Source organism: Suillus paluster, assembly GCF_016628075.1.
Source record: "Suillus paluster strain FC165 chromosome Unknown EDB91scaffold_117, whole genome shotgun sequence".
NCBI lineage: Eukaryota > Fungi > Basidiomycota > Agaricomycetes > Boletales > Suillaceae > Suillus > Suillus paluster.
Genome location: NW_024537677.1, coordinates 1 through 117971, shown reverse-complemented (window position 1 = coordinate 117971; position 117971 = coordinate 1). Strand labels below are relative to the sequence as shown.

The 117971-nt window shown below is 48.7% G+C and overlaps 35 protein-coding genes across 35 annotated transcripts; 19 read left to right on the top strand and 16 right to left on the bottom strand.

The window, feature by feature from the left end:
- Positions 1–2752: 2752 nt before the first annotated feature.
- Positions 2753–4216, bottom strand: EDB91DRAFT_1254803 (uncharacterized protein; the record flags this gene model as incomplete). Its single annotated transcript, XM_041323867.1, has 2 exons — positions 2753–3495; positions 3712–4216. The coding sequence occupies 2 exons, from the start codon at positions 4214–4216 to the stop codon at positions 2753–2755; spliced, it is 1248 nt and encodes a 415-aa protein (XP_041170912.1).
- Positions 4217–11270: 7054 nt separating this feature from the next.
- On the top strand, positions 11271–11640 carry EDB91DRAFT_1168639 (uncharacterized protein). The gene has a single exon (XM_041320111.1). It carries the CDS (start codon positions 11390–11392, stop codon positions 11543–11545), a length of 156 nt encoding a protein of 51 aa, XP_041170911.1. The 5' UTR covers positions 11271–11389; the 3' UTR covers positions 11546–11640.
- A 9498-nt stretch (positions 11641–21138) lies between these two features.
- Positions 21139–24365, bottom strand: EDB91DRAFT_1168591 (uncharacterized protein). The gene is made up of 2 exons (XM_041320110.1): positions 23932–24365; positions 21139–23881 (listed from the first exon to the last, which is right to left on the bottom strand). The coding sequence occupies exons 1-2, from the start codon at positions 24261–24263 to the stop codon at positions 21526–21528; spliced, it is 2688 nt and encodes an 895-aa protein (XP_041170910.1). The 5' UTR covers positions 24264–24365; the 3' UTR covers positions 21139–21525.
- A 2443-nt stretch (positions 24366–26808) lies between these two features.
- On the top strand, positions 26809–27421 carry EDB91DRAFT_92934 (uncharacterized protein). Its single transcript, XM_041328797.1, has one exon. The coding sequence runs from the start codon at positions 26960–26962 to the stop codon at positions 27290–27292; it is 333 nt and encodes a 110-aa protein (XP_041170909.1). The 5' UTR covers positions 26809–26959; the 3' UTR covers positions 27293–27421.
- Positions 27422–32789: 5368 nt separating this feature from the next.
- On the top strand, positions 32790–33693 carry EDB91DRAFT_1087142 (uncharacterized protein; the record flags this gene model as incomplete). Its single annotated transcript, XM_041316170.1, has 3 exons — positions 32790–32918; positions 33376–33550; positions 33611–33693. The coding sequence occupies 3 exons, from the start codon at positions 32790–32792 to the stop codon at positions 33691–33693; spliced, it is 387 nt and encodes a 128-aa protein (XP_041170908.1).
- A 902-nt stretch (positions 33694–34595) lies between these two features.
- EDB91DRAFT_1168569 (uncharacterized protein) lies at positions 34596–35751 on the bottom strand. Its single transcript, XM_041320109.1, has 5 exons — positions 35529–35751; positions 35396–35475; positions 35276–35343; positions 35010–35207; positions 34596–34947 (listed from the first exon to the last, which is right to left on the bottom strand). Exons 1-4 carry the CDS (start codon positions 35584–35586, stop codon positions 35021–35023), a joined length of 393 nt encoding a protein of 130 aa, XP_041170907.1. The 5' UTR covers positions 35587–35751; the 3' UTR covers positions 34596–34947; positions 35010–35020.
- An 86-nt stretch (positions 35752–35837) lies between these two features.
- EDB91DRAFT_1087141 (PLP-dependent transferase) lies at positions 35838–38290 on the top strand (the record flags this gene model as incomplete). The annotated part of the gene is given in 14 exon segments (XM_041316169.1): positions 35838–36032; positions 36108–36280; positions 36300–36328; positions 36384–36636; positions 36691–36816; positions 36869–36887; positions 36936–37175; positions 37238–37255; positions 37303–37375; positions 37425–37461; positions 37517–37570; positions 37629–37860; positions 37889–38027; positions 38208–38290. 14 exon segments carry the CDS (start codon positions 35838–35840, stop codon positions 38288–38290), a joined length of 1671 nt encoding a protein of 556 aa, XP_041170906.1.
- A 4530-nt stretch (positions 38291–42820) lies between these two features.
- On the bottom strand, positions 42821–44879 carry EDB91DRAFT_1062221 (Endonuclease/exonuclease/phosphatase; the record flags this gene model as incomplete). The annotated part of the gene is made up of 4 exons (XM_041314513.1): positions 42821–42893; positions 42949–43608; positions 43657–44750; positions 44802–44879. 4 exons carry the CDS (start codon positions 44877–44879, stop codon positions 42821–42823), a joined length of 1905 nt encoding a protein of 634 aa, XP_041170905.1.
- Positions 44880–45498: 619 nt separating this feature from the next.
- Positions 45499–47012, top strand: EDB91DRAFT_1350789 (GHMP kinase). Its single transcript, XM_041326089.1, has 3 exons — positions 45499–45650; positions 45704–45947; positions 45998–47012. Exons 1-3 carry the CDS (start codon positions 45598–45600, stop codon positions 46886–46888), a joined length of 1188 nt encoding a protein of 395 aa, XP_041170904.1. The 5' UTR covers positions 45499–45597; the 3' UTR covers positions 46889–47012.
- Positions 47013–47176: 164 nt separating this feature from the next.
- On the bottom strand, positions 47177–50595 carry EDB91DRAFT_1266016 (Muskelin N-terminus-domain-containing protein; the record flags this gene model as incomplete). Its single annotated transcript, XM_041324500.1, has 10 exons — positions 47177–47971; positions 48020–48073; positions 48134–48493; positions 48550–48765; positions 48842–48868; positions 48921–49087; positions 49143–49826; positions 49878–49977; positions 50032–50209; positions 50412–50595. The coding sequence occupies 10 exons, from the start codon at positions 50593–50595 to the stop codon at positions 47434–47436; spliced, it is 2508 nt and encodes an 835-aa protein (XP_041170903.1). The 3' UTR covers positions 47177–47433.
- Positions 50596–50998: 403 nt separating this feature from the next.
- On the bottom strand, positions 50999–52597 carry EDB91DRAFT_1239839 (heme peroxidase; the record flags this gene model as incomplete). Its single annotated transcript, XM_041321910.1, has 9 exons — positions 50999–51104; positions 51152–51235; positions 51286–51357; positions 51411–51488; positions 51541–51606; positions 51658–51674; positions 51724–51994; positions 52067–52148; positions 52294–52597. The coding sequence occupies 9 exons, from the start codon at positions 52595–52597 to the stop codon at positions 50999–51001; spliced, it is 1080 nt and encodes a 359-aa protein (XP_041170902.1).
- Positions 52598–53686: 1089 nt separating this feature from the next.
- Positions 53687–54904, top strand: EDB91DRAFT_92266 (uncharacterized protein). Its single transcript, XM_041328796.1, has 4 exons — positions 53687–53933; positions 53998–54668; positions 54720–54826; positions 54888–54904. Exons 1-2 carry the CDS (start codon positions 53804–53806, stop codon positions 54522–54524), a joined length of 657 nt encoding a protein of 218 aa, XP_041170901.1. The 5' UTR covers positions 53687–53803; the 3' UTR covers positions 54525–54668; positions 54720–54826; positions 54888–54904.
- A 13-nt stretch (positions 54905–54917) lies between these two features.
- EDB91DRAFT_1168489 (uncharacterized protein) lies at positions 54918–56695 on the top strand. Its single transcript, XM_041320108.1, has 4 exons — positions 54918–55129; positions 55190–55441; positions 55488–55781; positions 55832–56695. The coding sequence occupies exons 2-4, from the start codon at positions 55190–55192 to the stop codon at positions 56555–56557; spliced, it is 1272 nt and encodes a 423-aa protein (XP_041170900.1). The 5' UTR covers positions 54918–55129; the 3' UTR covers positions 56558–56695.
- Positions 56696–58472, top strand: EDB91DRAFT_1168486 (putative E2-like enzyme). The gene is made up of 8 exons (XM_041320107.1): positions 56696–56795; positions 56849–56870; positions 56921–56956; positions 57003–57048; positions 57105–57159; positions 57221–57658; positions 57714–57825; positions 57882–58472. Exons 2-8 carry the CDS (start codon positions 56856–56858, stop codon positions 58290–58292), a joined length of 1113 nt encoding a protein of 370 aa, XP_041170899.1. The 5' UTR covers positions 56696–56795; positions 56849–56855; the 3' UTR covers positions 58293–58472.
- Positions 58473–58848: 376 nt separating this feature from the next.
- EDB91DRAFT_91989 (glycoside hydrolase family 18 protein) lies at positions 58849–60433 on the top strand. The gene is made up of 5 exons (XM_041328794.1): positions 58849–59137; positions 59192–59279; positions 59337–59482; positions 59533–60178; positions 60238–60433. The coding sequence occupies exons 1-5, from the start codon at positions 58977–58979 to the stop codon at positions 60406–60408; spliced, it is 1212 nt and encodes a 403-aa protein (XP_041170898.1). The 5' UTR covers positions 58849–58976; the 3' UTR covers positions 60409–60433.
- Positions 60434–60751: 318 nt separating this feature from the next.
- EDB91DRAFT_1168479 (GPI transamidase subunit PIG-U) lies at positions 60752–62636 on the bottom strand. The gene is made up of 9 exons (XM_041320106.1): positions 62464–62636; positions 62349–62413; positions 62128–62297; positions 61979–62079; positions 61665–61926; positions 61516–61615; positions 61421–61464; positions 61227–61351; positions 60752–61142 (listed from the first exon to the last, which is right to left on the bottom strand). Exons 1-9 carry the CDS (start codon positions 62591–62593, stop codon positions 60877–60879), a joined length of 1263 nt encoding a protein of 420 aa, XP_041170897.1. The 5' UTR covers positions 62594–62636; the 3' UTR covers positions 60752–60876.
- Positions 62637–63298: 662 nt separating this feature from the next.
- EDB91DRAFT_1254785 (uncharacterized protein) lies at positions 63299–64445 on the top strand (the record flags this gene model as incomplete). Its single annotated transcript, XM_041323866.1, has 4 exons — positions 63299–63518; positions 63568–63705; positions 63766–63825; positions 63877–64445. 4 exons carry the CDS (start codon positions 63299–63301, stop codon positions 64443–64445), a joined length of 987 nt encoding a protein of 328 aa, XP_041170896.1.
- A 112-nt stretch (positions 64446–64557) lies between these two features.
- Positions 64558–65826, bottom strand: EDB91DRAFT_91917 (uncharacterized protein). The gene is made up of 3 exons (XM_041328793.1): positions 65551–65826; positions 65156–65497; positions 64558–65097 (listed from the first exon to the last, which is right to left on the bottom strand). The coding sequence occupies exons 1-3, from the start codon at positions 65574–65576 to the stop codon at positions 64671–64673; spliced, it is 795 nt and encodes a 264-aa protein (XP_041170895.1). The 5' UTR covers positions 65577–65826; the 3' UTR covers positions 64558–64670.
- Positions 65827–68648: 2822 nt separating this feature from the next.
- On the top strand, positions 68649–71818 carry EDB91DRAFT_91574 (ribosome biogenesis protein tsr1). The gene is made up of 10 exons (XM_041328792.1): positions 68649–68813; positions 68872–68932; positions 69005–69284; positions 69336–69855; positions 69909–70378; positions 70441–70690; positions 70741–70908; positions 70961–71171; positions 71236–71373; positions 71436–71818. Exons 1-10 carry the CDS (start codon positions 68769–68771, stop codon positions 71660–71662), a joined length of 2370 nt encoding a protein of 789 aa, XP_041170894.1. The 5' UTR covers positions 68649–68768; the 3' UTR covers positions 71663–71818.
- Positions 71819–72026: 208 nt separating this feature from the next.
- On the bottom strand, positions 72027–73231 carry EDB91DRAFT_1062235 (uncharacterized protein; the record flags this gene model as incomplete). The annotated part of the gene is made up of 3 exons (XM_041314514.1): positions 72027–72168; positions 72224–72914; positions 72973–73231. 3 exons carry the CDS (start codon positions 73229–73231, stop codon positions 72027–72029), a joined length of 1092 nt encoding a protein of 363 aa, XP_041170893.1.
- A 113-nt stretch (positions 73232–73344) lies between these two features.
- On the top strand, positions 73345–74952 carry EDB91DRAFT_1168429 (transcription factor IIA alpha beta subunit). Its single transcript, XM_041320105.1, has 5 exons — positions 73345–73635; positions 73698–73799; positions 73870–74598; positions 74650–74741; positions 74791–74952. Exons 1-5 carry the CDS (start codon positions 73618–73620, stop codon positions 74804–74806), a joined length of 957 nt encoding a protein of 318 aa, XP_041170892.1. The 5' UTR covers positions 73345–73617; the 3' UTR covers positions 74807–74952.
- Positions 74953–75157: 205 nt separating this feature from the next.
- On the top strand, positions 75158–75759 carry EDB91DRAFT_91555 (uncharacterized protein). The gene has a single exon (XM_041328791.1). It carries the CDS (start codon positions 75282–75284, stop codon positions 75639–75641), a length of 360 nt encoding a protein of 119 aa, XP_041170891.1. The 5' UTR covers positions 75158–75281; the 3' UTR covers positions 75642–75759.
- EDB91DRAFT_91519 (uncharacterized protein) lies at positions 75751–77573 on the bottom strand. Its single transcript, XM_041328790.1, has 6 exons — positions 77359–77573; positions 77252–77298; positions 77145–77200; positions 76995–77095; positions 76732–76944; positions 75751–76680 (listed from the first exon to the last, which is right to left on the bottom strand). Exons 1-6 carry the CDS (start codon positions 77498–77500, stop codon positions 75860–75862), a joined length of 1380 nt encoding a protein of 459 aa, XP_041170890.1. The 5' UTR covers positions 77501–77573; the 3' UTR covers positions 75751–75859.
- Positions 77574–79319: 1746 nt separating this feature from the next.
- On the bottom strand, positions 79320–81062 carry EDB91DRAFT_1168420 (Gti1/Pac2 family-domain-containing protein). The gene is made up of 7 exons (XM_041320104.1): positions 80751–81062; positions 80546–80699; positions 80460–80491; positions 80380–80404; positions 80257–80327; positions 80086–80207; positions 79320–80031 (listed from the first exon to the last, which is right to left on the bottom strand). Exons 1-7 carry the CDS (start codon positions 80783–80785, stop codon positions 79646–79648), a joined length of 825 nt encoding a protein of 274 aa, XP_041170889.1. The 5' UTR covers positions 80786–81062; the 3' UTR covers positions 79320–79645.
- Positions 81063–82808: 1746 nt separating this feature from the next.
- On the top strand, positions 82809–85982 carry EDB91DRAFT_1168412 (tRNA synthetases class I (C) catalytic domain-containing protein). The gene is made up of 15 exons (XM_041320103.1): positions 82809–82907; positions 82969–83060; positions 83110–83198; positions 83249–83345; positions 83398–83667; positions 83720–83845; positions 83904–84204; positions 84263–84359; positions 84406–84493; positions 84547–84654; positions 84711–84839; positions 84890–84996; positions 85045–85300; positions 85354–85525; positions 85582–85982. The coding sequence occupies exons 2-15, from the start codon at positions 82971–82973 to the stop codon at positions 85944–85946; spliced, it is 2295 nt and encodes a 764-aa protein (XP_041170888.1). The 5' UTR covers positions 82809–82907; positions 82969–82970; the 3' UTR covers positions 85947–85982.
- Positions 85979–86785, bottom strand: EDB91DRAFT_1254778 (GAF domain-like protein; the record flags this gene model as incomplete). The annotated part of the gene is made up of 3 exons (XM_041323865.1): positions 85979–86391; positions 86517–86613; positions 86675–86785. The coding sequence occupies 3 exons, from the start codon at positions 86783–86785 to the stop codon at positions 85979–85981; spliced, it is 621 nt and encodes a 206-aa protein (XP_041170887.1).
- Positions 86786–88326: 1541 nt separating this feature from the next.
- EDB91DRAFT_1087124 (uncharacterized protein) lies at positions 88327–91056 on the top strand (the record flags this gene model as incomplete). The annotated part of the gene is made up of 7 exons (XM_041316168.1): positions 88327–88683; positions 88738–89420; positions 89523–89548; positions 89956–90012; positions 90169–90336; positions 90477–90560; positions 90749–91056. The coding sequence occupies 7 exons, from the start codon at positions 88327–88329 to the stop codon at positions 91054–91056; spliced, it is 1683 nt and encodes a 560-aa protein (XP_041170886.1).
- Positions 91057–91822: 766 nt separating this feature from the next.
- EDB91DRAFT_1168378 (chloride channel) lies at positions 91823–95536 on the bottom strand. The gene is made up of 18 exons (XM_041320102.1): positions 95293–95536; positions 95216–95241; positions 94993–95160; positions 94741–94946; positions 94527–94679; positions 94364–94478; positions 94220–94311; positions 94090–94167; positions 93932–94039; positions 93653–93870; positions 93424–93597; positions 93192–93372; positions 92989–93112; positions 92872–92937; positions 92708–92815; positions 92463–92659; positions 92348–92412; positions 91823–92291 (listed from the first exon to the last, which is right to left on the bottom strand). Exons 1-18 carry the CDS (start codon positions 95367–95369, stop codon positions 92081–92083), a joined length of 2367 nt encoding a protein of 788 aa, XP_041170885.1. The 5' UTR covers positions 95370–95536; the 3' UTR covers positions 91823–92080.
- A 275-nt stretch (positions 95537–95811) lies between these two features.
- Positions 95812–97429, top strand: EDB91DRAFT_1209016 (uncharacterized protein). Its single transcript, XM_041320742.1, has 3 exons — positions 95812–96541; positions 96597–96653; positions 96709–97429. The coding sequence occupies exons 1-3, from the start codon at positions 95992–95994 to the stop codon at positions 97098–97100; spliced, it is 999 nt and encodes a 332-aa protein (XP_041170884.1). The 5' UTR covers positions 95812–95991; the 3' UTR covers positions 97101–97429.
- An 830-nt stretch (positions 97430–98259) lies between these two features.
- On the bottom strand, positions 98260–99609 carry EDB91DRAFT_90931 (uncharacterized protein). Its single transcript, XM_041328788.1, has 2 exons — positions 99006–99609; positions 98260–98954 (listed from the first exon to the last, which is right to left on the bottom strand). Exons 1-2 carry the CDS (start codon positions 99253–99255, stop codon positions 98341–98343), a joined length of 864 nt encoding a protein of 287 aa, XP_041170883.1. The 5' UTR covers positions 99256–99609; the 3' UTR covers positions 98260–98340.
- A 1866-nt stretch (positions 99610–101475) lies between these two features.
- Positions 101476–103161, top strand: EDB91DRAFT_1168357 (Metallo-dependent phosphatase-like protein). The gene is made up of 8 exons (XM_041320101.1): positions 101476–101720; positions 101774–101844; positions 101899–102023; positions 102081–102210; positions 102268–102324; positions 102373–102454; positions 102559–102850; positions 102937–103161. The coding sequence occupies exons 1-8, from the start codon at positions 101554–101556 to the stop codon at positions 102955–102957; spliced, it is 945 nt and encodes a 314-aa protein (XP_041170882.1). The 5' UTR covers positions 101476–101553; the 3' UTR covers positions 102958–103161.
- EDB91DRAFT_1168349 (CRAL-TRIO domain-containing protein) lies at positions 103162–104907 on the bottom strand. Its single transcript, XM_041320100.1, has 8 exons — positions 104694–104907; positions 104615–104637; positions 104232–104558; positions 104115–104181; positions 104001–104052; positions 103862–103953; positions 103741–103808; positions 103162–103673 (listed from the first exon to the last, which is right to left on the bottom strand). Exons 1-8 carry the CDS (start codon positions 104884–104886, stop codon positions 103398–103400), a joined length of 1098 nt encoding a protein of 365 aa, XP_041170881.1. The 5' UTR covers positions 104887–104907; the 3' UTR covers positions 103162–103397.
- Positions 104908–107132: 2225 nt separating this feature from the next.
- Positions 107133–109029, top strand: EDB91DRAFT_1168325 (uncharacterized protein). Its single transcript, XM_041320099.1, has 7 exons — positions 107133–107516; positions 107570–107652; positions 107703–108047; positions 108103–108221; positions 108277–108406; positions 108458–108487; positions 108544–109029. Exons 1-7 carry the CDS (start codon positions 107138–107140, stop codon positions 108925–108927), a joined length of 1470 nt encoding a protein of 489 aa, XP_041170880.1. The 5' UTR covers positions 107133–107137; the 3' UTR covers positions 108928–109029.
- Positions 109030–109511: 482 nt separating this feature from the next.
- On the bottom strand, positions 109512–112391 carry EDB91DRAFT_90561 (uncharacterized protein). Its single transcript, XM_041328787.1, has 10 exons — positions 112005–112391; positions 111792–111942; positions 111549–111735; positions 111419–111499; positions 111258–111319; positions 110858–111205; positions 110698–110769; positions 110431–110648; positions 110182–110380; positions 109512–110118 (listed from the first exon to the last, which is right to left on the bottom strand). The coding sequence occupies exons 2-10, from the start codon at positions 111906–111908 to the stop codon at positions 109897–109899; spliced, it is 1506 nt and encodes a 501-aa protein (XP_041170879.1). The 5' UTR covers positions 111909–111942; positions 112005–112391; the 3' UTR covers positions 109512–109896.
- Positions 112334–114033, top strand: EDB91DRAFT_1062246 (uncharacterized protein; the record flags this gene model as incomplete). Its single annotated transcript, XM_041314515.1, has 6 exons — positions 112334–112752; positions 112801–113180; positions 113238–113319; positions 113382–113555; positions 113700–113842; positions 113906–114033. 6 exons carry the CDS (start codon positions 112334–112336, stop codon positions 114031–114033), a joined length of 1326 nt encoding a protein of 441 aa, XP_041170878.1.
- Positions 114034–117971: the final 3938 nt, after the last annotated feature.

Here is a 117971-nt window from a genome sequence, read left to right as displayed (position 1 = left end):
CTGCGTCAAAGTCTTCTGAGTAGTACCTGCAGTGAGTGATGCTCTGAGCACTTCTGCCAGGAATGGCTGAGGTAAGAACAAGGACACTGACCAGACTCTGGAATCTAGAAAGATCTCCTGCGAGAATCTCCTGCTCAGACATCTCAAAGCCCGCCGAGTGTCGTCAGGATTGAATCCCTCTAAACAAGACCTCTCGTGAGTGATTCCTCATGCACTTCTATTAGCAGATATTCAGGTGGTAACAGATACGCTTGTCCACTCACCAGAAGTCTTGGCACTTTCAAGACAACGGGAACCCGCAATAAATCAAAGACCACTCCAGCGAACTGCTCGCGCAGCCACATTCGACGATTATCCTTGGTGGAGACCCTGAGTACCGACCATGGCGTCCCACACTGCCAAGATGGAAAAGACGTCAGCGATAAAGCCCCGACGGACCATGAAAGGCCATACCGACGACGTACGAGATGTTGCACACCTGCCTGGCGGGCAGCGCATCATCACATGTTCGTTTGATGGCTCGCTCCGATTATGGGACCTGGAGAGCGGTGCACAGATCGGCGAGGACTGGCGAGATGAGGGGATTGAGGCGGGAGCAAGTACCATTGCATTATCTCCAAACAGCAAGACTGTTGCAAGCGGAAGTACGGATGGGACAGTGATGTTGTGGGGGTGGAGACAGGGAAAATCATCGCCAAATGGACACGACACACTTAAATTCGTGGCGTCAGTGTGCTGGAGTCCAGATGGTGAGGAGTTTGTGAGCGGATCAGAAGATGGGACGGCAAGAGTGTGGGATGGTGAGAGCCGGCGAACCGTCAGGGTCTGAATCCAATCAAGACCGGGCACCAGTTCCTGAATGCGGTGAGCTATTCGCCTACCAGCCAAATGATTGCGATAGGGGGGACACAACGTTGGGAGTCGAAATCTGGGATGCCAAGACGGGCAAGTTGCTCTCCAAATCGAAGACAGGCATGCTTTGAGCTGTGCCTGGACATCAGACGAAAAGAAGCTTATCTCTGGGACATATCACTGGATTGAGATATTTGACACTGCCACATGGCAGCAGATCGTCGTTCTTGAAGGTCACACTCAAAGTGTCCCACACCATCACATTATTTCGTGAACGACCCGTCTTCTTGCGAGCACATCATACGATGTGAAACAGCGCGTCTGTGGGATCTCGACACGAATCTCCCGGTCGGTCCACCACTCAAGCATGAAGGACGACATCAAGTTCACCGTGAAATGTGGGCAGGTGCAGCCTTTTCCGCTGATGGAAAAACTGCTCACAACTTGCTACAACAACAACGCGTACGTATGGGACGTTCACGCCATCCTACACGAAGCTGGGCCTCGAAGATCTCCTGTCTATACCCCAATGTGAGTGTCAACATATCACCGCTCTGTTTAAAGTCCTGACAGTGTCCACTATCAGGCACCAAAAGACAAGGTATGCATCATCTCGTGGCTCTTCACCAATAGAACATGCTAATCTCTCACTCGCAGAAGTCCTTGTTAAATGTATGATATGCCCTTGTTCATATTTTCTACCATTGTAACGTGATGGATATCTAGGCTGATGCTACGCGGCGTCCAACTCCCCGTCGACTGCAACCAGGCTTCTTTGATGGCGCCCCAAACCGTGCTCGGGTGCGTCACCACCATCTCGTTTTATTCTTTTTCCGACATTTATGCTCTCAGCCCTCCGCTATGGGTCTCCACCCTCATCCACACCGCCACCTTGCATCATCCTCGGGGTCAGGTTCACGTGCATTCCTCAGTCGCATTCCCTCCCTTTTCCGCCGTGCCCAACGCAATGTTGATGAAGCGACTGAACTCCAACAACGCCCAAGGCAAAGCATCTCCTCTCATCACAGCCCTCCTGTTGTTGAAGTTGCTCCAATACGAGATAAGCAGGTATGTCTTTTTGGGTGTGCTCCAAACAACTCGTGTCTGATGATTTCCCTGTAGGCATTATATGTTGCTCCGCCGCGGAAAACAGCTAGTAACACAGCCAGACGCATGAAGAACCCCAAATGGTTGGCTCGTGTGGTGTTGTTTCTCTGTTGTGTGTCTCCTGCTCCCGACGACGGTCATCGCGCCACATAGAAAACATTTCATCTCACCATGTATTTTCCCTTTCTTTGTGATCTTGTTGTAATTTTTTTCGCTATCCCATCAATATCATCCATTGACGTCTCACATTTTGTGCGTCTCTGGTAGTCTCATATTCGACCTAGCACGAGCTCGTAGTCGGTTGACTGCACCCGACGAGTGCGACAAGTCGAAACTGAGGATCGCGGTTTAGTTTTTCTGATTCCAAGTCAAGGTTTAACAGGCTTTTTTTCGTAGCTGTTCAACCACACCACCCGTTGGCCCTGCATAGGTTTGATTCAGCACGATTCGTCACTCGTTGTATTCCGCTCCAAGCTGTTCATTGATCATTACACGATAACCACAACAACATCCTCAAAACAATTGAAATACGGAGATCCCAAGGATAATACATACAATAATTGTATAAGTAATCCACAGTCATATCGTCTATCGTTAAATAATATAAATAAAGATATAAATGGGAATGCCACGGGGATTGGGAATGCTTGATGATGAATAAAGTTATCGAGCGTATAAAACGATGAGACGACGAGGGTCGTATTCAAGCAACTTGAAGGAGGCGATGAGGAGTCCGAGGTGATTTGTTGTGGATGTCAAGCACGCGGCCCATTCCAATCACCAATGTTACGAGTCACGATACCTCACCGCCCTCCCTTCTCCATCGAGGAATGGGGACTCTCAACCTCACAGCGACCTCTCCGTCCCTTGCCTCGTGTGGGTGTAGGGCGTCGTGTGTATTGGAACGAGACCCGTCATGTAGGGTAGACAGCGGTTCGTCGTGCGTGAAAGAACGTGGGTGAAGACTAGAATGTGACTGTCGTTCGTCGTGCATGCTCATGCTATGATGAGGCCCATCTTGTACGCTAGAACGTCGCGCGTCGCGTGGAGAAAGTCGTTCGTCATGCACACTAGACCGTCGTCCATCCACTTGCAAACTCAACCGCCCAGACCCAGACCCATCACTCACCCCAGACCGCCTCCTCTCCCGCCCACGCCCACTCCCAGGAGCTTCTTCATAACTCGCTAACCCCGCTAAACTCGAAAGTGGGGGCACACCTCCGATGAATCCTTGTGATGCGACGCGATAGTCTGGTGCTGCGTTCGCATTCGGGTCTCCATCCAGGAGGCCGCTTGTGTTGCCTTCGACACTGACACTGACGCCCACACTCACACCAACGCTCCCTTCGACGACACCCCCGTCCCCATCCAAATCCTCTCCAGATCGCCCACCATGCGAATGCGACACCGAACCAACGTCCGTAAACCCCCTCCCCCAAATGGCACTCTCCGCAATCTCAGCAGGAGGCGTTCGTGGACTATGCGGTGAATGCGTTCCTGTGAAATAAGGCGTTTGGGCTCTGCTTGCGTTTCCGCCTATGCTGAACGTTGTGTGGCGTGAATGCCCATGTCCGTGTGCGGGGTATTCGAGTGGTTGAAGCGGCGACACCAAATTCCCAAACGATCATGAGTGGCCCCCTCCTGCACCACCACCAGCCCCAGGAGAAACGCTCGCCATCCCCAACCCATGCCCATGCCCACCCATACCCACAAGACTCGAATAACACACTGATCCCCCGCTGAACCACCCACTATGCAGAGGTTTCATTGCGATGCTTAGAAGAGAACCTCTGGTACGGGAGGCTGGTGGGCTGTGGGTGTATATCTCTGGGTTTGATACTGGGATTATGGGTGGTCTGTGTGGGTCTGCGGGAGATAGGGAGATGGGTGCGGGTGCGGGTGCGGGTGCGGGTGCGGGTCTGTGTGTTTCGGGAACAGAGATGGGTACAGGCACAGCTGGGGGAGGCCCCATCGTCCCATAGGCATGTACATGTCCCCAAACGCGCTGTTCGAGACTAGGAGCGCGCGAAACGAGTCGACTGGGTACTTGGCTTGTAGGGTCTGAATTCAAGTGTGGCGATCGCGGACGACGAGATAAGAGTTCTGAATTGACCCAGTCGAGTACGCCATGCGGGAGCGTATCAGCGTGGTGCACATGCGGATGGAAGCGAGCTTGCACCCGGGGAAAAGGACTTGCTGAGGCCTGGTGTATGGGGATGTATGGAGCGGAGGATACGTATGGATTTGCAACGCGCATGGTAGATAGAGCACGCGGACGCCTTTGGCGAGTGGGATAAATTTACAGAGGGCAGTGAGGGTATCACCTGCAGCCCAAACACGACGAGGGAGTACAAGCTTTTTCGGGCCATGTGTTCTCGACCTCGAGTGACTCTGGTGCAAAGCTGCGTATTAGGGTGACGGGATGTGATGCGGTGAGGTTATGTAAGAGGCCAGCGCGGACTGCGGTTGCGCGAAGTTTGTAGGAAATGAAAGAGGAAGGGTTGGTGGCGGGGAGGTGTATTGAGGATGCGAGTGTTCCGCCGAGTGCGAGTGAGAAAGGAAAGACGTGTTTGCTTGCTTTGAGGGTATGTCAGTGGCGTTTCTCGCCTTCGAGGAAGGACTAATCATATGTGCAGAGACTGAAACTCTGGCTTAGGGTGATTCTAGCAAACCGAGATGAGATAAGGAGATTGAGATGAAAGAAATGACGTACGGGTCGTTAAGAGAAGGTGGTACGCGAGTTTTACCACGAAATTGGAGATTGATCTCTTTGATAGAGGTCGCCTCTGAGAGAGTGAGGATGAGGTGACCAGAAAGTTAGGTGAGGTGAGGACGGGCGGGTTAGGACGTTCCTGTGTATTACAACTTTGTGAAGGTCGCCTTTAAGAATCAAACATAAACTGACCTCCTCAATGACCGGGCCAGTTTATACGTCCCAATGTTGCCACAGCCGTTCTGGATGCTTGGCGGACAGTGGATGATCACATGTAGTGATCGTGCACAATGCGGTGAATGCGGATGACATGATTTGTCGGTAGAAGCACTTGAGACAGTCGTTGATTGTGGAGAAAAGAGCGGCTGGGTAGCGCACAGTAAACTTGGTGAATTAACGTTAATTAACGCTAATCTACAATATTTGTTAATTTGGGTTATTTTGATTGATCACGCTCTCGGAAATCGACTCGTTCATTCTCAGCTATTCTGTGGATCTCATAGAGCTGTCCTTCACATGCTACAGTACTATCTCAAGCAACTGGTTCCATGTAATTTCCACATGGCTACACCTTCGATGGCTCACCTTGAAGCTGGACTCCAAAGCCATCCCCACGATACCTCTTCATGTGCCCCAGCCCTTTCCGGAACTCACTCACTTGCATATCTTGTGCGAGGACCTGAGCATTTCCACATCTTTCCTGCGTGATGCAAGGATGTATTCTGATACGCGTTCCTTCGGGTGCCCCAATCTCAAAAAAATTCAGATCGACGCACGTCGCACGCAAATGCGGCCCAGCCTGCATCTGATCCAAGCTTATTCACAAACAGGTCTAAATCTTGCATCTCTGTTCATCTCCTGTGTAATGTTGCTTTATATCACGAAACATACAAGCGAGAACATGGCAATGCTAGAGCACTGCGGCGTCCAACTCCCCGTCGACTGCAACTAGGCTTCTTTGCTTTGATGGGGCCTCAAACTGTGCTCGGGTGGGTCACCACCATCTCGTTTTATTCTTTTTCTGACCTGTATGCTCTCAGTCCTCCGCTATGGGTCTCCACCCTCATCCACATCACCACCTTGCATCATCCTCGGGGTCAGGTCCACGTGCACTCCTCAATCGCATTCCCTCCGCCATTATCAACCCAACGTTGACGAAGCAACTGAACTGCAGCAACGCCCAAGGCGAAGCGCCTCCTTCTGTCACGCTTCTGTCGAAGTCGCTGCGCAACGAGACAAGAAGGTATGTCTTTCTTTCATGGGTGTGTTTTCAATTGCTGTATCTGATTTTTCTCGCAGGCCTTGTATGTTGCTCGGCGGCCAGAACGGGTTAGCGACAAGGTGAAACGCATCAAGAATCCTACGTGGTGGACTCGTGTTGTGTTATTCATCTGCTGCGTGCCTCCTCCCAAGGACGACAGTCATTAATGGAGATGCTGCACATACACATCGATTTCTATCTCAGTATCTAGTTCCCTTTTTTCTCTCACCATAGTGTATCTTTCACCATCCCATCAAATATCATTCATTGACGCTTCACATCCTAACTCGCCTGTATTGAAATGGTGACGTGCTTTGCACAACAGTCGATGAAGATTATCCAGCCTAGAGGAGCTCAGCGTCATGTGAACTTGCATATCAAAATGTTCGTTTCAGATGCATGCTGGACACTGGCATCCAGACCCAAGCTTAGCCGACTTTCTGTGGGTCCTCGAGCGCTACACTCCGCATATGTGTTCATGCTTCTGTGAAGGACATAAGCGAATCTACTGCCCTGTTCGTTCGTACCACATCAAAACTGCCCTGCAAGTCGCTAAAGTCACTGCAGATCTAACTAATTTTCGATGTCAAAGTTCGCTCGTTTCCAGCCCAGTCAAACTTAGATCATTGTGTTCTGGATAGCTCTTACCCATCACTTCACCTTCCACTTGCCGGCATTGATGGGAGGCATACAACATCAACGTGGCACTCCATTACACCCTGACCGTCGCAAAACCATCACTGATGAGAAGGCTCCTACATACAGGCAGCATGTGCTGCGGTATTGTTCATTCCCGTCTTCTGACCGCTATGACTGTATTCCAATCATTTCTATCTATTTCTGGACTTGTATGTCTTGCACCGTGTACTTTTCGTTCCCCCGGATTTATGGCGTTTTACAGTCTCCACACACACTCAACCTGGCAAGGCCACCCATCTGACTAGACAAAATTCGCTTTCAGCACTGTAATCGTTTCGTTTCATCTCCTCATGTGATTAAGCTGATTCTGCGTGAACGCGACACGACATTTATCGCGTCTGTCAAGCTGAAAATTTACCATCGCAGTAACAAATCTGACCAGTCGTGTTCCGATCGACAGATCAGCTACGTCTCCACGCCCAAACCGTTACCAGAGGGTGCACAGGGCGCACGGCATATCCCATTGGCACAAGGGCAATATCTGGTACGTCAACACCCTATAGCGTTTGTATTAACACATGTAGAGATACTAAGATACGATAGGTGCCCACCATACCAAACGAGTCTGTACAAACGGCAAGTCTTGTACTTAACCATGTGCGTAGTCGTATTTACTCCTCGTCCGTGACTAGAGCATGTTCAGGTATTTACTCACGAACAGGTGATCCAAACTGTATCCCATGTTCTGACTGCTATCGAACAGGTCTAAACCTTGCGTCTCTGTTCATCTCCTGTGTGATGTTGCTTGATATCAAAGCGAGAACATGCTATTGCTAGAGCACTCGGCAGAACGACGGTTCGATCTGGTAGGCTTGGTGATCTTGGGCAGAACCTGCTTACTCAATGTCAATAGTCACCCAATATCGTTCGATGCATCATTTGTCAATTGACAATGCATTGCCAAAGCTATGTTGTCAAATCGGGCCGTCTGCGTTTGACCATGGCCTGCGATCTCATTTGCCAGGACAATGCCTTGATTTTCCAGCAGTATGGGAATCGCTTCTGCCGGCCCCGAAGGACGGTCCATAAACTGTTTGAGCAGTCCCAGGAACATGCAGGCGTTTATCCTATCTGACAGAAGGAGACTCGGCGCTTTGTGAAAATGTGTTGAAGGTACCGAAAGGGCTGACGGGTGGGGTACACAAGTAGGTTTCGAAATTAGATATTGCGTAGCTTCTTTGAGGATCAATTTTATACAGAATAACTAGCGCAATAATCTTTGGGTCTCGTAGAACACAATGTTCGAGAAGGCAATGATCGTCTCGTGGAGTTAGTTGACGTGTGCAATCTGACGCACATCAATCAACTCCACGTGGATGATCAAGGAATAGGACAGTCATCGAGCGGGCTAGGGATATATGAGAACCCCTTGATGTCTGGAGTGCACCGCGGATACACGAGAATTATCGTGGCTAGACGAGCGTCGTAGCTTGTTTTTCCCCAACAGACGTTGCTGGCTAGGGTTGGCATCCCATTCGCTCCTCTTGATAGCTGGAACTGTCGTTTCCGTCATTGTCTATACCAGACCTTGGAGGAATACAGACATGGCAACATGTCACACGTCCTACGAGGTCGATGCGAAATAGACAGGCTGCCAGGAAATCGTAAAGAAAACGATGGATCGTGCGGCAGGTCATGACTATCAAGATATAATAAATGATAGGAAGATGCACGTGGCACCAGTCGCGGTCCTGGGCGCTTCGCCTGCACAGCACATTGATTTGAAGCTGTGAAGAGAACACAGGATAACGCACCTTAATAGACGACCTCGCGCAACTCTCTCTACTTCACACCAAACATCCACTTCCTCAGCTATAAGTTCATCCTCTCGTTCTTCCGTAGAGTGAGTCTGCGTCGAGGTCTTCTGAGTAGTACCTGCAGTGAGTGATGCTCTGAGCGCTTCTGCCAGGAATGGCTGAGATAAGAGACAAGGACACTGACCAAACTCTGGGATCCAGAAAGATCTCCTGTGAGCAACACCTGCGCATACATCTCAAAGCCGCCGAGTGCGTCAGGATTGAATTCTTCTAAACAGGACCTGTCGTGAGTGATTCGTCATGCACTTCTATGAGCAGATATTCAGGCAGTAACAGATACGCTTGTTCACTCACCAGAAGTCTTGGCACTTTCAAGACAACAGGAACGCGCAATAAATCAAAGACCACTCCAGCGAACTGCTTGCGCAGCCACATTCGACGATTGTCCTTGGTGGAGACCCTGAGTACCGACCGACCATGGCGTCCCACACTGCCAAGATGGAAAAGACGTCAGCGATAAAGCCCCGACGGACCATGAAAGGCCATACCGACGACGTACGAGATGTTGCACACCTGCCTGGCGGGCAGCGCATCATCACATGTTCGTTTGATGGCTCGCTCCGATTATGGGACCTGGAGAGCGGTGCACAGATCGGCGAGGACTGGCGAGATGAGGGGATTGAGGCGGGAGCAAGTACCATTGCATTATCTCCAAACAGCAAGACTGTTGCAAGCGGAAGTGGGGATGGGACAGTGATGTTGTGGGACGTGGAGACAGGGAAAATCAACGCCAAATGGACAGGACACACTCGATTCGTGACGTCAGTGTGCTGGAGTCCAGATGGTGAGCGAGTTGTGAGCGGATCAGAAGATGGGACGGCAAGAGTGTGGGATGGTGAGAGCGGCGAACCCGTTCAGGGTCTGAATCCAATCAAGACCAGGCACCAGTTCCTGAATGCGGTGAGCTATTCGCCTACCAGCCAAATGATTGCGATAGGGGGACACAACGTGGGAGTCGAAATCTGGGATGCCAAGACGGGCAAGTTGCTCTCCACAATCGAATCAGACTGGCAAGCTTTGAGCTTGGCCTGGACATCTGATGAAAAGAAGCTTATCTCCGGGATGTACTTTGGCTCAATTAGGATATTCGACACTGCCACATGGCAGCAGATCGCTGTTCTAGAAGGTCACACTTCATTTGTCGACGCCATCACATTATTTCGGAACGACCGTCTTCTTGCGAGCACATCATACGATGGAACAGCGCGTCTGTGGAATCTCGACACGAATCTCCCGGTTGGTCCACCACTCAAGCATGAAGACGACAACAAGTTCAACCCGCCATATATGGCAGGTGCAGCCTTTTCCGCTGATGGAAAACTGCTCACAACTTGCTACAACAACAACGCGTACGTATGGGACGTTCACGCCATCCTACACGAAGCTGGCCTTGAAGATCTCCTGTCTATACCCGATGTGAGTGTCAACATATCACCGCTCTGTTTAAAGTCCTGACAGCGTCCACTATCAGGCACCAAAAGACAAGGTATGCATCATCTCATGGCTCTTCACCAATATGCTAATCTCCCACTCGCAGAAGTCCTTGTTAAATGTATGCTATTCCCTTGTTTATATTTTCTACGATTGTAACATGATGGATATCTAGGCTGATGCTACGCGGCGTCCAACTCCCCGTCGACTGCAACCAGGCTTCTTTGATGGCGCCCCAAACTGTGCTCGGGTGCGTCACCACCATCTCGTTTTATTCTTTTTCTGACTTGTATGCTCTCAGCCTTCCGCTATGGGTCTCCACCCTCATCCACATCACCACCTTGGATCATCCTCGGGGTCAGGTCCACGTGCATTCCTCAGTCGCCTTCCCTCCCTTTTCCGCCGTTTCCAACCCAACGTTGATGGAGCGACTGAACTCCAACAACGCCCAAGGCAAAGCATCTCCTCTCATCCCAGCCCTCCTGTTGTTGAAGTTGCTCCAATACGGGATAAACAGGTATGTCTTTTTGGGTGTGTTCCAAACGGCTCGTGTCTAATGATTTCCCTCCAGGCATTATATGTTGCTCGGCGGCAGGAAAAAGCTCCGCGGGGGGAGACAGCTAGTGACAGAGCCAGACGCATCAAGAACCCCAAATGGTGGGTTCGTGTGGTGTTGTTTCTCTGTTGTGTGTCTCCTGCTCCCGACGACGGTCATCACAGCACATAGAGAATCATTCTCATCTCAGAAGCTATTTCCCCTTTTTTGTTATCTTGTAGTATTTTTCGCTCTCCCATCAATACCATCCATTGACGTCTCGTATCTTAACTTGCGTGTCGCTGATACCCTCGTATTGGGCCGAGCACGAACACATAGTCGGTTCAACGATGTACCCAACAAGTGCGAGAAGTTGAAACTGATGATTGCAGTTTATCCATGTTCGACGTCGACAATCCGCACGCTTCATCACGTTGGACTCGACCCCAAGCCCCACGGTCATGAAAACACAGAACGATTTTCCTGAAGTCACTGACCTTGTAGCTCACAGAAACAGACGAGTGAATTCAAGCATAGGTATGATGGACACGTCTTCATCTGATGTCGTGGAACGATTGCAGGCACTGGGCGATTTCTTAAATCGATGGATGACGAGGTACAGGCTGCGGACCCAGAAGGCAGTGGTCTCTATAACAAGGCTGAAGCCTGTCTTTGTCGGCTGCCTGACAATCTCTCATGCACCTTCAGGTCAAGCACGGCGTAATGTACGACCGCAGAGAAGCTGAAGGCACCAAACAAAGGCATCAAGTTGACACAGTAGTCGAGGGAATGTGCGTATGCAAATATCATTTGTAAATCCCATCTGACTTATCGAGAAATCAACCGCATGACGAACAACATTGATCCTGCGCTCCTTATTATAGATGACACGTTCTGGTGCGTCAAATCCTTGACCTTGTATTATAATGGGAGCTCGTCGATGACAAAGGATAGCTGATGTTGAAGCGGCTGCCATGTCCCGATATCTCGTTCAAAATGATGGCCTATTTCTGGGCTCCAGCAGCGCCTGCAGTTTGGTGGCATGCACACTTGTTACGACCTTGTACGTTCCCCTGAGAAACTCTTGGAACGATTGTGACTCGCCGTTTTCCCAGGTGCGACTCCAGTAACAGACAATGAACCCACAAATTGCATGGGCGTAGAAATGTATGCGAGCGCTATGGTACAGATACTACTTGATGAAGAAAACAAGGGGATGGAAATGTCTTTACACGTTCTGCCTGATTGAGAGTTGCCACCAGCGATTTGGAGGCAGTAAGAACCATCGCTACCTGAGGAGCAATCACAGGGATCACAATATGATTGACTATGTGGGTGGTCAGGATTCTGACAGTTGAGCGGCGGCAGGCCACCCACGCATGCACTAATGTTCTCTCCGAATCACCCCGGCTCAGGCTGTATTTCAAATGGTATTTTTTTCCTATACTCTATCCCCAGTCCTAACAATTCTGCCAGCAGAGGACAGCAGCTATTTTCAGAACATAAAAGCAAGCCGCTTCCTACCGTGTCCCTCCACCCTCAGTCATTATTCCGATTTCAGATCACCTCGCACAAATCATGCGTTTCTCGTGCCTCGTCATTGCTACTGTTTTGACAGCATCCATGTCTGTCAGTGCATTCAGTAAATGTCACTACGCAGATTGCACCAAGGACAGTGATTGTTGCCCTGGCTTTTTCTGTAGCGGAAATGTAAGTATAACTAGCTTTGCATGCAGGATCCAATCCCATGACTCACTATTTGCGCCTTGCAACGCTAAAAGCCTTCTTATGTTGCATACTGCGATTATAAATGATTCTTGATGAGCTGGAAGCCCGAGTGATAGTGAGTCATGTCTCAGCTTTCGCTTTGGTGCCGTGTTTGATGATATGATGCGTAGTTTATTGTCAAATTACTCAATATGATCAGCCTGTTTCGAGACATGGTCCAAGACATAGGATTGATCTACGCCCCGTCAGCTGGATGCTAAGTAATAAATACACCAAATAACCAGCACACTGGCAAAACTTGAACATCATATAATGCAGATCTCAGATTTCCATAGGCCCTTCTGGCCGCCCTTTGTGACACTGGCAGACAACTTGAATGACACTACTAAACATCGGTGAATCGAACGAAAGTCTGTCGAGCCAAGTCAAGTACTGTCGATCACACCGCCGGCTCGCAGATGTACAGATTTCTCAAGTGAAAGTAAGGGTGGGGTGTAGTGTGGTGAGTTATAACGAGTGGGAGCTGACCGCACGCTAATAAAACAAGTATAATCTCAGTCTCTTGAAAGAAGCTCGGTATAACGAGCTATGTACCTAATAAAACAAGTATACTAATGACTCGTTAGTTTAGTTTTCTAATCGATATAACGATACTAACAACTCACATCTCAGTCTCTTGAAAGAAGCTGAGATGCGCTCGTGCTACTGCTGGCGTTTATATAGTAAGTTGTATAGAAACGGAATATATCAGAACGGAAAAGGAAAACATATTGTAGGACACGAGCCGACGTCAGTGCGTCGCTCGTCAAAGTCCCTTTTGGCTTGGGCTCGGACTTATCACTCTTTCTCTTCTACTATCTCGGATCGTTCGGACTCTAACATGTAGACGGAGCAAGCGCACAACTACTGGCACAACCGAATCCAGTCTTCCGTTCTTAACATGAGTACAGCTTGCGCGTTATCATCTAGGGCACGCGCAATTCAACATCACGTCCCTGCATTGCTATGAGCACCATTACGAACCCACAGCAGAGTATGTTTCTATCTTAGCAAGGGAATTTGGTTACGCCGAATTTGGATGATGAGATACTCTGTGATAATAGAGCAATGCCCTGCAATCGTATCCTGTATCCTAGCTGAAGCGCATTCATTAGGAGACCTTACTGCTCTAGTCAGTCCAGGTATGAACTAGATGGATCAGCCATCTAACCCTTGCCCAGGGCATCACAATCATAATTAACGCTGACCCTCATCCAAGACGAATGGGTCGACCCTATGCAGGAAACGAACGAAATAATTATTGTGCTGAAGGTGACCGGCGAAAATGGATCACTCAGCAAACATCTTCGCTCGGAGTCCTTGAATCAGATTTGGTCACGTTGTCAGATGGGTGGCCTTGTATGACGCAGAGCATGGACGGATGGATGTTAGAGCAGAAAATTCGAGTAAATAATCGATTGACGTACCAGCAACGCAGAAACAAAGGTACTGTCATGGCTATTAGAATATTGCAGTAAATGATGTGCGTATTGCTGCCTGAATGACGAGTGCTCATGTCCGGCAGGCTGGAATGGAGTAGTTATTGAATCCAAAGAGGAAATATTACAATGGCGATTCATACCCAACCGTCATATTCGAGCACAGGGTAAAGTCGTATGTGGAACGGAATAAGTGAGTTAAACAGCGAGCGAACTCTCATGTTCAAATGCAGCTGAATCTGCAGCAGTTGTGATAACTTGCAGTGCAGGCTCGGATGTAGTGTGAAGAAAGGGTTAATGGTTGTCTCATGTTCTTCGCAAGTTTGTGGGCACAGTGGAGCCTATGTGGTCGAGAATCCAGAAATTGACTTTGGGGGCCTAGGGCTGGATCCAATGTCCAGCGTGCATCTGAAATGTATTAATCAATATGTAAGTGTACACTACACTGAGTTGGACATACCTCACCAACTAATGTACAAAGCATGCCATCACTTGACGCACACATATGAGGTAGGACGCAGACGTCAATCAACATTATCGATTAGGATGCCGAAAGACACTACAAACACGGTGGTAATTACGAACGAACGAGATGCCAAGGTAGAAATGGTTCTCCGTGTGTTATGTGGCTATGGCGTGTTGGGGAATTATACAGCAGAAAAAAAAAGACACGAGTCCACCATGTAGCATTCTTAATGCGTTTCGCCTTGTCGCTAAGCCATTCCCGCCGCGGGGTAATATAATGACTGCATAAAAATCATCAGATCTGACAGGAAGAGACTCGGCGCTTGGTGTAATCTGTGTTGAAGGCATCAGAAGAGCTGGCAACATACACAAGTAGGTTTCGAATTTAGATATCGTGCGTAGCTTTGTTGAGGATTGATTTTATACAGGATAACTGGCACGATGATCTTTGGGTTTCGTAGGACGCAATGTGCAAGAAAGCAACAATCGTTTTATGAAGTTGGTTGATGTGTACAATCTCGTACACATTGAGATTGCGCACATCAATCAACTCCACATGATCAAGGAGGACAGTCGTCAATAATTGTCCTTGGTGGAGACCCTGAGCACCGACCGTGGCGTCCCACGCTGCCAAGATGGAAAAGACGTCAGCGATAACGCCCCTGCAGACTACGAAAGACCATACCCAGGTGGTACCAGGTGTTGCGCACCTGCCTGGCGGGCAGCGGATCATCACATGTTCGTTTGATGGCTCGCTCCGATTATGGGACCTGGAGAGCAGTGCACAGATCGGCGAGGACTGGCGAGATGAGGGGATTAAGGCGGGAGTATTGACTATGTCATTGTCTCCGAATGACAAGACTCTCGCAAGCGGAAGTGAGGATGGAACAGTGATGTTGTGGGATGTTGAGACAAGGAAGGTGATCGCCAAATGGACAGGACACACTCAATTCGTGACGTCAGTGTGCTGGAGTCAAAATGGTGAGCGAGTTGTGAGCGGATCCGTCGATGGGACAGCAAGAATGTGGGATGTTGAGAGCGGTGAACCCGTTGAGGGTCTGAATCCAATCAAGACGGGGCACCAGCATGTGCATGCGGTGAGCTATTCGCCTACCAGCAAAATGATCGCAACAGGAGGATCCAACGAGGGAATTAAAATCTGGGATGCCAAGATGGGCCAGTTGCTCTCCACAATACTTGATGAAGATGAAAAGAAGCTTATCTCCGGGGTGTTCGGTGGCTCGATTAGGATATTCGACACTGCCACATGACAGCAGATCGCTGTTCTAGAAGGTCATACAAACGTTGTCCATGCCATCACTTTGTTTCAGAACGACCGTCTTCTTGCGAGCGCATCATGGGACAGAACAGTGCATCTGTGGAATCTCCACACGAATCTCCCAGTTGGTCCATCCCTCAAGGTCAAGCACAAAGACGACAACAATTTCAGCATGAGTGCAAGTGCAGCCTTTTCCGCTGATGGAAAGCTGCTTGCCACAACTTGCCAGAATAAAAACGCGTACGTATGGGACATTCACGCCATCCTACATGAAGCTGGCCTCGAAGATCTCCTGTCTATACCCAATGTGAGTGTCAACATATCACCACTCTGTTTAAAGTCCTGACAGTATCCACTATCAGGCACCAAAACACAAGGTATGCACTGTCTCATGACTTATCACCAATACATGTCAATCTACCACTCACAGAAGTCCTTGTTAGATGTATGTTATGCCTTGGTTCATCTTTTCGATTGTTGTAACATTATGCATATCTAGGCTGGTGCTACGTGGCGTCCAACTCCCCGTCGACTCCCACCAGGCTTTTTCGATGGCGCCCCAAACCGCATTCGGGTGCGTCACCATCATCTCAATTTGTCGGTCTTGTTCTGATTGTATGCTCTCAGTCATCTCCTATGGGTCTCCACCCTCATCCATGTCGCCCTCTTGCATCATCCTCGGGGTCAGGTCCACGCGCACTCCTCAGTCACATTCCCTCCCTTTTCTGCCGTTCCCAACCCATCGCTGATGAAGCAACTGAACTGCAGCAACGCCCAAGGCGAAGCGCCTCCTCCTGCCGTGGTTCTCCTTCTGTCCAAGTCGCTGCGCAACGAGACAAGAAGGCATGTCTTTCTTTCTTGGGTATGTTTTCAATTACTGTATCTGATTTTTTCTCGCAGGCCTTGTATGTTGCTCGGCGGCCAGAACGGGTTAGCGACAAGGTGAAACGCATCAAGAATCCTACGTGGTGGACTCGTGTTGTGTTATTCATCTGCTGTGCATCTCCTCCCAAGGACGACGGTCATTAAATGGAGATGCTGCACATACACACCGATTCCTACCTCGGTATCTAGTTCCCTTTTTTCTTCTCGCCATAGTGTATCTTTCGCCATCCCATCAAATATCATTCATTGACGCTTCACATCCTAACTCGCCTGTATTGAAATGGTGGCGTACTTTGCACAACAGTTGATGAGGACTATCCAGCCTAGAGGAGCTCAGCGTCATGTGAACCTGCATATCAAAATGTTCATTTCAGATGCATGCTGGACACTGACATCCAGACCTCAGCCTAGCTGACTTTCTGTGGGTCCTCGAGCGCTAGACTCTGCAAATGTGTTCATGCTCCGGTGAAGGACATGAGGGAATCTACTATCCTGTTCGTTCGTACCACATCTAAACTGCCCTCCAAGGTGCTAAAGTCGCTGCAGATCTAACTAATTTTCAATGCGAAAGTTCGCTCGTTTCCAGCCCAGTCAAACTTAGGTCATCGTGTTCTGGATAGCTCTTACTATTGGTTACCAACGAGACGCACACACATAATCACTCCGTCGCATACACACTCTCGTACCGTAGAAAAATTAGTACTGCACTATTAGATCTGACATGATTCGATAATCAATTTATATTGCAGACAAGGCTGCTGATGAAGGGTTCTATAAACGAATCTTTTTAAGGCCCGGCTGGTAGACGAGATGGAGCGATGAGAAGTGAGTAGGTCTCGGAGTGAAACGCACTGAGAGTCGCCAGCATTGGCAGCAAAGCCTCGAATCTTTTTAAGGCCTGGCCAGTGGACGAGACGGAGTGATGAGAAGTGAGTAGGTCTCGGAGTGATGATCAATTTATATTGCAGACAAGGCTGCTAATGAAGGGTTCTATAAGCGCCAATCAAGTCGAGTCCAAGGGCAAAAAAAACGCACCGAAACCGCCAGCATTGGCAGCAAAGCCTCGGCTGGTGGACGAGAGCGAGAAAAGAAGACGGAAAGCTGCCAGTATTGGTGTCAAAAAGATGTTCGCGCTGGGTGGATCCTTGATGTACTATCACTCCTGGGAATCTGCAACTGGCATGTAATATGCAAAATGTTCAAAACACCTCAATGCGCTGCTTGAATCACCTCGAAAAAATTCATGTGTATGTAGGCTACTTAGAGATGATGTACTGTCCAAGTAGAATAAAATTTTCTTGAGTGTTGCAGCTGCGAGAGACAGGATAGTGGTGATTTGCAACCTTGTATAATCATAAATGATCCAGATCCCATAGATCCTAGAGAGATATTCAAAAAGTTACACCCGGAGCATATCAAACACCTCGTCAGGGTGTCAGAACACAATTTCGATAGAGGCCATTCTCTTGTTTTAAGATGCTATAGACAGAGGATTGACGACATGTATGAAAGCGTGACAGCAGATAGGAGAGTGTGTAAGAAATTCAATCTCCTCTAAGTGAAAGTTGACGGTGCCGCTACTACTGTGCCGATGTGTGACACGACGTGACCATGTTTTGCAGAATACCAGTCAGACCCTGAATTTTCTCGGCCTTCATCCGACACTCCACCACAAAATCCTTAAAATCAGAAAAAATCAGATTTATATAGAGCAGCTACGAATCTATAATGGTGCAAATCCGTAGAAGAAAATATGATGTGGTTGAGGAGTTACAAAAGATTTATTGAAAATGTTGCAGAACCCCAGGAGTGATAGTAAGTGTCGATGAGAAGGGCCATCAGCAAAAGTGCCCAAATCTAACAAGGTCCGGCAAGGTCCGGAGAGTCTCCCACGGCCACATGATGCCTTCCGAGGCTTGAATGTATTTGTTCGTCATTATGCAAGGTGCGCATACTCGTCTCGTAAGGCCTCACTACTAGACTCTTTCAACCTCACGGCAGCCTTGCGAGGTGTTTCAAGATCGGCTCAGCAGTTGTCGGCAGCTCTGATCACGGAGCCTGGCCCAATGTTGACACGTGCAGAGTTGGATACCTTGGGGCATCAATGAATTTTATGAATGATCATAGTGCAGTACTAATTTTCCTACAATACAAGAATGTGTATGCGAAGGAGTGATTATGTGTGCGTCTCGTTTGTGTGTGTGTGGCGTCTGTGCGTGTGTGAGTTTTGCATGTGAAGAATAGTTGAACAGATCCAGCGCCATATCTCCCAGTTGGTCCACCCCTCAAGGTCAAGCACGAAGATGATGACACATACAGTGCAAGTGCAAGTGCAGCCTTTTCCGCTGATGGAAAGCTGCTCGCCACAACTTGTGCTGACAAAAACTGTGTACTTATGGGATGTTCACGCCATCCTACACAAAGCCTGGCCTCGAAGATCTACTGTCTATACCCAATGTGAGTGTCAACATATCACCGCTCTGTTCAAAGTCCTGACAGTGTCCACTATCAGGCACCAAAACACAAGGTATGCATCATCTCGTGACTCTTCACCAATAGAGCATGCTAATCTCCCACTCGCAGAAGTCCTTGTTAAATGTATGCTATCCCTTTGTTCATATTTTCTACCATTGTAACATTATGGATATCTAGGCTGATGCTATGCGGCATCCAACTCCCCGTCGACTGCAACCAGGCTTCTTTGATGGCGCCCCAAACCGTGCTCGGGTGCGTCACCACCATCTCGTTTTATTCTTTTTCTGACCTGTATGCTCTCAGCCCTCCGCTATGGGTCTCCACCCTCATCCACGTCGCCCTCTTGCATCATCCTCGGGGTCAGGTCCACGTGCATTCCTCAGTCGCATTCCCTCCCTTTTCCGCCGTGCCCAACCCAATGTTGATGAAGCGACTGAACTCCAACAACGCCCAATGAGAAGCATCTCCTCTCATCACAGCCCTCCTGTTGTCGAAGTTGCTCCAATACCGGATAAGCGGGTATGTCTTTTTGGGTGTGTTCCAAACGGCTCGTGTCTGATGATTTCCCTGCAGGCATTATATGTTGCTCCGCGGCGGGACACAGCTATTGACAAAGCCAGACGCATCAAGCACCCCAAATGGTGGGTTCGTGTGGTGTTGTTTCTCTGTTGTGTGTCTCCTGCTCCCGACGATGGTCATCGCGGCACATAGAAAATGTTTCATCTCACCATGTATTTTCTCTTTCTTTGTGATCCTGTTGTAGTATTTTTCGCTATCCCATCAATACCATCCATTGATGCCTCACATCTTGTGTGTTGCTGGTAGTCTCATGTTCGGCCTAGCACGAGCTCATAGTCGGTTGACTGCACCCGACGAGTGCGACAAGTTGAAACTGAGGATCGCGGTTCAGTTTTTCTTATTCCAAGTCAAGTTTAACAGCCTTTTTTCGTAGCAGTTCAACCACACCAACTGTTGGTCCTGCATGGTTTGATTCAGCACGATTCGTCACTCGTTGTATTCAACTCCAAGCTTCACAGTCACGAAGACGCGGCAAAGGATTGTACTGAAGTCAGGCAGGGACAAATTCAAGGAGGAGTATTACAGGCACGTCTTTTATCCCTTTGCATCGATGGTGTCCTCAGTGCGCAGTCATAACGCACAGGTCAACAATGTGTATGTAATGTCGAGGCCCTTGCTATTTACAGATCTATGCTGATATCAAATTGCAGAAGACGATAATGGCTAGACCATGGCTGCTTCGGTGTGAGAGCAGAGACTCCATCTCCTACTGCAGGCACATATGCAATACAGGTGGAGATTATCGAGATCTGAAACGCACTGCATGATGCGAGTCCCTTACAAGTAAGCCAGTTTTCCAGATGACATTACGAATCTCATGTGAGGTGGACTGAACAGAGTTCCGGACGAATAGGGCCTCCCATTCTCCAGAGCTACCGATCATCCTCACTCATCTCTTACGCGAATTCACAAATGTACATATCACATCGAAAGGCGCCTTCGCCTGCTTGGCGGTACACAAATCGTCGATCAATTCATGTGTTCTGGTATATGACTTACAAAAAGATTAAACAGTACCAAAATCTACGAGTCTATTGTTCTCTGGTGCTGTAAACCGACTTCAAGACCACGAGTAATGTGAGACTCGACTATCAGGATGCGGAAGCCCAAAGCATTCCCTACTCATCCTCCAGCACACCTAAAACTGATACCTTTCACTGTACATCTCGCACCTACCTCGGCCCTTCCTACTACTCATGTCCAGTAATCATTCATCAGTTGTTTGTAGCAGTAAGACGATCACCCCGAAAGATAGTCCCGAGAGCCTAATGTTGGACTTCACGAGAGCAGGTCATCACCAATACAGATGGCGTCCTGGAAGCTATTATCGAACTCTGTACGTCATATCGCCTACGGCATCCTTAGAGGGTTTACCTTGCCTGTAACGTCGACCTCCATATCATCATATTTGCATTCTCGACGACGTCAAAGCCTCTCGCAGGAGCAGTTCTATTTTCAGCCAATCGAGCTGAGAAGTGATGAGGTGCTGTATGGAGTTATTGGAGTGATAGGTGTGTGATTCGACCGTTCGAACATTCAATACCCCTGTGGTGAGGATTAACTCATGATGATTTGGGAGTTGAGATTCTTGGAAGAGCCGAGGTGAGTTTCGAGCCAGCCTTCCCCCTAAATGTCTCCAACATGGTGCCATCTGTAGTTTGTGAACACCGGAAGGAGTGTCAAGGACCGAGTTGCTCTACCCAGTAAATTATCTGCACAGCAATTGACCTTATCACGTCATGTGACAAGCCACGTGCTTTCATTAAGCAGCGTACAGCGCGGTCGCGGATGCCCAAATCAAAGCCTCGCTGGAACAACCATGACATGACTACGATACCTGAAGAAGCATTAAAATACACCCGTACATGCAAGCATTCATCCTCGTAGCAGAAATGTATTCATCGCAAGTTCATTAATCATTACACGACGACGACAACAACATCATGATCCTCAAAACAACTGAAATACGGAGATCCTAAAGCTAATACATGCAATAATTCTATAAGTAATCCGCAATCATATCGTCTATCGTCAAATAATATAAATAAAGATATGGATGGGAATGCCATGGGGATTGGGAATGCTTGATGATGAATAAAGTTATTGAGCGTATAAAACGATGAGATGACGGGGGTCGTATTCAAGCAACTTGAAGGAGGCGATGAGGAGTGCGAGGTGATTTGATGTGAATATCGAGCACGCGGCCCACCGATGTTACGAGTCACGATACCTCGCCACCCTCCCTCCTCCATCGAGGAATGGGGACTCTCAACCGCACAGCGACCTCTCCGTCCCTTGCCTCGTGTGGGTGTAGGGCGTCGTGTGTCTCCCGTCCACTCCCACTCCCAGCAGCCTCCTCATAACTCGGTAACCCCGCTAAACTCGAAAGTGGGGGAACACCTCCGATGAATCCTTGTGATGCGACGCGATAGTCTGGTGCTGCGTTCGTATTCGGGTCTCCATCCAGGAGGCCACTTGCGTTGCCTTCAACACTGGCACCCACACTCCCTTCGACGATACTCCCATCCCCATCTAAATCCTCTCCAGATCTCCCACCATGCGAATGCGACACCGAACCAACATCCGTAAACCCCCTCCCCCAAATGGCACTCTCGGCAATCTCAGCAGGAGGCATTTGTGGACTATGCGGAGAATGTGTTCCTGTGAAATAAGGAGTTTGGGCTCCGCTTGCGTTTCCGCCTATGCTGAACGTCGTGTGGCTTGAATGGCCATGTCCGTGTGCGGGGTATTCGAGTGGTTGAACCGGCGACACCAAATTCCCAAACGATCGTGAATGTCCTCCTGCACCACCGCCAGCCCCAGGAGAAACACTCGTCATCCCTAACCCATGCCCATGCCCATGCCCACCCATACCCACAAGACTTGAATAACTCCCTGATCCCCCGCTTAACCACCCACTATGCAGAGGTTTCATAGCAATTGCGAGGAGCGAGCCGCGGGTACGGGAGGCTGGTGGACTGTGTGTGTATATCTCTGGGTTTGATACTGGGGTTATGTGGGGTCTGTGTGGGTCTGCGGGAGAGAGGGAGATGGGTGCGTGCGCGTGTCTGTGTGTTTCGGGGACGGAGATGGGTACGGGCACGGCTGCGGGAGGCCCCATTGTCCCATGTGCATGTGCATGTCCCCAAACGCGATGCTCGGGACTAGGAGCGCGCGAAACGAGTCGACTGGGTACTTGGCTCGTAGGGTCTGAATTCGCGTGTGGCGATCGTGGACGACGAGATAGGAGTTCTGAATTGACCCAGTCGAGTACGCCATGCGGGAGCGTATGAGCGTGGTGCACATGCGGATGTGGGTGTGGGTGTGGGTGTGGAGGCGAGCTTGTACCCGAGCGCGGGGAAAAGGACGTGCTGAGGGCTTGTGTAGGAGGCGGAGCGGAGGATACGTATGGATTTGCAACGCGCATGGTAGATCCAGCAGGGAGGAAGGCATTGGCAACGCGATCCCGAACATGGGCTGTATAACTCGGTAACGTCTCACCTTCCTCCTCATCCCCTTCTTCCCCAAAGATCCCAGCGCCACCACCAACACTCTCCCCATCGCCTTGAACGTAATCACCCAAAACGACACGTCGGACCCATCTTCCACCGGCCCGAGCTTCTGAGAGCAATCGCCCATCGAGAATGGTTATTGGGAGACTACAGCGGAGTTCGGAGGTGTGTCCGTCGAGGTTTGACATGAGAATTGACCAGCGGATGCGGTGTGAGATGTGGATTGGGTCGAGGGCGTGGGAAGGGGGGAGGGTTGGTGGGAGGGTGATGGAGAGTGGGCAGATGAGGTCGCTGGTGTCCTGATCTGAAGCGGGGTCTGGGTGTTCGTCGTGTGAATGTGAGGAGGAGGGATAGTGGGGAGCGGAGGAGGAGCCTGCGGTTGGGTGAGGGTGGGAGTGGGAAGATGAGGAAGAGGATGTGCTAGGGACTTGACGGAGGGTGAGATCGGGTTCGGAACCAGGGGTGTGTGGTATACTGGAAGCCCCAGGGCCGATCGGCTGTCTTATGCCATACCAACTCTCGCTGACGAGCTTCAGTTTTCCATGGGAAACCTCGTGTCTTGAAGTAACGACGGTTCTGGTGAAGCTGCTCCCCCTTGAAGGAATCTTTACGATCTCATTCAAGTTTGTGAGAATGCTGAGCACGCGTACGCCTTTGGCGAGTGGGATAAATTTACAGAGGGCAGTGAGGGTATCACCTGCAGCCCAAGCACGATGAGGGAGTACGATGGTGTACATGAGTTTTTCGGGCCATGTATTCTCGATCTCGAGCGTCTGCTGATACTCGAGCGACTCTTGTGCAAAACTGCGTATTATGGTGACGGGGTGTGATGCGGTGAGGTTATGTAAGAGGCCAGGGCGGACTGCGGTTGCGCGAAGTTTGTAGGAAATGAAAGAGGAAGGGTTGGTGGCGGGGAGGTGTATTGAGGATGGGAGTGTTCCACCGAGTGCGAGGGAGAAAGGAAAGACATGTTTTCCTGCTTTGAGGGTATGCGAATGGCGTTTCTCGCCTTCGAGGAAGGACCAATCATATGTGCAGAGACTGAAACTCTGGCTTAGGGTGATTCTAGGGAACCGAGATGAGATAAGGAGATTGAGATGAAAGAAATGACGTACGGGTCGTTAAGAGAAGGTGGTACGCGAGTTTTACCACGAAATTGGAGATTGATCTCTTTGATGGAAGTCGCCTCTGAGAGAGTGAGGATGAGGTGACCAGAAAGCAAGGCAGGCTCTACGTCTACTGCTGTGCCTTTTAGTGCGAGGACATCAGAGTCGAGTACGATATCTATGTGAGACTTCTCGTGTAGTGGGTGATGTGATTTATCTTGGTGTAGCATGTCTTCGTGTACGCGACTGAGAGCAGCGTGAAGAGCTGCGCTGAGATGGTCATCTACAGGAGTAGAAGAAGGTAGGTGAGGTGAGGATGGGCGTGCTATAGTGAATGCCATTTGGGCGAAGAGATCCTTGTTAGGACGTCCCTGTGTATGATAACTTTTTAAAGGGTCGCCTTTAAGAATCAAACATCAAACTGACCTCCTGTATAAACAACCAAGGATCCAATGATGACCGGGCCAGTTTATAATCATTCTTATAATAAAACTTGACTTGAAATGCATCGTCCGAACCTTGCCGCAGCCGTTTCTGCTAAATCCTGATCCGGCTTTCCTCTTTCCCCATTCGGACATTCATATAACGGTCTTGACCAGGTATCGGAGTTCGGTCCAGTCAACCTAGTTATCTTTCTTTTTGTTCCCGTACAAGGTGCTCCGATACTAATTTTATATCCGTTGTCCTCCGTGATAGACCTCCGAGTCAATCACACATTCTGTCAGAGTCTAACCAACTCAATTATTCTACCAATTCCATCTTCCACGGCGCCAAGACTCCTCCTCCGTCAGATCCAAGATCTCCATACTACGTTCTAGCCCATCACCATTTCGAACTCTCTACCAAGTCCAGGCCCAGACACATTCACCACTCCAACTTGGCCACGTCCCATCTACTCCTTCTTGATTTCTATCTATCCGGTAACCCAAGTACCAAGGCCGTGCATATCTGCTATCTAATTCTCTAGCCCAACCACGGCGCTTTACTTTAACCAACGCCCGGCACCTAAATCTTCACCCAAATTTAGCCCACTCGCTTCCGATGTTTCTCCTTTGTATGCCAGCTCACCGTGATAAGGTATACCTACTCCTTCCAGTGACGCCATATCACCTCTAGATCCAGCTTAATTCCGTCCAACAACTTCACACGCCCCATTTACCATCATACTATCGTAACATCGTCCCTCTTCCTCCCTTCCTCCACTTTCTTCCGTTCTTTCCTTTGCACTAGTTCGTAGTCAACTCACCGGATCATATAGCCCTTTTTATATCTCTTTTTACACACTGTAACGACCCTGGGGTGGGTTCTTGAGGCTATGCAAAATCCCGATCGTGTTCTCTATCTTGCGTGCAAGAACGGCGCCATTGCGAGCACCACGCCCGATATTCTCGCGCATTGTCGGCTCTATTTAGTATATCAAGTACTTTCCGGCTTGCGTGTGGCCCACCCCTCGCCCTCATTCATTCAGGGTTGCTCAGGACATGCACGACTACCGTCCACGGCTCATCTCACGCTTCATGTATGCCAATCTCACGCATCATCTTACTTCTGACGTACATCCGCCTTCTTTTTAAAAAGCCCACAGACAGACTCATCCCGCCGGGCGCCCGACTTCGGCTCCCCGGATTCATTTACATGGGGTTCGAGTGATCGACGCTCGAGAAGATACTGTCCTCTTTCCATGTATCGCATATGTTAAATAGTCAGTATCCACTCGAGCGTCGGTGCTACCGAAGTTTCATGGTATGTATGAAACACTGATTTTACTTTTATGTGAGTGCTATCCTCTTTCCAATCACGAAAAAGACAGACACTGACAGTTCGTAAACTCGACAGGATCACTACGGGTATGCATCTGATCACGGTCCGATACTGCGTCCCGCACATGGTGTCGAATGCTTCACCATGTGCGTGATGCATCACTCGGCTTGTAACCCGCCGGGGTAAATCGATACTGCACAAGATTTTTGCACGGTCTCGGACTAACGCGGACTTATTTTCGGACACTCCTCGGATATGAGAATGCGTCATCGGGAGAAACCGGCGACCATTTTTTCATGTGTTGTTCGGAAAGGTATGCATACTGCTAGCTTGCTCTGGACGCCGTGGACTCGTGCGCTGGGATCGGTTGTTATCGGGTTTTTATGCGCGTCTCATCATGCTCAGCTGACATGGGTGCGTGTAGATGTTTGTTGTGAATCATGGTTGCGCTTACCATGACGCGGACGAACTAGCGATCATTTAATAGTTATGCCATACGTATATCTATTCGTTGTGTTTGAACGAAACTTCTCGAGCTGCCGCAACAAACAAATTTATGTATGGTGATACCTTCTGTGTCGAGGTCTAAGCTTGTTAAAAGATGTAATCAAAGTCCTCAAGTTCAGAATCTGTGCGGCACCAGTCACATCAGACTACAACATCGTCCTGGTGCAAAGCAAATTCGATGCACATGAACTTCATGTGCATCGAATTCACTTCCAGACGTTGAACATCACCGAACGTGTAGGGACGCTCGACTGCCCCAGCCGTTCAGTAGATGAAGGAACTTGCATTGCATGATGGAATGGTGTAAGAGCGACCACGCGTCCGGGATCCAACTGGAGAAGTGTCTAGAAGTGTTTGGTACCTCCTCAGATCATACCTATCATACCTATTTTTACATCCGGTGTCCCACTAGTACTGATCAACTGATCCTGTGTCCTCAATCACACATTCTGTCAGATTCTGTCAGAACTCTAACAGGTGCCAAGACTTGATCACATCCTCCATTTCTAAGATCTCGATATCATCAATCGCAACATATCCATTCCATTACACTGATACCCCTCGAATTCTTATACCCTAGAACTTTCCGCCACTTCGATACAAGTCCAGGCCCAAACCTGTTCACCACTCAAAGTCAGCCACGTCCCATATCCGGTATTGAAAGTATCCCGAGGCCGTGCATATCTGTTATCTAGCATCCATTCCCGGCGCCTATACCTTGATTCTCGAAGCAAAATCAACGCGCTCAATTCCGAAGTTTCTCCTTTGTATGCCAGCACACCGCCCAGGCAAACTCCGTCCAAATTCACACGCCCCATTTACCATGATAAGATCGCCACTTCCAGCCACTTCCTCTCTTAACCTTCTCCTCTTCCTTTCGTTCTTTCCACTCGCCAGATCATACAACCATTTTGATATCTCTTTCAAGTTTCCACACCGTAATAACCGTTGCGGTTTTTTTTATGCTATGCAAAATCCAGATCGTGGTTTTCTCTTATCGGTATTGCGTACAAGAATTGCGTATTCGGGGACGACTGACACGACCGACATTAATATTCTCGCACGCAATGTCGATATTTGGCACATCAAGTTGGCGCGCTGATGGTAACGTCTGGTTTTCGTTTCGCCCACGCGAACGAGACGTGTACCTTCGCCGTCGTTCGCTCTAATCGCTTGAGAGAGAGTCGATGATATACATGATCGTAGCAGATCATATGCTTCATGTATGCCAATCTCACGCATTTATGCATTATCTTATTTCTGATGCATATCAGCGATCGTTTTTAAAGCCTACAGAAGACTCATGTGGCTGGATGTCCGACTTCTGCCAGTTCTCACCCGGATTGGTTCAGATTTCAGATGGGTATCGAGCGCTCGACGCTCAAGAGGATGCTGGCCACTCTGAGATCACACAATGTGTTCAGCGTCCAGGATCCATTCAGCATCGATGTCACTGAAATCCCTCATGCCATGGTTACCAAACGCACTAGTTTTAATTTTACGCAAACCATCCTCATTCCAGACATGACCCCAAAGCCACTGATGAATCATAAACTCGACAGGATCACTTCGAGCAGCGGGAGGTATACATCTGATATAGTTCGATGCTGTATCGCGCGCATGATGCAGCATCTAATGCTACATCATCCGCAGGATACACCACTCAGACCTCAGGGTTTGTATAATTCACCTGGTGCTTGCTTCATTTGACGCTATGCAAGGTTTAGGTATGTGTTTGCGTTTTCGCTCGCGCTGTTTCGGACTAATGCGGGATTCTTGTTTTTGGAGGTTGCTCGGACATTGGACAGATCAGGCTGCGTCATCGGGAGGAACCGGCGAGTGATGTTTCCTACATCATTTCGTGCGCGGTTGCATGTTCGGGATGACACGGGAAAAATCTCATGCTCGCCGTGGACTAGCTGTGTGGTGAGATCGGTTGTCATAGGGTTTTAACGACGCGCGGCGGACGTGGTGGAAGTGTGGATGTTGGTTGTAAATAACGGTTGCACTTACCACGACGAGCGAGCGATCGTTTCATGGTTTATATCGATCTCTTTGTACAAGACTTGCTGCGCTGAGAGGTCAAATATATGTACGGTAATAGCATATACGTCTGGAATCCTTCCTTGTCGAGGTCTGTGCATGTCACATGAGTGTCGGAAATAAGAACCTTGTTAGAAGATGCAGATAATATACAGTGGAATCTAGTGGCAAAGAAACAAGATAAACGTCTGTGTCGTGATCGAAGCGTATGTTTATCATAAGAAAAAACTGATCACGGTTCTAATGTTCAGAATCTGTGGCACCAGTGGTATCGGACATGAGACCACACAGTTAGGAGTCGTCGACTTTTTATTTTTCCTTGTGAAATATGTTCCAGCTTATTTGTGATCTATCAACCTTTCCTTTCCATTTCTTCCTATTCCCGTTCATTGTCTCGTGCAACTTTTTCTTGCTTAGTATCATCAACGGGCGGTATAAGTGGGAGCAGGAGCAGGCGCCTGGCACAGTTGAAGATGGCTCGTGGCATAGATGTACCAGCACCAGTTAAAGGAGCTAGACCTGCGCCATGAAAGAGTCTCTTGAACAATCCCGGGCGCTGCTGGAGTAGTAAGGAAGGAGGCTGAGGCTGAGGATGATGGAATGAATGCATATGATTGCAGTCCACCCAGTGGCAATGCCCGAATATGACGATAGATCGTCGATCCGAGGTCCGTGAGAGGTGGACCATGGCTGCTACCAGCTGCGCAGACGATGGTGCCAGCGGGGTTGATGGAGAGAGTGTGGATCACACGACAGCTACTGCCACGCAAAACATCGTGTGGCCTGACCCGCTGCCAGGTCGATGTATCCCATTCCTGTATGCTGGAATTGTGGTCAGAGCCTGGCGTGAGAAGCCGTGTGCCATCGGGCGTCCAGTAGAGTGTCGAGTTCGCTGGTCTTCCGCGTGAGCCTCGAAGGTTGCGATACAGTCTCTCGTGGTTGGATTCCAATTTTTCACCTTCATGTAGGTTGCGATTACAATCAATCCCCCAGATGGCGAATATCGAATGCAGCAAACGCCGGAATTATCACAGTCGATTGGGTTTCCTTGCAGTTGTCATGTTTCCGTGCTCCACAGCTTCAAGTTCGTTGCTGTGTCCTGTCTGTATCCCGATCCAGAAGCCAGGACCGTGCCGTCTGGAGAGAAGCCCAGGAAAGTGAGATGAATCAAGTGGGCTTTGATGGATTCGATGACAGATCCTTCGTTCCAGACCATGAGCTCTTCCGTTTCATCACCGCTTGCTATCAGTTGCCCGTTTCGTGATACCGTCACTGCCCGTACGCTGCCATGATGCCCATTTTCTTCAACACCACGTTGTCCTCCAAGTCCTACACATGAAGCAGCCCGTCCCTCGACCCCGTTACCATATGATGCCCGTCAGGAAAGACGGCGACCGCTTTTACTACGGATTCTTCATGTTGGAACACCCGAACGGCCGTTTCGAATGACACGACGCTAAAAAGTATGCGCAGAGCTGCTTTTGTCGCTATTTGATGCAGCTCGATAAAATGATGAGGTATGTTTGTTGCAAAGACTATGGATGCCTTGGTGTTGGAGTAGCAGACCCCTATCAGCCACACTTTGTCAGCGTCAGCATCCTTGATGGCTCCTGATGTGCATCAATGTTGCCCATTGTGAACTAGATGATTGGGCGCTCGCCTTATTTGTCGACAGATGTGCTATTGGAGATCATAGTCGGCATGTACAACTTGAGGTTCCAAGGCGACTCGTGAAATACAGAAATGACTGACCTGCATGACATGAATCAGAAGGTTACAATGAGAGTGATAACAGTATTATATCTGAGTAACACTTTACGCTGATACAGATCATTAATCGAGATTGATCGCTTGGCCAAACCTAGCGTACAACGTAACTTTCAGATCTTTCATATCCGGTTCTTTTCAAGTCGTTTCATCGCTTGGAGTTGAGGCAGTGAAGGAAAGATTTGCCGATCTTATATCTGATGTGTAGCCAACAAAACTGGTCCATGGCCTTGTGAGAGCATGATTTCCAGACGCACAGTACATGTTCGTCCTCGTCAGTAACTTAGCTCAAGCTCTGTAGAGAGGTCATCCAACGCTTCCTTCTCTTGCTGGAAGATACCGTGAAACCGGGTAGAACAAGTGTCTGGCTTGCTAACACACCTTGAGTTCTTCTAGTCGTTCCTCTATGCTCCTGAGACGAGTATTGAGTTTGGAGAAGGTGCTAATACGTTGCTGATCCTCTAAGAGCACTCAATGAACTTGACACCCCAAGTAACCTCAGCACCGTCGTCGTTCTCCTCTTCTTGTCCAAGCTTAAAATGCATTTCTTCAGCGATTCTCGTTTCATGTTTAAATGTCAAAGAGATGCCATTTGCATGTTCATATTGGTGGAAGCAGACGAGCGCGCAGTCAGTGGCAGCCCGGGAAATTGATCTGCCACCACCGATGTCACGGTGACGTGACAGCCTTGCTGTCTCACGGTCGTTTTGATAGACTCTTCTGCTGGCCGGAACGCGAGCTAGACCAGACTTGTTATTTCAGCTAAACAATGTCTTCCCTCGAGGCAATTGTTCTGCCGGACCCGGCGATCGTTGGAGGCAGCAAAGACATCACTTGTCGCTGCAACTCAAACCCTTGAACTCTGCAGGCATGTCCGGGCTCGAGGCATACTAACTGACTCTCTGAGAGACTCGTGGACCTGGACTTACAAAGTGCGTGGCATTCGTTGAGTCTTACTGTTCTGAAAGCTAACCAACAGATAGCAAGTATTACTGCTCGCGCTGAAGGTTCCCTCATTATAGGAGTAAGTTCAGCAGTAGATGGATATTGAGGACAAGCTCGTGCCTAAGGGAGCTGCCGTTTCGCGACATCTCGCCCTCTCAGAAGGAGGAAAATCAGTGGCGTGGATGCTATCAGAGATGACGAAGATGGATGGCGAGTTGGGTCCGAATGCTGATTGGAGATATGGCAAATTGTCAGGGGCAGTCTACCGTGCGTCTGTCACTTTGATACACAGTCATTCAGTATCTCACCCTTCTAAACAGACGGGGGAGATGATATGTCAAGAGCGATTGCCACTGCTTTCGAGCGTTACACAGTTTCCAACTAGTTGCATCCGGACGTCTTCCCTGCTATCCGCAAGATGGAAGCTGAGATCGTCTCAATGTGCGGATGTACAACAACCCGGATGGAGCTGGTACCATGACCTCGGGCGGTACTGAGTTTACGATTCCTGGTTTCGTTATTATCGCGCCTGACCTTCCGTGCGCGCTTAGACCTGGTGCCTTGATTGCAGGAACCTGGGCAGCGATTCTTAGTTGTCGTCTTAACCCCTGCCGCGAAATCGTTTCCTGCGCGCGTACGATTACCAACACCATTACGAAGTTCATTCCAGAATTGTACGTACTTCGCCCGCTTCCGTCGCATTCGTGTCCAAATGTCCCGATGTGAATGTCCATGAGGTTGGGGGCGCAATGTTTAAGAAAGGCTGGCATCTCAATGCGCTGAGCGGACCGGCTGCGGTGCAGTAGTTTATTTTCCGCAGCCATGGGAACTGATTCATCCGCTTACCCGAAAGCACCTTACGCTCCCGCTTGTTGATGCGTTCATCGCGGATCTCAAGGACTCTGCCAGACGCCAAGTCGACTTCGTCTGGCAAGGGGACGATGGTTATGTTTTACGGTACGATTCGCTTAGTGTGTGGTCGAGTTCTAGGCCTAAAATATTGCTATGGGCTATGAAATTATGTGCGACAATCATGTCCACAAGCTCACGTCTGTTGTTTGGCTCTGGAGTCCGAGTTGCCTATTTACGGCACTACACTAGCCCCACTCAATAACATTTTATTTCGCCCATTTTATTTCCTGCAAGCAATATACATCTCATTTACGAGTGACAGCCAGTGTGAACGGAACAGAAATATAGGAAATTGTAAGCATTTTATTCTCGGTAGTTTTGTAAAGCATGCTGATTGGAATGTGCCGACGCGGCACACGTATCGCAGAGACGTGAATGCACTGGCAAGTCCACTATTGGTTAGGGTACGGGAGAAAACTCGATACTTATTAGCAGCATGTTAATTAGCGTGTTGTTAGCCAGCTCTAATAAGAGGCTAATGATCCATAGCAAAAATCGGCATGGACAATCGTACTACTCGGGGCTATGCCCTGGGTTTTGGACTCCCTTGGCCGCAGAAGACGCACTTACTATTCCTGCAATCCGAAAGCAGACACGTTGGCTCACGTTGAACGGAAATTTCTCATCTTGCTTGCAGTCCGTGCCCGGTCCACCGTGCTTGATGATACAATACGTAGTTCACCATCAAATTACTCGATATGAACCCAGGGGTGACCCCGAGTTCTGACATCTCTCGCTGCCATCACCTAGGCCTAGTAACTATTCTGCCAAATTGATTGATAGACCCCACGACTGCTCTGCCGAATGTGCCAGCAGCACTATTTGCAGGACATAAAAGTAAGCTGTCTTCATATCATGTCCCCCAGCTCCCAGCCCCCACCCTCAGAGTTATTATTCCCCCTTGGCAGATCTCATATCACCTCGCACAGACAATGCGTTTCTCCTTCCTCGCCGTTGTTGCTGTTTTGACAGCATCTATGTCTGTCAGTGCATGCACTTACGAATATTACGCTTGCACCAGCAATGCAGATTGCTGTGGTACCATGGTTTGCATAATTGATGTGAGTATGAGTACTTGGCTTCACATCCAGAATCTAACCCCATGACTCGCAACGCTGATAGGAGTTCGGCGGATACTGCGATTTTCAAGACCCGACTCCTTAAGCCTGAGTAACACGTCGCGATGTGAGTCCTGTTTCTGCTTTCGCTTTGCCAGTGGTCTTGAAGCTGATGATACAATAGGTAGTTAATCATCAAATTAATTAATATGACCAACTTGTTTCAAGGCATGGCTCAAGATTTATGATTTGTTCACACCCTGTTAGCTGAGGACCGAGTACAACACGCTTCATAATCCGCCTGAGTTTGGTATTCATTAGACCCTCCCGAATGCCCTTCGTGACAGACACCTTGAATGGTGCTGATAAGCGTTGATGGGTTGAACGAACGAAAGTTTGTCGAGCCAAATCAAGTACTGCTGATCACGTCGCCAACTTCTGAATGTACATATTTCTCAAGTTAAGGGGTGGAGTGCAGACGGAGCAATTGCGCAAGCACACAACTACTGGCACAACCAAGGGCCTGGGTTTTCATGAGTACAGCTCGCGCGTTGTCATCTCATTGAAAGTTGGCGGTGAATACCGTCATGTCCCTGCAGCAAGTACGGTGTATACCTTTAAGAACTCACGGCAGAGTGAGTATCTTTCGATCCTCGCAAAGGAGTTTGTTTGCTCATGCCCAATGTGGTGATGAGATACTCCGCGAGATCGCTGGAAAGACACCCAGTGCGCAGGACACACTGAGCGGTATTCAGGGGATGTGCCTCGACCCTATTAGAGTCATATGAGTTGTTATTATGGGCGATAAAATGGTTATCAGTGATACAGGGAAAAGGACAACAGAGAACATGTTCGGTTTCTTAATACGAAGGAACAACTATTTTCCTTCGAAAGTTGGTCTGGCTAGGGGACACTACTTCGGTTTCGTGTCCGTCGAATACGTCTGGAAACGAACTCGACGCACATGAACATCACCGAGTGTGTAGATGATGGGATGGGGTTAGAGTGAACACGCGTTTGGGGTCGGTCAACTGAGTCTGGGGAAGTGTCTGGAAGTCTTCGATGCCCCCTTCAAGTTCGTTGTTGTGTCCTGTCTGGAGAAAAGTCCAGGGAAGTGAGATAAACCAAGTAGGTTTTGATGGGAAAGATATTTCTTCGTTCCAGACCATGAGCGCTCCCTCTGCATCACGGCTTGCTATCAGTTGCTCGTCTCGTGATACCGTTACTGCCTGTATACTGCCATGATGTCCCTCCATTTTCTTCAATACCACGATGTCCTCCAAGTCCCACAAATGAAACAGCCCGTCCCTCGGCCCGTCACCATATGATGCCCATCGGGGCAGACGGCGACTGCTGCTACTGCGGATTCTTCATCATTTTGAAACGCGCGAACGGGCGTTTCCAATGACACGATGCCAAAAAGCATGCGCTTACGGGTCGGAGCTACTTTTTTCGCCATTTGATGCAGCTCGGTAAAATTATGAGGTGTGTTTGTTGCAGAGACTCTGGATGTCTTGGTTCTAGGTGCGTTCCCCTTTCAGGCGACGGAACCACAGCTTTGTCAGCGTCAGCAAATTTATCCTGTGCCAGTTGTAGAGCCCTATGCGTCTGTGAGCCTTGATGGCTCCTGACGCTATGCCGCAACCGATGGGTAATACTCGTCGATTGCCATTCGTGTATGTGCTTCGAGGACGCCCACGGCACTTGGAATAGCCCGTGTTATTATTCATGGACAATGCCAGCTCAGGTGAGTGGTGCGTTTTTGTACACATTCCTGCGGTGCCAACTACCGACCAGAGTCGAGGGGAGCATTCGACGCCAAGCTGGACGATGGCTCAGGCTCAAGGATGACATAAATATGAATTCTGTCTTATAGACCTAGATTCCTTGGTACGGATCATCAGTATCGGGCATGAATGTTGCCCAGATTAGGCGCTCGCCTTACCTGTCGATAGCTGGGCTATTGGAGATCATAGTCGGCACGTACAGCCAGAAGTTCCTAGGTGACTCATGAAATATAGATATGACTGACCTGCATGAAATGAATCAGAAGATTACGAGTGATAACAGTATTATATCTGAGTAACACTTTACGCTGATACAGATCATTCATCGAGATTGATCGCGCGGCCAAACCTAGCATACAACGTAACTTTCAGCTCCTTCATCTCCTTTTCGCATTGTTCTGCATTTGCTGATAGGTCTGAAAGTTGAGCGGATATAACCGCCTGGTCCTTTTCAAGTCGTTTCATCGCTCGGGGTTGAGGCAAGGTGAAGGAAAGATTCGCCGATCTTATATCTGATGTATGGCCAAAAAAAGTCAGTCATTGTCCTTGTTAGAGCATAATCTTCAGACGCACAGTACATGTTCGTCCTCATCAGTAAGCTCAAGCTCTGTAGAGAGGTCATCCAACGCTTCCTTCTCTTGCTAGAAGATACCATGAGACCGGGTAGAACAAGTGTCTGGCTTGCTAACACACCTTAAGTTCCTCCAGTCGTTCCTCTATGCTCCTGAGACGAGTATTGAGTTTGGAGAAGGTGCTGATACGTTGCTGATCCTCTAAGAGCACTCGATGAACTTGGCACCCTGATTGTCAAAGATTCGGAACGCACCCCAAGTAACCTCAGCACCGTCGTCATTTCTCCTCTTCTTCTGCAAGCTTAAATGCATTCATTCAGTGATCCTCATCTCATGATTGAAGGTCGAAGAGGTACCATCCGCATGTTGTTCATGTTGGTTGTGGAAGCAGATCAGCGGCAGCCCGGGAAATTGATCTGCCGGCGGCAGGCACCCTGGACTGATGTGATGTGACAGCCTTGCTGTCCAACTCCAACAGTCAACGTTTCAACTCACGGTCGTGTTGACAGACTCTTCTGCTGCAGAACGCTCGCTTGACCACGCTCATCGATTTCGGCTAAACGATGCCTTGCCTCAATGTTGTTCTGCTACACTCGGCGATCGTTAGGGATTTCTTGCGAACCAAGACACCTTACGAGGCAGCAAAGACAGCACTTTTCTTCTATATCGCTGCAACTCAAACCCTTAAACTCTGCAGGCATGTCTGGGCTCGAGGCGTCACTGACTCTCTCAGAGACTCGTGGACCTGGACTTACAAAGTGCGTGGCATTCGTTGAGTCTTACTGCTCTGAAAGCTAACCAGCAGACAGCAAGTACTACTGCTTGCGCTGAAGGTACCCTCATTACAGAAGGAAGTTCAGCTGCAGATGGACAAGGCAAGACTGGATATTGAGGACAAGCTCGTGCCTAAGGGAGCTACCGTTTCGCGACATCTTGCCCTCCCAGAGGAGGGAAAGTCACTGGAGTGGATACTATCAGAGATGACGAAGATGGATGGCGAGTTAGGGTCCGAATGCTGATTGGAGACATGGAAAATTGTCAGGGGCAGTCTATCGTGCGTCCGCCACCTTAATATACCCCGTCATTCAGTATCTCACCCTTCTAAACAGACGGGGGAGAGGATATGTCAAGAGTGATTGTCGCTGCTTTCGAGCGTTACACAGTTTCAAATCCGTTGCATCCGGACATCTTCCCTGCTATCCGCAAGATGGAAGCTGAGATTGTCTCAATGTGCCTACGGATGTACAACAACCCGGATGGAGCTGGTACCATGACCTCGGGCGGTACTGAGTCTATCGTTATGGCTGTCAAAACTTACAGAGACTGGGCACGCGAGGCGAAGGGTATCACAGAACCTGAGATGTGGGTATTGAGGCCCCTATGATGCGAACTACGGTGCTGATACCCATATTACAGGATTGTTCCGGTAACCGCCCACGCCGCATTTGACAAGGGCGCAGCATACATGAAAGTAAAAGTTCACTTGGTTCCAGTAGACCCAGTGACACGAAAGGTAAACATGAAACGCGTCCGTAGAGCTATGTGAGTGTCCTTTCCTATGCCAATAATGTGTTGCTCAGATGGCTTCCAATAGAAACCGGAACACAATCCTTGTAAGCACATCCTTTGTCATAGCCGCAAGACTTGACACTGTTGTCCAGCTTGTAGGATCAGCCGTCAATTTTCCGGATGGAAATCAAGACGATATTGTTGCTTTGGGCGAACTCGCTGCAAAGCATAACATTGGTCTGCATGTTGACTGTTGCCTTGGGTCTTTCATTGTGCCATTCCTGGAGAAAGCGGGCCTTTCTGATGGCGAACATGGAGGCGTAAAGTATAAACTCACCCCATTCGACTTCAGAGTCCGCGGAGTTACTAGCATCAGTTGTGATACTCATAAGGTACGTTTCCGTCATTCAATCCATTTATGTGATTTGAGGAAGATGTTTCCTTCGCGTAACAGTATGGATTTGCGCCCAAGGTATGAGCACGCCGTAAGTGATTAACCATTCTTACTGGATCTTATAGGGGTCTTCTGTAATCATGTATCGCGACGCTGCGTTACGGCGTCATCAATACTATATCACGCCTGACTGGACAGGTTCGTAAAACCCTGGAAAGCGTTTCTGCCAACTTCAAGTTCTTTACAGGTGGCGTCTATGCTAGCCCGAGTTTGTCAGGCTCCCGGTATGTCGATTCCTAATTCCGTTGTTTTTGCGCCTGACCTTCCGTGCGCACTTAGACCTGGTGCCTTGATTGCAGGAACCTGGGCAGCGATGCAGTACATGGGAACGGAGTACGTATCTTTGTTTTTCCCTCACTCTGTTCTTATGATCCCCAAACCCATTTCTTAGCGGTTATCTCAAGTCCTGCCGCGAAATCGTTTCCTGCGCACGTACGATTGCCAACACCATTACGAATTCTATTCCAGAATTATACGTACTCGGCTCTCCGCCCGCTTCCGTCGTCGCATTTGGTTCCAAATCTCCTGAGGTGAATGTCCATGAGGTTGGAGACGCAATGTCTAAGAAAGGCTGGCATCTCAATGCGCTGAACGGACCGGCTGCGGTACATATCGCATGCACAGTAGGTTTTCTTACTTTATTTTCCGCAGCCATGGGGACTGATTCATTCGCTCACCCGAAAGCGCCTCACACTCCCGCTTGTTGATACGTTCATCGCGGATCTCAAGGACTCTGTGCAAGAAGCCAAGTCGACACCGTCTGGCAAGGGGACGATGGTTATGCTCTACGGTACGATTCATTCTATTTGTGGTCGAGTTCTAGGCCTAAGTACACCATTGCTATGGGCTGTGAAATCATGTGCGACAATCATGTCCACAAACTCATGTCTGCTATTTTGTCCCATTTTTTACTTTTCCCACCTTTGACGGCTATGATGGACATACGATTGACTCTGCTGTTCTTTTTCAGGACTTGGAAAATCTAGCGCCGTTGGCTCAGATATGGTCAGCGAACTTGCTACGATGTTCTTGGATACGTTGTACAAGGCTTGATGCAGTACTCTCGGTTTGCTGTGACATGGAGCACTCTTGTACACGTGGTTTGCATCTTTAGCATCTCGGAAGGATGTATTGTAATTAATCCTCTCGGCTAGCATGCTTCATCCAATGGCGCAACATGCATAATGCAATTCCGATGTGAAAGCATCCGATAGTGTTAAGCCCACCGAGAGAAGACCTTGTTTCCCTCGTTTATTCGGAGTTAATCAAACCGCAATTGTGGTCGATTGCAGGCTAAAGCCTAAGTCGAGACCTGCCGCATGCTACAGCATGCTACTCTGGTCGGAAGGCCAGGGCATCTGGGAATCCGAATTTGCCGGTCCCAGACTTTCTGATATATTGTACTGACAATACACTCCATGCATTAGACTAGGGGTTCCAAGGACAGGGAGTCCTCTCGGCCCTTTCCGATGTCCTCCCGTACATCGCATACAATAGCCCCACTCGATTTGCATTTTATTTCGCCCATTTTATTCCGTGCCAGCAATATACATTGGAACAGAAAGACAGGCAATGGTAAGTATCTTATTCTAGGTCTACAGTTTTGTCAAGCGTGCTGAGATTGGAATGTGCCGATGTGGCACACGCATCGCAGAGGCGTGAATTCACTGGCAAGTCCTCTACTTGTGCCGCACTGCGTCACGGCTCGCAGTGGACTCCGGCCTCTGTTCTAGTCTCTTCTTCGTAGATCTCCTCGAAAAATGTATCTCGAGCGCCTCCGAGATGTCATAGACGTGCCATGACGTATGCAAAGTCATGCAGTTGCGAGTGTGTCGCCAGGTGTCACCGCGCTTGTATTGTTGAAAGTCCGCGACGACGAGTTTAATGATATATCCAGCAGGTTCCAACATATTTAATCAGTTGCTGGTTCCAGTTGGTTCCAGTTGGTTCCACACATCAATATACGCAGTGGGGCTAAATATTCCCTCACCACTTAGGCTGTATTTGTTTATCCGTCCCACCCCTTACTATACTCTCGCTGCCATCCCTATTCTGCCTAACTGGTTGATGCGGTAGAACCCCCGTCATCTGCCAGTAGCACTATTTTAGGACATAAAAGTAAGCTGTCTTCCTACCGTGTCCCCCACCCTCAGAGTTATTATTCCCCCTTGGCAGATCTCGCACAGACAATGCGTTTCTCCTTCCTCGCCGTTATCACTGGTTTGACAGCATCTATGTCCGTCAGTGCATGCACCTACCAATACGCGCCTTGCACCGTCGACTCAGATTGTTGCAGTATCATGATTTGTGAAATTGATGTGAGTATGAGTACTTGGCTTTGCATGCAGGATCCAACCCCGTGACTCGCAACGCTGATAGGAGTTCGGTGGATTCTGCGATTTTAAACCCGAGCCCTCTAAAGCCTGAGTGACACGTCACTACATGAGTCGTGATTCTGCTTTCGCTTTGCCAGTGGTCTCAAAGTTGATTGTCAAATTGATCAATATGGCCAACTTGTCTCAAGACATAGTTCAAGATTTATGATTTGTTCACGCCCTGTTAGCTGAAGACCAAGTAATCAACACGCTTCATAATCCGCCTGAGTTCGGAATTCCTTGGACCCTCCTGACCGCCCCGTCGTGACAGACAACTTGAATGGTACTAATAAATGTTGATGGATCGAACGAAGTTTTGTCGAGCCAAGTCAAGATGGGGCTAGGGTTAGGTCTCATGTGTTCTTATCTGACAATAATATTGGAAAATAGGCCATGGGCAGGGTCCGCCGAGCCGCAGGCTCGGCGAAGCTTTCCAAGGGGTCGACTTCCGGAGAAAGAGGTCGAGTTTAATTCTGCTTTACACAAGTCTAATTGGTCGATACTTTCGAGTTCCACGTGCAGGCCTACCCAGGGTCAGTCCCTTTGTCCTTGTAACACGCACTCCGGGCGCTCTTGGCATGACTCCATGCTGAGCAATCTCCGCTCCAGGTACATAGCAGAGATTCTATTGCATGCTTAACGCAGCGGAGCAAATAGGAGGCCCTTGCCTCTTCTCACTTGCTCGTCGTCGCGTTAGGTATGTAGGCGAGTTTCATTCTCGTCTCATTTACTCGTCTTCTCGTTAGTGTTAGTTTTTTCGTCACCCACCCTCGAAATCTCCCTACCCTGCCTGGCTTCTATCGCACGTAAGTATTCACGCATTCTCTGGTTCGTTTGGGTTCCCTACCTACGGTCTGGCATTTGTTTCCTAGTCAGTTTCTCGCGCAGTATTTATCGGGTTTCCCCGGACCCTCGTTCGGGGAAATTCTTTTGCTGGCTAATCCTCACGGCCTGCCCCCTCGCGAGGCTAAGTGAGTTGCTCACCTCGGGGGTCGCCTTCTTTCTTTGGCAAGAACCTGGTGGCAAAGGCAGTAGTAACATCACGTGCACGCAGAAACGGTTGGTCGGGCGGAGTTTGAAAAACGGTCGACCAGCTGCCACAATATTCACAATGGTCACGGTGGGAACATATGGAGAGCCTGCATCATGGAGGCTCGTTAGCAGGTGACGAGGCGAGGTAAAGCTACAATAGAGCCACAAACTACTGAGGGAGAATCCTCCTAGAGGAGGGGATCTTACAGACTATAATTCCAACATAATAATAGGGTCTGAAAGGCCGTGGGAACCTCTCCAAAGTGCTGCCAATTGGGTAGAGGATCGAGAGATACTTTGCCGTGGGTTCTTAAAGCCACACATAAGTAGTACTTGCTACAGGGACATGACGACATGCACTGCCAACTTTCCGTGAGATGACAACGCGCAAGCTGTACCGTGAAGCCTTGGAGACCCAAGCATTTGTTTGCGCCAGTAGTTGTGCGCTTGCTCCGTCTGCACTCTACCTCCCACCTTGACTTGAGAAATCTGTACACTTGCAAGTCGACGACGTGATCGACAGTACTTGACTTAACTTGACAAACTTCAATCTATCGTCATTTATTAGTACCATTCAAGTTGTCTGTCACGACGGGGCGGTCGGGAGGGTCTAAGGAATCCCGAACTCAGGCGGATTATGAAGCGTGTTGATTACTTGGTCTTCAGCGAACGGAGCGTGAACAAATCATAAATCTTGAATCATGTCTTGAAACAAGTTGGCCATATTGATTAATTCGATGATCAACTACGTATTGCATCATCAACTTCAAGAAGCACAGCACCACCAAATCCGAGTCATTACTCACATCGCGACTCGTTATTCAGGCTTCCAGCTCATCAAGATTTCTTTGATTCGCAATATGGACCGAATACCTATTAGCGTTGCGAGTCATGAGGTTGGATCCTGGATGCAAAGCAAGCTACTCATACTCACATAACTGAGATTACAAACCATGTGACTGCAACAATCGCGGTCGCTGGTGCAGAAGTCGAATTCGACACTGCATGCACTGACAGACATAGATGCCGTCAAAACAGCAACAACGGCGAGGAAGGAGAAGCGCATTGTTTGTGCGAGGTGATATGAGATCTGCAAAGGGGGATCCTCGAGGATCTCAAATAGTAACTCTGAGGGCGGGGAGATACGTATGACACGATAGGAAGACAACTTACTTTTATGTCCTGCAAACAGTGTTGCTGGCAGATTCGGCAGAAGTCTGTCAATTAGTAATTTGGCAAAAATATTAGGCCTGGCGGATGGCGGCAAGAGTACAAGCAGAACTCGGGGTGACCCCAGGGTTCATATTGCATGATTCGACGATGAATTACGGCAGGCACCAAAGCGAAAGCAGAAACACGACACACATCGCGACCTATCACTCCAAGATACCAGTGCTGCTTCTGATCATGAATTAATAAGAGTGCACAAGCAAAACTTGAGGCATGTATGTGCTCATACGTACTTACGGCCAGAATACTAACCCTCCTGTCATGTCGACACACTTCATGGAACCGCGGAAGAAGTGAAGGTTCCCCGAACAAGATTTGAAAACCACTGCCAGCAAGATGTGGAATTTCCGTCTAACGGGTCTGCGCTTTGGGACCGCAGAAATAGTAAGTACCGTCTTCTGCGGCCGGTGTTGGCCAGGGGAGTCCAGAATCCAATGCGTAGCCCCAAGTGGTGCGGTTATCGATTATCTACGTCATTCGTCTTAAAAGCTTAACCCGTCATGACACGTTTGATAATACCTTGGTGAAACCCAATAATAAGGTGAAGATTTAGATTCAAGAGTCAACAGCACGGTTCTGGGACAGAAAAATAAAGAGCAGAGAGGAATAGCCGTTTCCTATACAAAGAACCGTACAGCACATGCTACAAAGTTTGTCTTGTGTATGTATGTTGATGGCGCTTGAAGGGGACACTACATTATAATGAACACCTGAAACAAAGGATAGAAAAAAGGGGGGATCTGAAAAACGTATAGAAAGGAAAACAAAAATGGGATAAAACAAAAACAATACGACGGCAGCACCAACAAACGAACAAACTTTGACATGAAAAGAATACCATGAATATGTGATGTGTGCACCCCGTTATGTAGAACCAATGTACCGCCAAATACTACATGTGCGTACAAGAAATGACACGATAAATGATGTGAGGATCCTAGCTTCTTTAAGGCGGCGCTGGTAGCAAGGCTGGGGGTCTTGGAGGCTTCACGCGGAACTCGCTGATGATGCATATGTGACTGTCAAGCATGTCAGTAAGGGCGTCAACATTCCCTAAAAAGACAGGGAACTTACTCAGACGGGAAATGGGCGTTCGGGAACCCTACCACTTTTTCCAAGTACCCCCTGTCCACTTCTCCCAGCACCGCATTCAGCGCCAGATTTGCGGTCGAATACCATATATAGTCGATCTCGCCCTGGAAGCTCGGCGTATAATTCGTCAGCGGTAGCTCACCCGCGGCCGCGTTTGCGCTCTTGAGTCCCAAACGATGCCGCAGCCCATCCGTTGTGTACCGCCCATACAAATGACTCATAAAGTCCGGGTGGTCATGCGGCACACTCCCGTTCGAGAGGAACTCGTACACGCCCGAAGACGGGACGCTGTTAAAGTCTCCGCAAATGATCAGCGGGATCTTGCTTCCATCGATATAGACGGGTGCACGGGGCGTATCCAGCCGCGGGGGTAATCGTGCAAAGTTCGCAGCGATCTTCTCGATCTCGTCGACGAGGAGCGCGACCTGGACGAGCTTGACGTCGCGATAGGCGGGATCCCAGTGGATGTGGGCGTTAGCAAGAATGATGCGAGTGCCAGTTTCTTTCATTTCAAAGAGACAGATGACGGCGATGTGGTCTTTGCCTAACACACGATTGAACATGTCGTCTGTTTTCTTGAAATCGGGGCGCTGCATTGCGACGGTACTGAACTCGATGAGCTGACGTTCGACGAGGGAATACCTGATAGAATAAACATGGTGAACGGGTCAACATAAAAAGGACACTCACTTGTCCGCCTTGTAAAACGTCGCACACCCATCGACCTGCCGGCGATCTGCATCACTCATCGTTTTATACCTGCTCTTCGGCCAATAAACCCCTTCATACCCCTGCCCCTGCAAATGCTTCACAAAGTAATCCTCGTACTGTGCGATATCCACTTCCTGAAGGCACAAAAAATCGGCATCGTAATTCATTATTTCCGTCAGTATCAACTCCTTTCTGTAATCCCAGCTGAGTGCCCACGATGGCGTGTATCCGTACAGCCGCTCCGTCGCGTACTTCTCGCAGAGAATGTTGTAGCAGAGGGCACTGAACGTCTCTGTAGCAGGATCTGCGGCAAAGGCTTCGCGCTCTTGAGGTGAGATGAGGGACTTCCAAAGACGCTCTGGTGGAGGAGATGGGACGGGGCAGCTATCGCGCAGGAAGGAAATAAGCGCGGGGGTACCGTCCTTCTGCACGATTGCCTTGAGAGACGCGTCGATCGGATTTCCTTCAACACCGATGGTCTGCAGCTGGTGCAAGCTGCCCAGTTCAGGCGGAAGGGTCCCAATGTGGTTGTCAAACAAGTATAACTCCTTCAGCTGCGTCAACATGCCGAGCTCAGGGGGAACTGTTGAGAGATTGTTTCCACTGAGATCGAGGAGCTCGAGATGGCGGAGCTTCGCGATCCCGGAGGGTATAGAGGTGAGAGCGTTGTGATTCAGATAGAGGTTAATGAGGAAGGTGAAAGAGAAGAGGCCAGAGGAAGGTGGGATAGTTTTAATGTTAATGCCACCCATGTCAAGGGAGTTCCAGGTGTTCTGTGGCGGTTTTGCAGTAGGCCGCGGGGCCTCGGCAATTGGGGCAACAGTGGATGAGGGATGATTGGCAATAGCGCTTGTCATACCTGGTGAGCTCTCGCCGGCACTCAAGGCGGGGGTGGAGGAGAGAGCTGGTGTCGGTGGGTCTTTGGAGGCAGATTCCGCGACGTCGGTGTTTGAGCTGGTACTCGGTTTAACAAGGTTAGGATTTGTGATTGGGATGGCGGATTTGATGACGGTGCGTGAGGCCATGGCACTGGCACGAGCACGGTGATGTGAAGACCGAGAGGACCTGATCATCTTTTATGACGTATTAAGAGATTAAATTAAGCGGAGGACTGGTTGACGTACCTCACACTTGAGAAGCTGCTGCTGCCAATGGGGCGTTATGATCTGGCTGCCTACGCTTCCTGGTGATCCCTGGCCCATATGCTGTGGGTGGATATGGCCATTGGGTGGGGAGGGGTAGTGGGACAATGAATTCTGGTGCTGGTGGTGAGGAAGCGGTGGATGTGAAAGGGGATGATGCGGGTGATGCTGAATAGGATTTACAGCACCATTTGTATAGAGCGGGTAGCCTGGAGATGGTGGAGGTGGCCCTATACTCTGCTGGGGGTGATGCGTATGTGTGTGATTTCGAGACCAAGGAGATTGGTCTTGAACACCGACATGGTGGGGGTGGTTTGCGAGCTTGTGCGAAATTGCGGGCGACTGCGAAGGGTAGAACATCGCATCTGGGCCAGCGCAATATTACACTTAAGAAATATGCACTGCAAGGAGACTTCTACACGTCAGATGTCAGAATATTCACAGAGTATAAACAAAAGAAGATAAACAGTTTGAATATCTGCGACGAACGTGTTGCGTACGCTGCCGTCGTCGTCGTGCTCGCTGGTGTCGTCAGTGGTAGTGGTAGTGGAGTCGGTGTAATAGACTCAGTCAAAAGCTCGACAACCAAGTCCCAGTCCGACACTGCCACCGTGACGCCGGCGATGGGCGGCGTGACCGGGTCACATATGTCTTAACACAGCCACTGTTAATCGCTAACGTCTATGATCGCGAATAAGGATCTCGTACGATGCAAGCAATATTGAATTCTGCTTAAAAGACGCCATTCTACTCGATTAATTTCTAAACTCATTCCACCATGTCCATCTTCCAAGCAACCACCTCTGCGCCAGTTAACATCGCCTGTATAAAGTGATTATTTATTCTATACACTACTAGATTAGATCTAACAGTATCATTTATAGATACTGGGGCAAGCGCAATGAGCAGCTCATCCTCCCCACCAACTCTTCCCTATCCGTCACTCTAAGCCAGGACAACCTCCGCAGCACAACCACTGCACGCGCCGATCCCTCCTTCACCGCCGATTGCCTCTGGCTCAATGGCAAGGTAGACCCGATCAAGGCCGGAGGTCGTCTCCACACGTGCATCACCGAAATGAAGCGTCTCCGCGCAGCCTTTGAAGCAGCAAATCCTGATCAGCCAAAGGTACGTACTTCCTCATACAGCCTCGTACCACATCACTAACGCACATCAAGATCGCCGTCTTCAATGTGCACATCTGCTCCTTTAACAACTTCCCCACTGCAGCAGGCCTGGCTTCATCGGCTTCAGGCTTCGCAGCTCTTGTATACGCCCTCGCTAAACTCTACGCGCTCCCACAAACCCCTGAGGAACTCAGCCTCATTGCCCGTCGTGGCTCCGGTAGCGCATGCCGTTCCCTCTTCGGCGGTTTCGTCGCCTGGGACATGGGTAGCGACGATGCAACCGGCTCAGACAGTAAAGCCCGCCAAGTCGCCCCAGAGTCCCACTGGCCCGAGATGGAAGCCCTCATCTGCGTCGTCAATGACGCCAAGAAAGGTACAAGCAGCACCAGCGGCATGCAGCGCACCGTCGTCACATCCGCACTCCTCCAGCACCGTATCGGTTTCGTCGTTCCCTCCCGCATGGCCGAAATCGAGAGCGCTATCGCAGACAAGCGTTTCGGTGACTTTGCGGAGATCACCATGAGGGACTCGAACCAGTTCCATGCTGTTGCTCTGGACACTTACCCCCCCATTTTCTACATGAACGACGTCAGTCGTGCCATCATCGCCATCATCACCGAGTACAACCGTCTCTCCGAGCAGCCCAAGGCTGCTTACACGTACGATGCCGGCCCAAACGCCGTCATCTACGCGCTCACACCCAACGTTCGTGAGATAGCACAGCTTGTTTTGTACTACTTCCCCCAAGCAGAGAAGGTCGTCATCGGAGGGCAGGAAGTACAGGCTGCATTGCCAGAGGGATTCAATGAGGCTGTTGCCAAGCGCTGGGAGGTGGGCGCTGTCAAGGGGCTTATTCATACCCGTGTGGGTGACGGCCCCCGGGTTTTGAGCGACAGTGAGGCGTTGTTGAACGCCCAGGGCATCCCTAAAACGCTTGCTTGAGCAAAAATAGAATAGCCATATTTGCATGATCTTTTGTATCTTAGGGTGGAACTTGTTGCAACTATAAATGTACCGCATATCAGTCATTCATGAGATTGTCTGACCAGTGACTGACCAGTGCGACCTGGCGACTGAAGCCACTTACCTGGTACCAGCATCAATCGACGCTCAGTGGACAATGATCAGATCTAGAACGCATTTTCAGCAAATACATAGTGATCGATGAGCTTTCCTCGAAAGCAAAATTTGTACAAGCTACCACCTAATATTTTATTTTTCGCGTTTACGCTGAGGACGTGCTCTCCGAAGAGTGGTGACGAATGCCTTCCAGTCGAATAATTAATTATGTTTGGTCTGCCTGAGCACTTAGACCTGAGGTTTAATTTCAGTGCTTGCCTCGATGTATCAGGAAGGTCCTTTCAAACAATCTTGATACATGCTAAGCGGAGGCGGACAAAACTACCTACTCGTGCCAACAAGAAAAACAAATTCAAAACACAATAACAAAACAAAAAAGCGCCATCACACACCCAAACCTAGCCCCCTCATATCCCATCCTCCGCATCAACCATATCCAAAAGTGACCCCATCGGCTGCTTCCCATCTTCACCAACAAACTGCAACAAACTCTCAAACACCTCCGTGCGCTGCCTGAACCGCTCAAGAGACAGCGGCTTCGTCGGAGCGTCACGTAATGCAGTCTCCTCAGGATCCTCTTCCAGAGAAAGCACCGCGTGCCGCCGCTTCTGTCCACTGGAGGTGATAGTAGCTGAAGTGCTCGCATCGGGTATCTCATCGTCATCTTCATCGTCCAATCGACTCGTCCAGGCCTCATCAGGCGTGTTTGAGCGCGGACGCTTTTTGGGTGGTTCTTCGAGGAGATATGTAGTGGTCCCTTTGGGTGTGCTTGCAGACTCGGTGGAGCCATCATCTGTGGTAATTGGAGTCGAAAAGAGATGTCCCAGGAGTGCCCTGAAAATGCTCGTCTCCTCAGGGTTTGAGTGATCCACCACAGCAGACACTTCTGTCTGTAGAAAACGCAGCGCCTTCACAGGAGGTTGTTCTTCGCACATCTCTCGGAATCTATACACAATTAACAATCCATGCCTTGGGGGAAGCTCGTAGACTCACTGTTGTTGTCGGATTTGGTACTTTGCTCGCCTGATAATTTCTTCAGGTGCAGCTCTGGAGAAAAAACGCATACGGCATCAATATCACAGAGCAAAGCACAGAAGCCCTTCTCACCTCAATAGCTTCATAGTCCAAAAATCATCCAGCCTCGTCTCCTTCAATACCTTCCTCGGACGATCCTCATCACCACTTCCCTCTCCCTCCGTCTCAATCTCCTCCGCGAGTGCACTCACCTCCCCCGCATTTCCACCATGCATAAACACATGTTTCGTTCCCTCATCATATACCACTTGATGTGCATATCGCGGAAGGGGGACTTCCACAGGTTCTCCTCCCTCTTGTATCGTTTCGGGCAATATTTTTGTCCACTTTCCAGGCCTGGAAGGATGCGTGTACTGATATATCCAATTTGGCGTGTCGGCGCGTAAGCTAGTAAGCGCACAAGTGGGCTGCGAGCGAGTCAATCCACAGAATCTAGATAAGGTGATTTGTTTAGAGCAGCCAAAATACGAATCGGATCGTCCACATACACATAAATCTCCTTCAACCGTCCGTCGATGATCGCTCGTTGAGTGAAACATGCGTCCGGACCTCCACTTGCGCTGAAATTGCTGAACAATTCCGTTACGGTATTGGTTGCGATGTCGTAGGCGTACATATCGGACAGAAACTTATCCTCGCGCTGCCCAGCAAAAATAAAAAGGGTGTGCGTCATTTGGTCGAGAACCATCGAATGTCCTACCGTTCTCTTCAGTATGCTTGACATAGTAACGCGAACGACGGGGCTTACCAAAGCGGGGTGAGATGAGCGGCTGTACCGACGATGTCATTGACAATATGGACTGAGGTCTGCAGATACAATGAGAACACCAGGAAAACTACCAACAATGATGATGCTTACTGTAGGAGTTTCCATTTACTCGTGCGGACGTTGTAGCTGTACAGACCAGAGTACTTTGGGGAATCCCAATCACCATCAACCACTCGTCCCCCGAAAACATACAATATTTGCGCCTCGCAGTCCATCACCATTTGGTGGTCGAATATGAGTGGTGGGCCACCACAAGACTAGCATTGTTGGTTAAAACATCTATACATAATGTTAGTTCGAGCTACTACTCACCGCTGTATCAAAAGTCAACAGATCCCATTTCCCACCATCCAGTCGTCGCGTATGATAGCGGTAAAACTCCGAGCAGTACGGAGTAGGCCTAGACCCATCCGGTATCTCACCCGCTCTCCTTAACAGCTCTTGATGGTCATCCGGTTTGAGGATATCCCCATCGCCAAGTCGACCCAGGAGATAGATGCAGCTCGACTTCGTGTCATAAACCATTTTGTGACACGACCTAGCGACAGGCCCATTCTTCTCGAGAGAAGTACTGTGACTTATCACACGCCATCGCTCAGCATTCACGTCGTACACCCAGAAATCGTCCAGGCTTTTCTGCCCATCCCAGCCTCCGAGAAGGTAGATTAGACCATTTTCAGAATCGAGTGCCATTGCGTGACCACCGCGTTTGCTCGGTGCATCACCGTCCGCGTCTACGCCGTGAAGACGTTTCCATTGGGAGTGTGGTTGACAGTATTGGATATAAGCGTCAAAAAGGCCAGCTGAAGACGCTTCGGAGAGGAGTGCCTCGGAATCAGTCCAATTCCCTTGGAGAACAAAGCTCGAGTGCAGGGCTGTCACAACCGGATGTTCTACCTGGATGTTCGAGCGCGTCAATATGTTTTGATATGGTGTTAGCAACCTCCGCTGCCTCAGATGCTTGAGCACGTGGCGGAGCACCACCGTTTCTCGGTACTATGGTTATTTTTTCAGCGAATATACTCATGGCAAAAGATCGTGGCAAACCTCCTCGTATCGCGAGCGGATATTGTCGACGTATGAAGGATCGGTGATGCCTGAAACAGAGACATACCAGATCGAGATGTGGAAGCTCAGCCCATGGGCTCTGAAAGCCCGGCGCACAATTAAACAAACCAACAGCTGCAGCAAGCCCACTCACGAAACAGGTACGATCTTGATGAACTGCGTCGGAAAGCACATGCCCTCGCTATTCACATGCTTCAAGGGAAATGTTTCATATATGGTATCGTCCTTGAGTTGAGTATGTAGCGCCTGCACCATATGGTGTGGATTCAGGCCTACGTAGACCCTAAACTCCCTCATGTTGCATGGATGTTCTGTAGGATCTGTTCAGAACCTGAATGTTGGAGGAGCGTGCTCGCATACTCCTGTGAAACTTTATCCAACAGACTCAGTTTTTGCATTGATGAATGACAAGGTTGGTCGGCGTCACCTTTCCAAATGTTATGCTCTCTTCGTGTTGTCAAGAGCGGGGTATGTCAACGTGGGCGAGATAATAGAACGCAGCAGTTACTCAACTGACAACACTGAGGGTTTCTAACTTCAACAGAATCCATTGCTTCGCTGTGGGTAATTGCTGCGCGCCGCTCCATCTACTTGATGGGTCCTGAGGCACGTCCACCAGTATGTTTTCCGGAATGTAGTTCCCGCTGTGTTCCGAGCATCCAGCGATGGCGTAAGTCATGACCTGTGCAGGAGGCATAGTTGGTTGGCTTGAGGTCGCCCAAGCAGACATGTTGATCTTCGTGAAGGTGACCAGCTGAGGTTGAATTGAGGGTTATGTGAAGAGTGTGGTTCGACGTTGCAGCGTTCGACGTTCGACACGTCGAGAACCGTATTAAGTCAAGTTTGTCAACAGACGCGTACACAACTCATATACCACTAGTGCTGCCGTGCTCACGATGAAAAGATCAACAGTAACATCGATATCTGTAATTATCTATGAACAAAGAACGTAAAAGCCAATCCGCTAGACGTTAGTACGTATGAAGTACTGTACTTATACATAAGCTCAAGATATGACGTGTTCCTAAATCTACTGGTAAGATGAAGCAGGGTGATCAAGTCTACCTTTTGAATCCAAGACAAATCACTCCATACACAACTCAGGACTTTTGATCGTCAACAGTCTGCATAATCCAGGCCTCCGAGGCAACAAACTGCTGGGTTGGGACACCTAGCTCGAGGAGCTTGGAGTAAGCCGCAGAGAAACTAAAAATATATTAGCGCATGAATAGGCCGATAACTAAGGGACGCACTCCTTGAAGAACAGGTCAACATCGTCAGCGTAGGACTTCGCGTACTTCTTGAAGCTCTTGTCCTGGGTAAGAACGTAGTCGGTTCTAAAAAAAATTTCAGCTAATGTTAACGAAGAATACCCGAAGCGACATACGGGAGCATCATGAGCGACTTGGTCTTCTTGTCCTCGAGCTGCTTAGGCCCACTCCACTTCTTCCACACCCACCTGTTCAAACGATGTGTCAGCACTCCTTCTGAAAAAAAGGGCTGAATGTTTACTTCTCGTCAAACAAGAGCTTGTAGTAGTCATTGGTGAAAGTGGTAGGAGAGAAAGTCCAAGGTCCATCGAAACCAGAGCTAGATAGAATAAAATCAGCAAAAGAAAAGGAACCACGGCGAAGGCATATACCGGTCAGTGTGGCAACGGCCGAGAGCATGGGCACCGCAGAGAGCAACAATCTCTTGGTCGTCGAAGCTGCAGGCATTGTGTCAGTCTCTCAATTTTTTCACGTGAATCCCAACTCACCCCATGCGGTAGAAAATCTGGCGTAATGTGTCAGCCCGGATTTGATTTAAAAATGAAATTACATACATCGCGAATATGCGGAGCCCCTTGTGAGGCATCAGGAAGACGGCCGTCAGGAGGTGAATGTGATTCAAAACCATCAACGCGACCAGGCCTCCAAGGAACCTTCGGGCCAGCCATCTCTTGTACAGCAGCGACACCAGCAAGGGTCCACAAGTCACCGTAGGTGATCCAACTAAACTCTTGCTTGACCTTCTCCATCACCTCGCGGGCAACATGAAGACCCGCGTTAGCTCCATGGAGAGATTCGGGTTGGAAACGCATAGTCGCGTAGTTGCTGCGTTTCATTAAATACGTTACGTCAATGATAAGGCAACTTCTAATCGGCCGACAACACAAAAAGACTGACCTTCCACCAGTGCCGGTAGTCTTGTCGTATGTGCCAGAGGCATGCCATGCCAGGCGGACAAGCACAGGGCCAAAAGAGCCGTCTACGAAAACACAATGAGGAAGAACCAAGCCACCGGTATAAATATCATACAGTCGTAATCATCAGCATCATTCCATTATTTCGGCGATGCGGTTATAGACCTAAAATATAATCAGCTCAGCTACCTTCACAGAAAGGGTAGAAACGAACTTTCTGGTAGTCTCCCTTGGTTGGGACAAAATTTGTGGCAACCTTTGCTGACTGAGCCACAGACTTCAGCGCGGTCGAAGTCGCCTTAGCGGTCTCCGAAGACGAGCTGTACAAGTAGTATGCAACACCACCGCCCAGGATGGCGGCACCCAGGCCAACATAGAGACCAGTGTTGGATTTGGCTGCTGGAGGCGCCTCCGTTGAATACTTGCGGAAGGAAGACGTGCGCAACTCCGCCCTCCTGAAGGAGGCAGATAAAGCCTGTCTGCGAAGTGGAGCACGGAACGCAGCGAAAGACATGGTGGGGGATAGAGAAAAAGTTGGAAGATGAGGCGAAGAGAGGGACGCACTGAATATTAATATTAATCACGCCCCGAACCGCCTGGCTGAATCAATAAGACGAATTTCTTTGTAGTGAGTTTACATAATCCGTTATCGGTCCCCTGCTAGCCAATCGTGTTCTGCCATTTAGACAACGCCATCAGCCCCATTGGGATATGAAGTTTCTGTCGACGGAGGGCTCATCGATGCTTCGTTTAATGCAAGTTTAGACGTTTGCGATGGACGAGCACTATTAATGAGCTTCTCGAACACGCCTTCGCACGCTTTGGACGCGTGTTTCTCTCACATGACACTTCAGTACGAGAGGCAAGTCTTAAACGCATCTATAAGTAGCCAATAAAGTTCACAGGCCTTCCTTGTCATCGTTCACTGACAACCACCCTCGACCCGGCTTCACGCGGTCCCCACGTTCAATTGTCGTGGAAAGCATGACAAACCGCTCTCTTGTATGAATATCATCACTCCGTGCCCACTGGCAACGGTCAAACAGTTTCAGAGGTATTTGTAGTGCAGAAATTTGGTTTATGCTGTGGATCCGTGGTGCGCAGAACAGTCGCGAAGTTTCTGTCCATTGGGAAATCTAACTCGACCTCCTGATGCTGACAGGGTCGAAGATTCTCGAAGGACCGGGTTCCAATACAACGGCACTTTCAGCTACCCGAATTCCATGTACTGCCAGACAACGATGCGTGTCGGTGTTCAGCTACATTTCCATTGCCTGTGCCCTTCCTTTCAAATGACTGAGATATGGGCAGTGTACACTGTTAGTCGAAGCGGTGTCCTAGGCGGTAGGCCTGGTAAGTAGTTTTACCCCTTGCAGTGCAGTTTGGCTGTGAGTTCAGCCATAATGCATAAGCGCCGGCCCTCGTCATCACGTGGAGTCATGCCTTAAGGCACTGCCTCGCGAACCGCAGAGCTCAGCTTTCTTGATTCGCTTCGCCGATGACCTGATGGCGCAGCGACGTCCAAGTCTAATTTCCGTTTGACATCACACGTCATCACGCAATGCCTTGATCAAAGTGCTATAGAGGACTCGCGGAATCCTACGCTTCCGGGCGTCTCGGTTACAGTTCTGACTACTTGTCCGACAAATTGACGCCCTTATGTGCTTATAAAGACCGCAAAATATCCCAGACATCCCAATTATATACCACGCATTTCATTATGAATCCCTACGCAGGTCGTTGGCCTACCGACTGGCAACAAGGACAATACAACCCTCATGTATACATCCCCCCATCGTATTACAACCAGCCATATTATAATGATCAACCGGCAGGATGGCACACCGTCTGTATGTGCCCTTCAATCTCACTCACCTATATGATGATCTTACTATGATTTCTGCTCTTTCACAGTCGATCGCTCACGACCAACATCCAAATGGACCGCTCTAAACCCTATTCTTGCATCAGATATGACCCACGTGCGCTACGATATCCGCAAGCCTCCGCGTGAAGGGATCATGATATCTACATGGCAGCAAATTAGCCATGTTCCAGCACTCGCGTCGCCCACACACGAGGTCCACATCATCTCGAAGGCATTCCCTTGGTCAATCAACATCCGTGCGCCTGCTGGGTCTGTAGTCACGTGTGGTGCGGTCTTTGATGCATTGCATGCAATGCTACAGGAGCCTATCGCAGACTCGGAGTGGGGAATCGTGGCTCTTGATAAAACGCGGAGAGAAGCGATTGAGAAAGCGGCGAAGGCGAGACAAGATAAAGATAAAGACAAGGAAAAACGGCTGAAGAGAGTTGACTGGCTGGGGGACACGCCAATGTTTAAGGGGTTAGAGAAGGACGAGGACTTTGAGAAGAAGAGGCTGTTACCCGGAAGTGCGGGTGTCGCGGAGACATGGGTGGTGAGATTTGGAAAACCGTGATGGTAACCTATATTCGACGATGATTATCATGGGAGTTTTATGGTATCTTTCTCGTCTTTGTTCTCGGGACCCGTGTAACGACTTATCCTCATGCCTATACTTCTAAATGCAATATACACTACGGCTGTACATCACTTATAATTGGTATCATCTACGATGCATTTCTAGGGAAGTCATCCGAATATAACTTTGCAGTGATTATCATCGAGAGCGCATCATAATATTGATCTTTGAGGCGTCCAAACGCCATTGATTTTATATATCTTCATCAACAGTATCACGGCGTATCACCAGGCCCCAGGGTCAGCTTGATCAACTCGTTAGATGTATCATGCACCTATTGACATACACACATACTCACAGTTGAAGATGATATCATGCGGCGCCATTGATCAAAGGTCCTGCATGTTGATCATAATCTGCACGATCAGGGTCGCAATTGATTGAGTCTAGGGTTAGGGTTACGTACATACTGATGTTTTTTTACTCCTTCGTCTAGACGCTTACTTGGCACATATCACGACCGTAGATTGCCTACGAGGACAGACAGAAGTCGGTCGGTGTAACACTACAAGAGAGACTGCTATCTCAATGGTATCATTCCAGTAAGCCATCCATTCCTTTCTGCGCAATCCATATGTATCATTTTAACACGCGATGCACAGATGTCACAGTTCGTATCTGCTATCGCTCATTTTTCGAAACCCTTGATAACTCTAACACACCCACAATCACCAGGCTGCAGTGACGTCGTAAAAAAACCAAAACTCAACCAACATCACGGTTTCTGTCATGCAGCATTCGACTGCATAGACTGCTCGACCACCTTCCACAGCCCTGCCGAGTTTCAGGGACACACGTCGTGCATGACCGAAGCGGAGAAGTACCAGAAAAGTTTGTACAAGGGTCCTAAAACGGTGAGTTGGCTGTCTCTGCGTGTTTAATTGTTTTTCATGGGAGTAGGTTGGGAGCTGGGGGACAGCGCCTCGAGGGAATGGATATGGACGCGGTGGGTTCCAGGGCCGTGGGGGATATCAAGCGCAACCAACTCGTTATCAGGCTACTGGTGCAAACGGGACTCCACTAGGCACGCCTCAGCGCATGTCACCTATAACTACCACACCTCCAGAGCCGTCAGTCGTACCACCGAATCCAGTGACACATCAGCCTTCAAAAGTCTCAGTCTCAGCACCGGAAACAGCTGAGATCACATCTAAGACAAAATCAAAGTCCGAATCAAAACCGAAGGACAAAAAGGTGAGTACGTAGATTGTTCGTTATCTACTGCCGTATTTAAACTCGTACAGACATCGGAAGATACCACTACTGCAGAGTCATTACCTGCGCCTTCATCTCCATCGCCTCAAAAGCCGGAGAAGAAGAAAAAGGACAAGAAACACAAAAAGTCCAGTGACGATCGGCCAGACGCTATAGAGTCTATTGTCGACAATACCCCGGCACCGGCCGAGATATCAGGAGAAAAGGAAAAGAAATCCAAGAAAAAGGAAAAACGGAGAGCTGCTGTTGAGGGCGAGAATTCGGAGAGCCAAGGGATCAAGGACGAAGAAGGCGACGAGAGTGGGTCAAAATCAAAGAAGCGGAAGAGGGACGATGGAACTGTAGATTCCGGCGCGGGCAAGAGTGATAAGAAGGAAAAAAAAAGCAAGAAGAAGGATAAGGTTGATGAAACACTAACTAATGACGCGTCGACGGATACGTCTACGCTAGTCGAGACGGAGGGGGATGCGAAAACGAAGAAGCGGAAAAGGGACAAGTCAGAAAAGGTTCCAAAGGATGGCATAGACGTCGACGTAACGCCTACAGACGCTCCATCTGTTGCGCCTGTGGAAAAGAAGAAGAAGAAGAAGCACGAGAGTGCGCCCACGGAACCAGTTGCTGATGTTGAAGCGTTGGCAATGGATGTTGATGCAGCTTCGCCGACTCACGATGAGAAGAGGGAGAGGAAAAAAGAGAAGAAGGCAAAGAAGGAGAAGGAGAGGAGCTCCAAAAAATCCGACAAGGCTTCGGTATAATGAACTATTTTGTGGAGTAAATCTACTTATGAGATTTGGTTTTGAGTTTGGTGATGCCTACCTTCCTCGGCGTTGGTGCTAGCCATTAGAGGAACGTTGGCAATATACCATGGTACACGTCAACGCGGGAAGCTTTGAAAGCAGTCTTACTTTTAGTTGCCGCAGTGCCCCCTCGTAATCACTGGTTTCCGGATTGGGTGAGGTCGTTGTGGTACTGATTCAGTGATTGTGGTCAAGGGTTCGTCCTTTGCTCTTCCTCTCATCTCCGCTCATCAGACGAAGCATACCAAGAACCACCATGCACGCTATCCAGGTTCGTCGTCCTACAAGATGATTCTCGGATTTACTCAAGATCATTTCTAGCAACAATATTGGGCCGTTCGAGACTATCTCAGCCCAGTGCGTACCATCCCACTAGCCATCGCTAACTCTAAACAATCCCTAGGTCCTGAAAGAAAGCAAATTCAAAGAACACGGACGCATAACCCCCGGTACGTATCCCATCCCATCCCCACCAACCACGTCATCCCATCCCAATTTCTTTCAGAGGAATTCGTCGCAGCAGGAGACTTCCTATCATACAAATTCCCAGTATGGACATGGTGCGTGCGGCAGCCTTCTCAATCCCAGTATAGATACTCAAATCTCACCCCCATACGCCAGGGAAAAAGGCGACGCGTCCAAAGCCCGCGATTACCTCCCAGCTGACAGACAATACCTCGTCACCCGCGGCGTCCCCTGCCTCCGACGAGCCACATCACTCGCATACACAGACGCAGATGAAGACGCTGAACGACTCCTCTCCTTCGGGGACTCTTCGGGCGCAGCCGATGAATGGGTAGAAACGCATGCAGGGCGAGGAGCTACGGTGGACTCTGCAGCTAACCCAGGCGAGATCGATGATATCCCGGATTTGGACGGTGATGGATTGGCTGGGGCAATGGCGAATGTGTCGATTGTGTCGGAGACGGGTGCTACGGTGGGAGAGACACCAGATCTAGATGATATCCCTGATATGGAGGAGGAGGGGTTGGAGGATGGTGAGGATGAGGCTACGGCTGCGCCAGTTGTGCCCAAGGCTGGTGGCGTTCTTGACGCATCGTGAGTCATTCTACCGGATCTTTTGTTTGAGCGTGATGCTAGAAGAGATTTGCAGGCAGGTGGGAGTTGCTAATGGAAATCTCCTGCAAGTACGAACGTACGACGTGATGATCACTTATGACAAGTATTACCAAACTCCGCGGATCTGGCTGCTCGGTTATGATGAGGTTTGTCTCTGTCTCACATCAAAGACTTCCGTCCATGCTCATCTCTCATCACTTAGAATCGCACGCCTTTGACACCGTCTCAGATCTTCCAAGACGTCTCAGCAGACCACGCTCTCAAGACCGTCACAATCGAAGCATTCCCACACTCCTCAACGCTCCAAGCAGCCTCCGTACACCCCTGCAAACACGCAAGCGTGATGAAAAAAGTCATCGAGCGCATGAACGCAGGCGTAGTTGAAGAGCAGCTCGCTGCACGAAAGAACACCAGCAAACACCAAGACAAGGACGGGAAGAAGAAATGGGGTTTCGGGCGCAAGGGAAGCAAAGAAGATGGTGCTAAGGCTGCGGGCGTAGGGGAGGAAGAGGAAGTCGAGGGCATGCGCGTGGACTTTTACCTTGTGGTATTTTTGAAGTTCATCGCGTCTATCGTGCCTACGATCGAGGTGGATTCGACGACTGCGTTTTGAGGTGGTTTTGGTGGAGGATATACCTGCTGGATTTTTTGTGGTAATTGTGGTGGTGTAGGCTGTGCTATATGACGGGGAGGTTTGTGTATGTACCATAGAGATTATGTAGAGTTGGAATGTATGCTGGAAGCAACGGTAGGGCACATAATTCACTCGGATGTGCTTTTTCGATGACAGATTTGGACGGTGTGAAACTCGGACTCCGGGCTCATAGTAATACTAAAGAGTTACATACACTCATACTTACCTCAAAGTGAAGCAACACCAGTAACTTCGGACGAGTAACAGGAAACGGTACACTCTTATTAGGCCATCCAGTATACACATGTGATAGGTACCCACTGGACCTTTTGGTGAGTACTTGTTTGAATTGGTGGTGTCATTTACTAAAGCAGCTGTTCAAGCTTGCAAGCGATTTTGCCCTCATACGTTGCAGCCTGCAGCTGGCGCCTCATGTCGTCGGTGCCCATTCTAAGTACGGACAACATTTGATTGGATCGAGAACGGTGGAGCACAATACCAAGTATCATGACGCTACGTGCAGAGACTTCTCGTAACTCTGCACTTACTCGGATCCTAGCCCTGATGTCCTAACCTAACCTTATCATACTTGAGTACAGAACCGTATGTAAGAAACGAGGATTTTTTTGTTGTGTACGGACACCCATCTTTTCATCGTTTACCATGCTGCTGCTGCTGCTTACGGCCTGCATTACACTCCTGACTTCCGCTCAGGCGTCTTCTAACATTGCTGGTGCATGGTATTATGGCTGGCATGCTACTCAAGGAGCCCCGGTATCCAATATCAGTTGGGACAAGTACAACACGATGTACTATTCCTTTGCGTAGGTGGAAACTACTATGCAGATTTAGCGATAGTGTTGATCGACGATTCTTAGAATAACGACTTCATGTGTGAACAATATTTCACTAGCAGGATCAGATGGCTGGTTACTTCCTGCCTTCGTGTCAGAAGCACATGCGCATGTAAGAATAAGGGCTCATTTGCATGTTTGATCGTTGAACCAATGGCATGTTACATAGGGTGTTGAAGCTCACATTTCCATCGGAGGTTGGGATGGTGGCATCTACTTCTCTTCCGACGTCGCGACGGCGGAGAATCGCACTGCATTCGTCAAGACAGTGGTAGACTTTGTTGAAATGTATGATCTAAACGGTGTCAACTTCGAGTATGTATGTCAGTCACTACATAGATATGTCTGACCGAATTTTGATTCAGCTGGGAGTTTCCAAACGACCAAGGCATTGGCTGTAATACTTTCAACTCTGATGACACTGCGAACTTTCTCTCCTTCCTCCAAGAACTTCGTGAAGACTATACGGGCTCTCGTATCACCATATCGGCAGCGGTGTTAAGGACACCATTCCGTGATTCCGATGGTAATCCTTCGACCGATGTCTCCGGTTTTGCGAAGGTTCTTGACTACATTGCTATCATGAACTATGATGTTTGGAGTTCATGGTCCCCTGTTGTTGGCCCTAATGCCCCACTCAATGATTCTTGTGTAAATTCGTCGGAGCAGCGAGGCTCAGCCGTTTCAGCAGTGAAGGCCTGGACCAGTGCAGGCATGCCCATAGATAAGATTGTACTGGGTGTTCCATCGTACGGACATTCTTATAGTGTCAAACCCTCTGATGCATTCGTGTCGGGCACGAAGACACTAGCCGCTTACCCTTCTTTTAATGCATCTAATCAGCCCGCAGGTGATGCGTGGGATGACACTGGGAGCGCGGATTCCTGTGGTATTTACCATGGACCAGGAGGTAGCTTTAACTTCAGGGGACTGATCGATGGTGGATTCCTCAACTCGAAAGGCACGACTGCCCAGGGTATCTATTACCGATTTGATTCATGCAGCCAAACGGTGCGTACGCCCTTGACGATGGAGGTGCTACTTCTGTTTTCTTATGGACTTGCCGTTAGCCCTACGTTTACAATGAAACATCCGAGGTCATGATTTCTTATGACAATGCAGAGTCGTTCACAGCCAAGGGCACATTCATAAAAAATACTGGGCTGCTGGGGTATGCTATGTGGGAGGCAGGTGGGGATTACAATCATATCCTCATCGATGCCATCAATAGCGCTATGTAAACTCGTCCACTGTGTTGTATAATACTTATACCTATACTCACCTCATAGATCATCCTCTTGTAGTCTTCTTCCGCCATGTTATAGTTACTCCGGAAGTACAGCGTCGATTGCGGGCGCAAAACTGAAATACTTTGCTGTAAAGTGGGTCAAATGATTTGATTTCAGCATTTTGCGGATCTTGTTACCGAGCACAACGTCCCGGACTCCTACAGATTTGGTTCAAGCCGCAAAAAAAAGAGTACTTACATGATTAGTAGATAGTTTGGCTAGCTGATTGTTATACCAAGGAGCAGATGTCACCGCGACGCACAATGATCTGCCCCGTCAAAAATTCCGTGGCCCACCCTGGTATGTCTATGTAGTCTTTAAAATCAAGCACCCAAGACGGCATTTCGAACGAACAACATCGTATGCAACGACAATGTATATTACCACCTTGGCGCCATACAGGAAGCACACCACCAATCCTCACTGCTGCACCACCTCCCACACCACCTTTCCCTTCCCACCCTCTGCCTTCTCGTCCTCAACCTTAGCATCCCCAATCGCAATCCGCATCCCCGCCCAACACACATCTACAAGCCCCGCACCACCCGCCATACCCATCACAAGACTCGCAGCATAGTAAAAATTAGCATTCCCACGGCCCTCACTCACCCAGAGGACGTGTTGAAGTGGAAGGAGGAGCGCGGCGTGTAGGTGGAGGAGTGTGGTAATGATTGGGTGGCGGAGGTCTGTGGGGTGGGTGTTAGTGCCAGTGTGAGGTAGGTAGTATAAGTACGAGGGGTGGGAAAGGCGAAAGAGAAATGGGAACTTACAGCCGTGTACTTCAGGGAAGAGGGAAATCATGCTTAGGAATAGACCTGGATCTGCGAGAGTGAGGTACGCTTTAAACGTCCCTAGCACGCCTACGAGGAGGAATGCGGCGTAGAGGGGATCGTGTCTGAGATGGCGGGAGTATCAGAACCCATCAGAACCAGGACGTGTAATATTGATATTCAGAATGCCTTACTGGAATTTTATGCAGATCGGTAATATATATATAACGAGATGGACCTAGTTGTGTGGTTAGAGGCGTAGGCTTGGATGAATAGCACGAGAACGCACGGAGAAGACCATGAGGAAGAATGGCCTGAAATGATCGAACATTTCAGTGAAGAAGTACCACCAGAGACCCGGATTAGGTGTGAGGTCTGGAAGTGTGAGGCTGTGATGGTGTTTGTGGACGATCTGCCATAATTTAAGGGGAATCTTACCTTGCGCCCCATGATCCCATGACCCAACTCCAGCCTCCGCCCGTCATGGTGCATGCTGCACCAACAAGGACGAGCCAGTATAGTATAAACTCACCAAAGAGGGACGGTATGTGCTTGAAGCTGCCTTGGAACGGGCGTGGGGAGGCAAGGTGAGACGCGGGGGAGCTGACGAGGAGCAGGAGGATTGGGAGGAGCAAGAGGATGGAGGAGGGTGAGAGGTGCATTGCGAATGCGATGGCGAGGAGTGCTGGGGATGGTTTACCTGGAATCGAGGAATGCGTGGAAGCCAACTGGATGGAGGCGTAAGGGCGTACCTTCAGATGCAAACATGAGAGCAAGGAGGGTAAGGGTATTTTCGAATGTGGAGGTTGATAGCGCGAGTGATGGAAGAAGTAGGTACGGATTCAGTAAGTAGCTAGGCGGTGCGTTAGGCGCGTACTTGAAGTCTGCTGATAGAACGTACACGCTTACGATGAGGTTCTCTGCATTGGACCTCGTTCCCTTATGAGGTGATAAACCCTGGCGTGCGCGCCAAACGCGGAGAAGGGCCCATGCTCCCACTGCATCAGACACAGCCCATATTATTGGGAGTGGAGGTACGATGGTTGAAAATAAGGAAAGTAGGAGAGGAGACTATTGCGCAGATGATCAGCCCATGGCATCTGGTAAGCTGTAGTGACATACATGGTGAAAGGCTCCTCCCATGTATGGGTCGATGTCATTGTCGAGGAGCCAAAGCCCTTCATTTACTGTTGGTGGGATAGATTAGCAGTAGAGTCACTTGGTAAGCAGTACTTACAGCGAAGGTAGGAAGTCAGTGGAGAGCTGAGTTGGTGGTCATGCTTGAGTAGATGTTGACCTGGAAGTGGCAGGGCGGCGAGCAGAAAACGAAGACATACCAACACTGGAAGTGCTGGTGCTGTGTACATCACGTTTTGCTGCAAGGTGTTGTAGAGTTTCAATTTGCCGCCGTGACTGAGCAAATAAGGAAAGTGTTGATATCAATATGAGTTAGATCTTCATTGGCAGTGCTTCGAAGTTCTTTTGGCGGCAGGACAAGGTAGGTCCTACTACGTTCGCTGGGTTGTGCAGGCAGGTAATTTTCCAAGTTTATATCTTCAGTACTAATGCAAGTTAACTTCTTCCACAGCATGGTAGGTCAACTTGATACTAGCACCTCGGTCCAATCGAAGTTCTTTTGGCGGCAGGACAAGGTAGGTCCTACGTTCGCTGGGTTGTTCAGGCAGGTAATTTTCCAGGTTTATATCTTCAGTACCAATGCAAGTTAACTTCTTCCACAGCATGGTAGGTCAACTTGATACTAGCACCTCGGTCCAATCGAAGTTCTTTTGGCGGCAGGACAAGGTAGGTCCTACGTTTGCTGGGTTGTTCAGGCAGGTAATTTTCCAGGTTTATATCTTCAGTACCAATGCAAGTTAACTTCTTCCACAGCATGGTAGGTCAACTTGATACTAGCACCTCGGTCCAATTGGACATCGCGTCCATTTACTGGTACGCACACGTAGGCAACGCTTTGCCCTGCTTTGCCATCCTTCCATCCGTATATAATCCCCTTCTCACCACGATGCCACCTCCATCATACAAATCATTCAAACAACAACGCTACCTCCCCCATGAATTATGCAGCCCGTTATTCCAGGGACAACCCTCCTAATCCCTTCGCCTTGCTTCCGGTGTTGCATCATGCTCGCTACGATGGGTGGCTAAGGCCCGCACTACAGTTCCCCGGTCTCGCTGCACCTTCGTCCAAGAAGCCTGCTGAACGGCGCGTTTCTTTTGCAATCGATGCCCCCTCGCACCGTTCGCGTGACGGTAATGCCACGCATAATATTGGTGAGCGGTAGTTCTTGTTATGTGCTTCTCTGTGCCAAACTGTAATCAGAACTTCTTCCTGTTAATTTTGGGGCGCAAGGCAGTCGCCCCTCCTTTGTTTTACCATCCAGCTCAATTCGTTCTGTAGATATAACGCGTCCCGTCAAGTCTCGACGCCACGACGTTCCTAACTCATGGAAATGGAACAGTAAGTTTGTCATTGTGTGCGGTTATTATACAACCTGACTGGACGATTTCACACTCCTAGATGACCCTGCACGACGAACAAAGAAATCAACACCATTGAGTGCCAACGAATCACAAATCAGTACGGCTCACCCTTGCTAACACCACGATTGATTCTTATGCCTCCCACTAGCCCACCTTCTCGCGGCACCAGACGTCCCACTAATATACGACCTGCGTCGCCCACCCACCTCTCTCCAATTTCCAATGTCACCTACATACGCAGGCCGTGGATACGAGCTCCTCCGCGTCCCACTCACGCAAGCACGGCCCAAACAAATACGGCTCATCAGCCCCGACTTTCCCTGGGCATTTGACATCGGCCCCGACCCCAATACCGGAGTCGACGGCATAACGTGTCTTGAAGTACTCACCGCACTGCACGCTGCATTACAGCGCCCACTCACAGATACAGAGTGGAACATTGCTGGAGAAGAAAAACATGGGAGTCTTGTCTTCGCGCGCGATCGTCGGCTAAAGATGCGTCCTGCGTTGTGCAGGAGCGGGCATAGAGTGAGATTTGCATCTGATGCGGATGTACAGCCCGCGCGAAGAGAGCCTGTGTTACTGCGTGTGGACTGGCTTGAGTCGCATGTCGTGTTTGGGGGACTTTACAAGGACGATTCCTTTGCGAGGAGGCGACTGATTCCGGGTGCGAGGGAACCACCCGAGACCTTGGTGGTGAAGTTCTACAGACTCTAATGAAAAGAATAGTAATATAGCTGTAATAAGATGTACAACAACTTCAAAGCACAAGCAAGGACACTAAATAAATCGTACACCAGGTGTCAACAGAGCGATATGTAGCAGGAAGCAGAAGGCACGATGAAAACGAGAGCACGACAGCGGACACAACGGAGTGTATAATAACAGATCATGGTCATGAATATGTAAAAATGTATGTGATCTAGTGAGTGATCCAAGTCATCAAGAAGGGCGCTGAGAGCGAGACTTGTCCCCGCAATGCATCTCTCGGATGTGCCGGAGGATCGTGTCTCGCCTCATGGTCTTTGAGCAGCCCTCAAATAGACATTGTACCTGACTGGCGGGTGGCTGATGAGGCTCAAGATGGCATATCGATAGGTGCTTCAGCATGCTCTTAACCGTACTCGCGGTAATGTTGCACCGGCCTTGACTGTTAGTCCATAAACAATGCACCTGTGATAAACCACTATTGAATGGAAGTTCCTGAGGTAGGGTATCGTGCTGCGGCACCCAGTGGTGATGCAAGGGCGCAGTGGGGAATTGGCTAGTCCCGTGCGATGTTGTGTTGGTATGCAGTTGCGGATCGTTTGTGTGCAAATAGTCGGGTAAACCACTGAGACTGTTGCGCCAAGTTCGCCCAGCCGCACTGCTACAACGTCCGCTATGTTAGGAACAAGAGTACCAAACGTCATGTAAAATGACCGTACCTTCGAACATCATGCTGAGTCACAGCTGTTCTGAGAGAACTCGACGGTGACAAGACGCTGCTTAACGATGAGTCGTCATCACGCAGGTCACCGCTAGACGATGGCCAGAAACTAGTCTTCGGCTGAGCGTGACACTGCATCACAGAGGATACAGTATCATTGTTGTGCGGATTCCCAGATTCCGGATGCGTGGCGTTCTGTTGAGGCTGCATGAAAAGAAAAGAAGAAGAAAAAAGAAGAAAAGGACTATCTTGCATGCTCCCAGCCGAACATACCTCGTTGATCGTACATCTTGGATACCCAGACACCTCAACGTGTGCATATAGTTCTGAATGTTGCTTCCTGCCAAACGAATAATAGGCATGGGGGAGCTTAGGGAGATAGAGGAAACCCACCAAAAATTATCAGGCATGTTGTCCATTAGAAAATAAGACGATGATAGGCATCTGATCAGCCCAGGGAGTCATTATGTAGTCTCTGGCGAGAGACAGACGCGCTAGCCTGCCCCAATGGCCACGGAAATGAATGACCAACTGACGAAATTCAGTAGATTTAGAGGCCAAGAAAACCATCAAAGGTATTTCCCACTAGCAGGCACCCTGAGTAAATGGGCAGTATCATACATAGAACATTTATTGCCTCCGCATCACGGAGGAGAATGAGGCCGAATATGAGGGAGGACTATTACCTCCGAATCATGAGGTAGACGCTTGCGTTTTTAACGAACATCACGTGACAATCGTGACAGAAAAGTGACAATAGCAGTAAAATCGATAGCAATTCAGTGACCTAGCTTCCTGCAAATCCGTACTGCGATCCAGTAGAAACAATGTGAATGATAATTATCGCGTGTTCAGAATAGAATTATGTGCAGAAATGAGAGAGCTAATAGTTAAATACCATTCTGCACACAAAATCAAGCCAAAGAAAAAACTCCGCCACCGTAAGAGTGAAGCGGAGCTGCTCGGCAACGGAAGGCATCATGGCACCACGGAAACGTCTCCACAGTGTATGGGCTTCAAACCTTCGGTCAAAGAAGGTCAGGACTCAGGTGGAAAGCTTAGAAAAGGAAAAAGTGAGTCAAATCACAAGAAACATGAAGGTTTGACTCAGTTTTGAGCAGGTACCTCTCGAGACAGTACCTGTAGAAGTGGGCTGTCAGTCCCTGTCATACCATGGAAAAATCACAGTCCACCATGTATTGAGTGAACTTGAGAGGTGCCAATCCCAATTTTAGCTTTTCTATCAGATCTGTCAGATTTATAGATGCTTACATGAAGGGACTCGATGGAACACTGCAGGCCGCATGGGCAATCAATTAATCAACAAGTATCGCGGACACCGTGTCCTTCCAGAGACGATAATGAGGGAGTTTGACCAATCCCTTGCAGCTTAGAACTTCTCTTTTTGCACTTATCAATATCTTAATCTTAATCAAATCTTAATCACTCTATTTCACTTGCATCTGTTATTCCCTCTGCAATCACTCTACATACACAATATTTAAGTACTCCATGCTTTATACGCTCCAACTTGCCGGTGTGCCGTTCAGCAATATGTTCAGCTTGACTTATCCTCACAGCGTCACACATCTGTCACATCATGTGATATTCGTTGAAATCGCATTGCGTCTACCTTATCCGGGAGGAGAACAAGGCATTGTCAACTGGCACCGAACTTTCATCTAGGAGAACAGGCATTGACACCGATTCCCGAATCACCCAGGGGCACACGGATTGCCTCCGAACTAGTCTTTTATCCTTGTGCTTCACCTTGCGAGGCAAGGTGTATTCCTCTCCGGGAACGAATAACGACAACCTTTCCTTTCATAGTTTTTCACGTGCATCTGCATGATACGATGGCTTTCGACCAACCGTTCAAACTTCAAAGCTTCAAGCTCAAGTAAATGTTCAAAAGAGCATAGTAATACATACAATGATTACGTAAATGAAGCATGGAGTATGGGTGGATGAAGCGTACTGATATAGATGCTAAAAGTTCCGGTAAAGAATCATGCATTATATTGCCACTGAGTACTCACTACTGATGCCGGACCAGGGTACTACTTTCTGATTGTAATACCTCGATGGCTTTTTTCACTGGCCTTTGCCTCCACCTCTACTGAATTTCGTCAGCTGGTCCTTCATTTCCGTGGCCATTGTTACAGGCTGTCCGCCAGCGTGTCTACAATTTGCGTAATGGTCTCTCTCGCCGGAGACTACCGTGACATAAACGCGTCCTCCTGGGCTGATCAGATGCCTATGCACCGTCTTATTCTCTAATGGACACAGACTCATAACTGATAAGTTTTGGTGGGTTTTCTGGATATCCAGGATGTATAATCAATGAGGTATGTTCGGTCTGGGAGTATGCAAGACAGTGCTTCCATGTAGCCTCAGCAGAACGATGTGCGTCCGGAATCCTGGAATCTGCACAACAATGATACTGCATCCTCTGGCGCAGTGTCATTCTCAGTCGCCGAAGACTAGTTGCTGGCCATCGTTTGGTGGTGGCCTGCGTAGTGACAACTCGTCATTAAGCAGCATCTTGTCATCGTCGAGTTCTCTCGGAACAGCTGTGGCTCAGCATGATGTTCGAAGGTACGATCCATTTACGTGATGTCGATACTTTTGTTCCTAACAGAGTGGACGTTGTCGCAGTGCGACGAGGCCTACTAACACAACATCGCACGAAAAAAAGGCCACCGGAATATTGCCACTGTACCCTGCATAGACAGAATCACACTACACCAGATCTGTGGTTCGAGCGGGTCGAGCATGCGTTTTTTGCGGTGCTGGGTCTAGATCTGTCCAGTTGATCGGTCTAGTAACAACACTACTTGGATATATGTGGGTTGTAGTTTAATGTAGTTCTATCAGACCCCCCGTGTTCACCTGTTAAAAACTAAGGTATCCCGTTCGTCTCCAGAACGAAACTACCAGCACCCCCAAACAGATACGGCTCATCAGCCCCGACTTTCCGTGGGCATTTGACACTGACCCCGACCCCAGTACCGGAACCGAAGGTATAACGTGCCTCGAAGTCCTCGGCGTGCTGCACAATACATTACAGCGCCCACCCACAGACACGAAGTGCCACTACTGGAGAAGATAAGCACGCGAGTCTTCTCAGCGTGCGCGATCGTCGGCTAAAGTGGGTAATGTGTTGCGCGGAAACCGTACCAGGTAGACAGTGAGATTTGCATCTGACGCCTGCGCGGAGAGAGTCGGTGCTGCTGCGTGTGGACCGGCTTGGGTCTCGTGTCACGTTTAGGGGACTGACATGATGTGTTTGTGAGGGAGCGACTGATTCCGGGTGCGAGGGAACCGCCCGATATGTGGGTTGTGATGTTTCGGAGGTTATCCTAAGTACGACTACGATCGGAGGAAATACACTATAAGCAAACCTTTTTTAGTTATCTATCGAGAACGCAGGTTTGAATGCCAGGGGCTATTGCTCTCGATATGGTAACTTAAAATTTGGACCTCGAGGCTGCCGCTCGCCGAGCAAGTATTATCGCGAAATATCGCGAAAGTTTAACACGGGCTAGATAATCTAGCAGCTGGTCTCCACTGACGAAGAGCTTTGCTACAGTGAGTCGCGGACATTCACGATGGTCGTAGAAACCCAGCACCATCACAGATCAACGCTCAAACAGGTCGGTCCATCTAATTGTTTCATTCAACATCAGTTACATCTACTTAATCCTACCACAGAAAAACAAACCCTTCAAGTCCCACCATGCCACCAAATCCGCCCTCAAAGAGATCGCAAAAGGTGCGCTTGTTCATTCATCACTCGCTGATCTCGATCTCAAGGTACTTCTGTACTCGTTTCTTCTTCTGATAGGCCGTACCGCCCGCCCGAGCGCAAAATCGCCAGCAGTAAGCACTGTTGCGCAAGCCCGCCTCAACAGGCGCAACACACAAAAGCAAGCGCAAGCCGCCAAACGCGCCTCCCTCGTCGCTGCAACCCGCATCTTTAACGGCATCGACGGCGCCCCACGCATCATCGCCATCATCCCACTCTCCGAGGACATCGATACCCGAGCATGCATCCAGGCCCTCGCAAAATGCGTAGATGAAGAAATACACGGCATCGGTGAGAACGCAAAAATCTGGACTATGAAGTGCGTTATCTCATTCCTTCATCTCACGCTAAGCTAACATACACAATACAGAACCTCCCGCTTCAAAACATCCCTCCAGTTCCTCCCGGTACCTTTCGCTCGCCCTTATGCCGCCCTCGATGCCGCCCGCGCTGCAGACTACACACTCCTTCTCCTCTCACCAACCATCGAAGTCTCCCCCCCAGGCGATACCCTCCTCCGCATGCTCCAAGCGCAAGGACTCCCTACAGTCGTCACTGCCATCCCACCAACTCTCCCCGAGAACCTCGACGCCAAGTCCAGGCCATCAGTACTCAAGAGCCTCCTCTCCTTCATACAGTACTTCGATCCCGCCCAACGCCGCGTTTTCGATCTCAGCGCACCAGCCGAATCACTCAACACCCTGCGAGCGCTCGCGGAGGGGTGTCCCGGCGAAGTGAGGTGGCGTGCAGGGCGGCCGTGGGTTGTGGGCGAGAGCGTGGAGCGGGAGGAAGGTGGAATGTTGAAAGTAACGGGTATCGTGCGTGGGGGGAGGCTGAGCCCCAATCGACTCGTGCACATCCCTAGCCAAGGGGACTATCAAATCTCTAAGGTGAGTCATGCGTGCATACGTGGATCGGTCGAGTGTGCTTACGATCGCTCTAGATCATGTCTGCCCCTCTCCCCCGCATGAAGCATGCAAAACCTGGAGCCATGGATGTGGAGACTGAATCTGTGCTTTTGGCGGAACGAGTTCCATCCTCCGCAGATTCACTGGTGAGCACGAATGTTGCTGACGACATGGCGAACGAGCAGACGTGGCCCACGGAAGAGGAGATGGCGGGTGCTCCGCATGGCATGGTGGAGGGGGAGGTACCAAACGCGAAGAAGGGCACGACGCCGAAGCGCATCAAGCGCATTCCTAAAGGCATGACCGAGTACCAGGCGTCTTGGATCGTCGAGGAGAGCGACGACGAAGACAAAGACGAAGAATGTGAAGATCGAGACGGGGAAAGGGGAGCACAGGTGGATGAAGACGAGGAGATGGTCCCCCTCGACGATGCCTTGGACTTAGAAAGCGAGCGCAAGAGCGTCGTCGCATTCCAAGAACTCGACATCGAAGAGGAGCAAAATCAGTAAGTCTCCTTCTCTTCCAACCTATTATTCTACGAAACTAACCTTCGCGGGGCCGATGCAGACTGACATCTTGGCGCAAGCGTACCCAAGAAGAACAAGATGCCCAGGCATTCCCCGACGAAACCGATACCCCACAGGACATCCCCGCACACACACGTTTTGCGCGGTACCGCGGGCTTCGTTCCCTCCGCACGAGTCCTTGGGACCCGTACGAAAACCTACCTCGCGAGTACTCGCGGATATTTGAGTTCGAGGACTTTAAACGTACCGAGAGAGACATGTGGCGTGAGCTGGAGGATGATGGTATCGAGGTTTGATTTGCTGCTCATTGTCCTACTGAACACTAAAACTTTTACTGCAGCCCGGTACGCGGGTGACTATCTTTATCGAGGGTGTCCCGCAGGAAGCTAGCATCCCCTCCGAGTCACCGTTTGTACTATACGGATTACTGAAACATGAGCACAAGAAAACAGTCCTCCACTTCACCGTGCAGCGGAACACCGAGTGCGAAGGTTCTGTTAAATCGAAGGTTCGTCCATCATTCCTTTCTATACTTGATCGCAACTGATAATTATCCAAAGGACCCCTTGGTCTTATGCTACGGGCCCCGTAGACTGCGCGTCAACCCCGTATACTCCCAACACACCCGTGGAGGCGGAAAAGGCGCTAACAACGTGCACAAATTCGAGAGGTTCTTATGGCACGGCACCACGACCGTTGCGAGCGTCTACGCACCGATTGCGTTTGGGAAGCAGCCGTGCATGCTCATACGTGAGACAGAAAATCTACAGGGTGCGTTCATTTTTCTTCCAGTGCAGAGGCGATAGGTGATTGACTTATCGATCGAATCGAGTAGCACCAGAGCTCGTGGCGATGGGCACGTTCATGAACCCTGATACGACGCGTATCATCGCAAAGCGAATCATCCTCACAGGCCACCCATTCAAAGTACACAAAAAAACTGCTACTGTTCGGTATATGTTCTTCAACCCAGGTTCGTCCTATTCCTGGCCCTATACTTATCTCCCTCGCGCTCATAAATTTTCGCTGGGACAGACGACATCCAGTACTTCAAGCCTATTCAGTTATACACAAAACACGGGCGGACGGGACATATCCGAGAATCACTTGGGACGCATGGGTATTTCAAGGCGCATTTCGATGGGCCGATCAACCAGATGGATACGGTGTGCATGTCGTTGTACAAGCGCGTGTACCCGCGGTGGAGCGAGAATTGGGCATCTGGTGCGGGCAGGGGGAAGGGTGATGAGATGGAGGAGTAAATGGTCATTTTTGATTTTGTGGGCAGGGTGGCTTTCGAGGTGGAGCTGCGCTTGAGATGATTCAAAACTTGTAGAAGCTTGAAAAATATTTCAGCAATTGTACGAAGGGCTCATGTAGCTGATTGAAGCTTGCCCGGAGCATTTTTCGTCGGAATTATCAAATGGAGTCTTCATAGGCAGACAACTGCATTAAACATGAGAAAAAAATACATTTCACCCCGACTAAGAATTCCATACTCCACTTCCATTACGCACTGCCAAGTCGAGTAGTGTCAAGTATAATGAAACTTGAATGAGATCTGCTATGGGTGACAAGAATGACTAGCCACGGTCTGCTATGCGACGTGATACCCTGTTGCGTCACTCAATCCTTCCTCAATCCGCTGGCCACGCCACCCGTGAGGATGCTAGGCAGCTCATCATCCCCAATAGAGTAAAGCAGCGATACCGACCCTCCCATCAAAAGTATCAGCGTAATTACCGTCCCTGCGATCAATACAAAGGTGCTGATAGAAACCCAGTCAGCGCACGAAACCAAAGAAATATGATACGTCAACTGACCTACTGATGTCCTTGCGCTGACACATCTCACCTGCCCAGCTCTCCGTTTTCCCTGAAGCAGACTTGGTGTCCGAGCAAGCACAGACGAAACACTCCTGTCCGGCGTTGATGGTGCTCACGCACTGCCCGTGACCAAAACAGGCACTGGTAGCGTTGGAGCAGGCATCAGCGGAAGGGAGGCAAGAGGCCAGACGACGTGCTGGCGGTCCTGTGGGTGGATGGGGTGCTGGAAGGGGTGACTGCTGCGGTGGCTGCGGTTGGCGTTTGTCAATTATAGTAGATGGGGTGTAGCTCAAGACAGCAACCCGAGCCTTGGCGTCAGCAGTGGTGGCTTCGAGAACAGCTCGGACGGTTCGTACAGCAAGCTGGTACTGTTCGCTTGAACGACCGTACGTGGATGCAAGCTGGGACAGTCCAGTCAACTCCAAGGAGGCGAACTTGTCATCAGACGATGACTCAAAGAACTTGGTAAGCGTTGAGATTTCGGCGAGGAAAGCTTCGTTTGCGGGTGTTGGCGCAGAAAAAATGTCAAGAGTACGAGGTATGCCTTCTGGAGGAATAGCGAGATCAGAGTAGATGAGGGAATATGCGTGAGTTGCGCGATGCAGATACGAAGAGACAAGGGAAGTGAGGGAACTAGCGGGTGCCCCTGCAATGGAGAACGAGCGGCTCATGGAAGGGGGGATAATATCTGAAGCGCAGCGTGTCAATTGTCATCGCGCTTGATGCTGAAGTTGGCGGAAACAAACCCTGTATACTGGCATCGTCTACCAGCAGAAATAATGCGTCTGAAGCTCCCTGTGCGACAAACTCATGCTCTCCTAGCAGGTCGCTATAGTGCTGGAAATTCTCGAGTGGCTCGAGACCCAGATGTTGGGACAAAACGAAACCAGCATGCTGGAGGGAAAGCCGGGAGGGGAATGTTTGGGGTGGGCTGAGATATACGTCGGCTGCCTGCGAGAAACCGACTAATAGGAGACAAGACACGACGCTACACAATCGACCCATGTTCAAGCCTTCAAGGATACTTTGACCTAAGGAATGAGTTCCATTTGTGGTGCTTATGTCATGGCACCTTATTCAAGCGCCATTGGCTTACAGTAGGTTCCCGACCGTCGCATCGCTCATCAAGCGTATACGTATAGGTTATGTCTTTTTTATGTCCTGCAGCAACACTCCAATGACAGTTTTTTTATGTTTTTTTATGTACTTGGCCATAATGAACAGCATAAACTGTTGTTGGCCCGTGCGTGAGAACACCGGAGATGAACTCCAGCTGAGTTTGAATTTGCCTGCCTCTCTCGCAGGTCACTGAAGTATAAAAGGACTCCTTCATTCCACCACCACGACGTCTCCTGCGCCCGCTGTGTCAATCGTCGCCGGCGACATTCACAATGTCAAATAAGATAGTGGTGAGCTGCTCACCCGAACTTGGCTGTAGTAGTTCAGTCCGGTAATAGAGACATTTTTTGAGCCTGGCATATACCGCGCGGTCATAGACGAAGTTATTTCCGCCATTAAGCCCGAGTTCGACGAGTACGGCGTCGGCGAAGAAGTTCTCGCAGAGTTGCAGCATGTGAGTATATATCTTATCATTCTCAGTCATATAATACGTTAGGATCTTGGTGATACCAATAATTCTGCAGAAATGGGAAAGCAAAGTGATCGCATCGCATGTTGCAGAGTTTGAGCCACAGCCGCCTCCGCCTCCACAGCACCATCATATGTATCCTCCTCATCCTATGATGGTCCCTCATCACCCGCACTACCCTCCTCCGCATGCATATGCCCCGCCTCCTCCCGCGCAATCTCAAGGTCCGCAAGTCAAAACAGAACCTGTGGATAGTCGCTACGTCTTGAGTGCTCCTCCGGGCATGCCATACGCTCTACCACCACTGCCTGGACCTCAACTGAACGGTATCAAGACACCAGGTTTCCCTGGAGGACAGCAAGGCGTCCTGTCGTTCCCGCCTCACCCAGGGCACTTGCAACGCCCACCCGTCATGTCTAGGCCATACGCGCCTCCAGTCCCACAGCCAGCTGCACCCCCTCAGCCTTCGAACGCACCTGCGGCTGCGTCCGCCGTTGCTACTCCGCCGGCACCTCAAGCTAGAACAACAGGGCAGAAGATCCCTCAGGTTGATGGTCCTTCATCATCTGAATCAGAGTCACCTTCTCCTCCGCCCAGCCAGTCATTCGCGCCCCGCGCATCTCACCCGTCGCTTCCTCAACCGTCGCAGTCGTCATCAATGACCCACACAGAGGACGCCGAGGCGATCAACAGCGATCTCGACGACTCGGACACCGAAGCTGAAGAAGATGCCGAAGAGGGCGGACAAGGCGAGACTGACATTGTGTTCTGCACATACGACAAGGTTTGTGGCCAGGATATCCAAGATTTCTGGGGCTGATCATGTATCACTCAGGTCGGCCGTGTCAAAAATAAATGGAAATGCCTTCTCAAGGACGGTATGATCCATATCAATGGAAAGGACTATCTATTTGCCAAGTGCACAGGGTGCGTGGGTCTTTTCTTCAATTCAAGCTTTGACATTGACACCGTGCAGCGAATTCGAGTGGTAGTCACGAGCTTTGCCACTGCACCTGTCAAATGTCATCCGTCATTGCTCTCCACTCAGCAGTCATATAGGGCATAAGCTTCGTCCTCCTGTCATAACCCCAGTGTATTCTATCAGTATCATCATAAATCCCATCGTTTTGACCAAAGCAGTCTGAACCTGAGCGATGCCATGGGAACTTACTGGTAAGTTCGAGGACCAGGAACTCGGAACTTGAAGGACATAGTTCATGGCAAGGGCTGGCAAGGGGTTCCGCCAACCGCAGGAAACTTTCCGCTCCCTCGGTTCGCTTTCAACCTTTCCATGACAAAACCAATTTGCCGGTGAGCCGACGGATTAGGATTCCGACATAAGACGCCGTTCACGACATTATCAGACAGATAAGTTTACCCCGTTTGCCCTGATATGAACAAAGAGCTTGATTTCATTTCCCCGAGACTCATCCGTACATTCGTTGGCGCCTGCCTGCCAGCTGGAGGATGAGGCGGCCATTCTATATCCGTTTGCATATCAGCTGCAGGCTCGTCCCTTGGTCCCTATATATCACGATGGCGCACTTCGTATATTATCATACGATCTTACGGCTTGACGTCAGTTTTACACACACGCAGGATATTAATATGACTGAACAAGGTCAGATATGCACACTAACTGTAACAAAGCAGGAGATCGAAAAAAGCATCCGCGACGCCGTGCTCAATAGCGGAAGTACAGTGTATGTATGTATGTCATGTCATGTATGTATCGTACTCGCTGCGAAATTGTATTTGACAGCGCGATGTGAGCGCAGGGTCAAGTATGTACTGACGAATGGTTATGGATATATGAGGCCCTCGTAAGCGAAGAAGGGGGGGGAACATTTAATTCAATTGGTAGGGACCGCATAAGAAAAGGACGCTTGCTCGGTAAAAAGCCAAGCACGCCTAATCAGAGGTAGAAACTCTTCCCGCGGGTCCGCAGTGTGCTAAACTTACGCAAGAAAGATGTTGTTCTTACGCAAGCAGGTGGCACGCTCGTATGGTCATCGATCATCCGATGGAAGACAACCTGCGAATAGTCACCCGGAACGTGGACCTAGAAGTCGAAGGGCTCTGTCGTCCATAGGGTCGCGCTTGTATGGGTGACTGCGTTGCAAAGAATGCAAGGGTGCCAGACCAACGCGCTGCGGTCCAATGCTACTAATTGAATCCGCAGTAGATGAAACTTCATATTGTGGGGGAGGATCTGAGCGGAAGAGCTGTGTGGGAGGGGGAAGCGAGATATGTGATGTGCTATGAGGGGACGGGAAGGTGGCTGAGTGATCAAGAGAGAATGCGTTGTGGCTTGGTTCCCTGCAATCATCATCTGTCGCTCGAGAGATAGGTTGGAAATTGCCAACAGTGGATGGCGGTCGGATGCGACACGAAGGAGAGGGCGGCGGTGAGCGTGATGGGCGGGTATTATATGAACACGAGAAAGAAGGCCGGGAGGAGTAAATGTCCTCAGACCCTCGATGTGCACCACCTGTACTGCTCGAAGCAGGAGGGTGGTTTGTCAAGCTCATATTGGCAAATGCGGGGGAAGACCCATGGTCATTGGAAGTATGATAATCAGCAATGGGCTTCAATGATGTATCTATGCGCGTCCTGGCCAAGGAAGGAACGCTTCCAGGCGAGTAGTCAGCAGAGCTTCGACGGCCATAAAATCCTGAGCTATGCTCTGACTGCGGTATGGTAGGGAGGGAAGGACGACGGTATTTGTAGTCATCTTCGTATGAAGCGCGAAGAGGAGGGAGAGAAGGTGGGGGAGGAGGGGGAGGTACCGAATACTGAGGGATATCAGATATCGGCTGACGAAACTGCTGGGAAGGCTGACCCAAACCTGAACGATATGGGTCATCTGACTGAGAATATGATGATTGTGGCGAATTAGGGTAGTGGGAAGGCTGACTGGAATAAGCGGTAGGGAATGGAGCATAGGTCCGGGTTACGGTGGAATTTGTTGTCTTCAAAACATCGGATCTCGAACGGCCATCCTCTCCTTTGCGGGTTTTTCCAACTCGCGTGCTTTGGAAGGTTCCCTCCGGCACCACGAGGTCAGCGACACCCGGTATGTTATCTATTGTGCCTAGCTCATCGACTGTAGCCTGAGTGAAGTATGCGGCTACAAAAAGTTATAGTGAGGTCGATATTTTAGGTGTCACATGTCCTTACTTAAATGCCACTTGCGGCGACCCTTGTCCGTTTCAACCCAAACGGAATAAGTTTGCTTTACCAGGGGATCCCAATCGCGAGGGGGTTGCTTATCAGAGGGCCTAGGAAAACGTTGAAGTTTACTACTGATTTTGGAGGGCGGTAACATACCCTGAATGACCAGCGTCCGCTGGGGGCGTATATTTCTCATAGTAGAAGAGAAACTCCTTGAAGGGGAATTAGTAGAGAAACTAGACATATTTTTTGGGAGAACAAACATCTCTGACGCGCGAGGGACTCCATCTACGTCCCTCAGTGAAACGCTCTATACCCAAACCAGTGATTTCAGTATGTGGACCTCTTTCTTCCCATGCATAGATACAACCAGAACATAGCGCGAGACGTTCGTCGGCGTCAAGGCGCCTTGTTATCATTGGAAGCATACGGAGCTGCACTGCATAGAATATTTTATGAGCATCACGAGTAGAACGGATGCGAACGTTAGTGCAGGTGGGACGTTGCTGCATGTCTGATGTGAAACGGGGACAAAAAACAGACGAAGAAGAGAGGTAAATAGACAGGGTATGGTATATATTCGCTCCAAGATCTGGGGAGCAGAAGATGGTTTGGTAATTAATTAAACTATTTTCTTACCAGGGGTATCCGCTGACTTCCGTTCATAGTCAGTTGCTCTAATTTGGGCCAATTCGGGAAACTCCCTGATGAATCTTATTGGTGGCTACGACCCAAAAGGCTTGTCGCCAATCTCGATTACAGCGCGAAACTCTATCACTTTACAACTCAATTTCTTCAAGTCCCCCATATTCCAAACTGCGATCAAAACGCACTACTACCATCTCGGAAAATTCCGTGCATTCTTAGAACCCAACTTGTCCGATATCCCATTCAATTGCATAAATCAGTCCCCCGCGGTTCTGACTCAGATTTAAACAGTTCAAAATCCGTGAAAAAGGGACAATATAAACTCTCATCTTACATAATTATCAGATAACATTCCCTTGGCAGAAGGGTTGCTTCAATCTCTGAAAAGCGCTCAACCAACGCACCGCTCCAGCTCCTCACACTCGTTGAACAAGACGTCAAGCTTTCAAGCTTCTAGGGGAACCTCCGGACCCTTGGCTGTTGAGCCCCATAACGCCTCTTGACCACGTGAATCTCATTTTAAATTAAATCTTCTACCTCAGGTGTTTTATGGGCGGCCTACATTTGTTCAACAAGATACCGGTTCCGCCTCGAGTTCGCAACTGGCAAAACGTCTAATCATACTAAATTTCAATCATTATTATTTCCCTCTTAACAAACTGACATTCACTGCTGTTCTATTCGCCCACCTTCCACTTATCGCGCCCAAATTTAAATAATTCCATCTCACACAAACTTATCGCGACCATCAGTAGTTAACGACGATACACAGATCCTTAAGATGCGCTCACACGGCGCGGTCAACTATCGAACGTGTCCAGACCAGATCATCTTGATTGGGTGTCTTGCGAACCTGCCAGAACCTATAGTCTGTCGTATGTAATACGGATGTCATATCATCAAGATCCACGTTGAATAGCCTCTGAAGCATTTTCCAAAGTTCGTCCCCTTCATCGCCAATTTACGGATGATTCTTAGACCGAGGCTTGTAATAGGCCTCTAGTTCTCATGATCTTCCGATCTATCGCAGGGCATCATGGCCACACCGCTTTTCTCCAAGAATCCCGTCTTACCCAATACTATTCGTCGCTTTCGAATTTCGTTCTTCTTTCACGAAGCGTGTTTCGTTGTTATCTTCGTATGCCATTCTTGTTGACACTCTTCAATAATTTGCTTGCCTCCTAACATTCTGGGCTCATATCGCCACGTCAGAGTTCCTGGATCTATTGAGATCTGTTTTTTTTGTGATAGGACAGAACGAACGCGACAACAACCGATCGGCGGAACCGGAAAGGGCCAATCGATGAGATGCGTGCAGTTTGCGACATGTTCCCTTGAACTCTGACGCCACATGGAAGATTTGCCAGCTCTCCCTACAGAATGGTATCACAGCTCCACCGACCATTAAGTTTTGGGCGTCAAGTCCACACTCTAGCCATTCTCGCCAGTTGCACTCACTTGTGACTTTCTAGAATTTAACGAAGCCCACGATTAACGCAGGGTATGTAAGATAATGCGGGGACAGTGGCGTTGTGGAGCAGTCTCATAATGCGGTCTTTGCAATGTAGTCCCGACACGTTGCTCAGTGTTCAACATTCGGAAAGTGGCATTGATACTCAGGGAACGCAACGGCATTTTCGTAAGAGCAAGATGGTTCAGTTAAGTACTTAGCTGTGCATATTTGGGTGGGATATCCTAGTTTTCTCGTCCGGGCGGCCCACTGAAAGCCGTGCGCCGCGTCACGCAAAGTCCAGTTTGCCCAATTCGTGTTGTTGTCAAGCTCAACTGGGGATGAATTCAGGGGTGCGATAGGGTGCAGAAAGCAAATTATGTTGTCAGAACCCGATGTGGGCAACCCGGTAAGGATAAGTACAGAAAACACGGAGATCTGTCTGATAGGCTGCAGATTGCAAATCAAGAAATAACGTATGCTCAAGCGACGCGGATATCGCCATATTTGTTAGTCCGGAAGTCGTTAATCCTACAAAGTCCACAGAAAGTAATGCATTTCAACACAAGCCAGGGTAAAATGCCATGAGCGCCTCCTCATCCAGCGGATGTCTTCGCGGCGGAGCTAAGTTTTGGAGGTATATGAGGGGTGCGAGTGCTTGTCCGTCTCGAGGCGGTGCACGTCCTGGACGATCCATCAACTGTAGGCCATCACTGGCATATAAGCCAGAATGCGTACTCTGGACCGTTGCCCGGGGAGGGGAGGGGTACGGAATATATTGATGGGTGAAGGGGTGAGGCCGCTCTTCTCGTTGAGCACGGTTGTGCTTGCTCGTGTTGTGCCGAGCACTTCTATAATTCCCTAGTGGTACAACAATGCGAGCTAGGTCAGGGAGGTCAGACACGGTTCGGAGGTAATCGAGGGTGTCGTGAGTGAAATAAGCGACTGGATGAGCACAAAAGTTAAGTTTCGGCAAGAACTTCGAATAACGCCACGTACTGAGATGCCATTTCTTGCGCCCTCTTGCGGTTTCCACGAAAACAGAATAAGTCTGTTTCACCAGGCTGGGACGCACATATTCACGGTGCGCCCCAGACTGTGCCAAGGGGCTTGATCCGATCCTATCGCTGATATGTCAGACGGATTGGAGCAATGGGAAAGCGAACGAACGTGGTATCAGAATCTGAGTTTGGGTCGGTGTCGACTGGTTCAGGGTCTTTTTCTTGGTAGAAAAGGAATTCCTAAACACCCTTCAATCATGACGAAACGACGTAAAGTAAGAACAAAACTTACGTCGCGAACTCGGCTCGGCCCCCATCTTTGAGAACCAGTGTTAGCCCATACGATAAACATGTCCATCATAAATCTCTCACCGTTTGCCATCGGTCCATCGCTCGATACCAAGCTATGTTGTTGTATTAGTGCATGATATGGAAGGCAGGGATCAATAGAATCTCACTCCAGTAGCTTCCGGGCTCGGACCTCGCTCCTCCCAGACGAAAACACAACCGGAAGATATGGAGCGTCGTTCCTCAGTGTCGAGTCGTCTGGTGACCATGGGCAAGACGTTAAGCGCCACAGCATGAAAGATAATTTGAGCATCATGGGGAGATCTTCCTAGGAATGAGCTATGACATCGCAAGGGACTTGGTATGGAGACTCACCTGACACGTAGGCTAGTGCAAGTCGGCTGTTGCATGTTGGGAGAGGAAATTCGGTGAGAAAAGTGGGTCGTCACACAGCTAATGATGGCTTGCGCTGGGGATGATAAATGGTGTGGTTTGCACAGCACCTGATAGGATCAGAGAAGCTAAGTTCGAAAGGGCGAAGACTAAATATTTAATGGAATGGGAAAGCTCCTTAAATAACGAGAGACAAGAGCTTTTGACGGGAACATGGTACTTAACCTTAACTTTCATTCTGATGTACATAAAACGGCTGATGTGACTGACGGGTGCTTGAGCGCTTACTGCCCGATGGGAACCCGCCTAGCAAATGCGGATGCACTTTGTCTTTTCATTGACAAATTGAAAGGAGGTGGGTATAAGTAGTAAATAGAGTTTTAGCATCTCTAACCATCTCCGGGGCGCTGTATGGAGACGAACAGAAAATAGGAACGACTACTAATTATCCTTCGACACCCGGGACTCATGCTTCGCGGCCAATTAAAATATTATAGGTATGCACTTTGTACAAGCATCCAAATCGTACATTATGTGGAAAGAAGGCGCAAACCCAATTCTTCAAAGTGAGTACGCATCCAAATTGAAAGGTACATTATCGGCGGCAGGGTGGAAAGAAAGCGCAAGCGCAATCAGAATGATATCGTGCCTCGACAATGCAAACTAAAGATTCTCATGCGCTGTGTATTCCCCGCGGCCGCCAGCAATATTATAATGTCTGCGTCATCTTTACTGCCCTCGTGGACATTGTTTGTTGCATACTGCGCAAGGATGGTAAGTAAGGCCATCGCAATATTTCAAGAATAGTCTTAATGGCTTATTATCTGATATGATGATCTTCCTGTGCTAAAGTGCCGCTAGACCAAAAGTCTAAGACTAAACCCCGATTGTCCGCAGAACCATTCTCAGACTAAACCCGGGAAAAGCAGAAGAATTGCAACGGACCCTTCTTTAGCGAAGTAGTGAGAATGTGGTGGGTTCATTCAAGAATAGTTAATCACAGACCAGTTGAGGTTACATCTAGAACTGATGGTCCTGCAAAGGTCCGCAGTCCTTTCGACAGCTTCGATCCATAGCGAAATATTCATCTGTCTAGTAAACCTTGAGCTTGAAATAACGCGAACATCGCATTTTTACTCGATCGAGCCTAAAAACGTGTCGAGGTATGGGAGTGGTGTACCGAAACTCTCATTTATGAGAGCGCGAATGATTCACCTGTCTAGCTAGCAAACCTTAAGCTTGAGCCAATGCGCGTTTGGAATTTTTACATGATCACAACGACATCCTGAGTAACGGGGAGCAATCCGTACGGAACTATAATTTCCGACAGAGCGATTCAATGATTACCACTAAAAGACTAAAGTTAAGTCAACTTCATTGAATTTGCAAAAAAAATTATCTGCGTTCGCCCAAGCTGGAGATGGTATTTGCCGCTCAGCGAACTCGCGCGAGCTTCGCTGCTTCGATCCGCTAGCACGATGCCGAGAGCTTCGTGCTTCCACGCATCTAGATGAGGATGAATATGTCCCGAGCGACTAGACCTGGTAGGACCACTGCATCTCCACATCGGCAGAGCGTGTGGAGTTTCATGTGAAATGCAATGATGCTGTGAGAACAATGCCGGATTGCACCGGTAGACGAATACGAAGGTACTAAGACCTGTCATCATGCAGCCGAGTTTAGGAGTCAGAATGTTGTTTATAGGGATCGCCGCTGCGTGAGAGTCCGCTCGCCCTTTTCTCTCGTAGCTTAGCCAGCTAGAGGGTTTCATAGTTTCCTTCAGTAGACAATGTTCTATCAGTTGGCGAGTCAGATGAAAAGAAATCAGCACTCAACGTCACATTAGGTATCTCCGATCGGCAACCACGTCCTACGCTAGCGAAGAAAACGGGGCATTCTGTAGAGCATCAAGGGTCCAGTTCATCGATGATAACGCGGTGAAAGATTGAGAGGTGGTAAAAATGTTGAAAGAGCGGCGTGTGGGCACGAGAGAGTAACGAAACCTAGCCGTCAAGTGGAACAGAACCAACTTCAAGTTAGTACTAGCTGCAACGCTGGCGCTTATTACATAATCACATTGTCAGTGACTCCCAACGTTGTAGCAGTCATGATATGATCAGAACATCAGTCAATATCATTGTTCGTTCTTGCTATCGAGCATCTGCGCCCCGCAACAGGTCACTGAATACAACGAACGCAGTAATGGCTGTTCAACAACCGGCATGGCACCTACCTCCTCGTCAACTTGACCAACCTGTTCTGAAGATCTTCAATTCGTTAACCAAGACCAAAGTGCGTATCTGAACCAGAGTTTTTAGGCTGATCTCCTCACTGCTGATAGACGGAATTTATACCCAGCGATGGGTCCCATGTCAAATGGTATAACTGTGGTCCAACAGTCTACGATGCCTCTCACATGGGCCACGCAAGGTCAGGGTTTCTCTCTGGTAAATGTACTACAATTTTGAACATTGTTCTAGAAATTATGTTACACAAGACATTTTGCGAAGGATCATGACAGACTACTTTGGTTATGACGTGCACTTTGTCATGAACGTCACTGACATAGACGATAAGGTGCGTCATCGTCTACCCTTATGATCGAAACAATGTCTCATAGATCCTGAAGATCATCGTTAGAGCGCGTCAAAATTATCTATTTTCGCAATTTAGAAACTCCGCAACTACGCTTTCTGCCACTCTACTCTCGCAAGTCAGTGAAGCATGGGGAAGTTATGTCAGGGAGAAGGTCTCCAAGGGTCTGCCGGATGAAGAGAAACCTTCACAAGGGGAAGAAGAGACCCAATGGCCAATAATTGCTGAGCTCACACAAGACAAAAACCGCAAACTCGAATGCCTAAAGAGAGACGAGAAGTTTGACATGCATTTCACAGCCGCTGTAGGTGATCTCTCGCATTTTCCCTAGCGTATATCAAGATTTGGAAATGTAGAACCGGACCCTGACCGCTCTTGAAGCTGCAAGACACGCACTATCCGCCAATCAGAGCAGCGGTGACACAGCGCTCAGACTCATTGACGAGTCTCGTGATATTCTCGCCTCCGCCCTGGACAAGAAAGTCAGTTTTTCTTGGCGTCATGTATAATTTCTGGTTGTCAAGTTGTCCATGTGTATAGCTCAAAGATACTGTCACGGACCCGTCTGTATTCCGGTCTCTTGCGGCATACTGGGAGGGTCAATTTTTCAAAGACATGGAGCGGCTTCGTGTCCGTTACCCAGATACCGTTACTCGTGTCACAGAATACGTTCCGGAAGTGGTCGAATTCGTTCAGGGTATCATCAAGAACGGTTATGGCTACGAATTCGAAGGCAGTGTCTACTTCGATACAGGTGCATTCGATTCGTCTGATCGGCACGACTACGCAAAGTTGGAACCCTGGAGTAAAGGAAACAGAGAATTATTGGCTGAAGGCGAAGGTTTGTTGCTTTTGTCCTGGTCGTTCAATCAGTAACTTTTGGTCGTTGTGGGCATCAGGCGTGCTCTCGTCCACATCCGGACAACGATCTGCCTCCGATTTCGCTCTCTGGAAGGCGTCAAAGCCTGGAGAACCTTCATGGCCATCAGCCTTGGGGTCCGGGTCGCCCAGGCTGGCATATTGAGTGCTCTGTGATGGCGAGTGCTATTTTTGGGGATAGCATGGACATCCATTCTGGTGGCATAGACCTTGCATTTCCACACCATGACAACGAAATAGCTCAATCTGAGGTCAGTTCACTGCAGCATTCTCCAGGGATGTTTCTGATCAAAGATGGTGAAAGGCTTACCATGAATGCGGTGCATGGGTCAACTACTTTATCCATACCGGTCACCTTCACATCGAAGGGCTCAAAATGAGCAAGTCGCTGAAAAACTTTATCACGATTGACGTGGGTATTTTGGTGGTCCGATCGATTCCGCATCACTCATGCGGCCGGTCACACAGGAGATACTTCAGAGGTTCACGGCTCGGCAACTGCGACTTGCATTCCTGTCGCAGCGATGGAATGCCAAGATCGATTTTTCTGATTCGATGATGACGGGCGAAGTCAAGTCCCTCGAGGCAACGTTCAACGCAAGTACTCCGCATTTCAATATCCGTTAAATTTTTGAACGATCATGCAGAATTTCTTCACAAATGTAAGAGCGATCGTAAGTCAAGCACACGCGCATGAGGACCAGTCGGATGGAGAGCACTGCTACAACGAAGCTGAGCGAGAATTAATGAAAAGGTCAAACAGACGATATTTCTCGAGTGTCACATCCTGACACCCTGCCAGTTTGTACGACAGCAAGTCAGCCTTCCGCGCAGCTCTCTGTGATTCCTTTAATACACCTGAAGCGCTCAAAGTCGTGCGTGACCTAGTTTCGCGCATTAACATCTACATCAACAGCCCGGGGAGGAAGACCAATGTCAGTCTAGTGGAGCAATCCGCAAGGTGGATCGGTGAGATGCTCCGCATGTTTGGACTAGGTGAAGGGCAGACATCAGAGATCGGCTGGGGGCAGGAAGACGAGGGCGCCGGTGGCGTGAACGTGAGATTTCTTCGCACCTTTCTGTGCTATTTGATATTGATCATACAACTTAGCGAGAAGAAACGCTGATGCCATACCTCCGAGTCCTGTCATCATTCAGAGACGGTGTTCGGCAAATGGCTGTTGCTAAAAATGACAATGCTTTGAAGGAAATACTCAAGCTCTGTGATAAGCTGCGCGATGACGATCTTGTGTCTTTGGGCGTTGCGCTCGATGACCAAGAAGGTGAATTGGAGCATATATGCCTCATTTCCCTCCAAACTGATATTTGTTTGCTATAGATGGCAAAGCTCTTGTCAAGCTTGTATCCCCGGCGGAGCTCATCAAGGCACGGGAAGAAAAGCGGCTGAAGTTGGACGCCCAAGCTGCAAAAAAGGCGGCTGCAGACGAAGAGGCACGACAGAAGCGTATCGCAAAAATTGAGAAGGGGCGAGTTCCTCCCGAAGAGATGTTCCGGCCTCCAAACGTACCCGAGGGGACATATAGCCAATGGGATGAACACGGGCTTCCTACCGCCACCGGAAGTGGGGAAGAGCTTAGCAAAAACAAACAAAAGAACGTGCGGAAGGATTGGGATGCACAGAGGAAATTGCATGAGGTGTTTCTTGTGTGGTCGAAAGAGCAGGAATCTGGTTCAGGGTCATAGTCATCGCAATCGTCACTTCACTTGCTATATTACTACCAGTCGCAAGATCTGATGATGAGCGCTGCAATTCTTTCTAGTCCGACCTGATCGTCTTCATCGAACCCCCCAATCGCAAGGCAATCAAGATCTAGAACACCCAGCACAATATCTTCACCCCCTTTCCGAAGAATGAGGGGACACACGATCTCGCTTTTCGTATCGCCGTCACAGGCAATATGCCCAGGGTAGGTCTGGACGTCCGGAACAAGAATGGTACTGCGCTTTACAAATGCACCTCCACACACGCCTCGAGGTCGAGGGGAGACCTCGATCCATTGACAGGCAGGCTTGCCGGAAAAGGGTCCCAAAAGCATATTTGTAGAAGCATGTGTTTGAGATCTGGGGTCCATCGAGGCGTCATCAGTGAATCGGGGCTGAGGGAAAAGGGAAGAGATGAGGTAGAAACCTGTGAGAAGTAGATTTCAGAGTCAGCAATACATGTCATCACAAGAAGGAGGGGCCGGGCGATCTTCACTGAAATTTGTTGACCGGGATCCTGTCAGGACCGGCGGTGGAAAACAGGCGACTCACCACACCAGTTGACCGAACGTTCCCCATCCCCGAAATTGCTGGGAAAAGCCTGCAAGGAGTTGTAAATAAGCGAAGCGGCATTGGACAGGTTCGAGACCTGTATGTAAATGAATTGATTTAATGGCCTGGCCTGACTACAATATGGTATCGAGGCTCACCCAATGTCGTTGGCCTGCCATCAAGATTTCTAGCTGATCATGCACATGAGTCCAGAATTCAGATTTGGTCTCAATGGAGTCTGGAACCAAAGATGCATCGGCGTGTGGCATCTGCAGAAGAGGAGTTAATCAGCCATATATCAATATTATTTTGCAAGAGGGCTAGATACTTTGTGAAGATCTTGTCTTCAGTTCTGAATCAACGGGAGAAAATTCGAATTCACCGATTCACCGATGAAGTGTCCTGTTCAGGTCACGGGTGGGGTTAGGGTTGGATTGCAAGCGATGTGTTCCCATCCACGCTGGAACTTGAGGAGTGAGATAAATTTCTAATGAATAATTCAGCTATTGACTTCGCGAAAAAAAATTACAGCCGCTATACCGTTCAAGAATGAGACGGTATAATGATGGTTTGTGGGTTTTTCTAAGGTTTTGGAAACAATATGTAGTCCTCCTGAATCCTCTATCGATAGAATATCTCCCGTGTATCATCTATTAGGACTTCGATCAGCGAGCCATATCGCTTGATCCGCTGTACTCAATGATGCAAGTAAGGGGAATGAGCCACAATACAAGTTAAATCGTCCTGGTCAAGGGAGTCCAGAATACAACTTGCACGCCTATGACAATGGCGAGATGACGAGCAGCGGCAACAAAACATAGGCATTTCTCGTCTGCCCGGGTTGTATAAAAAGTTTGCGACGGACCTGAATCTGAAAGACTCTCTTGGATGATCGTCTCCTCGAATGCGTGATGTGAGCGACACTCGTCGGTGGAATTCACTTTATATAACTCATCAGAGCTACTTCATGTTTCGAACGAGGTATACCAAGTAAACCCAATCCAGACCCCTTAACAATACGGAGTACATGTCGGCATTTATTGCAGGACGATGTTACCTGGACTCGGGATTTAGAAACATGCTAGTGTCAGTGTTGAGGAATCGAAACAATAGTTCGAAATACCAAAGAATACCGTATGGTCCGCATACAAAGCAACAACTGAACCGGTGATTGTGCAGGCAAGGGCCTGGAATGTGCAGTCGTACAGTCTGCATTTCCTTTCAAAGGAGCTTCTGCTAGTCCGTCTTTCACCTGTGCTAGGGAATTGATGGTGAGATACAGATACTCCCCGTTACCTCACAACGGAACCAATCTGCCAATTGATACGACAAGAAAGCGTCCCGGACTTCTCTGCGTCGACAGCGTAATCCGGAGCCAATGTCCCAATAGCAAAATTGTGAATATATAGGTAATAACCCGCAGTTACATCATGAGACGGAGTTCATAGGAGCACTTACTAAGTTACGATCATCAAAGACACGGCACGCATGAGCAAATGATGCTAATCAAACAAATGCAGGAAAGGCAGTCACATTTCTGTTGGAAACGTGATGAGGTGGGGGTGTGCGGGAAAAAGATGAGAAGGTCATAAGATAATAATACTAGGTCGAAAATGCATACTAGGTAAGGCCTCGCCGCCTCGGTAGATTTCAATATTCCAACATTCAACCTGCAGGAGTAATCGCTGCAGGGGATCTGCGGTTAAATAGTACATATGAATTGTTTTTGAAAAAATAAATGTTATACAACAATAATGTATAAGGTTAGGGTTAGCAATCCCACCGCCTCCTCCGCAAAAGCCCAACTCGTATGCTTGAGCTCGATGAATGGGATGAGCTCCTCACCAACGGCTTCGCTACTTTGCCCCACCGTGAAGGACACCACAGCAATGATCCTACCCATGGTCACGATAATGTGGATGATGCCGGTTATTTAGAGGTACCGAGCTCTCACCCGTTGCGCAGTCCTTCTGCAGCTGTGTCATACGCTGCGAAAGATCTTGGTGAAATACAAACCGGAATGGATGCAACAAGACCACGACTAACGCATTTAACAAGAACACTGTCGGAGAATGATCTTGACTGCCCTGCTACCGTTGAGGCGGCTAATACCCCGGATAACCCAGATACTCTCAACCGTCATGACAGCGATGACATTCTGCACACAGTCTGTTCTTCTCCCGCCTTGAGCATGTAATATGTCACAAACTTCCACACGTAGGTCTTTCCCAGTGACTCGCTTGCCGCAGTCGCTCTACGATATGGCGTATCGCTTGCAGCGCTCAGGCATGCAAATCAGCTATGGCCATCGGACCCAATCCATCTCCGTTCCCAACTAATCATACCACGCCATCGTGCGCGTCCCGCCAAGCGAAGGGTCGTTTCGCAACCTACAACTTCATCTATTAATCCAGAGACTCCCATTGTCTCGTCTTCGCCATCGACATCTACTGGATCACTCTCGTCAACACTTTTCGCTGCAAGAGATACTGTTCTCTCTGCGTTGCCAGCGCGTATCTCCATAGACTCCGTCAGCTCTCGCGTCAGTGCAAATGAGGAACTTGAGCTCGAGAATTTCCTCAAGCCTCGTCTGCAATCCCGCACCTCAGATATGGATTATCTGGACACCTCTGTCCCGCTTGGTGTTGAGCTTGACACCTTATCGCGTTCACAACGTAACTATATACCAGCGCATAATATCACCTCGCTACTTGACCATGACGCCCCACCAATATCATGTCAACAACTTCGCAATCTCACATCGGATCCCACTATCAGACCATCCACATCTGCCGGTGTTCAAACGTCCAGGCACAGTACTCCCGCACCTGTGTTTGTTCCCGTGCGCATATCCCAGCTAGAACCGGAACCTGCCATGGAACTACCAGCGCTTATCAAGCATGGGTGAGGGGTGGACCGCTTCGTCCACGTTCCCGATTTTAGGTTTAGGCCGCGGTAATTTAGCTCAAAATCTCAATTCGGGACTTGTGCGCCTGTGATATACAGGCGCTGTGAGTATTTATGGGTATCGGGTGAGTCAAGATCACTTCTAGTGTCCATGACTTTATGTCCTAACTTGTTCCGTTAGGACCGTCCACGGGTCCACTCGTGGTACGGACTTCATCCTATTTGCCATAGCACGATGTCCTTCCGCGAGCGCAGACTTTCCTATATTCGGTTTCTTTCAACTTGCTACATTTTGCGCGTCTCATAAATTTCAGTGCCCTTCCGTTGTCGTGTCCTCCTTATTCCGCGAACGCTTTTCTCCAGAACCCTCCAATTTTTGCCAGAACTGTAGCTGTCAGCATTTGCCATGCATTACTTGACTGTTCATCACATAGAGCAAGAATAGACTAAATTTAGTGCGTTACACTTACATGTCCTCTTAGTTAAATATCGTCACCAGAATTGCCTGCGTACTCACTACGTATGCTTATAGAGAACGTGTACGTTAACCTACCGGTCATTCGCCAATCACCAGCGGCTCTGAGTCTAAGTACGTCAATTCGTTAGTGATGTCAGTCCCCTATTTGATCAGTCCTTACCTACTAGTATTTATATACATATCGAACGACATCTTCCAATGCGGCAACCGAGTGTCCAGGAGCCGCAGCCATGAAGACCCGTCATTCTTCTCTGCTTCCCCGTTTAGATCTCACCCCAGATTTTGCGATCATGCTGGAAGTGGGTGAACCGACCAAGAGTCGTGTATCTGTCGTCACGTTTCAAATGCAATCATATCTCTCCGATAACACAATCATCATATCTGCGTGTTTTCTCCTCCTCAATCTCCAACGGGGAGAGCCGCGCGAATCGCAGGGTTCGCAACCTTCAGCAGCACCCCGCCGCTGCCAACGTCCCGGACGAAATTAGGTCGCGGATATTTGGTAACTTATGCCTTATCTCGTATGCGCTTTCGGTTAAATTGATTGCGTATTCAGGATAATTTGATGCTTGTAGGGCCACAGCCGGCGGACATCAATCATGCAGGGTTACTTACAGGAAAGAAGTTGATTCTTGTTATGTTTCAACAAGTCACAGTAGGTTTGTCTCCATAGGGCCTCGCCCCGACAGGCAATAAACCCTGACTCAAAAATAAAAGAAAAGAAAAAATTATTTAACAAGTTCAACGGACATCGGTTGGGCATCCCTTTGCTCACCAAATGCTAACAGACCGTGTACACTTGCCGTTTTCAGAAATCTCGTCGGACTTTGGCTGCACCTCTTGACAGGACATCGCGTCAACAGTCCAGGAGTTGGGGCCCTTAATGCGGATGGGTGCGCGCACGGAGCCTTCAGGACTGTCTTCTTGGCCATTGGAAATAGTTCACGAAACCTTGAAATTATTACGCGTGGAACCTTCCGCGGAGAGCTGAGATCGAGGGATGAATACCTAGTGCACGCATACCCTGGGATTCCATACCGAGATACCAGGCAACTAGTGCAATGTGCACCGTTGCGCCAGGAGGACCAAGTTTCTCAGCTACAATCCACTCCTCCGTCAACTGGTCGGTTCATGGCGTCGGCTGGGTTCGGATAAATATTTGCCGAAGACATCAATGTGAGGACCATAGTTGAGGGAGGCTGCGAACGTGCCAAGTTGTATGTCATGCATATCATCGAGCGCTAAGATATTCCGAAGAATTCTTCGACGATGACCAACCGTGCTCGAGCTCGGGCGGGGTTTTGTTGGCTGGAAGCAACAAAATACCAGTCAATCATGTTGCATTTTGATCGTCATCCACTTACACGCCGGCATCGTCACAGGAAATCCTAGTCATTCGGGGTGTAGTTGAGAATTACAACTACCTTGGCGACCACTGGTACAGTAACAAAGGCAGTCCAAACCCAAAGCCTCAAAGCCTCTGCGGTTGTTTAGGGAATCGCGATAGTCGCTCGTGGCCTTACAGTAGGCATTAAGTAGTAAATCAGCAAGCACTCAAGCTCATCGATCTCTCATATTTTACATACATTCCACGTAAGTTCGAGGTACGGGAACACATCTAAGCGGCTGCTAAGTTTTGTACCTCATCTTTTTTGCCTTGCCTCAATGCTTCCTCCAGCGCTAAGCGTCTCCTATCATCGGAATGCAGTCAACCAGATGCCAATCATCGTTCCAAACCTCACTCGACAGCAGAATGGTGTCAATGCGCGGCGTACTAAGCTGCTGACGGTTGTACAATGTGGTCCCACCCGCGCTCACAACTTACCATGACTCTTCTCTGCACAGGTTCGGGGAAACGTACAAGATGTCATTTGATGCATACGATTTTCTTTCTGGACAACATTGGCTATGACAGTATCTTTGACTTCCTTGTCGCGTTTGGTAGCATATTTTCTGTTCGTAACTGCCTCGGATCGTTTCATTGTGGATGCCTAGATCTACATTAAGTAAATATTTACATGGATTGCTTTTAGGCCTCACTTCAATTTGGGAGGACCAGCATGTTCTTGAGCTCGACCCCACCGTATTCATCCACATTTATCGACTGATACAAGGACAGGGAAGTATGCGAGAGTACATAGGTCTATTAAGACAGTGAGTAGAAAAACCCATGGCAGCCTCACCGACGTATTAAACGTCGATACCACTCCATGGAAGTTTCCGCAATCCCTACTGCCCAGTTCCACATAACATCAAGAATACCTTCCAGTTCACCCGCATCCCAATTCCGGTCTCCAATAGGCTGCTCGGTTGCGTTGAACCGCAGGACATCTTTAACGGTTACCAGGCCTTTCAACAACCCGTGTTCCTCGACAAGTATCACCCGAGGACTGTACCAATGAGGATCAGGGCTCTACACTATATGGACAGGTCAAGTGGGACGTACCCCATTCTCTTGAACAATTGCGTTACTATCTCCAATGGTAGCCGTGGAGATACGGTAAGGGGTGTCTTGAGGACAAGTTCAATGAATGTCAAGGAGCTGGCGCGAAGTGCATTACCTGGTTCACCCAAGGCCAGAGTTTAAGCACGTCGATAGTCGCACTCGTCTCTATAAGTTCTGTTGCCACCTCTTCCTCTACACCAAGAGCTGATCCAGAAGTCATGTCTGATAAAACAAAGTCCTCTTGGTCGGATGCTTGTCTAGTAAAAGCGCAGGACGTGTTCGGAGATATGCCCCCAACGCCTTGGGCCTTGTCTAGGCTGTGTTATGCCACATGGGAGTCAAACGCCAGCGGACACATACCTAGTACATATCGCAACTCGGTTCTGCCCATGTACCCGGCAAGCGTTCGAGATGATTCCGAAGCAACTATCGGAAAACCTTTCACATTGGTAGATCCTAGCAATCGCTCTGTGGAGTACCGATCAATAATGTCCCCTAGCCAGTGCTGATCAGTCAATCCTTACCAACGTCAGAGACAAGCATCCCAGATGCAAACAGAATATCCAGATCCTTCTTCATGACCTCCGAAACTTTGTGAACATGAGAATGTCACAAATGTAGGGAACAATCGGAGCGCTAACCTGAGACGTCGAACCCATGTTCCTCCTTCTCAAGGATCGGATAATCGTTGAATCGAATTGCCTCGTCCGCAATGCCACGAGTCCCAAGGAAGTCGCCGACAGCCTTCGTTACCAGGATGACAATCTGAAGAGAATCGGTATCAAGAACGTATGTTTCGTAGGGGCCGACGTCACCGGTCATAAAATTGGATAACCAGGCTCACCATGGTCGGTAAGATGTACGTCAATGCCCCGGTGAGCTCGAACATGATAACGACAACAGTCACAGTTATCCTCATGACTCCGCTAAGGGCTGCCGCGGCACCAAGAAAGGCGTAAGTACCCGGTGTAATACACGGTGCATCCGGGTCGCACACCGCAAAGATCCCTGAGTGAGGATAAGCACTGGAGAGAGTTCATTTACTTCTGCAATGAGAGCCAGTAATGTCCACCTACCGATACATTGCCTTTACCATGATGCCAACCATCCGTCCAAAAGTTGCTCCAACAGCCATTGAAGGTACGAAGATACCTGCGGGAACCTTCGCCCCGTAGGAAATCACGACTAAACCCATGCGTATGAAAGTAGCGAGAAGGAGAGAGTTTGCCATGGGCCACTGAACAGCCATTCTTGCGGCAGAGAACAGATGAGAAAAATGCAGATTGGATGATGTAATGTACTTACTGGCATAGATTATCGTGATCTCCGCCTCCTTCACACTCACGAAAGAGAATTGACATCATTTCTGTCATGTCAATGCGCATGAAACGATTGAAGTAACCGATAATCGCAGTCAGAGTCGCAAGAATAACAGCTTCTGCAACGCCATGTGTGGCGAGATGTTTTCGACGAAATGCAGCTACCTGCATGTTAAATTTGACTACAAATGCGCCGTAGAGTCCCTGGAACGACAGGCGACTTTGTGAACAAAGGGTGAAATTGAGGAAAGGTAAAAATTCTTACACCGAATATTCCAAGTATGATAAAGAAGATAATCTCAAAGAAATGCCAGTCTCGGCTATAGGTTACTTGGAACAGTACAAGTTTTCCCGTTCTGAACGGATTCATGACCTGAAATGAGACAGTCAAAGTTGTAGGATGAGGCGAGGGAATCCACTGACAGATAGCGTAAACGTCGCCACTAATGCACACACGAAACTTCTCCACATAGTTTTGATGCGAAACATCTGGCTCATCTCCTGTGGAAATACGCGTTTGAGATCGCATAAACCGCGGAGATGGGGGCGGTACCTCAATCGAAAACAGAACGCCGCCAATTGGTGACCCGAAAGCAACTGCAACTCCTGCAGCACTGGCGGCAGTGATGATTTCTCGCATTTTCCCTTAATTATTGAGAATGAAAAGATAAATATAGCAAAAAGTGTTGGCCCAAACCTTGACTTCGAGAAAACCGCTGGAACCAACTTGCAACGATAGCTCCAATGCAGCACGCGACGTGCACCGAAGGGCCTTCCTTACCGACAGACAACCCAGAAGCAATCACTAAAGGCTATTTCCGGTCGTTGACATCGTTTACGAAAATGGTAAGGCAACTCACAAGTGTAAGGCTCTTTATGAAGAAGGTTGCATACCCGAGGAACCCTTGCATGACGAAGCCGGCTAGAATGCATTTTATTTCTGAAATGCCAGATCCAGCAGCATATTTTGCCATGCTGCGAACAAGGTGAGCCGCCACAAATGAGAATATAGCCTGCAGATAGATATGTACTCTCATCATCAAAGTCGAAAATGTTAAGATGGAGAGGACTTACCGCGAAAATGACATATATTATCCATCGTGCTGGAGTCGCCGTACTCCATAGATGCCATGAGGGGCAAAACTCCTCATCACTTTCAACTTCCCAGCAGCAAAATTGCTGGTTTAACCACCAGCCGTCCGTACAGTATCCCATTTTGATATCCGAAAGCCATTCCGTGATGATTGATATGAGAGCAGCATTCACGCCGATGAAAATGCCTGGCACGTTATTGGTCAAGCGATTATGACAATGCGCAATCCTTACCAACTAGACTTATTACAAGCCAAGGTTCCCCAGCGCTCAGAAACCTCCAGAACTGAGCCCAAACCCATACAGGTGTTATTTCGCCGCGAGGACCGCGGTGGGCTGCCTGTGCTTCCTTTGCATTGCGTATGCGTCGGTTTCGTTCTACTATCGAGTCTTGAATCCAATCTGGCAGTGTGACACGTTTAATTTAGTCAAGAGATAGTGTTTCAGACATATGTACCAATGGTCGTGAAATCTTCATAGCGTCTCTCTAGTTCTCAGCGAAAGCTATGGAGTGGGTCAATGACAGTGACTCACCTAATCTGCTCTATCTCTTCCTCGTAATCTCTGTTATCGAGCCTTCCATACTGTACGCCAGTTCGCGTCATGTGCATGAAATCTGACGGTGGTCCGGCGGGAAACGTGTAAGAAAGTGACGATTATGTCAGCACTCTTTGACCGGACGGTGCATTTGTGCCGTAAGGATTGCCAAGCGGCTGTACGTCTCCGTACGTTGGGTGGTCTATGTAAGTGTCGCCTGCAGGGCTGACGGGTGGTTCAAGTCGGAAGCCCAGGTTAACGTTGATACCCCTGGGCAGTATAATTTACTTAGCAGCAGCAGCCGCGTACACATTCGGTTCTTTTAGTTAAGGTACTTTCGGTAGCAATATTGGGTGACCGCTAACAAGTGATTATATTGACTTACCAGTTAAGGACACTTGCATCTCAGATCTCAGTACTCGCATGTCAAGTTATCCTGTAACGCTACTTATTATCGACTGATGAATCTTTGAACTTTGAACTTTGAACGTCGAACTTAGAACTTTGAACTTTGAATTTTGAACAACAAAGGAGAATGTAATTACATAATTAATCGAGGATTACTACTAAATAAAAATATTAATGGTTAGCAAACCCTATTATTAATAAAGGCATGACTAAGCGAAGACCGTATGTAGTTCAGTTGAACCTTGTGGGGGTGCACAGTGCACACCGCACGTACCTTCACTGAGAACCATGTCCAAGACGGGTGAAGTCAAAGTACCCTTTTTCAAGAAGGGAAAATCTCGACCAACAACCTCCCGAAAAAGATCGGCTTCTCCCTCTCCCCGTGTGTCAGCGCCGATACCATCTTCATCCAAGTCTGAGGTTGTTCACCCTTCTCGCAAAGCGACTGGCAATCTTCTGAGCGCTGGCACGAAACGCACGGCTGCACAACGAAGGGAAGATGAACTAGATGATTCAGACATTGCAGAACGCGACGGTCCTGCTGTGAAGTGGACCGCAGCCGGATCGCACACAAACGCAGCACTTGAGATACTAGCTGGCGACGAAGCTGCAGAGCTACTTGCTAAACGGCAGAAGAAGGAGAAGGCGGACAGAGGCGAAGACGAGGAGGAAATACCTGATGATGGACTGTATAGAGGTCAGAACGCTTATCGAAGCCACTTGAAGAAAAACCAGGAAGTACCTAAAGCCATGCGTGTTGGTCCTCAGCGAGGGACCAGCACCATTCGTACGGTTACCATTGTCGATTATCAACCCGATGTTTGCAAAGACTACAAAGGTTTGTAAGTTTCTCCTCCGAGTGATACGGATGCTAAAATAATCATTCCGATCAGAAACGGGGTACTGCGGCTTTGGTGACACTTGCAAATTCTTGCACGACCGTGGCACGTGTATGTTCGCATAGCCTTGACTCTTAAAGCAACTGAAGACATTTACTTCGGACAGACCTTGCTGGCTGGCAATTGGATAAACTCGCCGAGACCCCGCGAAAACAGGTCGAGGATGTGTCAGACTCCGATTCCGACAATGAGGACATACCCTTTGCTTGTCTCATCTGTCGAAAACCTTATACGGATCCGGTGGTTACGCGGTGCGGGCATTATTATTGTTCGGCTTGCGCAATCAAGCGCTATGCCAAAACTCCCAAGTGCTTAGCATGCGGCACCCCGACGGGTGGGATATTCAATCGTGCCGACAAAATTATAGACAAAATGAACAAGAAACGCGCAGAAAAAGACGACGAGCACGTCGAGGATGACAATCCCGGGGTCGAAATCGAGGGCCTGGCTGATAACGGTAGCAGAGACAGCGACTCAGGTGATAATGATAATGATTGAGATCTATATCATTGTATCGCTTATCAATACGCGCGTGACACGTTCTTTGTGAGCTTACCATTAGAAGTGTCATCCATATTTTCTCTTCCACCAACGTGGGCCCGCTATCACTTTTGATCCCCTTCTAGGTGAACTTCTGAGCAAATGTCTCCTGTGTAGCTCGTCTACAAGAGTCCTTTGCTGAGATAATTGGTTTGATGTCCGATTCGGAAGCGTTCGAACACGACCGCTTACTGATAGCGTTGTAAGTACGAAACACAGGGTGGTACTGTTCTGACCGTAGAGCTTGTCTGAGCAGACGCCGAGTTTATTGTCATTGAACTTATTTGTTCGTCTCAGGTCGTGAAAGCGAACCCACAATATCGCGAGACGGGCTTTCTAAAAAAAAATGGCATGTGATCATCATGTCAATCTCTCTTACCCGGTTCTTCAAGCAGATCTGTATGTGTGCGCGGTCCCTCTATTCCGCCCGCGGACCGCCAGGTGGTCCTGATCGCAGACCATTTATTTCAATCCCGTTGCAGATGCACCATGCAGTGCGATCGTTTCTGGTTCCTGGATGAAATCTCGTCCTATCCGATAGGCACAGCAAAGGCTCCCTCGGCGCCTGCGCGAAAACGGTAGCCTCTCTCCGGAATCTAGGCGAGATGGCCAAGACTCGCCGGCTCCCGCATCCAAGACAGTCAAGAAGGGAAAAGTGCTTCTCATCAGTACCTTTGAGATACTTTACATCACTGATGCACGAGATGAAAACCAGTGTGATCGATTGATCCACGGTGATCAGCAGATCGTCAGCGTTCGTTTGGATATCACTGACAAAACCTATCTCTTAAACGAGTACCTAGTCGGTCGGAGAAGCAGCCGGATTGGAAATGCGACGTGCATACTTTAGGATTCCAAGCCAACTTGAGCTTGGACCTGTTAGATATCGGTTACCCAACTTCGCCGTGGGCGCTTTGGTCAGGAATATCATGCTCTCATTAAGTACCACGGGATCAACTTGAGAGTGAGGGAATACAATGTGTGTTGCGTCGTATTTAGCAACTGCGTGCCAGGTACCGTAGGGGGTACTGGATGATCCTTCCGAGTCTAGTGCAGTAGTAGAAATACACATAAGTACAAGCATGCTCCAAACATTGAAGTGAAGAAAATTATGTGACAGCGTACAGTTAACGTAGCGCAGGTAATGCTCAAATGAAGAATGAGGACAATGGGATGTTGAAAGAAGATAACCAAAAAGTCATTTTCTAGATCTATTTCGACAACATCTCGTCGCACCCGTTATCAACGTGGCGTTTAAGTGAGTCCGCGCGCGACTGAAATCCTTCCCGCAGTAACGGCATCGGTGTAGGACTGGTGTTGTAGCATGCACGGTTTCATAATGTCTCCGTCTGTCGTGCGAGCGAGTAAATGACCTATCACAGAGCTCACAGGGAAAGCGATCTGCAAGAAGCGCCGGGTTGCTGGGGGGAGAGGTGTGCGCAGAACGTGGCGCAGCAGGGGGTGAGCTGCTCTGGGTGGTGTGCTGGGGATTTGGGGACATATGGTAATATGGTTCGACGGTGGGGCGGGAGCGCGGGTTTGATGTCACAGTGTTTGAATACACCTGATACGTCTGTGATGGTGTCGGGATGAACTGTTGTGGATGCGCGTGGAGAGCCTGGGGGTCAATATGCGGGTGGGAGTTTATCGCATACTGAGGACCTGGCCCGGATGAGTGATGATGTGACGGGAAGTAAGTATTGGGCTGATTCGCTGGAGGAGCATAGTACGGCCTGCGCGTTTCCGTAGCAGGTGGTGTCCCGTGTTGCGAGTGGTTGGAAAAAGGAAGGGGTTGCAATGCGTGGTTCCCTGCTTCAAGAATGTTAACGGCCATAAAAGCGCCATTGAAGGGTATTATAATACCTATGGTTCCATTGGGCAAAGTACTGTTATGTTGGTAACTCGATAATACCTGCGATTGCTGGGGGGGATATCCAGAGGTGTGGTTGTTCGAGTTCGAAGCGGATTGTCGATGATGGTGGGCAGAAACATGTGGTTGCTGGACCTGATGACCGTTGTTGGAGTACACATTTGAGTACTGCATAGTGCAAGGAGGTTTTGGTGAATGATAAAGACTTCCCAGCTCTTCGACTTGTCGAGCCCTTATATACATTTTTGCAGTGAAAGTGCTTGGGTGTTGCCTGTCATATCAGGGTTGCAACGTACCTTAATGAATAGATCGGTTACTAAATCATTACTTCTCAGAGCGTAATCCCGGTATGAACGAAACGCTGTATGACTCCGGCACCAAGAGATATTCTGCGGAAGGCGCCAGATCAATTATTGAAAAGAAGATAGTGCACACGGGCGCGGAATGCACCAATCATGATTTTCGCTACAGACCTGGACGTTGACTATCCGGGAGGCTAAATTCCGTCAGTTAGAAGGCTCCGTACCACCTCGGGAGCGGGTGGAGCAATGGAAGGAACAATGGAAAAAATTAGAACAGATAGGATTGGATAATAGATACGGGGTCTCACCGAGGAAAGCTGTGTACTCTCAGAGCTCAGAATGAGAACCCCTCCATTTGTGGTGAACGGCAGGTTTTCAGAAGATCACTGAAAACAGATCACGAGGCTAGAGAGTTTGCGGAGTGTGAGTTCCTGGACAGTTGACTTTAGATCGAGTCGGATCGGCCCTACTCTCGTAAAGGCATATATCAGTGGCAGCCCTTGTGCAGCAGACATGCTGCTTTCATCTAACGCTAAGCGGAAAGATCCATTACATATGGGAGATGCGACCCTTGGATTCAATGTTACTGATGTCACTTTTCAAGGGGCTGTACATGGAAACAAGAGGAACTGAGGAATTGACAAGTTACTTATGGTACGGGTTGCCAGATAGCCCAGAAGCGAGTTGGCTCAGCCCTACCATACCTTTTGTTGTTTATTAGACCCTGTACTGGTTGGTCAATCACGGGAAATTCCAGCCAATTGAGAATGCCTCGTGAAATAGGTATCCAATCACAGAGCGTTCGCCAGGATCTTGGATTGGTTAGAGCTGGAATGATTACGCCTAGACATCCCGAACAATGTCTTAAAGTTAACACGCGCCGAGAGAGATCGAGATTAACACACGAGACATATATTGCACATTGACAAAACGCCGGGACAAGAGTTTGCGGATTTCCACAACGTCCAAAATGACGTTTACGACCAGCTAGACGATGTCAGGAAGATAGATGACAAAATCGGAGAACTTAGTACTCGCAACGATGTGAAACTCACGTCAGGTCACTATATAAAGGTGATAGAGTTCCCCACTACATATGCGTTCGAACACCATGGGCGCCCGATGCCAATCTTGAGCGCGATGTTGCCATGAAAAGAAGAGCGACGATGGTGACAGGGAAAGACGGTTGAGCAGACTACGACATTCTGATACCCTCTCCCTGCAAATGAAGAATCGCATTTTCCACGTGTTCTTGTCCTCGGGAAGGCGCCTTCCGTTTCGGCACCGACAACAGCCAAAAATCTTGCGAGCCAACTGTTAAAGCGATTCGTCAACTGCATCGGCGTGATTTACTCGGAGCCAGAAGCTTGTAGATCAATCTTCAACAAGTCATATTGCACCAGCGTGTGTCTATCTCCTCGGATAGAACAAAAATTGGTGAATCACCATTCAGTTTCAGCAATGAGACAGTCGCAAAGTTGTACAACTCGCCCATGGCGAGAGATGGTATATCCCATTCACATGTACACGGAGAAGTCAGAACAAAAATAAATCTGCGCAAGTTCGAGAAGCATGATTTGGCAGTGGAGCTACTAGTAGTCTCCGCAGCGTGCCTCCCCGAAAGCGCCAGATTATCGCCAATATACTGGAACGGCAAGTATTTATTAGACACGCGAAAACCTCGAGGACGGGATCAGGAGCAACGGCATCTGAAGTTTGAACCTGGTGAGACAGTTGCTAGCGTTTTTGGTACAGTCCAAAGGAACATGCCGTTTCTGATTACAACTCAAGTCTTTTCCACCAATCAAAGCGCTCGCTTCAGTGGTCAGGATCACCCAAGCTTGAAGCGCGCAACGTAAAAATGGGTTTGTGGTTTGTGGATATGGAGCCAGGCACGATAGTAGAGAAAATTCCCGTCCTTTCAGGTCCAACATGCAAACTTAACCTTGCCATAATCCACTGCTGAGGTCTCGACTTCCTAAGAGCGCCAAGAATCCATGCGGCCGTCTGCGTGATCGGTAGTCAGAACCTTGTTTGGACTGCATGGAGTGCTTGCCTTTTAAATATTATGTCCTTTGAGATACACCAACTAAAGTGATGAGCTCGAGACCTAGTACTAGCTACCTGCGGGAAATGTGTAATACCCCAACCCAAACAGGGACAAAGGATTCGTGACTTGTGACTCCTTCCTGCAAATTCCAAATCACTCGAAGCACGAGACCGCAGGACAGGCGAGAATATGGCCCCCTTTGACCTCGACGCGTGTATACAGCAACTACTCCGCAAACAGCTCTTACATGAGGCCCTTTTACGCGAAATCTGTGCAAAAACGAAAGAAGTTCTCATGAGGGAATCTAATGTGGTGCATGTCAGTGCCCCAGTGACTGTCGTTGGAGATATACACGGGTGAGCGGCTCGCAGTTTTAATCCATTTATGCCATTTCATCATGGAACTCAAGTCAGTTCTACGACCTCATCGAGATATTCCGTATAGGTGGCTACGCTCCTCACACCAATTATCTTTTCCTGGGTGAGTTCGTGTCTCGTTCTCAGAACAAAGATCCCTTTTCTCATAGTATGCAAGGGGACTATGTTGATCGTGGCCTGTTCAGTGTCGAGACCATATCGCTCCTTACGTGTCTTAAACTGCGTTACCCCGACAGAGTTCAGTTAATTCGTGGCAATCATGAATCAAGGGCTGTAACACAAGTCAGCCACCAATTCATGATGTTTGGGAGCATTCTTATCGCTCAATGTTCAACTTAGACTTATGGGTTTTATACGGAGTGTGTGCGGAAATACGGCTCGTCACATGTATGGACGTATTTCACGGACATGTTCGACTTCTTGACCCTGTCTGTGGTAATCGACGATCGGATATTCTGTGTTCACGGAGGTCATCAGCGATTCATTGTTTCACAATGTCACGATCTGATGAATTTGGTTGTCTCAGGTCTTTCTCCATCTATCCACTCAGTGGATCAAATCAAAGTTGTAGATCGATTTCGCGGTATGTCCTCTCAAATTATCCTTGCTCCGCAACCTCATTTCATTCCAGAAATTCCACACGAGGGTCCAATGGCCGATTTGGTGTGGTCGGATCCAGATGCAGAGAAAGAAGACTTTGCAATATCCCCAAGGTCCGTGTCTACTTCATCATATCACCAGCGTCATTGACTAATGAGGCTTATTCTTGCTCCGCTTGTGCTGTGTCTGATGTGTCAATCTGAAACAAATCATGTAGAGGAGCTGGCTACACGTTCGGATCAGGCGTCGTGCACAAGTTCTTGGAAACGAACAATATGTCGCATATTCTACGTGCTCACCAACTCTGCATGGAAGGATATTCGTCACTATTTGACAAGCATCTTTCTACTGTCTGGTCAGCGCCCAACTATTGTTATCGTTGTGGTAATTCCGCGAGTATACTCGAGGTGGGTCCTGGCGAGAGCATGTATTTCAATGTGTTCGAAGCTGCCCCGGAAAACGAACGCGATGGTCCAAGTCAACAGGCTCCCCAGAATGTTGGTGGAAAAGTACGTTGCTGTTCCTGTGGTCATCTCCCGCGCCGTGTTTTCTTTGAATAGACCAACTTGCTCACACGAGTGTTTGTTTCACCTAGCTACCCGAGTACTTCCTCTAGTATCTCAACAGTCTACGTCGGGGCTTTTGAACATTTTGATAGAACTGAATACTGTTGGCGGCGATTGTGGTGCCGAAGTGTAGCAAGTAAATGTAAACCTGTATTGTGCGGACGATATTAGTACTAGTACGATGATACTTTACTATACCCCACATGATGTATCCTTCTGTATCACGCTATTAATTTTGCGGATGCTCTTCTAATTGCCAGAATGTGGATTCATTAGCTAGTACGATGTCCATGTTAGCCGGAGAAAAAATAGGTCACTCCGCCAAGTTGAGAACCATGATTCGATAATTAATCAATAGTGATTGCATGCGGACTAGGTGTGCAAATCACAAGGTAAGTTATGTAACACCTCGGCATTTCTTGACTGCGCGGGCATCAGAACCGCTGACATGATATCCCGGTTCATCATCGATTTCATCATACAGGCTAAGTCATTGCAAGGTGTTGCCAGAAGATAGAGGTACCCCCAGCATCCATCGGTTTACTCCCCTGACTCTCTTCCGAGTGAGACTGACTGCGATAAGAAAGAACAATATAATGACACGTGCACCCCATCGTCTCCACCAGAGAACTGAAAGGGTCAACAGTAGATCACGCTTCCGCCGGCGACCTTGTTTCACCACGTGCGGTCTTGAAAGAGAAGCGACTGAAGGATAACCAAAAAACGGGTTGAGGGAGGATCGAGGGGGTATGAACACGGACGAAGCCTGCCAGGTGTATGGTTTCAGGAAGCCGAATGTTGGGCGCCGGCATGCACCATTCACGTGAACTAACAGAAGTCTGGTCGTCCGAATTCAGTGGATCTTCAACAAGGTGAAGTGGCGAAAGTGCACCGCCATAATCTGACAAATGCGCGGCTGCTAAGCGGGTAAGGCAACAAGATAGGGTGACTGACTAGATGGTAGCGCTGAAGGAGAACAATATTGAAGAAGCTCCTCTCTAGATGGAAAGAAGACTCGGGCAACTGCGGAATTAGGAAGTAGGCACCTAAGATCCGGTCAAGCAGACCAAAAACGTGTCTGGAGTAAACGCACTTCACAATGGACCATGTCATTGCATACGTCCAAGAGTAATTGAGGAGGAATACTGGCACAAAACAAAGTTGAGTTTGATCAACATCGCATATAATTATAGAGACGCATTGTTACCTGCAGCAAACATTCCAGGGTATCGGGGAACTACTTCCTTCATGAACCACGTCAAAATTTTAAGGTTCTGTCATGAAGGTGAATAAAAGTTTAGCTTTGATGGAGCAGTTGACATACAAACGACTGGATTGATAGACCTTCAAGGTCGACGACGAAAACACATTGAAGAATTATTTCATGGTTTGCGTACTTATCATTGAGCGAGCGCATATGAATACGCAGGCGTTCGAGGGAGATCAGAAATCCATCCATCATTGTTTGCTCACAAGTCAGCAATTCTGACAAGTGGAGAAACACGAGGGGACGGCCAAGTGGATCGCAAATCGGCGGCGGAAGGCAATGGAACAGTGCGGAAGGAAGAGTGGAGAGTCGCAGTGCATTTAGACGCCAAACGAGCGTGGTGTGTATGGCCTCCAATGCGAATGAACGAATGAACTTATGGTACTACACGCCAAGCTTTAGCGGAAGAACCGGCTACAAGTAATTAGCATTTCACTCACCCGTAAGAAACGGAAAATTGTTGCTGCGGTTAACCATAGTTAACTTACGGTTTCATGAATCTGATGCTGCAACATTTACCTGTATCCGAGATCCATTCTTTTGCCCATGTATGGTCCGCATCACTGAGCGCCAATTCTTGGGCCACATGGGACAAGACCTCATCATTCAAGGTTGACTGGAGGGCCCATACGTCCGCAAGGCTTGCTTCATACTGATTAATGAGCGTTTCGTGATTATCCTGTAGTACGGAGCGCATAATACCGTTGTTCATGGGTGCAGAGCGTAAAGCTACAGTGAGTGTCACCTCATGTGTACACTTGCTTATACGTTACATATTTGGCCCAATTCTGGCCAGAAAGCTAAGCAACAATTTCAGCGACGAACAAATTTTTTCCTCACTGCAGGTTCTTCCAATAAATCTTATAACACTCTATCCTCTACCTGCCTGGATACAGGAGGATACTTGGAACGAGACCCAGAGGTCAAATTGCATCTACTATTACTAACAGGATCTCTACAACTCTCCAGCGTTTGTGCGTAGCACGCTAATCAAGTAGGTTTCTTCAATATTTTTCCTGTTCCTTGACAGACCATTGCAGAATCTCGTGGTCTATCATCACACCCATATATCGACTGTCACAAGGACTGCCTCATGTTTGTATCATTTTGTATCAGGTGCTGATCGAGCTCAAGGAGACGGCATTTTGTGTTTCGAGCGCAATCGGATTCGGGAGTCATCAGGATGTCAAAAAGTCAGGAATGGATGCTGCAGCTCGATTCTCGAACTCGTAATAGCAGGTAATACCATCCTTCAATGTGGAAGTCTCCACAGATTCAGATCTACTCGGATGTGACAGCTTTCGTTCTGCTGGTCGCAAGTCCGGTCTCAGCAATCGCTTTCCCCCACTGACTGTATGGCGTCTCAAGTAGCACAAGTTCAATCTTACCCTGCATGACAAATTGCAATCGTCAACTGTCGCTTCTACCTCATCTGCTGTTGTCCAGGCTACGCAGCTGAACTGGCCACACAACGGGCGGGGGCACTGGGAGAAGACCAAAGAGATACCTTTTGAGAACTATGAGCCTGTCCCACTTAATGCTGGCGAGCGCGTCACTATCTCAGTTTGATTTTTGTTGCACTAGATTGATGCAGAAACTCCATCAGCGTGTGGAGAAGATTTATCTCCTAAGATACGTGTTGCTATGGATGTGCATCCCACACAAGCCTATCTGCACTTCCGTATGAGCGTGTCCTCTCGTCCAGCGAAGAAACGTGCACTATTTGTCGAATCCAACTCTCCTGAACTCCCGGTGGAAGTTCTCCACTGGTTTAGGCAGGATAGATTACATTCGACGTGGCAAAGGAAGAGGACTACTATCTCCGGACCATTAGTTCGATGATCGGTCGTCCAGTGAAGCCGATTTGATTGAACATGCCAGATAATACATCTACAAAATGAAGGACGGAACGTTCAGTTCTGCGGATGTTACTTTTTGTGGTTTCCAGTCGCTGTCCTAATGATAATCGATTTGTTATAACGACATACTATCCCTACTTATTATCTTGGTTGCACACGCCAATAGTAATACTATACGCTTATTTGCAAATAAAATAAAACGAGCGAAATAAAATGTAATTGGGTGGGGCTATTATGTAAATAGCTTAACCACTTCATAGCAACTCGAGGTGGAGCGTGACACGTTGCCACATTCGCTGAGTTAGCAACCTGGGGTACGAAGCGTGACACCTCCCGAAAACTAGCAACTCCCTGCAACTCCCTGTCTGGCGGACGCAAAATTTTACTCCGTCTATTGAATGGGATCAGGAACGCGGGTATGTCGCGGCCAAAGAAGATTAGCTACTGTGATTGGCTGGATACTCACCGTAAGACTATGGTCAATTTGACGCTGCTGAAAAGGTAGGTAGACCTCTGCTGGTACATACTTTCATGAACTCACTTGCTAGTTTTTTTTATAGTTTTGAAAGGACAAGTTTCTGTGTAGTCCAACTCTCGTCCATGTCATCTTTGGCAAGAACAAGTTCTTAATGTTTGCACCCACATGATCAGACCTCTACTTACGCGTGGAATACCTTTGTAGTCATTCGCGCGTCGCTGGCAACCAACTGGCAGTGGCAACACTATGTGCTGTAAAGGTAGTCGTATCATTCCAGGTGACAGGGGCCAGTAGGGGTCACCCGGAGTACTTAGAATGAGTGTTTTGCTTTCTGCTTCCCCGACTGATTCTTATTTGACATCCGCGTTTGTCTTGGCTCAACACATCGCCGACGCTACGCTTTACTATTTCATTTTTCTACGCGCCGAAGTCCGAGGTGCAGCTTTAAATCATAGGAAGTATTCAAGGACGTGTCACACCCGCAGAAACATTTACCAGGCCTCACCTGCTCGTATTAAATGTCACCTTGAGATAGGTATGTGGCTTTCAGTCCCGCCTCCTTCTCTTGCATTACACCAATGGTATGTATTCTGTTGCCATTGCTGCGAAATCATTCGAAGGCTCACATGAGTAACAAGAGCATAATGGGCAACAGGTCTCAAACGGCAACAGGTACAAGTGAACCGATTGAAAATGTATGTGCCCAGTGGGATGCCAGTCACAAAGCTGACTTGCATTTCGCTGACAAGCTCTATCAGGGACGACGAGCTTCTCTTTCTCTAAATATTGTCGTCGTAGGATGTGGGCTTGGCGGTCTCACTGCTGCGTACTGCCTCGCCCAGGCTGGCCATAAGGTAACCATCCTCGAGGCCGCTCCTACGATTGGAGATATTGGTGCTGGTATCCAGCTCAGCCCGAATCTGACCCGCCTTCTTATCCGCTGGGGTCTAGGCAAGCGCCTCAAGGAAGTTGCTGTCAAGCCCGAAGCATTGACCTTCAGGCGCTGTGAGTCATTAAATATATTTTCGTAGACACTACTTATCCCTCTCACCTCGTAGGGTGTACCGGCGAGACCGTTGCATGGACACAGTGGGGAGGCGCTATAGAGGAGAAGTACGGGGCGCCTTACTATCACATCCATGTTGAGTGTGAGCTTTACGTAATGGCCAGTGAAGTTGATCAAATTTAAAGCGTGCTGATTTCCTTCGTATGGTGTATGAATTGGCGGAGCCTAATTGTACCATTCGCACCAATTGTCGGGTTCTTTCCATGAACACGTCAAAACCTACCCTCACTCTCGAATCTGGCGAAGTCGTACATGCTGATTTAGTCATTGGTGCCGATGGGGTGAAGAGTACTTTGCGGCAGTATGTCGTGGGTGGGGTGGATCAACCCAGACCCACAGGGGATGCTGCGTACAGAGCTATCATCTCGACAGAAAAGCTTTTACGAAACCCGGACCTGCGGCCCTTGGTTGAGACCCCTGAAATGGTCGGTTGGATGGGTCCACGATGTCATATTATGGGGTATAACATCGTATGAAGCCAACCTTTTCCCAAATATGAGAATCTTCCTCATTTCACCTTCGTAGCGCGCTAAAAGAGAATACAATCTCGTGATGGTACATCCCGACAACAACGGCGACGAATCATGGACTGCCGAGGGCAGCACACAAAGGATGAGGGCTGAGTTTGCTGGTTGGGAACCCCGGTAAGTATCTTTCATTAGCCTTCCGCTACGTTCTCATTTTCGTGAATCGAAACAGCATTCAGAAGCTCCTGGCTATGATTCCTTCTACGCTGAACTGGAAATTAATGGACCGCGATCCTCTTGAAACCTGGATACACAAGGATGGAAAACTGGTTCTATTGGGAGATTCTTGTCACCCCATGCTCGTATGTCTCCTTGTTTCCGTGTAGTGTCATTTGACTCATCCGACTGTTAAGCCATATCGTGCTCAAGGATCTGCAATGGCCGTGAGTGCTTTTTGTTAAAGGGTTCTTACGACCATGGGCCACTATATATTTTTCAGGTCGAAGATGCTGCTGTTTTGGGCAACCTTTTCTCTCATCTTGCGCACCGCTCTCAGATTGTTCCCCTGCTTCACGCCTACCAATCCATTCGCTATGATCGTGCAACCGCTACACAGGACGCATCTCGTTTGAATCAGCACTCATTTCATCTTCCCGATGGTCCACAGCAGGAGGAACGAGACCAGCAAATGCGTGCCGCGATGGAAGACGCGCTTCGCATAGCACGCGGTGAGAGGAGCACATTTAATTCGGCAGGTAACTCAAACCAGTGGGCCGACGAGGAAAAGAATACAATCCAGTTTGGCTACGACGCTGACGAAGAAGCAGAAAAATGGTGGCGGAAACATGGGCATACCCTTATGGGTCCTCGCTCCCGCATGTAAACAGAGGTAGAACGGCGTTCTACTGATGCCATTCTTTATAAGTACGACCATATGATTCTCAGGGTAGTGGAGCTTTCAAATCGTATTATCACTTAAAGATGGTCTGGCAAGGCGCGACGTGGATGAACGTGTGGATTAAGCGGTAAGGTAAGAGATAAGATACATCCATATTCGATGTGAATATATATATACATATATGAGCAAGCGATCAATAGACCGAATACTAATACACAGACAATATATCATGATAGGGGTGTCTGTCCAATCAGCGTCGGCACGTACCACAAGGTCTGTGATGTAGATAGATTTCCGTAGTCACTTGACTTTGCAATACACCTCGTGTACTTAACTGCCTCATCATTAAGTTCCCGTTGACGGAGCTAATTCACATCAGACATGGGGAATGACATCACTGAGCATAACCAGTGGGCGTCAGAGCTGCACCGTCAAGCCGCTAACTTGAGACTAGTGAGACTGATCGATGATCGGTATTAAGACACTGCACAAAATCATGCCATGGAAGCATCTGCCACGATCATCCGAAACTCGGTCAATGGCATTGGAAGACATATATATAGAATCGATCCACATCCTGAATGGAACCATTGAAAGGCTGAGCTGCTGAACGTTAAACCTTACTAAAAGTTCTTCTCTTGAACGTTATCTGAACAATTCCATGAGACGTTCTGATCTGGGAAAGAACTGTATTGTGGGGTTTGCTGCCAAGTGCCGTTTAGGTTGCTGACCGTGTATAGGTTAGAGTGTTCATCAGTCCTCATTTTAGGCCAGCTACATCCCGATGTGATAGGCAGAAGTCACTGTCGGAGGGCACCGAATTAATCGGTAGTGGCTAGTCGGTAGAGCTACTTGATTAATCTCCAATTCTTCTATGCCTCATGTCAATAACAACCAGGAGGTTGATGACAGAAGACGTAGATGGGTCAGTCCACAAGTGGCCCCATCGTAAGGTCAATGCCTGGCCTTTTTTGATTTTCCTCCACCTGCCAAACCCCCGCTCACAATACGTCTCTTGCCTTTAGATCCAACACTCCCGGCGTCACTCAAGGCCGCATCCATGATGCACAGCGTCTCAAGTGCACCAGCCAGAATCCGTTTCTCCCCAAGCCGTACGATAACGGCGTGTCTTTTGTTGAGTGTGAGCGATTCAGCCGCAAGGAGCTTTTCGTCAATCTGAAGCGGAGAATAATTATGTCATCGATGCTCGAAGTAGAAAGATGACTTGGACGGACGTACTTCAAGATCTGGTGATCGATAAGTGCTCAAGCGCATCTCTAATATGCGTCGCAATAACCGAGAGACCTGACGATCAAACTTGGCTTTCGGGGGACGCCCTTTCTCCCGTGCCTTTTCCCACTCTTCTTGGGAGAGAAGAAGTCTTATCAAAGATATCAACGCTGCAGGTAGAATTGGCTCGGTGTCGACGATGAAAACGCTAGATGTGGTGCGTGAGCCTAAAAGAAAGGAGTAAGTGAAAAGTCATACTCATCCCCTCCCTCGTCGAGCCACCAGTCGATCCGTTGTTGATGTGTCTCATCATTAGGATCATCATCACAAACAAGTTTGAGAATCAGGTCTGCTCGGATCTCTACGACATCTTGTGGATTTCCAAGCGCACCCTTGAGATCGGGACAAGGGACAAGATCGACATATCCGTAACGCCTGAGCAGGTCTGAGTTAGGCAGGTCGCCATATGTATTGAACTTGAATGGACGTGAACCGGTAGAATCACTGTTGTGATAACTAACTTACTATTTGTTCCCCAGCCTTGATGGGCTTCGTGGTGACCATGTGGAGATGGTGTTTCTCGTAGAAAAGTTTAGCCTGTGAAGACCTGCATAAACCTCATGCAAGCGCAACAACGAAGAAGAACAAGACTGGAACATAGAGATTCCATGTTCATGAAACTCACATTGACCGAGTCATATCGAGCGTTCAGAAGGTCAGCCATAGGCACCATTGCAATGTTTGATGTATCCTCTGTGTCCTCATCATCGCTATCACTATCGTTGCCCGCTTCGTCGACGCCTTTATCGTCGACTCCTGAATCGTCAACATCCATTGCGCTCCCAATACTTGTGTTGGCATGGGCGTCCTCGTTATTATCTTCTTCGGGAACAAGTTCGCTATCCTGCTCCACTTCGCCCTCCCACCTCTCTACATGGAAGCTTCGAGATAGAATTCGGCTGCCTGTAATATGGTACCGATGAAGTGTGTACCATGTATCGATTTTGTTCGAGGGAAACAGGTCTGGCCGAGTCTAGAAAGATCCCAGTGAGAAAACAGGGGGGAAAGTTAGAAGATAGATGTACCTTGATCGCTGGAACCAGCTTCTCGTGATAGTCACGCTCAGCCTCAACCCGACCTATCTTGTCTAGATTTCAGATTATGGTGAGCCACGAACGTCCGCGTTCACAAACGAAAATGTGATGAAAACTATGTAGCAACGATGAAAAAGAAATTGGCGACAGACCTACCACAGCCGTCCCCTGGAGCTCTTGGAGTTCTTCGTCACTCCAGAACATTGGTGTGTCAAATTGTGTCGGGAGGGATGCTGAGTTGAAATTCAGAGACTGACGAGTGGTCATTTGGAAAAGACTCGCCCAGATATGTAATCCACTTTCCTTGGTTGCCTTGAGCTTCCTCCCACATCATGCAAAGAATCAGCCCAACCCAACCCTTGTGTAATTTGTACTTTCTCCATGCTTCAATCCCGAATGTAGAAGGAAGGGTCGAGGTCCGGGTGGAAAGTGTCAAAAAACGAGGAAGCGTGAAAATTGTATGGTTTTCCTAAGCGAGAGAGAAGTTAGCGACCCATTGGACTGGGTGATTTGAAGGAGGCGAACAGGTATATCCCGGAGTGCGATTGCACCACGCCCACTGCCAGGAAAATCGGTGATGCCCATCATTGAAGTATCCAAGACTCCACTATGGTGCTGAAACCAAGCAACGAAATCATCCATGCTTCAAAATCCAGGCAACAACGAAAACAGCGTCCTGATAAGTTGTCAGCAAGGAGTAAAGATGCAGTCTTCCCTAAGTGGTTTTTTAAACTTTACTAGGTATAGCCGAAGGAATGACCGTCTAAGTTTAAGGTCTGCCTAGACAAAGTTGCCTTCCACAGGAAACTCTCCACGATATAAGTGTAAGTATATAGCTAGCGTCAACTTGCACTTCAGTTACAAATGCTGCTTGAGGCTGCTTGCCAGTGCTGGCCGCACGCAGTACGGCGCCTGCGGCGTACTACTTATTACTATATTTGGCTGCGGCTACGTATGTTGTCAAGTCACCGACCAGCTGCGTATGAGCAACAGCTGCGGACTACCCTCGTTCTCATATATAACTTCGCCAAATCCCATTGATTGAATACTACAAACGTTGTTCTACGATGACCCAGACCAACCAACCATTTGAGGGTCAAGATGACTTCGGCCAGCCTCGAGGTAAGCAACTTTGGTCATACTGTATCTACTTCGTGCAAATACAAACTGATACGCCAGATATAGCCAACCCAGCCTCATCATCACCGCCTTCGGAATCAGAGGACTCTCACCAGTTTCCTCCTTCACCACCAGGAATACACGATAACGACCAACCTCCCCTGCCTTCCCTTGTCTCAACTGCAGCAGCTCTGTCTTCATCCCAATCGCCAGAACTGGGTGATATGATCACTCTTTCGCCCCAAACTTCTCCTATTACTCAAGATGACGACACGCCTTCCCTCCCACAGCGTCCTTCTGATAACAATGTGGACCCACGTATCGCGAGCTTGCGCGCCATGTTCCCCGATTTCGATGACTCTCTTCTGTGTGTAGAGAGTGCCTTATCATGTCATATGTACTGAATGGCGTACAGATCATCTGTACTTCAGAGTGCCAATGGTGACCAGGATCTGGCCATTGACACACTGTTGGGAATGAGCGATCCCGATTATGTCTCACAGCCGCTGGCGCCGCCGGAGCAGCGTGAGCCTACTCAGACTGACCTAGACGAACAACTTGCCCGACGTCTCATGCTTGAGGAGGAGCAAGCTGCACAGCAACAGTGGCGCCCTTCGCAGCAGGATCAGGGGCACCAATCTTATCAACCGAGACGTTCTACTTCTACCAGTCGAGGAGGCTGGGGAGGTGCTGGAGATGAAACTGGAAGGTATGACAGCACAGCGCAGGGGGGCAATCCGCCGCAACGAGATACTATGGCAGATTTCCAAGATGGTTTCAACAAGATAGCGGAGAGTAAGCATTCCCCAGTCTTGATCCGATCGACATTAATTGACTACGGAAAATTGTCAGCTGGAAAGAAGACATTCTCTTCAATTGTTTCAAAGGTCAAAGCGAAGATGCAAGAATTCGATCAGGGCCAAGGACCTCCCAGGTTCGCATACTTTTCCTTTTGTCACCGTTTACGCCAAACGTTCTAATCGGACTTCTTTGCAGGCAAGATACACAGCCTACTTGGGGTCAGGCATCCCAACCCTCGTGGAGTGGCGGACAACCCCACACATCTTCGCAGATCCAGTATCAGCCTTCGTACCACGATCCCAACCCGCAACCTCAGGAACCCTACTATGACCCCAATCCACCAGGCGACAGTAGAATTTATGGAAGTGGGTGGCAGTCTCCTCCTCGTCCCAGTGGAGGCAACTCAAATCCGAGGACGAATTCCAATCCTACTCCCGTCCCAAGCTCAACATACGTTCCTCCGAAACCCGCCACGAAGCCCATCCCGAACTCCACATCCATCGCAAGCAATAGCCCGACCTATGCGGGGTCGTCAATGTATAACCCGCCGACCACAGGCATGGGCACGTCTCCTCCGCCTGAACTTGCTCGGCGGTCAGGTGATATACCAAGACCGCCCTCGACGGGCGTAGGTACGCCGAGTGGAATTGATCCCGGTCAGTAAATTTCTTGCCTCCCGTCTCGTCGTCGTCTAATTTCATCACTACTCACTATCTTAGCTAAATTGGGACTTCTCCCCAAACGACCTGTATCACTCCTTCGGGAACAGCCCCCGCCTTCACACAGAGACGATAGTGACGATGAGTTAGAATACACAGAAAATCCGTTCGAGGACAGGGGCCAGTAATCAGGTGGTAATTCTGGGGTGACAAATTGTAATCTCGTCTTTGACTGTGACTGCTGATGGACTATTAATTGTGACGCGTACAGTACCAGACAACGGCTGCAATGTTTCACGCAATCGAGACACATTTTCTACAAAACTTAAGCACATTTTGAGCTTAGGGCTGCTGTCCACCCGTGTCCGTCTCGCGCGGTTCTCACGTGTACTCTGCACGGGTTCATCATCTCTGCTACGTCCCATGATGGAAGGCCGATACTGTTTTCTGTGCAAACGCTAACTATATAACTATTTTCCGACACAGTACAGTTCCCCTGCTCCATCTCGTACAATGCTACCAAGCCCCCATCCACTGGGCGCGATATAATGCACTCCACATCACTTCCTCCGATGTCACAAGCACACCGATAATCCATGGCCGATCCCGATGTTCTGTGTGACCGTCCCCTCCAAAATATGTCGTACACGCGCAAAGTATAAATTTATCTCTCCTGAAAGACGAGCTTCGTCCTCGCTCATGTGCAGAAGGTACTCGGTGGCTAAAATTCACACTGGACGGCGTCTACATGTTGCGATGTCTTTGCATATTGCAGTCCAAGCTCAAGTCCATCCGGCTTTTAGCATCCGTATACGAGGTTGTGAATCACAAATTGGAAGACAAAGTTAAAGACATGCTCGCCAGTTGCATTGACAGGCAACCTGATCAAGGACATTCTGGAACAAGAGCACGGCGCTCAATGTGTTGTCCTCTGAGGGCATATTTTATTTTGGAATTTTGCAAGCGATGACGGAGCTGAAGTGACCAAGCCGGAGGGTAAGAAGGAACTTTGGGAACAGATGGACAAGGATATCGCGAAGGTGGAGGTGGAATCATCTGATAAATGCGACAACATCTCACTCTCAGCGTGTACTACGTATGATGTTGAACCTGTCAATAATTTGGAAATAAAGTGCCCTGCTCCCCAAGGTCTATACTATCTGCTATGATCATCATTCATCGACTTCCGAAACGATGGGGACTGGACATTAGGATGTGATAAAGACTACATCATCAGATCTCCGTGGTCAGACCCAACGACGGAGGGCAGCTATTGCAGATACATAAGTGGGACTCAGAGTAGATTTTTAAACTCGCTAAAACATAACTAAGACTCGGTAAAGTTTGAAGAAACTCGGCCATAGACGGCCGGCACAGATCGGAGTTCAAAACAATACTTGTGCATTTGTGAGAGATAATGGGAGATATTGGGAGTAGCACGCATGATAGAGAACGTAGATATATCATAGTAATTAGCCTGTCAGCCTCCAAACAACAAATGAGCACCGGGGCCCATCCCACAATTTATATAGGGAAGTTGTAAATAGGTTCGGTTAAATAACTGGTTTTGTTAGGACTTTGGCTTTTAAAAGGAAAAAAATTCTATATATATTGGTCATAACTACAAATAATCACAGTATAGCAAGGAGTGAAATAGTTGTAAAACAGAGATAGGCATTCAGAATAGTTAGCACTCGCAACAGTTGCAAGTGCTACTGCAGTACAACTGTAGTAGCTATATTGTTGCACTCGCAACTGTTGCAAGTGCTAATGCAGTACGGCTGTAGTAGCTATACTATCACACTCGCAACCGTTTCGAGTGCGATGGTATGTCACGTGATGTTCACGGACCCTGTAATAGTAAGAACATGAGGCTAAGGGTCCAGGGGATAGGGCAAGAAAACGGGGGCGAAAGAAAATTGCCCTCTTATCGATAACCATCATCACCTCTACCAATGTATAGAATAAACCCAAGGACGTCAGATGCCTCCGAAAGCATTGCGCAAAAGCGGGGGGAAGAAGGCTGGGGGAACAACAGTAGCGGTGAGTGATGAATATAGAACTAACCAGTACTTCCTAATGCAACGCCTATCAGAGCGGAGCAGCATCCAATCTGCACTTATATGGTCATTTCAGAAATACATTTCAAAGTTGTAAAAACATATCTTCTGGTGGGCTGGTACATATGTTAGAGGGTACTTCCAGGATGGATATGAGCCAACAATCAAAGAAAACGGCGGTTGGGTTGTGGAGATATTGTCAAAATACTGACTTTTCAGCCCACTTGACATATCACATCATTGTCGACCTCTGGATGCTCCGGGACCATCGCCAATCGATTCCTAGGCCTCAATAACCCCAGTAACATTGTTTTCAATATTGGTATTGAGGTACAATATCGGAATAGTGACATACAGATGATCAGGGGGGGAGGAGGACCTTGTATATCTCAGGAATATGATTTTTCCAGGGAAATCTGGCATCACCACCGTGTTCAGAGGGCTCAAGAACCCCCAGGAAAAATACTTCTGAAGGACAGGCAAGTCACATGAAGGCTAGAAAAATCGATCTTTGGGTGGGGCAGCATGACAGGGGTGGTCAACTTTGGAACATGATTTTTAGAGCGAAATCTGGCTCGACCATCGTGTTCAGATGGTCCAATAACTTCTAAAATGAATCATAGATAAAGCCAGGCAAGTCATATGAAGGCTGAAAAAATCGATCTTTGAGTGGGGCAGCATGGCAGTGGTGATCAACTTTGGAACATGATTTTTAGAGCGAAATCTGGCTCGACCATCGTGTTCATATGGTCCAATTATCTCTAAAATGAATCCTAGCTAAGGCCAGACAAGTCATATGAAGGCTGAAAAAATCGACCTTTGGGTGGGCCACCATGGCAGTGGTGGTCAACTTTGGAACATGATTTTTAGAGCGAAATCTGGCTCGACCATCGTGTTCATATGGTCCAATAACCTCTAGAATGAATCCTAGCTAAAGCCAGGCAAGTCATATGAAGGCTGAAAAAATCGACCTTTGGGTGGGCCAGCATGGCAGTGGTGGTCAACTTTGGAACATGATTTTTAGAGCGAAAGTCTGGCTCGACCAACGTGTTCATATGGTCCAATAACCTCTAAAATGAATCCTAGCTAAAGCCAGGCAAGTCATATGAAGGCTGAAAAAATCGACCTTTGGGTGGGCCACCATGGCAGTGGTGGTCAACTTTGGAACATGATTTTTAGAGACCAAACTGGTATCACCGATCCATTCATATGGTTCAATAACCTTGAGAATGAGTCCTAATTAAAGATAGGCAAGTCATGTGAAGGCTAAACAAATCGATCTTTGGGTAGGGCACCATGACAGGGGTGGTCAACTGTGGAACATGATTTTTAGAGACAAATCTGGCATGACCATCGTGTTTATATGGTGTAATAACCTTCAGAAAGATTCCTAGTTAAAGCCAGGCAAGGAATATGAAAGCTGAAAAAATCAATCTTTGAGTAGGGCACCATGACAGGGGTGGTACTCAACTTTGGAACATCATTTTTAGAGACAAAACTGGTATCACCAATGCATTCATAGGGTTCAATAACCTCGAGAATGAGTCCTAGTTAATAACAATGTGTCATATCAATGGGCTAGTAAATCAATCTTTGGATAGGGCACCATGACAGGGGTGGTCAACTGTGGAACATGATCTTTAGAGACCAAACTGGCATCTCCAATGCATTAATATGTTTCAATGATCTCAAGAATTAGTCCTAGTTAATGACAGATGTATCATATGAAGGGCCAGTAGATCAATCTTTGGGTAGGGCAAGCATGATAGAAGCAGACCACTCAACTTTGCAACATGATTGTTGGATACAAAACTGATATCACCAATCGATTCATAGGGTCGAATAACCTCGAGAATGAGTCCTAGCTAATAACAAATGTGACATATCATGGGCTAGTAAATCGATCTTTGGATAGGGCACCATGACAGGGGTGGTAGTCAACTCTGGAACATGATCTTTAGAGACCAAACTGGTATCTCCAATTGATTCATAGGGTTCAATAACCTCGAGAATGAGTCCTAGCTAATGACATATGTGGCATATCATGGGCTAGTAAATCGATCTTT

What these genes read in the sequence shown, in the direction of transcription:
- EDB91DRAFT_1168378 (XM_041320102.1), bottom strand. Translation starts at nt 95,369, where the DNA reads ATGCACATGACGCGAACTGGCGTACAGTATGGAAGGCTCGATAACAGA. An exon ending in GCTTGTAATAAGTCTAGTTG is followed by an intron (nt 94,947 to 94,992) that starts GTAAGGATTGCG and finishes ATAACGTGCCAG; the next exon opens with GCATTTTCATCGGCGTGAAT. An exon ending in CGAGTTGCGATATGTACTAG is followed by an intron (nt 92,660 to 92,707) that starts GTATGTGTCCGC and finishes AACACAGCCTAG; the next exon opens with ACAAGGCCCAAGGCGTTGGG.
- EDB91DRAFT_90561 (XM_041328787.1), bottom strand. Translation starts at nt 111,908, where the DNA reads ATGGATGATTTCGTTGCTTGGTTTCAGCACCATAGTGGAGTCTTGGAT. An exon ending in TCGCACTCCGGGATATACCT is followed by an intron (nt 111,736 to 111,791) that starts GTTCGCCTCCTT and finishes TCTCTCGCTTAG; the next exon opens with GAAAACCATACAATTTTCAC. An exon ending in CTCGATATGACTCGGTCAAT is followed by an intron (nt 110,770 to 110,857) that starts GTGAGTTTCATG and finishes AGGTCTTCACAG; the next exon opens with GCTAAACTTTTCTACGAGAA.
- EDB91DRAFT_91574 (XM_041328792.1), top strand. Translation starts at nt 68,769, where the DNA reads ATGGTCGTAGAAACCCAGCACCATCACAGATCAACGCTCAAACAG. An exon ending in CCTCAAAGAGATCGCAAAAG is followed by an intron (nt 68,933 to 69,004) that starts GTGCGCTTGTTC and finishes TTCTTCTGATAG; the next exon opens with GCCGTACCGCCCGCCCGAGC. An exon ending in GCAAAAATCTGGACTATGAA is followed by an intron (nt 69,285 to 69,335) that starts GTGCGTTATCTC and finishes TACACAATACAG; the next exon opens with AACCTCCCGCTTCAAAACAT.
- EDB91DRAFT_1168639 (XM_041320111.1), top strand. Translation starts at nt 11,390, where the DNA reads ATGTCCCGATATCTCGTTCAAAATGATGGCCTATTTCTGGGCTCCAGC.
- EDB91DRAFT_1168420 (XM_041320104.1), bottom strand. Translation starts at nt 80,785, where the DNA reads ATGCAACAGCCGACTTGCACTAGCCTACGTGTCAG. An exon ending in CGAGCCCGGAAGCTACTGGA is followed by an intron (nt 80,492 to 80,545) that starts GTGAGATTCTAT and finishes ACAACAACATAG; the next exon opens with CTTGGTATCGAGCGATGGAC. An exon ending in AACTCAGATTCTGATACCAC is followed by an intron (nt 80,208 to 80,256) that starts GTTCGTTCGCTT and finishes TATCAGCGATAG; the next exon opens with GATCGGATCAAGCCCCTTGG.
- EDB91DRAFT_92266 (XM_041328796.1), top strand. Translation starts at nt 53,804, where the DNA reads ATGAATCCCTACGCAGGTCGTTGGCCTACCGACTGGCAACAAGGACAA. An exon ending in GGCAGGATGGCACACCGTCT is followed by an intron (nt 53,934 to 53,997) that starts GTATGTGCCCTT and finishes GCTCTTTCACAG; the next exon opens with TCGATCGCTCACGACCAACA.
- EDB91DRAFT_1168479 (XM_041320106.1), bottom strand. Translation starts at nt 62,593, where the DNA reads ATGTACACAGCACCAGCACTTCCAGTGTTGGTATGTCTTCGTTTTCTG. An exon ending in ACTGACTTCCTACCTTCGCT is followed by an intron (nt 62,414 to 62,463) that starts GTAAGTACTGCT and finishes TCCCACCAACAG; the next exon opens with TAAATGAAGGGCTTTGGCTC. An exon ending in CTTCCCTGAAGTACACGGCT is followed by an intron (nt 61,143 to 61,226) that starts GTAAGTTCCCAT and finishes CCCACCCCACAG; the next exon opens with ACCTCCGCCACCCAATCATT.
- EDB91DRAFT_1350789 (XM_041326089.1), top strand. Translation starts at nt 45,598, where the DNA reads ATGTCCATCTTCCAAGCAACCACCTCTGCGCCAGTTAACATCGCCTGT. An exon ending in GTTAACATCGCCTGTATAAA is followed by an intron (nt 45,651 to 45,703) that starts GTGATTATTTAT and finishes TATCATTTATAG; the next exon opens with ATACTGGGGCAAGCGCAATG. An exon ending in CAAATCCTGATCAGCCAAAG is followed by an intron (nt 45,948 to 45,997) that starts GTACGTACTTCC and finishes ACGCACATCAAG; the next exon opens with ATCGCCGTCTTCAATGTGCA.
- EDB91DRAFT_91519 (XM_041328790.1), bottom strand. Translation starts at nt 77,500, where the DNA reads ATGCAGCAACGTCCCACCTGCACTAACGTTCGCATCCGTTCTACTCGT. An exon ending in GTCCCTCGCGCGTCAGAGAT is followed by an intron (nt 77,201 to 77,251) that starts GTTTGTTCTCCC and finishes TTCCCCTTCAAG; the next exon opens with GAGTTTCTCTTCTACTATGA. An exon ending in ATTCCCTACCGCTTATTCCA is followed by an intron (nt 76,681 to 76,731) that starts GTCAGCCTTCCC and finishes ATTCTCAGTCAG; the next exon opens with ATGACCCATATCGTTCAGGT.
- EDB91DRAFT_1209016 (XM_041320742.1), top strand. Translation starts at nt 95,992, where the DNA reads ATGTCCAAGACGGGTGAAGTCAAAGTACCCTTTTTCAAGAAGGGAAAA. An exon ending in TGTTTGCAAAGACTACAAAG is followed by an intron (nt 96,542 to 96,596) that starts GTTTGTAAGTTT and finishes CATTCCGATCAG; the next exon opens with AAACGGGGTACTGCGGCTTT. An exon ending in CTTGCACGACCGTGGCACGT is followed by an intron (nt 96,654 to 96,708) that starts GTATGTTCGCAT and finishes TACTTCGGACAG; the next exon opens with ACCTTGCTGGCTGGCAATTG.
- EDB91DRAFT_1168325 (XM_041320099.1), top strand. Translation starts at nt 107,138, where the DNA reads ATGAGTAACAAGAGCATAATGGGCAACAGGTCTCAAACGGCAACAGGT. An exon ending in ATATTATGGGGTATAACATC is followed by an intron (nt 108,048 to 108,102) that starts GTATGAAGCCAA and finishes TCACCTTCGTAG; the next exon opens with CGCGCTAAAAGAGAATACAA. An exon ending in CTCAAGGATCTGCAATGGCC is followed by an intron (nt 108,488 to 108,543) that starts GTGAGTGCTTTT and finishes TATATTTTTCAG; the next exon opens with GTCGAAGATGCTGCTGTTTT.
- EDB91DRAFT_91917 (XM_041328793.1), bottom strand. Translation starts at nt 65,576, where the DNA reads ATGGACAACATGCCTGATAATTTTTG. An exon ending in AACATGCCTGATAATTTTTG is followed by an intron (nt 65,498 to 65,550) that starts GTGGGTTTCCTC and finishes TTCGTTTGGCAG; the next exon opens with GAAGCAACATTCAGAACTAT. An exon ending in ACTCAGCATGATGTTCGAAG is followed by an intron (nt 65,098 to 65,155) that starts GTACGGTCATTT and finishes CGGACGTTGTAG; the next exon opens with CAGTGCGGCTGGGCGAACTT.
- EDB91DRAFT_92934 (XM_041328797.1), top strand. Translation starts at nt 26,960, where the DNA reads ATGCCAGCACACCGCCCAGGCAAACTCCGTCCAAATTCACACGCCCCA.
- EDB91DRAFT_1168591 (XM_041320110.1), bottom strand. Translation starts at nt 24,263, where the DNA reads ATGGCATTCACTATAGCACGCCCATCCTCACCTCACCTACCTTCTTCT. An exon ending in CCACCTTCTCTTAACGACCC is followed by an intron (nt 23,882 to 23,931) that starts GTACGTCATTTC and finishes TCGGTTCCCTAG; the next exon opens with AATCACCCTAAGCCAGAGTT.
- EDB91DRAFT_1168486 (XM_041320107.1), top strand. An exon ending in AAATTCCCAGTATGGACATG is followed by an intron (nt 57,160 to 57,220) that starts GTGCGTGCGGCA and finishes CCCATACGCCAG; the next exon opens with GGAAAAAGGCGACGCGTCCA. An exon ending in GGCTGCTCGGTTATGATGAG is followed by an intron (nt 57,826 to 57,881) that starts GTTTGTCTCTGT and finishes CTCATCACTTAG; the next exon opens with AATCGCACGCCTTTGACACC.
- EDB91DRAFT_1168489 (XM_041320108.1), top strand. Translation starts at nt 55,190, where the DNA reads ATGTCACAGTTCGTATCTGCTATCGCTCATTTTTCGAAACCCTTGATA. An exon ending in TGTACAAGGGTCCTAAAACG is followed by an intron (nt 55,442 to 55,487) that starts GTGAGTTGGCTG and finishes TCATGGGAGTAG; the next exon opens with GTTGGGAGCTGGGGGACAGC. An exon ending in CAAAACCGAAGGACAAAAAG is followed by an intron (nt 55,782 to 55,831) that starts GTGAGTACGTAG and finishes AAACTCGTACAG; the next exon opens with ACATCGGAAGATACCACTAC.
- EDB91DRAFT_91989 (XM_041328794.1), top strand. Translation starts at nt 58,977, where the DNA reads ATGCTGCTGCTGCTGCTTACGGCCTGCATTACACTCCTGACTTCCGCT. An exon ending in CTAAACGGTGTCAACTTCGA is followed by an intron (nt 59,483 to 59,532) that starts GTATGTATGTCA and finishes ATTTTGATTCAG; the next exon opens with CTGGGAGTTTCCAAACGACC. An exon ending in TTGATTCATGCAGCCAAACG is followed by an intron (nt 60,179 to 60,237) that starts GTGCGTACGCCC and finishes ACTTGCCGTTAG; the next exon opens with CCCTACGTTTACAATGAAAC.
- EDB91DRAFT_1168349 (XM_041320100.1), bottom strand. Translation starts at nt 104,886, where the DNA reads ATGAACAACGGTATTATGCGCTCCGTACTACAGGATAATCACGAAACG. An exon ending in ATGACATGGTCCATTGTGAA is followed by an intron (nt 103,954 to 104,000) that starts GTGCGTTTACTC and finishes ACCGGATCTTAG; the next exon opens with GTGCCTACTTCCTAATTCCG. An exon ending in TCCTTCAGCGCTACCATCTA is followed by an intron (nt 103,809 to 103,861) that starts GTCAGTCACCCT and finishes CGCATTTGTCAG; the next exon opens with ATTATGGCGGTGCACTTTCG.
- EDB91DRAFT_1168429 (XM_041320105.1), top strand. An exon ending in TTCTCGCAGAGTTGCAGCAT is followed by an intron (nt 73,800 to 73,869) that starts GTGAGTATATAT and finishes ATAATTCTGCAG; the next exon opens with AAATGGGAAAGCAAAGTGAT. An exon ending in TGTTCTGCACATACGACAAG is followed by an intron (nt 74,599 to 74,649) that starts GTTTGTGGCCAG and finishes TGTATCACTCAG; the next exon opens with GTCGGCCGTGTCAAAAATAA.
- EDB91DRAFT_90931 (XM_041328788.1), bottom strand. Translation starts at nt 99,255, where the DNA reads ATGTATATAAGGGCTCGACAAGTCGAAGAGCTGGGAAGTCTTTATCAT. An exon ending in TTTGCCCAATGGAACCATAG is followed by an intron (nt 98,955 to 99,005) that starts GTATTATAATAC and finishes ACATTCTTGAAG; the next exon opens with CAGGGAACCACGCATTGCAA.
- EDB91DRAFT_1168357 (XM_041320101.1), top strand. Translation starts at nt 101,554, where the DNA reads ATGGCCCCCTTTGACCTCGACGCGTGTATACAGCAACTACTCCGCAAA. An exon ending in GATATTCTGTGTTCACGGAG is followed by an intron (nt 102,211 to 102,267) that starts GTCATCAGCGAT and finishes TGGTTGTCTCAG; the next exon opens with GTCTTTCTCCATCTATCCAC. An exon ending in GACTTTGCAATATCCCCAAG is followed by an intron (nt 102,455 to 102,558) that starts GTCCGTGTCTAC and finishes CAAATCATGTAG; the next exon opens with AGGAGCTGGCTACACGTTCG.
- EDB91DRAFT_91555 (XM_041328791.1), top strand. Translation starts at nt 75,282, where the DNA reads ATGAGGCGGCCATTCTATATCCGTTTGCATATCAGCTGCAGGCTCGTC.
- EDB91DRAFT_1168412 (XM_041320103.1), top strand. Translation starts at nt 82,971, where the DNA reads ATGGCTGTTCAACAACCGGCATGGCACCTACCTCCTCGTCAACTTGAC. An exon ending in TCATGGCCATCAGCCTTGGG is followed by an intron (nt 84,360 to 84,405) that starts GTCCGGGTCGCC and finishes TGTGATGGCGAG; the next exon opens with TGCTATTTTTGGGGATAGCA. An exon ending in CCCTCGAGGCAACGTTCAAC is followed by an intron (nt 84,840 to 84,889) that starts GCAAGTACTCCG and finishes ACGATCATGCAG; the next exon opens with AATTTCTTCACAAATGTAAG.
- EDB91DRAFT_1168569 (XM_041320109.1), bottom strand. Translation starts at nt 35,586, where the DNA reads ATGCATTTAAGCTTGCAGAAGAAGAGGAGAAATGACGACGGTGCTGAG. An exon ending in CGGTGCTGAGGTTACTTGGG is followed by an intron (nt 35,476 to 35,528) that starts GTGCGTTCCGAA and finishes GAGTGCTCTTAG; the next exon opens with AGGATCAGCAACGTATCAGC. An exon ending in AACGACTGGAGGAACTTAAG is followed by an intron (nt 35,344 to 35,395) that starts GTGTGTTAGCAA and finishes GGTATCTTCTAG; the next exon opens with CAAGAGAAGGAAGCGTTGGA.